The following is a 144,179-nucleotide window of genomic DNA, read 5'->3' as shown; positions in this document are numbered from 1 at the left end:
GACCTTCCTGCTCCTTTTAGATCAGCAGCTGCCACTTCAACAATGTATGAGGGCAGCCCCAATTTTAGCCTATGAAGGGAGCAGGCCTCACAGTAGTGTAAAAACGAATTTAGGAGTTTTACACTACCGGGACATATAACTACACAGGTACATGTCCTGCCTTTTATCCACACAGCACCCTGCTCTAGGGGTTACCTAGGACACACATTAGGGGTGACTTATATGTAGAAAAAGGGGAGTTCTAGGCTTGGCAAGTACTTTTAAATGCCAAGTCGAAGTGGCAGTGAAACTGCACACACAGGCCTTGCAATGGCAGGGTTGAGACAAGGTTAAAGAGCTACTGAAGTGGCTGGCACAACCAGTGCTGCAGGCCCACTAGTAGCATTTAATCTACAGGCCCTAGGCACATATAGTGCACTCTACTAGGGACTTACAAGTAAATTAAATAGCCAATCATGGATAAACCAATCAATAGTACAATTTACACAGAGTGCATATGCACTTTGGCACTGGTTAGCAGTGGTAAAGTGCCCAGAGGTCAAAAGCCAACAACAACAGGTCAGAAAAAATAGGAGGAAGGAGGCAAAAAGTTTGGGGATGACCCTGTCAAAAAGCCAGGTCCAACACATGCATCGTGTGAAGCTATGACAATGAGTACAAAAGAAAAGGGATATGTGTGTCTTTCTGTCAGACACAAAGCCATACACATTGTCCCTCATTAAGACATTAGCCATCTTTTTGTAAGACCGCTGAAGCCACGGGTGCCGAACGACCTACAGTGCTGGCAGTCGTTAGACCGCCCTATTATGGAATTCCGACACCAGTTGAGCTGGTGGTCTGCTGTGAAGTGGCGGTTCTACCGCTGGCATCACCACACCAAAAGGAGTCTGCAAGCTGTATTACGACCCATAACACAGCCTGGCGGTGTACTGATGATGAGGGACCTGTCCCCTACAGGACGACCTCCTCGATGGACAAGGTAAGTGGATCATCCGACAGGAGAGGGTGTGTGTGTGTGTGTGTGTGTGTGTGAGTGCATGTGTGAATGTTGTGAATGTGGGGGAGGGGTGGGTGTTTGTGGGTGCATGTCTGCATGTGTGAGTGAGTGTGGATGGTGAGGGGGTGAGTGTGTGCGAGTGGGTGTGTGCATGTGCATGTGTGAGCAATTGAGTGCGTGAGTGCGATTGAGCTGATGGAATGGGTGAGTGCATGTATGCATGTGCATGTGTATGTAAGTGGACGGGGTGTGTTTGTGCGAGTGAACGGGGAGAGCGGGTGCATGAGTGTCAGTGGATGGGACAGCGAGTGAGTGCGTGTATGTGGTGCTGGAGGGAGGGGTGTGTGAATGTATGTATGCGCTGGAGGGAGGTGTGAATGTATGTATGAACCGGAGGGGGGAAGGGGGAGTGAATGTATGTATGTATGCGCTGGAGGGGGGACTAAATGCGTGTGTGAGTGTGGTGTTTGTGTATGGATGTTAGTGTGAATAGGGGCGAGTGCGTAGGTGAGTGGGTGGTGTTTGTGTGTGGGAGTATGTGGGTGCATATGTGCGGGTATTTGGACATGTGTGCGAGTGTATCCTAGCAACAGGAATGCTTATTCCTTTCGCCAGGATGCAAGACCGCAAGCTTTTTCTGGTGGTGGGACCACCAGAAAAATGCTGGCGGTCTCCCACATTGTAATACCGCTAGTGGTAGTAGCCAAGCTGTAGGTCCTCACCTTCAGTCCGGTGGACTGCAGAAAAGAGGCAGGACGGGCAGAGTATCAGTGGTTTGGCTTCAGCCAAACCACAAACTCGTAATTTGGCGGAATTCACCACCGACCCCTCGGCGGTGGGACCGCCACTGCGGCCCTGGTGGTCTTTGGACAGCCTGGGTCGTAATGAGGGCCATAGACTCAAACATGATTAAGGTGACTGATAGCATTGTGGACACCCACAAAATTTCTAAGTCTTCCAAGCATGTATTAAATAGGTACCATGGAAGTTCACATATGGCTTATTTGGTTCAGAATACAAGTCTTTGGAAACATCTCTGATGATTGTACCAGTACAATAGTGAAGTGACAAACAAATTAGCCACATGTAAGTCTGTGAGGGGCAGCCGTTAGTGTGTCAGTATCTATTTCACAAAAGAGGTGGGGTGCAATTTTCTAAACTTTTGAACAATGAATGTTACATTACTTACCAAAACCAATAGATGAAGTCTGATGACCTGTCTTAGAATTTGATCCATGCACAATCAGAATGTCAGGAGCAGAGATGAATAGTGTATTGAGTACCTGGTGTCATACCGCTGCCAATCAGACAGATACTTGGCCAAAAGGGATACACATGGTCACACATGTAGATCAATACTGAATGCGCACAAAGGCGTATGTGTAACGTGAACAGTGCCGACATGATAACACCCAGAAACTTTATCATCATGGACACCATATTGTAAGAAACCAACATGATTTATTTATACAAAAAACCTAAACTCCACTAACTAACCTATACTAATTAATCTTAACTTATCCCTACAGCTAACTAATCTAATATGAACTTACCTTACACATGTAATACCGCAAAATAAACATTAACTAAAGCTAAACATAAACTACCTAAACTTCTTGCCGAAATAAATATATATATCTTTTTTATATATTTTTTAACCTATACCCCATTACATAACCCCCCAAAACCTCCCACAAACAATAAAAATCCTAAATCCCACCCACCTAACTATACCAACTATGTCCTAAAACTAATGTACACTATGATACTTTAACTATTCCTACCCATCTAAAACCCACTAAAACTATTTACAATTTAAACTAGGGGAAGGAAAGGTAATGTGAAGAGGAAAGGGTCCAAAGTCAGTGTCTCTTAATCTTCTTTTTAATGTATTTCGAAAGTTTACAATTTTGTTAATTTGCCAACCTCAACTCAATTTCAGCCATGTCCTGCCACATTTCTTCCTCAACTTTGGTGGCAGTGGAAGCTAGTCTTGGCTGTAGATGGGATGGTATTGTAGTAAGAGCCATTGATGTTGAGTGGGCAGAACCTGCAGACCCTCCCAAGACCTTCTATGTTGAGGTTCCACACAATATCACCTGGCCAGTCTGTGGCACCATTTATGAACTACGCAGATGTGCTGGTATCTCTCTGCCCTTTTCTCAAACGCATGCTTCTGTGCTGGAGTCATTGATGCCGCTAAAACATAGGAGGAACATGTCATCATAAACTGTTTGGGGCAGAGAAAGAACAAGCATGCAATGGAAACAGCATCTACAGATGACACTTGTTGTCCACCAGAACTTGTAAAGCAATGTCAAGCCCAAAGTCAATACCAATCTGCCTCCCAAGCATCTACGATATATTGTTCAAGTCACAGGGATAAAGGCTAACCAATCATGCACACTATCAGTGCACAAACTTGTAACATCTCCTACGTACCAGGTAAACACTCACCATGTATAACTCATACACACGTAATGTGACCATGCTTGCTCGCACTCATCATGATGGGTAGATCATCTAGGTACCTCTGCACACATCTTTTTGCCTGAGTCCAATGACATGTGCCAAACTCATCAGAACAAGAGCTGAAATCTAAATGTGGACTTAACTGTTGGCCTTCTCAAAAAGCTCCCTGCGTGGCTGGTTCATCACTTCATTTTTTAAGATAAGTGAAGCACCGGCAGTGCAAGCAGCTCATTGATAAGCTCCTTGGAGACCTCTTCACATGGTCATTAATTGTGCCATGCCAAGAGTTACTTTGTGCTACGTGTGGCACACAGTGCAGTAACATGTGCTGTGACAAATATATTGCCAACATCCATACATTTCTGAAACCCAGCACCTGACCCATATCTTGATTGGCATCACTATGTTGGTGTGCATATTTACCTTTTCCAAAGACTCACAAATCCATTGCAGCACACATTGGCAAATGTGCATCATTTTGTTGTATTCCACATCCTCATATAACATCAGACATACTGTCAATACCCAAGGAGAGATTATGGGGGTCATTCTGACTTTGGCGGGCGGGTCAAAAGACTGCCGGGGTCATTTCGACTTTCCCGCTGGGCCGGCGGGCGACCGCCAAAAGGGCGCCCGCCGGCCCAGCGGGAAAGACCCTGCAACAAGGAAGCCGGCTCCGAATGGAGCCGGCAGAGTTGCAGGGGTGCGACGGGTGCAGTTGCACCCGCTGCGATTTTCACTGTCTGCAAAGCAGACAGTAAAAATCTTTATGGGGCCCTGTTAGGGGGCCCCACGACACCCGTTCCCGCCATCCTGTTTCTGGCGGTGTAAACCGCCAGAAGCAGGCTGGCGGGAAGGGGGTCGGAATCCCCATGGCGGCACTGCAAGCAGCGCCGCCATGGAGGATTCTCCGGGCCAGGGGAAATCCGGCGGGAAACCGCCGGATCCCCTTTTCTGACCGCGGCTTTCCGTGTCCCTCCACCGCCAGGGTTGGAATGAGGGCCTATATTTTCTTAATTGACACACATGCCATTTTAACGTGGCATTACACATATCATACTACCTCACACACAACCCTAGCTCGACTTATTTGACATACAAGGCAACACTTATTGGCAGTATTGGGGTCTTCAAATTGTGAAACCTCTCCATTGATGTGGGGTGCAGGTCCACCCACAAGACAGGACAGGAAAACATAGCATTATGAATGCTGAACAAAGAAAGCATGGACAACTGTTACTCGTTCTACTTGTTTAGCTGATTGACCTAGTTATCTTAGGTTTAGGAATGACCAACTGGCATCTTTAAAATGTCAATTAGACAGACATTGTTAACCCACAAAAACACGTACAGATATGGGAATCACCCATACGCACATGTCTCAAGTACATATGTAACAATTTTTTGAGGACGTTACACTGTCAATTGTCTGAAGCTTAGGACTTTGTTGAAAATCTATGTAAAATGGAGCATCAACTCAGATGATCAACCTTTTCCGAGGACACCTACCACCTCCTAACTCTACCATGTGTCTGCCATATTGGACATACGGCACACCAAGGCACATGTTAGGACACTAGCGTTGTAAACTATGACATTATTGTGGCACTTTGCATGATTTGCACCATACATGAAGGTGCCAAGCCTGCTAAGTAATTTTAGGCACATTGAAACATTGGGAGTGTCATTTTACCACCTGCCTTCGGCACACATTTGATTTAACTCCAGAAATGGTGCAGTAGATTTGATTGCTCAATTTTTGTGTGCCTCCTACCACTCAAACACATTCCCTGCCTTCATCAAGGCTGAGAATAGGCATTATGTGGCACCAGGGTTTAAAAGTTCTACAACTCTTGCTTTGTGCAACTTTTGACATCTGGTGTGGCAATACTTCCATCAGCCACATTACCTTTAAAAATATGACGCTAATGTTGCAGTGGGAGCCTCTAAGCCCTTCTTACGTTTGGGCCTTTGTTCTGTCACACAGCACATACATGACTTAAGAAACACACACATCCCTGACTCCCTACACTCCTGCGCCATGTCTGTCATCACATAAACATGACAATGCAAATTTCCACAGTTGTCAAACATGAACCTTGCACCATTACACATGTGTTTAGGTTTCTGCACTTTAATATGTGTATGTCATACTCCAGGAACAAAGAGAGAGATGTGCTAATTGTCAGCACCCGGTGCATTGCTGACCCCTCATGAATGCAGTTTGGCTGAGACACAGAACATGCTCTCCTCACCTTTGTGACCTTTGTCTCCTCATGACATTCTGAAGCAATCCTTATGTCCTACTGTCATGTAAATGCAAATAAGGATGTAGCTACATTCAGTCTACAAGACTGTAAGGTAAAAGTGAAACTAAGTTAACTTTTCCATGTGTACAGCAAGGAAGTTCTATTAGATCACTTCCTAGGTGTATGTGTCACATTTTCTGATAAGCGTTGTTTTGCCAGCCATGATTGAAATTTTGTATGAAGGCTGTTAAGGCATAAAGTTTTAGTTTAGACGTACAGGTGCGAGGTGTCAATTTTAGTATTTGTGATGTTTGAAAAACACCTTATGCATCATTCTTTTTACTCATGACAGGGATGAGTGGATTTTAGAGGAAAGGCTGACAGTGCATTCAGAATCACATTTGAAGTTACAGGTGCTATACATCTTTATTTTTCGTATGCTAGGGCAATATATGTATGCATGTGTATTTCACTGTTCTGGTAATGCAGGAATGTGTTTCCATATATTTGTAGATGTGTGTGATGCGTAGGAGGACTGACACTATTTGCAAATGTGCATGTGTACGGCAACATTTTCCACATCCATGTTTCCACATGTGAATAATGTGCGTACTGTCAGTGTACATTTGTGATGGAACTCATCAGCAAGCATAAGATAGGTGGGCCATGGGTGAAACATGTTTCTGCATATGATACCGTTGACAAATGTTTAGCTAGGGATGGTGGTGACAAAGGCATGGTTATGATCTGGTTACCCATTACAATGTAAGTTCAAGTGTGTGACACACTCTGGTGTGTTCTAAGCGCAAAGCGCAACATGTAACATATAGTTCCCCATGCATGCTAATTCTTGGAGATGGTGTGCGGACGTGTCGTGGTTGTTATGTTGTTTGTTGTCATGAGTTGTATTCTCTGTGAATATGTGTCTGGTGTTAGATGGAAACATTGTTGTGTTGTACAGTGAGTATTAATTTATGTGTGTTCCTTCACACACATTGAGAACATATGTTTTGAGGTACGCTTCTAGTTCAACAATGCTGGCATACTTTCTGCAGATTACCCTTAGCACCCAGCTTTGTCATCCCCATTGTCTCTTCTTTCTTGCACAGCATATTAAGTGAGACTTGTGAACTTTGTAAATGGACATAGCTTCTTCTACAGGCTAAGCAATATTTGCCCTAGCATTTTCAGGCTTTTCAAGATCACATGACTGCCCCCCACAGCACTTGTGTAGGGTCTGAGTGACCTCCACATATTAGATCTCAAACAAAACAAAAGTGAGTCTCTCAGTTGTCCATCCACATGATTTATTTGACATGGGCACTCACACACACCTGCATTCTACAACCTTTGTCACATTCACTATTAGTGTATTTAGATTGTGTGATTACTCATGACAGCTATGAGCAGAGAAAATGCAACATTCAACATATATGTGTCCTTCATCACACGTAGAATTTGGCAAGGGTTTGTGACGTGTTTAGACATTGCTTGAGTTACATGCACATTCCAAACTGAAATTAGTGTGACAGACCAATACATTTAGGTGTTTTGGTCTCTGTATTTCACTCTCTCTTAGTCAAACATGTGAGTGCCACTTAGGAGTATGTTTTCAGTTATCACCAGTGACAGTGACATTCAGACATTGCTTGGCTACGTAGCAGATACAAACCTACCATTGTAGGTAATTACTACTCTTTTCTTACGTAGGCCAGATATTGGTACAACAGTCTTCATGTGTATTTCCTGGATTGCTGCAGGGATATGTCAACCCAACCCACTTGTGTGATATGTCTGTGACAATGTAATTTGTTAGTGCTACAGACTATTCCTACATTTCCCCCACACATTCATGTGGTAGTGCATTGTTTCAATTTGTTTTTTGCTCCTGACTATGTTCCTAACTTATTTACATCTTTTGTGGTCTAGTTATGCTCTCTGAGATGTGGGCGAGTTGAACAGGTATGGTGATGGTAAAAAGAAGTACTCCATGAGAAATCCGAGTTAAAGTGACTTATTTACACATTTTTATTTATTGATGCTTGAAGTACAGTCTCTAAGTGAAAAGGTTGTGCACAATGTGGTATCTTCTGTGTGCTCCAGCAGCAGAGTTTGTTTGTTCCCCATCCTCTTGTTGTGCATCATTGTCCTCATCCTCTTCATTGAGAACACCTACCTGTTTGTCCCAGGGGACATTGGTGCGAACACAGATGTTGTGCAAAATTGCACAGAAAAGTATTATTTTGTACACAAGAGGTGGTGCATATAACAGGCTTCCTCGCGTCAGACCTAGGCACCTGAACCTTTATTTCAGCAACCCAACTGTACTTTCCACCATATTCCTTGTCCTTTTGTGTGATTCATTGTAAGCTCGCTTAGCATCAGTTAGTGGGTTTCCATATGGGATCATGACCCATGGCTGGATGGCTTAACCTTGGTCCACTACAATGGAACATGAGAAAACGTGTCAGATATGTATATTTGTTTATTGCTATGCACCATGGCACATTTGTGTTTTCAGTAGAGTGGTGATTCAGACTTACATCTGGTATTGTGCATCATCCTGTTTGAATGCATGGTTGTATTGGTGTGTGGTGGTATACATTCCAGTCATGGGTTGTGCCTCAGGGACCTGGTGATTGTTGATTATTTTCTGGTCTGACAGTTTAAACCATGCAGAATATGTGTATGATGGTGTCCAGAACCATAGGAAGGAAGGCAGAAAAAGATAGTTGTGAGATACCACACACTTATAGCAGTTGTCTGAAATGATCCAAAGACCAACATGTGGAGGATGGCCAGGAGTTTGGTCATGGGTGGTATAGTTGTGGGACTTTCCACTTCTGCTATGATGTCTGGAGCAATGTGGTGGAGCAGCCGCAGCCGTACAATGGACTCCCACTTGAGACGGTACAATATGATGACCTCTTCATCCCTGAGGCCAAGGATGGATGCACGTGTGTGGAATTTTCTCTCCTTCCTTCTGTGCTGCCTTTGTAGCTGCAGTGGTGGTGGATGAGGTTGCTGCAGTGGTTCTGGTGGCACTTGGTGTCGTCACAGTCATCTTCTCAGGGTGCCAATCTGTAGCAGTAGCAGGTCCATGTTGTCCAGTTGTTTGCCACGGTTCCTTTTGTGTGTCTAAATATGTTGTTGAGATAGCGCCGCTTTCACGTAAAAAAATGGCACAAAGGCAGCAGTAAAACATTTCTTAAATTTGGGCCTAAATGTCACTTTTCGCCACTGCACTAACCAGGAATCAGTTCTGTGGCTTTCTGGTTACACAAACTGATATATAGAGTGATCACATTTAGCAACAGCTGTCCCATTGCATAAGATTCACACTTATAGGTTTACCTTACATTCTTTTTCCATTTAAGATGCGTGTAATTTTACATGCCATTACCTGACGGTCAAAGACCAACAAAATAGTTACAAAATACAGAATATGCCTTTCACCTCAACGCCAATTCACTCAGTATCACAGCTCCCATATTTTTTAATGTACTTTGACTGCTGCTCTCTACGAGGACAAGTTATATTTACTAGGATTCATGCTGTTGCAGAAGATCTAGACACTATGATTTATGCAACAGTTTTTAATTTTTTATGAATGCAAACATAAAGATTTGTATTGGTCTGGTGCATGGTTTGACTGTTCAGTTAAAGATACTCATGGTCAGTGAAAGATACTCAGGACCACATTTACAAGGTCCCAGTGGCACACTGTGCCTCCGGAGCATCATTTCTTTTGATGACCTAGTGACATAGTGCGCCGGCCAATATTTACAAGGCCATGTAAAGCCACCTTGCATGGCTTTCCATGGCCTTGTAAAAATTGCCCCTTTTCACGCATAACACTTTGTGAAAGGGGCGTTCCATGGGTGTTGCTGCAGGTGTTAACAATCAACATCCAAGGAATACAATGAAATCTGATAGGTCCCCAGATATAGAAGACTGAGAATGTGTCATATTCCTACACTAACTCAGGGGTGGCATTAAAGTGGAGCAACGGTGAGAAATAATATTATTTCTCCACGTTTTTCCCTCTTTCTATGTGTGCTGCAGTTTGCAGCACACATAGAAAGAGGAAAACACTATGCACATAATCATCCCTGCAACACAGGCACCCTTGCACCATGGTAGCTATTGTTCCATCAATGGAGTTACCAGTACTGGGGTAATTGGTAGGTGTGGAAATTCAATCCATTACAAGTTGAACTTTCAGATACAACTAGGGAATGCGGAATTACAGAGGAAATCAGTAATTCCAGGTCAGTCAACCTCTCGCCCCTCCCCAAACCCTATATTTCCCCATCCTGGCCTGGACTTTGACATGTTGGTTTAGGCTGCGGTCATCAGCTGAAATTCTTAGTAGAAATTAAGAGATAGGTGGAAGAAGCGGTACGAGCCCTAGTGAAAGGAAGAGGACACTCTTAAAGAGGGACTAAGCGGCTGTGACATGTACACTGAAGCATTCTAGATGCAAAAATGTGCAGCACACATAAGTTAAACAAGTAAATTCCTTTGCGGAATGTTTAACTACACATGCGAAAGTTAGGACAGCTCATATACCAGGAAAGGCCCTTTGTGAATTAAGCAGATGCACATGTGTCTAAGGCATATTGTCCATCAACAGATACATCATCTGTTTCTCCGTCCACCTGAGCCTGTGGCACAAATGTTTGGTGCAACAACATCTTTTCGGAGAATGTTGATTGTCCTGGGTGGTCCACTACATTCACTTTCAAGTCCCGAAACATGAGCAGAGAACTACTTAAAATTATTCCCTACAACAGAAATACAAATTTACACAGTGATGGGTAGAATATAATTTCAGTTTTTGTTTAATAATGTCCCTTTATCCTGCGTGCCAGAGACTTTAGCTTTCCCTAAATGTATTTTGAAGCGTATTTGTTTTTCTTTTTGTGGATTCGTTCTAAGAAAATAAACCACCAAGGCTATGTAAAGTTGGTCTCCATGTGGAAGGGTTCCCCACTATTCACATTACGTGCGTATTTTCACTGGAACCATAAGTAAATTCACAAGAAGGAACATGATACGGTCCAGGTCCCAGTGGCGCTTCTTAGCTACAGTTTAGTTAAACTTTGCAGACTTTCTGGCGCATAGTGTGAGGCAGCTGGCTTTTCTCATCTTAACAAAACATGCGCTAATTAAAATGCATTAAAATGTAATTATTGTTTGCTTTTAGATAGCTGATTGTTTTCTCTGTTTTTTTTTTCATTTTTGTTTAAAAGTTAATTCTTCTGAACTTCACTATGTGAGGTTTGCTTCAATGATACAATATTGAATTCATGAATTGTTGACCGTTCCCTGGTTGTTTATGAAAGACTTCCGGACAAGAAGATAATGTTTTTTCAGTCCTTTGGTAATCTAGGCTTTGTATGTAGCTGGCACAAAATGTGTTTTCTTTCTTCAAAAACAGTCTCACTACAATGACATGAAGAAAATACAGGAGGATGTATTCTGCATCCATTTAAGAATACTTCAAATGACATGTGGTAAGGTGGGATGAGGTTTTACTGCATGAATAATTTCCAAATTAAAAGCTTTTGTACTGGAACTTTCATTCAAAGTAACAACCCACTTTGCAACAGTGAAGTCTGCAAAAAAAAATATTTGTCTGACAAAATATGACTCTGACTGTGTTTATGTTTGCCAGTCACTATCTTAGTCATGTTGGTCGCTATGTGTATTTTCCAGTAGCTATATTGAAGCACTTCCGGTAAATGCTGTGAACAAGAATAGACAGCATGCAAATAACAGCGCCGTTTGAAAAAAATACAGACAGTGATTCATTGTTTTTAAAATAATAAGTCCCAGGGCCCTCATGAGGAAGCCACTAAAGCTTGCAGCACCCATTCCCCCGGCCAGCCTTTCCAAAGACAGTGTCAACGCAAATACAAACGTTCACACACCTACAAGTGTGACATTTCAGGCTAATCAAGGCCCACAAAACTATAAAAATTGCTTGGGTGGCAAGTATTAACCATTTTCTATGTATGTTGATTTAACATGCATCTACTGTTGTGCTGATCTCTAAATTAGACAAGCCACAGCACCATGTGGCAGGCTGTCATAAGTGTCAATGTTGACAATTAAGTACAGGTACGAGCACTAGATACCCCCAGCTCAAATTAAGCACTGAAAAGAGACCTGCAACTGAATTGACTAAGACGTACATATTTAGTGCTGTAGTAAATTACTACATCTATGCACACTCCTATTTGTGTTGGAGTCACAGTTACAAGCGTGGTGGAGATTTCCACATCCCTCAGAATCTTCCTCTGGTAAATATTGCACATCAGACCTGGCAATATTTACCAGGTGGAAGTGCCCAACAAATACTGGGAAATCTGGATGTTGATGCTGAAAGCACCAACATCGATGACATTCCCTTTAACAATGGAGAAAACGTGTAATAGGCTCAATTTATAACTCCCTTCAGATTCTCACCTCATGGTGTTGGTATATAGTAGTTTCAATCAACAGAAGTTGCGCCTTCGAAGACACTTTTAATCAAAGCTTAAAGCTATGTAACATTTATGACCATTTCAACATGGTAGGTGGCACTGAAAGTAACCTCACAAACAACCCAAATTACTTTAGTGTGTTGAAACTGAGATTTCAATTGCAGTGTCATCTTCTTTCAATATTTGTAATTAAAGAGAGGGTAGAATGCCTCCCCGTATCAAACATGACTCCTAAAGTTCTAGTGTATCACCCTGTGAAAAAGACATTTTCTATCAGTAGTTGAGGTGGGAGAAAGTATTTCACAAAATATGAAGTAAGCGAAAATCGCAATTGTTTATTTGCCTCCAGAGCAAACTCGGGCTATAAAACTCGCCCAAAGTCGTGGACAGGCGAACATGAGAAACTGTCAGATTGAGTATGTTTCAGTTTCTCATGCTTAGTGCAGGTTCTGTGGCTCTTCCTTAAAAAACAAAAGGGCTAGAGAAAACAGCAAGAACTACCAGAATGGCCGACGAACTGGGTGGTCTGTATCTTTATTGCGGTTCTCCCTGGAACTCGTTTCACAAGGTCGAACCACACAAGCTGCATGAAGCAGGCTGCTAGTGGTTTTTAGGCAGCATGTCTGTATTGTATGAACACTGCTGGGGCATCAGATGATAAAACTACAGGCACCTCAGGGGGAAGGGAAGGGGGGGCACCTCAGCCACATGAGTCCTTGATGCCAGATTCACGAGGGGCCTCCATGCCCACTGTCCCATCCTGGGGAGTGCAAAGCCACAGTCTCACAAGTCTCTACAGTGGGTGGGTTGCCCACTGTCCCATCCTGGGGAGTGCAAAGCCACAGTCTCTCAAGTCCCTACAGTGGGTGGCTTGCCCACTGTCCCATCCTGGGGAGTGCAAAGCCACAGTCTCACAAGTCTCTACAGTGGGTGGCTTGCCCACTGTTCCATCCTGGGGAGTGCAAAGCCACAGTCTCTCAAGTCTCTACAGTGGGTGGCTTGCCCACTGTTCCATCCTGGGGAGTGCAAAGCCACAGTCTCTCAAGTCTCTACAGTGGGTGGCTTGCCCACTGTTCCATCCTGGGAAGTGCCAAGCCACAGTCCATCAGATGGATTACCGACTCCACTGTTAATGGAGGAGGCATGGTGCCCAGAATGCTTCCTGAAGCCCTGCTCGACACAGAACTGGCACTGTCAATGGGCCAGCGGTGCTTGAGATGAAGGCCCCAGAGACGGCGGGGCCCAGCGGAGCGGTGCAAAGACGGCGGGGCCCAGTGGAGCGGTGCTTGACAGGAAGGGCCCAGCGGAGCGGTGCTTGAGATGAAGGGCCCAGCGGAGCGGGGCTTGAGATGAAGGGCCCAGCGGAGCGGTGCTTGAGATGAAGGGCCAGCGGAGCGGTGCTTGAGATGAAGGGCTGAGCGGAGCGGTGCTTGAGATGAAGGGCTCAGCGGAGCGGTGCTTGAGATGAAGGGCCCAGTGGAGCGGGGCTTGAGATGAAGGGCCCAGCGGAGCGGTGCAGAGACGGCGGGGCCCAGCGGAGCGGTGCTTGACAGGAAGGGCCCAGCGGAGCGGTGCTTGACAGGAAGGACCCAGCGGAGCGGTGCTTGAGATGAAGGGCCCAGCGGAGCGGGGCTTGCGATGAAAGGCCAAGCGGAGCGGTGCAGAGACGGCGGGGCCCAGCGGAGCGGTGCTTGACAGGAAGGGCCCAGCGGAGCGGTGCTTGAGATGAAGGGCCCAGCGGAGCGGTGCAGAGATGGCGGGGCCCAGCGGAGCGGTGCAGAGACGGCGGGGCCCAGCGGAGCGGTGCTTGACAGGAAGGGCCCAGCGGAGCGGTGCTTGACAGGAAGGGCCCAGCGGAGCGGTGCTTGAGATGAAGGGCCCAGCGGAGTGGTGCAGAGACGGCGGGGCCCAGCGGAGCGGTTCTTGTCCCGGCGGGCCCATGTTCAGCGGTGCTCCTCCCGGCGGGGCCCTGTCAGCGGTTCTTGTCCCGGCAGGCCCCTGTTCAGCGGTTCTTGTCCCAGCGGGCCCCTGTTCAGCGGTTCTTGTCCCGGAGGGCCCCTGTTCAGCGGTTCTTGTCCCGGCGGGCCCCTGTTCAGCAGTTCTTGTCCCGGCGGGCCCCTGTTCAGCGGTTCTTGACCAGGCGGGCCCTTGTATAGCGGTTCTTGTCCCAGCGGGCCCCTGTTCAGCGGTGCTCCTCCCGGCGGGGCCCTGTTCGGCGGTGCTTGTCCTGTGTGTCTATGGAGCCAGACCTGGGCAAGACTTCCCACTCATTCGTCATCCGACCTTGCGGTCGCGGGGCCCTCCTGTGATGGAGTCCTGGGCCCGTGGGTGTCGTCCGTCACAACCGGAATGGGGCTGGTGGGGCCCTCCTGGGCAGCTCGCCTGCTGCCTTACTTCTCCGCCCTGCTGCCCTTGCCCTCCTTCGCTGAAGCTCTGTGGCCCTTGCCTCCCTTGGATGATGTGGCAGGTGACGGGGCAAGGCTACTGTCCTTGGTGGCAGCCGTCTCAGTCTTGTCGCGCCGGGACTTTTTTTTTTTTGTCCTCTTCCCAGGGGGTGGGCTGGCTGTCCCCTTGCTGCTGGCCGATGATCCTGCCCTAGGAGCTGGTGGACTCCAATAGTCCTGCACTATGGTCACAGTAGATGCAGGGCTGGTGGTGGCTGAGGTGCTTTTTTTACTCTTACCAGATGGAGGGGGTGGGTCAGTGATTGGAACGAGCTCAAGGTTGGAAAGGAAAACGACTTGGGAAGGACAGGGACGGGTAGGTGTAGTGGGTATGGGAGTGGAGGAAGAGGATGTGGTTGTAGGAGAGTCAAGTGTGCTGTCTTTGGGTGCAGGTGCTTGTGACGGAGGCTGTCGTGAGGTGGATGGCTGTTGGGTGGGTGGCTGCCTGCGTTTGTGTGCTTTGGAAGAGGGGGTGACAGACACACTGGGAGATGACACAGGGGATGTGTAAATGGCAGTGGGGGTGGTGACTGCACGTGTGCGGACTGTAATGGAGGGTGTGCTGGTGATGGAAGTACTGGCTGATGGTGGTGTGCATGCAGGTATGAGTGGAGACGTCACAGGGAGGGAGGAGGGAGATGAGGAGGTGGGGGACAAAGAGGTGGTAGTGGCTGTTGGCATGTCTGCATCTGGATGTTGCTTGGGTGAATGCTTGTGGGATCTGTGGTGCTTATGTCTGGATGAGCTGCCCTTGGGTGTAGAGGTGTGTGCAGGCTGGTCTGATGGTGTGGATGGGATAGGCAGAGGAACAGGAGACTGGGACTGGGTGGAGGGAGTCAGAAGAGGGAGGCTGGAGACAGGGACAATGGCTGCCGTCAGTGCTGAGGCCAGAGCCTTGAACGATCGCTGATGGGCAGCCTGACCCGAATGAATGCCCTCCAGGTATGCATTGCTCCGATGCACCTCCCTTTCTACACCCTGGATGGCATTCAAAAGGGTAGACTGCCCAACAATGAGTGTCCTGAGGAGGTCAATTACCTCCTCACTGAGAGCAGCAGGGGTAACTGGGGCAGGGCCTGAGGTGCCTGGGGCGAAGGAGATGCCCGCCTTCCTGGGCGAGCGGGCACGGAGCGAAGGCTGAGGGGCTGCTGGGAGGGCGGGGCTGGTGCGCTGGGTGGCGGCTGTACCTGTTGTGGCGGTGGGCACGGATGTTGCTGCCACCGCTAGGGAGCTCCCTTCTGAGGACGTGTTGGTGTCGTTGACGTCTCCACGGGTCCCAGTTGTGGAGCTCCACTCGCCCTCTGTCTCACTGGTGTACTCAAAATCTGTTGTATGGCCCTCCGGGGCCATGTGAGATGCAGCTCCCTCGTGCGCCGATGCCACTTCTCCTCCGCCTGATGATGCTAATGCACACATGAACAGGAAGACAAAGAAAATGGGGGGGGGGAGAAATGAAGACAGGTTGAGTGCATGCATTGGCAACACCGTTGTCGGAGAGGACAGACACACAAGCCCCCTGAACTAGGCCGCGCAATCGGGGTACACTACTCAGTTATTGTGACTAGGCCTACAGGTCTATGGACGACAAATGCACACATGGGTGAGGCCGGACCATGGATAGCTGTACTTGGCACCCTACAGAGGTGGGGGGCGGGGGCACAGGGCCGTGTCTAACGGAGGGGCCTAGCCTACAGAATGCGCCCTGGCCTGGAGATAGCCACAGCCCTCCTCCCCCACCCAGACACCTTCACTGCGCGCAAAGATAGCAGAATGTGCTGATACTCACCCCCGTGTGTCTGCTGTGATGTCCTCACGCGCCCATCCAAATCGGGGTAGGCCACCGCCAGGATCCGGGACATCAGGGGGGTTAATTGGCGGCTGGCACCCCTCCTACGTTGGGAGGCCATCCCCAGCAGAAACTCGGCGGTCTTTCTGGTCCCGCGGCGGATGTCCTCCCACCTCTTTCGGCAGTGGGTGCCCCGTCTGTTGTGGACCCCCAGGGCCCGGACGTCCTTGGCGATGGCACACCAAATGTCGATCTTCTGATGGGCGCTGACCTATGTGACATGTACAGGGTGGTAAAGGAAATCACATCAGTTTTCTGCCTGGTCAATGTGAGTGGCCCCCCCCTCCCCAACCTTGCCATGTGGCACATGCTCTCATCTTTCGTGCGTTGCACTCCTCATTCGCTCCCCTCCCCACCATCTTACATACACCCCATTCAACACAGGCATAGCCCATTCAACGTGCACCCTGTGTACTAACCTATTGGTCTGGAGGACCGTAGAGTAGTGCATACTGGGGGAGGACCCCATCAACAAGTTTCTCCAATTCTTCGGAAGTGAAGGCAGAGGCCCTTTCCCCAGTCGCAGCAGCCATTGTATCTCCCAGACCGAGGTCACAGCAGCACTTGCAGTATAGGTCCTCTCCTGTGGATGATCAGGTCTCGAGTGATTAATCAGATAGAAAATGGCGGTCACGCCCGCGGCGGTGCGTACCGCGGCGGTGCGTACCGCAACCGCCGTCGCACATCGTCATTGGCTCCTGAGACCCATAGGGTTCAATGTTAACCAATGCTGCTTTGCGCCGCGGTCTTCGACCGCCTACCGCCACGGTGTGCCACACCAGCGCAGTGACCTCACATCCCACTGTCACACTTCACAGGTCAGGCAGCCGCCATTTCAAGGGCCCACATGGCATGATTTCTACTGCGTCACACAGGCCTAGGCCTTGCATTGCCACTCATACAAGCCTTTCAATGCATAGCGAATCGTGTACTGTGCAAGCTGTGTGAACAAACCTGCGGGTTGCTTGACTCTGTGCTCCATGTTGTCCTTCCTAGGCACCGTCCGCTGGGACTTGCTAGGAGAAGGATGAATCCTCCTGTGTACCGACCGCTGGTGGACCTGTCGACAATGGAAGAACGACATATCATACTTACATACAGGCTTGACCGAGCAACTATACATGAACTATGTGCCCAGCTGGAGCAAGACCTGATGTCCCCATCCGCCAACCCACAGGGATTCCCCCTCTGGTGCAGGTTCTGTCAGTACTGCATTTTTTGGCAAGTGGGTCTTGTCAGACAACAGTGGCCATATCATCTGGGATGTCTCAGCCTATGTTTTCTAAGGTTTTGTCCAGAGTGTTGAAATACATGCGGAGCTACATTATTTTCCCTGAGGTGGGAGAATTGGCTACAGTGAAGGGTGATTTCTATGCCCTTGGACATATCCCCAACATCATTGGTGCCATTGATGGGACCCATGTGGCTTTGGTTCCCCCCAAAGAAAGTGAGCAGGTGTACAGAAACAGAAAAAGTTATCATTCGATGAATGTCCAGGTGGTCTGTTTGGCTGCCCACGTCAATCAGCAGTGTATCCACCACTACAGGGAACCCAGGATAACCCACCACCCCAACAACAGGGACCTGGGGGCAGTGGTAGTGGGCACACGGTCCAGGGGACGGAGGCCCAGGAACACAGGGGAACTGGGAGGGCTGCTGTGCGACAGGGGGCAGACAGGCCAAGGGAACCCACTCTCCATAAGGCCCTCTCCTCCATCATGGGAGCCTACCACCACTCCCAGGAGACGATGGCAACTGTACTGGCCAAGTTTCAGGAGACCCAGCACATGCAGGAGGAACAGTATATTGCCTTCAGGGAGGAACTCAGAACCATCAGCTCCACCCTGGGCACCATCGTAGGGGTGCTGAAGGAACTACTCAACACCAGGAGGGACACTGTGGCACTACAAGGGGACCCTGACACTAGCCTGGACGATGAACTGCCCACCACCTCCGCCGGCGCTAGTGGACAGGATGCCCCGCCACAGGACCACCACACCAGCACCCCACCCCCTGTAGAGGGAGAACCACCCCGCAACTGCTCCCTGAGATCCAGGACAAAGACAGAGCACGATGCCAAGACCCCCGCCAAGAAATGAGACCACCCTGATTGTCATCCTACTGTCCCACTTTGTCACCCTGTCCATAATTAAACTGCCCCAGCTCCACTTCCTTTGCCCATATGGGCAATGCACCTGTGAGACTAATAGACTGGACTCTGCCATGGACACTCCTCCGCCATCACAACTCACCATTTCACTACCCCCTCCAATATTGAGCATTTAAATAAACACACCTAAAGCACAAAACGATCTGGAGTCTGTCTGTGATTTCGAAATAGTGTATTAGCAATTACAGTGACAAATTGCTCTTTCAAGTTTAATGTCAACATACCTATGTCACACAGCTCTAGTCCATGAGGAATCTAAGCAGATGTCACACAGTGGGACCCACATCTGTGAAATCATAAGGGAAACTCAGTGACCATACACTGTGTGAAAAGAACAGACAGGAGAGAGGTAGTAGTGTTAAAGTACATGTAGTAGGCAGGTTTGTATTCCTACCTGTGTCTCACTGGAAATATTGCAGGATCACTGAGTCCCTGTTGTGCATGTCTTCTTCCTCTGCTTCCTCCTCATCACTGTCCACAGGATCCACAGCTGCCACAACACCGCCATCTGGACCATCCTCCTTCAGAAAAGGCACCTGTCGTCGCAAAGCCAAGTTATGAAGCATACAGCAGGCCACGATGATCTGGCACACCTTCTTTGGTGAGTACAATAGGGATCCACCTGTCATATGGAGGCACCTGAACCTGGCCTTTAGGAGGCCGAAGGTCCGCTCGATCACCCTCCTAGTTCGCCCATGGGCCTCATTGTAGCGTTCCTCTGCCCTTGTCCTGGGATTCCTCACTGGGTTCAGTAGCCATGACAGGTTGGGGTAACCAGAGTCACCTGCAAATGGCGAGGGACAACTGTTAGACACACACTAACCTGTAGGGATAACCCCAGACAACCATTCCCAATGACATGCTTCCAGGTGCTCACCTAATAGCCACACACAGTGCCTCTGGAGTTGACCCATCACATAAGGGATGCTGCTATTCCGCAGGATGTAGGCGTCATGTACTGAGCCAGGGAACATGGCATTCACATGGGAGATGTACTGGTCTGCCAAACATACCATCTGTACATTCATCGAATGATAACTCTTCCGGTTTCTGTACACCTGTTCACTCCTGTGGTGGGGGGACCAAAGCCACATGGGTCCCATCAATGTCCCAGGGCATAGAAATCACCTTTCACTGTAGGCAAATCCTCCACTTGAGGGAAAACGATGTTGCTCCGCATGTGTTTCAGAAGGGCAGACAACACTCTGGACAATATGTTCGAAAACATAGGCTGGGACATCCCTGATGCCATGGCCACAGTTGTTTGAAATGAGCCACTTGCAAGGAAATGGAGCACTGACAGCACCTGCACTTGAGGGGGGATTCCTGTGGGATGGCGGATTGCTGACATCAGGTCTGGCTCCAACTGGGTACACAGTTCATGGATTGTGGCACGGTCAAGCCTGAAGGTGATAATCAAATGTCGCTCCTCCATTGTCGACATGTCCACCAACGGTTGGAACACCGGAGGATGCCGCCATCTCCTCACATGTCCCAGCGGACGGTGCCTATGAAGGACAACAGCGAGCACAGAGTCAACCAACTCAGAGGTACGTACCCACAGTTTACACAGAACACCATCCATACACAAAAGGTGGCCTGTATGTGTGTTGAGTCTAGGCCTAGGTCTGTATGACGCAATTGAAAATGAAGCCATGTGGGCCACTGAAATGGCAGCTGCCTGACCTCTAAAGTGGGACAATGGGATGTGAAGTAACTGCGCTGGCGTTGTACACCGTCAAAGACCGCGGAGCAATGCTGCATTGGTTAACATTGGACCCTATGGGTCCCAGGAGCCAATGACGATGTACGCCGGCGGTGACGATACGCACCGCCACGGATGTGACCGCCATTTTCTATCTGTTCAATCACTCGATACCTGATCTTCGATAGGAGAGGACCTACACTGCAAGTGCTGCTGTGACCTCGGTCTGGAAGAGACTATGGCACGTGCGTCTGGGGAAAGGGCCCCTGCCTTCACATCGGAGGAGTTGGAGAAACTCGTGGATGGGGTCCTTCCCCAGTACAAGCTACTCTACGGTCCTCCGGACAAACAAGTAAGTACACAGGGAACATGTTGTATGGACTATGCCTGTGTGGAGAGAGCTGGATGTAAGAAGGAAGGGGGCAGAGTGCTGCATGCATGAAAGACAGTGAATGCATGTGCCACATGGCAAGGGTAGGGATGGGGGCCAATCACTTTGACGGTGCAGTTGGTAATGACTTCTCTTTTTCCCCTGTTCATTTCAAGTAGGTCAGCGCCCACCAGAAGAAAGATATTTGGTGTGCCATCGCCAAGGACGTCCAGACCCTGGGGGTCTACCACAGACGGAGCACCCACTGCCGGAAAAGATGGGAGGACATTCGCCGCTGGAGCAAGAAGATGGCAGAGGCTCAGCTGGGGATGGCCTCCCAACGTGGGAGGGGTGCCCGTCACACCATGACCCCCCTGATGTTCAGGATCCTGGTGGTGGCCTACCCGGAGTTGGATGGGCGCTTGAGGGCATCACAGCAGACACAAAGGGGGTGAGTACACTCTCATTCTGCTGACTTTGCGCGCAGTGGAGGTGTCTGGGTGGGGGAGGAGGGCTGTGGGTTTCCCTAGGCCAGGGCGAGTTCCGTAGGCAAGGCCCCTCCGTAAGGCAGGCCATGTGGCACCCCACCCCACCTCTGTAGAGTGCCAAGTACTGCTATTCATGCCCCTGTGTCATCTATGTGTGCAGATGTCGTCCATACCCTTGTAGGCCATTTCCCAGGAATTGAACAGTGGAGCGCAAGAGCGCGGCGTACTGCAGGGGGCTTCTGTGTCTGTTGTGTCCGCCAACGGTAGCGGTAATCCATGCACTAAACATGTCTTTCTTCTGTTCCCCTCCCCCCTTTTTGTGGTCTCCCTGTTCTTGTGTGCATCAGGCGGAGGAGCAGTGGCACCGGAGCACGAGGGAGCTGCATCCCACATGGCCATGGAGGGCGACACTATGGAGTCTGAAGTCACCAGAGGGACGGAGGGCGAGTGGAGCTCCACGGCGGGGACAGGAGCTGAGACCAATGACACGGATTCATCCTCTGATGGGAGCTCCCTTGTGGTGGCAGCAACATCTGTGCCCCCCGCATCTACAGGTACAGCCACCACCCCCCCTACCAGCACCGCCCTCCCAGTAGCTCCTCAGCCTTTGCCCCGTGCCCGCTCACCCAGGAGGGTTGGCATCACCTTCGCCCCAGGTACCTCAGGCCCTGCCCCAGTCACCCCTGCTGCCCTCAGTGAGGAGGCCATTGACCTCCTCAGGTCCCCCTCACTGTTGGGCAGTCTACCATTTTGAATGCCATCCAGGGTGTAGAAAGGCAGTTGCAACAAACAAATGCATTCCTGGAGGGCATTCATTCTGGTCAGGCGGCCCTTCACCGAGCTTTTCAGACTCTGGCCTCAGCACTGATGACAGCCATTGTCCCCGTCTCTAGCCTCCCCCCTCCAACTTCCTCCACCCTGACCCAATCCCCTGTACCTCTGACTATCCCAAGCACACCATCAGACCAGCCTGCACACACCTCAACACACAAGGGAAGCTCAGGCAAACATTAGCACCACACATCCCACAGGCACTCACGCAAGCAACACACACATGCAGACACACCAACATCCACTGCCTCCACTGTGTCCCCCTCCTGCTCGTCTCCCCCCTCCCTCCCAGTCTTGTCTACACTCACACCTGCATGCACTACCTCTACAGCCACTACGTCCCTCACCAGCACACCCACCAGCACACCCCGCTCACGTGCAGTCACCACCCCCACTACCATTCACACGTCCCCTGTGTCCTCTCCCAGTGTGTCTGTGACGCCCCCTCCCAAGATACACAAACGCAGGCACACACCCACCCAACAGCCATCCAGCGCATGCACCTTCACCCAAAGTCAGCAAACGTACACCTCCTACTACCACCACCTCTTCCTCCACTCCCAAACCCCCTCCAGCTACCCGTCCCATTGTGTCCAAAAAACGTTTCCTGTCCACCCTTGACCTTTTTCCCACACCTCCCTGACCCCGTCCATCTCATAGGTCCTGAAGTAGCACCTCAGCCACAACATCTCTGGGACCAGTGGTGCCTGTAGTCACCAGTATGTGGAGTGCACCGGCCACCAGGACAGCCAGTGTGGCACGGAGCCACAGCACAGACAGTCCCCCACCTGTGAAGCATCAGAAGTTGGCCAGTGCCTGGCGGGGCAGGGGGAAGACTCCAGCCACCAAAGCCGCTCCCAGGGGTCCCGTTGGGAGTGTGGAGTCAGCTGTGACACCTTCCAAGGTGGGGAAGGGCCACAAGAAACCCAGCAAGTCTGGGAAGAGCAGCACGGCGGAGAAAACCGCCATCATCCCCGCTGCCCAGGAGGCCACCGCCACCCCCAACCCAGCTGACCAGGAGGCCACCGCCAGCCCCAGCCCCAGCCCAGCTGCCCAGGAGGCCACCACCAGCCCCAGCCCAGCTGCCTAGGAGGCCACCGCCAGCCCCAGCCCAGCTGCCCAGGAGGCCACCGCCAGCCCCAGCCCAGCTGCCCAGGACGCCACCGCCAGTCGCAGCCCAGCTGCCCAGGAGGCCACCGCCAGCCCCAGCCCAGCTGCCCAGGATGCCACCGCCAGCCCCAGCCCAGCTGCCCAGGAGGCCACCGCCAGCACCAGCCCCGCTGGGCCATGAAGGACCTCCAGCAAAAGGCCAGCTGGGCCATGAATGACCGCCAGCACAAGCCCCGCTGGGCCATGAAGGACCGCCAGCACAAGCCCCGCTGGGCCATGAAGGACCGCCAACACAAGCCCCGCTGGGCCATGAAGGACTGCTAGCAGCTGAGACCCTGCAATGTAGACAACCATCTGAAGCACCGCTGAACAGGGCACCGCCATCTGAAGCACCGCTGAACAGGGCACCGCCATCTCAAGCACCGCTGAACAGGACACCGCCAACTCAAGCACTGCTGAACAGGGCACCGCCATCTCAAGCACCGCTGCACAGGGTACCGCCATCTGAAGCACCGCTGCACAGGGCACCGCCATCTCAAGCACCGCTGCACAGGGCACTGCCATCTCAAGCACCGCTGCACAGGGCACCGCCAACTCAAGAACCGCTAGCCCATGAGCGGCAGGGGCACGGACGCAACTGGGTCCATCACGGGGAGAGTGATGCACTCTGGGCACCAGTCCCCCTCCAGAACCAGTGGAGAGATCCATCTACTATCTCTGTCCTTAACAGGATGATGCACTCTGGGCACCAGTCCCCCTCCAGAACCAGTGGAGACTGTCATCCACTACCTCTGTCCTTAACAGGATGAAGCACTCTGGGCACCAGTCCCCCTCCAGAACCAGTGGAGACTGTCATCCACTACCTCTGTCCTTAACAGGATGTAGCACTCTGGGCACCAGTCCCCCTCCAGAACCAGTGGAGACTGTCATCCACTACCTCTGTCCTTAACAGGATGAAGCACTCTGGGCACCAGTCCCCCTTCAGAACCAGTGGAGATTGTCATCCACTTGAGAGACTGTGGCTTTGCACTCCCCAGGATTGAACAGTGGGCAAGCCACCCACTGTAGAGACTTGAGAGACTGTGGCTTTGCACTCCCCAGGATATGGCAGTGGGCAAGCCACCCACTGTAGAGACTTGAGTGACTGTGGCTTTGCACTCCCCAGGATTGAACAGTGGGCAACCCACCCACTGTTGAGACTTGAGAGACTGTGGCTTTGCACTCCTCAGGATTGAACAGTGGGCAAGCCACCCACTGTAGAGACTTGACAGACTTTGTCTTTGCACTCCCCAGGATTGAACAGTGGGCATGTGGCCCCCTCGTGGATGTGGCGTCGTGCACTCGAGTTGCTGAGGTGCCCCCCCTTTCCCTCCCCCTGAGGTGCCTGTTTTCTTGCTCTCTGATGCCCCTGCAGTGTTCTCTCCGTCATGGTCGGGGATCTTGTGTGGGCCAAGCCCATACCGTGTGGTCCCAGTGTTCCACGGACTTTCTTTGTGCAGTATCTGGACTACTATGCCTGGTATTTATTTTGTACATTGTGTATGTATATATTTCTGCCTACTTGTTTTTAATATATTCCGATGGTTACACTAATTTTCTTTGTTCTTTGCATTCTTCCGGGGGGATTTGGGGTGTAACTGTGATGTATTGATATGCATTAGTGTGTGTGTTGTGGTGGGTGAGGGTGGGGGTGTTGCGTGTGTCCCTGTTTTTTCCCTCCCCCCTTCCCTGTGTCGTAGGTGCTGTACTCACCGTGGTCTTCACTGCCGGCGTTCGTGCTCCTGGTAGAGGAGCAGGAAGACTATTGCAGGGAGAATTTGGAGTTCCGGTTCCATGGTGTCCTCATTCCTCGTGGAGTGTGTAGAGGTGAGCGTTTTCCCTTCGAAATTCCTGTTTCCGCCGTGTTTTTAACCGCGGTAAAACCGCCCCGGAAAAGGTGGCGGATTGGCCTGTCATAATAGTGTGGGTGGTACATTGTCTCCCGCCTGTCTGTTGGCGGTTACCGCTGCGCTGGTTGTTTGTACCGCCGTGGCGGTCTGAGTGTGAAAGTGGCTGTCTTTGTTGGCGGTTTCTGCCGCGGTCGTAATTGCAATTTTTTTACCGCCGGCCTGTTGGCGGTCTTACCGCCGCTTTAACACCATCCGCCAGGGTTGTAATGACCACCTATGTGTTGGCCTTTGCTCTTCAAAATATATAGTCACTTGAAAACCTTACTGCCTGGTCTGTTCTGACTGTTTGCTCACCTGAGCAGTCACAAGAATAAGATACCTTGTACTGATGTACACTCAGTTGTATTTTTTTGATAATTGTGATGCTGTTTGAATTACCCTTTTCTGTTGGATGAATCTCAAATCCATCTAAAATATATTGATGTCATTCAAGTTTATTGTGTGTCACTTCACACTGGTCTAGTCAAGTCATGCCCACAATAACTTCACCACCGAGGATGTTTATTCCCTCAAGTGCACAAATCGCACACTTCTTCTGGCATTGCGTGAAATGTTTTTACTGATTTGCGCATGTGTCAAGTTTCCTTGTAAAATTGACATTCGTCGATTATAAAACAGTCAACTCACATTCGCCCACCTACATTGCCTCCTATTGGCAGGACATTTATGATCTACTGGCCCAACTGATAGACTTAACCCTCACTTCTGATCCATTGGTAGTCTTTCTGGGATATGAGCAGTTCACTCTCACACTAAGTATATCTTCCAAGCAAATGACCCCTAGATGTGATAGCAAAGTGTCGAACCTATTCATTGGCTGGTTGTTTATTTTGAAAGTACACATTGCACTTCAAGTTCCTTATCCTTGCCTGGGAGAGGATAGGTGGCGTAATGACGTCAAGTACTGCAAAAAGCCAAGAGTTCACCCAATAGCTAGAAGCCTGTCTGAAAATCAAGCTGCTCGCCAGTGAGCCGACATCTCTTGTTGATCAATTCAGAGTGTGTCCCCGAGCTCAGTAAGACATTGACCTACTTGGTGAATAAAGTAAAAAATAGCACCAGAAGCAACATTCAGCTAAAAACGACGCGAAGGATTTATCACTAAAACTCTGCAATGGTGATGTGGTCTACTTTTTCTGTGAGCCTGAAGGAACAGTTTGTTACCTTTTTGACTCTGTGATGGGGAGTATATAAAGTTCTTCACTGTCCTTAAAAAGACACAAGGAGGGTAATTTAGTTTTATCTGTCTGTGGGCGCTCTCTTCATACAAGGCAAAGCAAAGTATTGCTTTGATTTCCTTACTATTAAAAAACCTATCAGGTGCAGTGTAAAGTAAGTCACTGCAACTCTTAGGTGCTCATTATGAGTGGCCCCTAACATTCTTAAATTTTGATCTATTCACAAACATTTTTTGCGAATTATATGAATAATTATCAGATGCAATACATTTTTAAAGTTCATCAGGCAAAACCTGCTGGAATTTTATAGGGTGAAAAATGGCCCTGTTCTCATTCAGACATGTATTTGGGTGCATTAAGCACCAAAATCAAGGTTATTACCAAAAGAATCGCAAAATGTGATAAGTATCGTGTCCAATAAAATGTGAAACACATTGGTGTAGGACTTTATTCAATAATTATCGTATCAGACACCAGTACCCTTACACTCAACTTTTACCCAAATATTCAATTTTGAGAAATATGAGCTTAACATTTAAAAAAGATTTTGAATGATCCAAAATGAATAGTATGTTGCAGGAGGGAATGCAGTGATGGAAAGCCCTTGTCTTTTCTTTCACCCATTGAAATTAAATCAGATGAATGGTATAATGTTCTCCATGTTCTTTGGATAGTTATTAAATTAAAGGATGTGCTGTGAAGCTAACTACAGCTCTGCGACTGTAGCCAAAAGGTCTTTCAGTTCTGAATTGTGTTTTCTTAAGGGGTTCATTTTCGTGTGTGGAGTGTGACTGAGTGTAAATCTGCTCAACCTGTAGTGCTATAGTGTACAGTATGCTGATCAAATGATCCACCTATCCATACCAATACAAGTGATGTTATAATGGAATATTGGGCAAAATGTACTTTCTCTGAGGAGAAAAGTGATATTATTGCAGTTGTGTGGGGAATCTTTTTAAAGTCTGGATGTAACTAAACATAGTGGCAAGAAAAGCTGTTTTTTTCTGAGATTTTCCTTCAGCAAAAATGTCAAGGACAGGTCATGCTTTAAAGTATTACCTAGGACACCACTCATGATTAACATGACAAGGGTGCGAGGCTCCTGAATCATACCGGAAGTGGTAGCAAGAGACCATTGCTGTTTGTGAGAGATAAACTACAGAAAACTAGGCTTTAGGGTGAATATCAGAATCCATTGTATCAAGGTGCGTCACTTGCTGACCGGTAACTAGCAGCATCCACGACATATATTTAAGGGTAAAAAAATCAGCATTTAACCTTTAAGATAGCAGGCTATGATTAGAGGTGAGCGGAATGTTTCATTCCACCCATGGAATAGGTAGAATTTTTGTCTTGACTCAGTGTTACACTTGGAAAAGGGAGCTCTAACCAAGTTCTGACAATAGCCGCACGGTTGAAATGTTTATCCTGCAGTGCTCCAGAAAATGCAAGCTAGCGAGTGAGATTTGGCATCACCTAGCATGAGGTGTCATTTGTGGCCGGTCCCGATCAGTGGGCCACTTCTCAAGTAGATATGCTGCCGCTCCAATATATTTTTTTAGTGCTGCTTGCGCAGCTTGCAGCGCATATTTTCTGCCCATTGGTGGAGCTCTGTGGAATCTCACAGAGTTTTTTTCATGTAACGCCGAAGTATTTCGCGGAGTGAAACTCTGCAAGTTGTGCCTACCCCTAGTTACGATATTATAAACTGCACTGCTGGATTACAAACTCCTAAAAAAACTCTCACTAATGCCCCACATCAGGGAGAAGAAACTTTGTAAGGTTCAATTCTGTACAAAGGTGCATATGTTTATGTGCAACTTCTGGATTTGTATGAGAGAAAGAAAAAGTAATGGGAGGAATGACAAGGGCCATCCAGTACCAAGAAAGATGTAGAATATATGCAGCCCCCTCGTGTTTAAAGAAATCAAGGTAGTTTTACCAAAATAAACATAAGTTGGCTTAAGGGGTTTGCTAAGAACTGCAAGATAAAATCTCCTTTAGAAAAAATGAGAGTAAAGCAATATTTCATTTGTGAATAACTAAAAAATCGCAATGGGTGTGGGACAAAGAGACTAAGGGGGTCATTCTGACCCTGGCGGTCATGGACCGCCAGGGCCAATGACCGCGGGAGCACCGCCAACAGGCTGGCGGTGCTCCCATGGCATTCGTACCGCCGCAGTCAGATACGGGAAACCGGCGGTGTACCGCCGGTTTCCCGCTGCCCAAGGGAATCCTCCATGGCGGCGCTGATGGGGATTCCGACCCCCTTACCGCCAGCCTTGTTCTGGTGGTTTTGACCGCCAGAACCTGGCTGGCGGTAACGGGTGTCGTGGGGCCCCTGGGGGCCCCTGCAGTGCCCATGCCAATGGCATGGGCACTGCAGGGGCCCCCTAACAGGGCCCCACCAAGGTTTTCAGTGTCTGCCACGCAGACACTGAAAATCGCGACGGGTGCAACTGCACCCGTCGCACCCCTTCCACTCCGCCAGCTCCATTCGGAGCCGGCATCCTCATGGAAGGGGGTTTCCCGCTGGGCTGGCGGGAGGCCTTCTGGCGGTCGCCTGCCAGCCCAGCGGGAAACTCAGAATTACCGCGGCGGTCTTTTGACCGCGCAGCGGTATTCTGCCATCAGAATGACCCCCTAAATCAGGCAAACTGAGGAACAAAAACTGAATTTCATGTATCATTAAAGCAATCACTGACAAATCTAATCAGTGTGGTATTGGATACATACATTTAGGTTTTGTGAATAACATTTTTTGTTTTTTCTTAACCCTTATTGTTGGAAAGCTGTCTGGCCCCCCATGTATTAAAAAATAATAATTCATTGGTAAAAAGCACACATATTTTGGACTCAAAAAAGACCACACACATTGCAACTGTAATCACTTGCACTGAATACAACTACCTACCTTGACTCACAGTAGGCACATTGCCCTAAGATCTAGTAGAAGGGAATACAATTTGAATGAAACAATAGACCGTGCAGGAAGAGGGCTGACTGAAATAAGTATATTATATATGTATTATTTTAGTCAAATCAAAAGGTCTTGACTAATCCAAGACCTAAAATTAAGATGGTCGAATGTAATTTCTGAGCTCGACACTGAAAGAAACCCAGAGAGTAAAGGATACTTCCATGGAGAAAAATCTGACGTATAATGCAGGAAAAGATAACTGCAGGCTTCTAAGGCAGTGTGGAGTGGCAGAAAGAAAAACTAAAACTAAGTCAAGGAAAAGAAAACATGGTTTCATGCTGTGCAAACTGGCACAAATACGTATTTATCTAAATTAAGTGAAGTGAAAGACAGTGTAAGGAAATGCCTCCTTGGCATGGTTACCCCCTGACGTTTTTGCCTTTGCTGATGCTATGTTTTGAATTGAAAGTGTGCTGAGGCCTGCTAACCAGGCCCCAGCACCAGTGTTCTTTCTCTAACCTGTACTTTTGTTTCCACAATTGGCACACCCTGGCATCCAGGTAAGTCCCTTGTAACTGGAACCCCTGGTACCAAGGGCCCTGTTGCCAGGGAAGGTCTCTAAGGGCTGCAGCATATCTTATGCCACCCTGGGGACCCCTCACTCAGCACAGACACACTGCTTGCCAGCTTGTGTGTGCTGGTGAGGACACAACGAGTAAGTCGACATGGCACTCCCCTCAGGGTGCCATGCCAACCTCACACTGCCTATGCAGTATAGATAAGTCACCCCTCTAGCAGGCCTTACAGCCCTAAGGCAGGGTGCACTATACCATAGGTGAGGGCACCAGTGCATGAGCACTGTGCCCCTACAGTGTCTAAGCCAAACCTTAGACATTGTAAGTGCAGGGTAGCCATAAGAGTATATGGTCTGGGTGTCTGTCAAACACGGACTCCACAGCACCATAATGGCTACACTGAAATGTGGGAAGTTTGGTATCAAACTTCTCAGCACAATAAATGCACACTGATGCCAGTGTACATTTTATTGTGAAATACACCCCAGAGGGCACCTTAGAGGTGCCCCCTGAAACCTAAACCAACTACCCGTGTAGGCTGACTGGTTTTAGCAGCCTGCCACACTCGAGACATGTTGCTGGCCACATGGGGAGAGTGCCTTTGTCACTCTGTGGCCAGTAACAAAGCCTGCACTGGGTGGAGATGCTATCACCTCCCCCAGGCAGGAGCTGTAACACCTGGCGGTGAGCCTCAAAGGCTCACCCCCTTTGTTCCAGCACCGCAGGGCACTCCAGCTAGTGGAGTTGCCTGCCCCCTCCGGCCACGGCCCCACTTTTGGCGGCAAGACTGGAGGAAATAATGAGAATAACAAGGAGGAGTCACTGGCCAGTCAGGACAGCCCCTAAGGTGTCCTGAGCTGAAGTGACTCTAACTTTTAGCAATCCTCCATCTTGCAGATGGAGGATTCCCCCAATAGGGATAGGAATGTGACCCCTTCCCTTGGGAGGAGGCACAAAGAGGGTGTACCCACCCTCAGGGCTAGTAGCCATTGGCTACTTACCCCCCAGACCAAAACACGCCCTTAAATTTAGTATTTAAGGGCTTCCCTGAACCTAATAATTTAGATTCCTGCAACTTACGAAGAAGAGGACTGCTGAGCTGAAAAACCCCTGCAGAGAAGAAGAAGACACCAACTGCTTTGGCCCCAGCCCTACCGGCATGTCTCCCTCCTTCAGAAGAAACCTGCTCCAGCTACGCTTTCCCAAGGACCAGCGACCTCTGAATCCTCAGAGGACTGCCCTACTTCCAAAAGACCAAGAAACTCCCGAGGACAGCGGCCCTGTTCAACAAAGACTGCAACTTTGTTTCCAGAGGAGCAGATTTAAAGACCCCTGCAATCCCCGCAAGAAGCGTGAGACTTGCAACACTGAACCCGGCGACCCCGACTCGACTGGTGAAGAAACAACGCTACAGGGAGGACCCCCAGGCGACTCCAAGACTGTGAGTAACCAAAGTTGTTCCCCCTGAGCCCCCACAGCGACACCTGCAGAGGGAATCCCGAGGCTCCCCCTGACCGCAACTGTCTGACTCCCTTATCCCGACACCTGGAAAAGACCCTGCACCCGCAGCCCCCAGGACCTGAAGGATTGGAACTCCAGTGCAGGAGTGACCCCCCAGGAGGCCCTCTCCCTTGCCCAGGTGGTGGCTACCTCGAGGAGCCCCCCCCTTGCCTGCCTGCACCGCTGAAGAGACCCCTTGGTCTCCCATTAATTCCTATTACAAACCCGACGCTTGTTTGCACACTGCACCCGGCCGCCCCCGCGCTGCTGAGGGTGTACTTTCTGTGTGGACTTGTGTCCCCCCCGGTGCCCTACAAAACCCCCCTGGTCTGCCCTCCGAAGACGCGGGTACTTACCTGCTGGCAGACTGGAACCGGGGCACCCCCTTCTCCATTGAAGCCTATGTGTTTTGGACACCACTTTGAACTCTGCACCTGACCGGCCCTGAGCTGCTGGTGTGGTGACTTTGGGGTTGCTCTGAACCCCCAACGGTGGGCTACCTTGGACCCCAATTTGAACCCCGTAGGTGGTTTACTTACCTGCAAGAACTAACATTCCTTTACCTCCCCCAGGAACTGTGAAAATTGCACTGTGTCCACTTTTGAAATAGCTATATGTGTGTAATGTAAAAAGTATATATGCTATTGTGATTATTCAAAGTTCCTAAAGTACTTACATGCAATACCTTTCAAATGAGATATTACATGTAGAATTTGAACCTGTGGTTCTTAAAATAAACTAAGAAAATATATTTTTCTATAACAAAACCTATTGGCTGGAATTGTCTCTGAGTGTGTGTTCCTCGTTTATTGCCTGTGTGTATGTACAACAAATGCTTAACACTACTCCTTGGATAAGCCTACTGCTCGACCACACTACCACAAAATAGAGCATTAGTATTATCTATTTTTGCCACTATCTTACCTCTAAGGGGAACCCTTGGACTCTGTGCATGCTATTCCTTACTTTGAAATAGCACATACAGAGCCAACTTCCTACAGACAGCTACTCGGAATTTCTGGGAGTAAAAAACAGGTGCTTAAACAGGAGGTAATGAAATAAAATGTGTGCTGCAATAAATAAAAGCAAATCTCTTCACAATAAAAATTCTGAGTTAATGTACCACTAAAGTCTTGGGTTCATATGCAAAAGCAAACGGGAAGGGTGTACATAAAATGTGTACTTAAGGCAGAGACTACTGTATACATTTCAAGGTGCAGATAACCACCCAAGGTTAAGTCACATAAATGTGTAATATAGTGGAGAATAATATTACAAATGGAAGCATACATATTAAATACAGCTTGCCCATTCTTTGCACCTGATTACATTTCATGCTTGTGAGAACGTGGAGCACTGTTTGAGAGGGGTCAGAACTCACCCCAAATAACAAACCTAATCCTTGTCAGGATGACCCTCAAAAGTCACTACCTAAACATACATGCACCTAACCCTCTGGTTTCTTAGCACAAAGCAGTGAGGCTTAATTTGGAGACATTGTGTAATGTATGTACGCAACACTCAAAAGTAACACAACATAAAAAAAATTGCAAACCAATTCAGAAAAACAGAGAATATTTTAATAAATAAAATGACACCAAAGTGACAAAAAGTCAGTAAGTACAATCAGAGATATCAATTTTTTGAAGTTTGAGTTAAAGTTAGAACCTAAAAGCACAAAGCGCCAAATGTGGTTAACTTGTTGCACTAGACTGGGTCCAGATCAAAAGTTATGACCAACCAGGATAGAGTGCAGGTCGGAGACAGGGACCAGCTTTGTTCCTGTGAAAAGATCACTGTCTGATTTAGACATTTTTCATTTGCAAAAGTGGTCGTTGGTTGGGCAATCTGCACATTGGATCCAAGTCAAGGCTCAGCGACAGCAGGTTGCTGAAGAGTGTGGTTCCAGCTTCATGGTCAATGAAGGTGAGTAAGCTCTGAGTAGGTGAAGCTCGAAGTCTGTGGGCAGGAACGCCGCAACCCTGAAGGTTTTCTGCTCAACATTGGTCATGATGAAGCTCTCAATATATGGACTTAGAAACTTTTTTGGAAGTCCGATCTCCTTTGGTGGGACAAGCCAGCAAGATGAATCAGACCGGCTAGACAGCTGTCCTTGTCTCCCACTGGTTCTTTGGGAGAAAAGTCAGCAAAAAGGTTCCTAAGTATGTAAGGCTGACATAAGTGTATGACTGAAACAGCAGTGCTTCGCTTAGCACAAAATCATTAATAGTCAATGCAAAGTGAGAGATAACATCACAAACAAACAAATAGGCCCTCATTATAAACACAGCGATAAACTCAGTGGAGTACCTGCTTGCTCAAGATCAGGGAGTCAAGTGAAGTTGGGGTGACGAGTTAGCATACGCACCGTGGTGGTGTGCACCGTCACCGCCGCCGGCGATCATGATACGCTAGGATTCACCATTGACATCCATGTTAACCAATGAATTTGCGCACGGCGGTAAACAACGCCTTACGCTGTTACGTCAACCACTAGCGGTATGAGGTGACTTCCACAACGACAGTTCTGGATTTCCTGGGGCAGATATTTTGGCTAAAACTAAGCATTTATAAAACTCCCATCTGCACAATGCAGGCCCTATTGTTCCCCAATCACCCATAGGCATGTGACAATTAACATTACCTCACCTGACCAGCCCTGATCTATCATTGTGGTCAAGTTGCTGTTATGTCACACACAAAATGCATTAGTGTCGTCTACAATCATGCCAGCCATGCTGAATGACCAACAATGTGTGCCGATGTATGTGTGTTCCACACACGTGTTTTCAACTCCTCCTAGGTACAGACCCTTGTGGCGAGGAAGGGCCCCATCGGTGTACAGACCACTTGTGGATTTGCAGACCATGGTGGAGCGTCACATCATTATCAATTACAGGCTCACTCGTGCAACTATTCTTGAAATTTGTGCATTACTGGATCCTACACTGACTCCGGCAAATCGTAATCAGCATGCCATCCCTTCTGAAGTGCAGGTGCTCTCTGCACTCCATTTCCTGGCCACAAGCTCATTTCAGGTGACAGTGGGCATGGGTGCAGGTTTTTCACAGCCAATGTTTAGCATTACACTGTCAGGATTCCTGAATACATTTGTACGACACCTGCAAGTCATATGTGAGGTTTCACCAAAGTGCTGACCTCCCTGCCATCAAGTCGGACTTCTATGCCTTTGCCAACATACCCCATGTGATAGGTGCCATCGATGGCACCCACATAGCTACAATCCCCCCAAAAGTCAGTGAACAGGTGCACAGAAACAGGAAGAACTTTCATTCCATGAACATTCAATTGCTGTGTACTGCAGACCAGTACATCACACATGTGAATGCCATATTCCCTGGTTCAGTCCATGATTCATTTGTGCTGAGGAACAGTAGTGTTCCACACAAGATGGAACAACTACAAGAGGACAGAGGGTGGATCATAGGTAGGTGTTTCTGTCACTTATTGCTACCTAGCAGACAGTCAGGCTGTCTGCCTCTGAGGCTTGTCATTTAAAGTTGTGTTGGGCACCTTTTTCTAGGCGATTCTGGCATCCCAACTTGCATTGGCTCCTGACACTAGTGAGGAATCCTGGAACAGATGCAGAGAGGAATTACATTGAGGCCCATGGACGTACTAGGAAGGTGATAGAGTGCACATAGGTCTCCTGAAGGCGTGATTTCCTTGTTCACATATCTCTCGCGGTTCCCTGGCCTATGGGCCTGAAAAGGTGTGTCGAATAGTGGTGGCCTGCTGCATGCTGCACAACGTGGCTGTGAGAAATTCCATCCCCTCTTGGAGGAGGAGGGTGCTGTATATCCAGACCAGCTTCCTCAGAGAGGGGATGAGGGTGATGGTGATGATTAGGAAGGGAAGATGTAAATTCGAGGACCCAACTGATACAGCTCTACGTCCAGTAACTATGCGAGACAATTGGATAAGATTGGTGTCTGTGCATCATACTGTCAGTGTGCCTTGTCATCTAGGGGGATGTTTGGTCAATACTACTTGCCACTGTGACCAGGTCTGCATAGGACAGATTACAATTTAGTCTATTATTTCAACAACTATTCAGGCACAACAACATCTAAGGTATGGGGTGCTTTTCATGCTACTCAGTTACAAATAAAGTAGTTATCAACCAGTTGCATCCATACTTCACTTTGTTCAAACTTAATGACAGGGGACATTGTAGCAGGTGAAAATGTGTTTTATTTCGTGCAGGGAGAAAATCGTGCAGATTACAGTGATGGGAGTGGGCTAATGGTAGTTATCCAAAATGGCAAAATGGTGGCAGCATTGTTGGCAGTATTGGTAGGTCCATCCATGCTTACATGAGTTTGTAATATTTGAAGCACTTTTTGGTGGTTGATTGATTGGGACACTTGGTGGACAGTCTTTTGCAGAGTCACTTCTTAGAGGGGGCCTTGTTCTTGGCAGGACTTCCTGTGCCATATCTTGGCCTGAGGGTCAGTTAGGGTGCCTGTTGTTGGCCTGTAGGGGTTGAAATGGATGTAACCTGTGTGTCCTCAGATGGTAGTACATGTGAAGTTGATGCTGATGCTCTTGTTGTCCGGTCTGTATCATGTGCTGTAGTGGGGGCTTCCTGTTCTGTGTGGGCCTCAGGCTGCGTTTGGACAAGCTGCAGCAGCGCACCTGCTATGCTGGCCATTGTGGCGTTGTGCAGTTTCCACTGCTCCATGGCCTCTTGGTGGTGTGCTTGCTGCATCTTCTGACTCTGCTCCATGGTGGATACTATCTGGGCCAGTCTGTCCTGGGTATGGTGATAGACTCCCAGGACCTCAGAAATCACGTCCTGGGCAGCAGCATCCATCCTGTGGCCTCCCCCCTGAGCCACTGATGCCCTCCTGCTGGGCCTAGCCCCCTGTGCCTGTGTCCCCTGCACAGGTCTGGTGGTACCACTTGTACTGGGGCCATCGTCTTCCTGCCTGTTGGCAGGGGGTGACTGTTGCCTCTGTAGTTGTGTTCCACCAGTCTGTGGCCTGGATACACAGGTGTGGGGATGGTTGCCCTGGGCTGATGTTATTGGCTGGGTAGTCAAGGTGTCAGTGGTATACTGGGTGGGGCTGCTGGATGGTGACAGTCCAGGACTGTGTGAGGGGCCAGCCTGATCGTCAGTGTCCTGGGTTCCATCACCAGTGTCCTGTGAGGTGCCTCTGTCTCTCTGTGGGGCACTACCACTCCTTGTCCTGTCGGTCAGGGTGGCATGGGCGGTGGTGCCTGTTTGGGGAAATGGACATGTCTGTTACATTAGCATGGTTGGATCAGGTGCAGAGGCCTGGGCAGGTTTGTGCAGCTTACAAACTTTGGGGCCATGCAAGATGCTTTGGTGAGGTTAGCATTGCTTTTAGCTGAGGATATGGAGGTGCATTGTGGGTGTTATAGGCCATTGTGTTTCCTTGCAGGGGTAAGTGGCTGTGCACAGGGGGGGAATGTGGGCCTATTGGTAGGTTTGTAGGCATGCAGGGGGAGTAGATTATGTGCTTGTGGGCTGGGTGGGGTAGTGTTCCTGGTGGGTGTTGAATGGGTGGGCTGGTGCATGCATTACAGGTGTGATGGATATGAGGTAATTGTAGACGACTTACCCGAGTCCATTCCTCCAGTGATTCCAGTTAGTCCCTCAGGGTGCAGGATGGCCAGTAGCTTTTTTTCCCAGTCAGTGTAGTCAGGTGGTGTTGGTGGAGGTCCTCCCCCAGTCTTCTGGACTGCATTGTGGTGCCTGGATGCCATGGCCCTGACCTTCCCCGGCAGGTCGTTCCATCTCTTGCAGATGTCTTCCCTGGTGAATGGATGGTGTCCCACTGCATTGACCCTGTTGACTATGGTCTGGCATAGCTCGATCTTCCTGGCGATGGGTGTGTGCTGCACCTGTGCCCTGAATAGTTGTGGCTCAACCTTCAGGATCTCATCGACCATGGTCCTTAGCTCCCTTTCTGTGAAGCGTGGGTGTGTGGGCTTCTAACTTATCCAATGTGTGCACTTCTTACTGTTGCGTCCACTTGCCGCCCGTGGTGGTCTGTACCGCCAATGGTCGTTCGCCTTCCACTGACAGCTGCGGTGATTTGTGGATCATTATTTGGAGGGTGGGGTGTTGGTGTGCTCGACTGTGGTGGGGTTGGAGGTCCAGCATTTCCACCAACAAGGTCCCGGCGGTGACTGGTGGAAGGGTGATTTTTGTCGGAATCAGATTTTTGATTCATTATATGGCAGGTTTCTGTTCACCGCCAATGGCGGTCTTCTGTTCATCGTCGCCACGGCGGTCGACCGTGTTTACCGCCAGGTTTATAATGAGGGCCATAATTCTAAATTAAGCCAGAACAACTAAAGTAGGATAGCCAGCCATTGCATGGAATTAGAGCACCGTTGGAAATTACCAACGTTTGTGTGATATGTGTAATTCCTTCTCTAGCTGAACCCATGTTGTTGGCCATGGAATTCTGCACACTTTACCCCTGCTAACCAGTGGAAAAACGGCTTGTGCCCCCCTTTTCAAATATGAAAAATGTGCCATTAAACTTGTTTTCAATTTACTTTTGCGTCCCTAGTACATGATACTTTATGTACCCAGGGCCTGTAAATTAAATGCTAATAGCGGGCTGCAAAATTAATTGCACCACCCAGTTAAGTTGCTTGTAAAAAATGTCTCAGGCTTGCCATTGCAGCCGGTATTACTGCTTAAGGGTGCCATTTTGAACTAGCAAAGTGAGCCTTTACAAGAGCTAAACCTTACTTTGTAATACGTATAAGTCACTCTTATGGTAGATCCTATCCATTCCTAGGGCAGGTGCATGGTATTTAAAAGTAGGACATGTGTATATAAGTTTTACATGTCCAAACAGTGAAAAACACCTAAGGTTGTTTTCCGCTGTTATAAGGCTATCTCTCTCACAGACTAACACAGGGTTACATTATTACGATTAATGAGTGATAACATCAGCTTAGGAACTGATAAAGAAATGTTTCTTTCACACAAGTAAATTGTAATTTAAACATTCTTTAATAGTAAAGTCAGAATTCAATGTACTATTCTGAAAATGCCACTTTTAGAAAGTTGGCATTTTTCTTCCTAAACCAATTATGCCTTTCTGCCACTGTCCAGGATCTCATGACTGAATTGGTCTTCTGAGATGTTTTGTATATTACTTCAAGACAGTGGCATAAAAGATCCTCGGGTGTGGGGCAGGGTGATCACATCTCGCATCAGGATCTCCTGGGTGAGGGTTGCATTAAGCCTTCATGGCCCTCAAAGGCTAGCCTCAGGGATTGCCCACTCTCTTTTAGACTTCTAAGGTCTGCCTATCCTGATACTGACAAATGACGCTCACACCTAGTCCTGCCTGCCTCTTATTACTCTGGAAAGGTTGGAGCCAAACCCAGGACAGGGGAAATCTTAGTCAAAGTGAGCACCCCCTATCCACAGACTGGCATTGGGGATAAAAGTGGTGCAGTCAGAACCTCTCATAACAACACTCCTGGACCTGTGGATGATTTAGAAGGACTATGCTGTAGTATGAAGAAGGGAGATTGGACCCGCTGGCCTTGAACCCAGGCTCCTCAGAAGTAACTTCAAGGGACAGTTGGCAGCCTTACTGTTTGAGCTTCAGGGACACAATACGCTTCCAGAGGCCTCCCTACAACTGCTCTGCAGATCAGCACCATTTGGATCTGCCTGAACTCTGCTGCTTTCCTTTGCTGTAGTGATTCTTGATCCCCAAGAGATGCCCTTCAATGTTCTGGACCCATGGCTGGCATTAGAGTGTGCTCCTTTTCCCTCCAAACCGCTAGTCCTGAGCTCCAGGTGAATATCCAGAACTTTCTAGGCTCTTCACAAAGGGGAAAAAGACTCCTACCATGACCCAATGACTGTCCGCAATACCCACCACTGTGAATCTCCAGTGACAACCTGTACTTCATGTCTGCTCCAAGATCCAGCACCAACTGTGACAGTCTGCATCAACTGCCAACGCGAAGCTCAGGGGATGACTGAATCTTCATGCCAAACATTGATCATCAGAGACACCTGGTCTGCTCCTTGTGTCATTAGTCTCCTCACATAGACCACCAATGTGAAGGTCTGCTGCAGCACCCCCATGGACTTTGACTCAGAGAAGGTAAAATCTTCAGCAGGATGAACCTGGTCCCTGTATCCTGCTAGCGCTCTATTGCGGTCAGCCTGAATTTTGGACTTCGACCCAGTCCAGTGCGACCAGATACTAGAATTAGTGCTTTGTGTTTTTTGGGTCCATTTCTATAACAAACTTTAATAATTCATAACTCTGGTTGTATGACAGAACCACGCATGGCAGAACCATGCATGGCTTAACAACATGGTCGGAACCACGACTGCTTCTTTACCACACATGCCTTAAGACGTATGCCTTTACAATGAATTGTGTGATGAAACCCCCGTGACCCTCTTGCTCCCGCTCTAAACCCTAAAACCTATGTTGTCCTAAAGACCTACCCCACCCTGTCCTAAAAACTACTTCGACCCCCCCTCCCTAAACCCTAAAACCTACCCTGCCCTGTCCTAAAAACTACTCTGACCCCCAACCCCAACCTAAAAGCTACCTTGCTCTGTCCTTAAAACCTACCCCGCCCTGTCTTTAAAACTACCACACACCCCCTCACCCTAAACTTTCAAACCTACCCTGTCCTAAAAACTACCCCACCCTGTCCTAAAAACTACCCCAATACCCCACCCCTGCTCTAAACTCTAAAATCTACCCTGTCCTAAAAACTACCCCTCCCTGTCCTAAAGCCTACCCCGACTCCCCACCCTACCCGAAAACCTACCCTATTCTAAAAACTACCCCACCTTGTCCTAAAAATTACCCAATTCCCTGTCCTCAACCCTAAAATCTATCTTGGCCTGTCCTAAAAACTACCTGACGCCTGCCCTAAACCCCAAAAGCTACCCTGCCCTGTCCTAAAACCTACCCCATCCTGTCCTAAAAACTACCCTGACCCCCACCACTAACCTTAAAACCTACCCTGTCCTAAAAACGACCCCACCCTGTCCTAAAAATGAACCTGACCCCCACCCTGAACTCTAAAACCTACCCCTCCTGTCTTTAGAAATTCCTCCACCTGCCCCAGCCCCAATTTCCCAGTTGCCGCATTCCTCTCCCCGCTATTCCTGCTGTGTGCCTGAACCACGCATATGCATGGTGCCTTAAACATGCATTTGTGTGGTTCAGGCACATGCGTGGTTCAGTCATGTCTGGTAATGCTTGTGTGGCAACACTACACATTGCTCCAGCCCCGTAGAAAAGGCTGTTTCCCCATAACTCTGGTTCTACTGTTTTCTCTCTTTGGTATCATTTTGTATATTAAAATTAACACTATTTTTCTAAATTGGTTTGACATTGTTATTGTGTTGTTTTTTCATGTTTACATATTGCATTCAAGTTAAGACTGACTGCATTTGTGCCAAAGCTACCAGAGAGTTAAGCACAGGTTTGTGGAGTGGCATTTGTGGCTTACCCTGAATAGGATTGTTTTTATTATTTCAGTGAGTCTTCCACAACTCTGAACTAATAACCCAGTTTCTTACAGATGGTATGATATAAAGAACCAAACTATATTGACAACATATGCCAGCACAACAGGGTGGGTTGAGACGTTAGTTCAGGCCTCAAAAGGGAGGAGTGTGTGATTTTATTTGTAGCAAGAATTCTGAGGTGTGTGAACTTATGAAAAAGAATCACAAGCCCATTATTGAGTGATACAGCCCTTCAGCTTTTTCCTGTGGTGTACTGTTTCTTGTTAGATGGAACACAGACTGTTAGACTTCCTTGTTTTTCTGCGGAAGCACTTACAAGTGTTAAATAAAGGGATGCTGGAAAGGAGATATTTTCAATTTAATTTTCTGTTAGCACTCTGGATTACAAATATTGTGACAGAGCGGCTTTTAAGGGGATCTGCATGCATAGGGGATGAAAACAGTGATAGTGAGGAGCCTGTGCTAAAGTTAATCAGAAAAGCTATATAAAACATAGAAAAGGAGGTGAGTAGGAAGAAGAAGGTTTTGGGGAGGAGAAAAGAGAACTTGGACAGCTGACAAGGATGGCATTAAACATTTGTTTAAGTAGAGTTTGGGGGACAGAGAAATGAATATCACTTCAGGAAATGTAGAAAAAGATAGCTGATTTGCCCCATGATGGAAAACTGAGAGTAGGTATGGCTAAAGCTAAAGAGAAGATGTGTAAGCTTTAATTATAACCCCAGAAGCTGTGCCAGCATCCCTGGGTAAGAGAATGAGGAAGTCTGCAGTGGAGAAAGAGGTGGCATGATTACAAGTGAAGGACCGAAAAAAAAAAACCTCCTAAGAACCTTAACAGAGACATGAGGACAGAAGGAGAACCTGATCTTCAGGAGGAGTGAAGGACCAGAAGCAACTACAGGGTGAGTCAAAACAAGGGACGATATATTAGCAAACTGACATGCAGGCCAATGCAGAAACACAGTTTGCTGTGCTGTGCTGAGCTGCACTGTGTGGAAGGGAAACGGCAGGAATGCCACACATGTCAAATCATCCACCACATCACTGTCCTTTTCATGGGCAGTACCTATTTTACAGTCCAGTCCAGCCCTGGCAAGTTTCACATGTCCGTGATTGATGTGCTGTCCCAGTCAAGGCATTACATTTCAATACAGGGACTTCTACTGTCATTTATCCCTTCCCAAAACAAGACTACAAGTTACATAATACAAAGCATAAAATATGGACTGGAGTGGAACATCATGCTTGGACCTGGGAAACTTGGCATATATGCCAGTACCAATAAAGGTCCTCTTGTATCATCACATCATTGTACTTGTGTCGGGCCAGGTCGCCCAAAGTGTACTGTGATGTAACAGTAGTCATTGTGTCTTTTCTAGAGGGCAATGCGTCACCTAAGAGGGTCTCCAGGTACAGATGAGGTGTGTGCATTGCAAGACGTAAAAACTCAAAAGCCATGTGTACAGTCATTAGTATACATCCATATTTGACGCAGCTGACCTGGTGTGCTGGGGGATGTTGTCTCAAATGTAGGCTGATATGTATGAAATCACCCTACCGCCTGGCAATATATCTTTTGGGGGAGTGGAAGTGATGCAGAGTGAAGGGTTATCATTGCTTGGTGGAAGTGTAGATGGGGTCTGAGCTAGGTGGGTCTCTAGTAGTCTAGTGCCTTGTAGGTGTGTAGCTGAGCACCTTGAACTGTCATTGCATCTGCATGGGAAGTCAATGTGAACTTCTAAGGTCTTATGTGATTAGGCCTGGGTGGAAAACACAGCTCCGCTTGTGGAGGTTTTGGAATTCGTGCATTTCGCGCTCTGCAGAGTTCCCAAATTCCTCCATTTGGTGAGAAGTGGAATTTTCTTTTCAGTTTACGTGTGTGATTTGTTTTTGGCACTTGCTTGTGAGTGCTACAATACTCTCAGGTCACTAGGGAGCATGCATGAGATATTGTGCCCGCTTGCACAGCTTCAGGCCATATCGATGCCTCTATAGTGCAGTTCATGAGTGTAAATGCACCTCAAGTAGGTTTTCAAATCAAGGAGCAGCTAAATCTACTAAAAAATATGTTTTTGAGTGGATTTTCTTCTCAAATGGACCATTCAAATTGTTTTTAGTGCAAGCAGCTTTTTAAAACCTTTTTTTCCAACAGGAAGGAAGTGCCCCAGAAACTCTAACTTTCTGTTGCTGTCCAGCAGACTCCTCTCAGTGCTTTGTCCATCTCCTGGTAGCTTTTTACTTCAATTTTGAGGAGGAAGGATCACTCTCTTCATCTCCTGGTTATATACCTTTGGATTGGTTGGTTGGTAGGTTGTCATTTGTTTGATAAGTTGTGCACCAGTATTTCTTTGTACTTGTATCTCATTTTTAAATTTCATTGTGGTGGGTGGCCTGGAGTTTAATCAGGGCCTTTTTTTTTTTTTGCATTTCATTTATATGTTATTTGTAAAGAAAAAATGTTGTGCAGCTCAGTCAGTACATTTTCCCCGTGTTTGTCACATTTGCAATATTTATTTATTTTACTATGTGGCCTAGACTTCCAATGGGCCATCTAGCCAGTAAGCCCAGTATTAGTCATCAGTGCATGAAAGAAATGTTTCTGTGGTATATAGTTTTAAAGTTTCTTTTAGAGTGGGGATGGCATTGGATTAGATTAGTTGGGTATTATTTGCATTTAATTTTTTTCAGCAAAAAAGTGTATATGTAGAGTAATATTTGATGAGATAGGAAGAGTTGTGTTGTAAAATGTTTATCAGTCAGTCTGTTAATTTTTGTATTTTGCATTGCTGAATTAATGGTAGTGTTTTCTTCAATGTTATCACCACACCTCCTTTTTCTGGCCTGTGTGTGTGTGTGTATGTGCCTGTTTGCGTGTGTGTATGTGTCTGTGTTTGTCATCAGCCACCATTGTCTTTGCTCCCCATTCCATGTGGCCAGGGGCCATTTTGTGATAGTTTATGTCCATGGGCGTGCAAGTGTTCCTTGTTCTCAGTGCCTCCTTGCTCACTGTTGTTGTTTGACCATGTGGCTGGCGGCTGTTGTGTGCATCCATCCAGTGTGTTTTTTGTAATAGGCGTGCATGTGTCCTTTGTTCTCTGTGCCTCCTTTGCTCTCAGTTGTTGTTTGACCATGTGATTGCCGGCAATTGTGTGCATCCAGCTGGTGTGATTTTGCCGTAGGCTTGCATGTGTTTTTTGTTCTCCATGCCTCCTTGCTCGCTGTTGTTTTTAGGCCATGTGGCTGGCGAACATTTTATGCTTTCAGCCAGTGTGATAGGGTTGCATGTGTTTTTTTAACTTCATGCCTCCTTGCTTGTTGTTGTTTGAATATGAGGCTGGTGGCCATTTTGTGCACCCATCCAGTGTGGTTTTAACATAGGCTTGCATGTGTTCTTTGTTCTCCCTGCCTCCTTGCTCGCTGCTGTTGTTGAACCATGTGACTGGCAGCCATTCTGTGAATCCAGCCAGTGTGCTTTTTCTAAGGGATTACATGTGTTCTTTGTTCTCCATGCCTCCTTGCTCACTATTGTTTTTGACCATGTGGCTGGAGGTCATTTTGTGCATCTAGCCATATTTTTTTGCCGTAGGCATCCATGTGTTCTTTGTTCTATATACCTCTTTCCTCGCTGTTGCTGTTTGACCTTGTGGTTGGCAGTTATGTTGTGCATCCAGCCAGTGTGTTTTTATCATAGGCTAGCATGTGTTCTTTGTTCTCCATGCCTCCTTGCTCGTTGTTTTAGGCCATGTTGCTGGCGAACATTTTAGGCTTTCAGCCAGTGTCACTTTGCCATAGGCTTGCATGGCTTTTTTATCCTCCATGCCTCCTTGCTTGTTGTTCTAGTTTGAATATGTGGCCGGTGGCCATTTTGTGCACCCATCCAGTGTGTTTTTGCCATAGGGTCATGAGTTCTTTGTTCTCCCTGCCTCCTTGCTCGCTACCGTTGTTTGACCATGTGGCTGGCAGTCATTCTGTGCATCCAGCCAGAGTGATTTTGCTATAGGCTTACATGAATTCTTTGTTCTCCATGACTCCTTACTCGCTGTTGTTGTTTGACCATCTGGCTGGTGGCCATTTTCTGCATCTAGCGAGTTTGTTTTTGCCATAGACTTGCATGTGTTCTTTGTTCTCTCTGCCTCCTTGCTCGTTGTTGCTGTTTGACCATGTGCTGGCAGCCATTTTGTGCATACAGCAAGAGTGCCTTTGCCATCGGCTTCTAGGTGTTCTTTGTTCTCCATGATTCCTTGCTCTTTGTTGTTGCTTGTCCATGCAGCTGGAGGCCATATTGTGCATCCAGCCAGTGTGCCTTTGGCTTGGGTTTCCATGGATGGAAGTGATACCAATGTCATATCTTTGGGGATCATTGTGGACTGTGTACAATTTTGATGAACAATGCTTAATTTATTATATTCTTTTTTTTGCATTTTTTATTTTGCACCTCCTTGCCTCACAATAGGTATATTTCTCTTTGTCATACAAAGATTTGAAATTATTGATCTTTTTTATTTAAATATTTTATTTTATTTTTTAATATTATTTTTTAATTATATTTTTAATTGTTAATTTATTTATTTTTCATTTTCTTAATCATTTTAATATCTGTAATATTATGCTTTTTATTTTTTATTTATTTTATTTTATTTATTTCATTTTATTGTTTTTATTGTTTTAATGTATTTATTTAATTTAATTTTGCATTTTACCTTGATCCATCCATCCATCCATCCATAGGCGCACAGCCGTGCTACAGCATTCAGTTTCTTTAGGTATAATTCCATTTCCTCCTGAACACCGCGGCTGCAGTGCACTGCGGACACATCAGCAGCATCATTCATTTTTTAAAAGATTATTACATTTTCCCTGTATCACCTTACTGCCATAGGTTTTTTAAGGATTATTCCATTTACACATGCATCTCTCTGACTACCACAGGTGTCTCCTTTACAATGGATGGCGATAAAGCAAAGAGCTATATCTGTATGTTGTGTTGCCTGATTTGTAATGACATTTTTGGTATGTTGGTGGCATAGTTTGACCTTATAATGTTTGGATAAATTGCCATTTATTACCTAAGCAGCCAACCACATTAATATTGCATTTGCCTGTACTATTTCAACCTTCAACAATGCCACGTTTCACTGACTACATATTTTTCTTGCATGGTTGCTTTTATGTGCATAAGAGAAAAAGAAACATAACTCATACTACTGTCAAAGAACAGACCTGTACAATGATTTCAGACCTCCAATCCCTTCCGCTTGTGCAACATAGTGGCAATGCCTACTGAGAACTTTAGGATGGCCCCAAAGAAAGTTACACCCAATGAAAGTCCGTGAAAAGAAGCAGCTTTCCACCAGTGGCGTGCTGACCTCAACCTTTTTTAGGAGATATGTGCCTGTCACACCGGCCTCCTTTGGGGAACCTGGGAGCAACACTCCTGAACCAAAAGCACCACACCAACCACCTAAGCACAAGACCATGTCTGTTAGTGTTGAATTGGACAACTGCCACAGCCAGGAATAGTAGATCTTCCTGAAGTTGGAGCAGAACAGGAGGTCGAGCTTCCTGCGAAGCAACAACCTCCTCTTTTAGAATCATTGACTCCCAGGTCTCCAGCAAGGAAAAGGAAGAGTACTACTCCACCATCTTCAAGTACCACTTCTGATGATGATGATAGGAACATGGAGTGAACCCTTGGAGAGTCCAGGAGATGACAGGAGAGGCAAGGGAAAAGAAAAGTTCCTGAAAGGCTTAGAATCATGGAAGGGGATATTGAGGAGGATGACGACAACAAGCCAGTCATTGTGGAAGCTGGCACAGAGGAGTCCGACATTACTATCCAACCTCCTCTGAGAGATGTGGCACAGGTACCACTCCCAGCCCCCATATTTGTATGGCCCCAGCTGAGACCTGAACCAACCCCTACCTCAGTAGAACTATGCTCTGCATTGAGTCAATAGACACACCCACCTACCTCCAGTACTTCTTTAGGTATTGAAAGTGGCCCGGTAAGAGGTACTACTCCCCAGTTTGGGACTTTTTTATGATTAGCAAACTGGAGGAGAACATTGGAATAAGCTCCATTTGCCATGAGAGTGTTCATCAGGGTATGCTTGGATCACATTATGATACAGGAGGCCAGGCGACCCATATGAAAAAACATCACACAATCTGGTGGGAGGAGCACCTTAAAAAAATAGATCAACGTGGTGATGAAGGTGAGAAGATCCAGGAAACATCATCTACAACTAATAAAATCATGGTGGAAGGTGAGGAAGAAGAAGGTGACATTTTCACGCAAAGCAGCTCTGTCCCACACAATGAACCAGAATCACCCACCTCAGCAACCTCACAATGGCACAAGAAGACACAGAGTCAGATGGAGACACCACAGTTTACAGTGACTGCCCCAAGAAGCATGTTGAGTGTACCACCACCTACTCCTCAAAAGCTGCTTGCATCAGTGGCCTCAAAAAAGAAGAAGATCCCGGCTACAATCATGGGCATGTTTAGGCAGGAGGGGTCCTACAACCCCAACCACCCAATTGCACATTAGTACAATGGGAAGCTGGCAAAAATATTAGTGTGGGACCTCCTTTCTTTTTCTTTTATGGAAGGAGTTGTATTCTCAGACTTTGTGGGAGTCACCTTCCCAAAAGGGAAGGTTCCAAGTCAGACCTATTCTGACAGAGCTGCTATTCCAGCACTGCATCATGATGTGCTGCAATTGGTTAGGTAAGCTTTGCAGCAATGTTTTGTCTACACGAACCACCTAATGACAGACATGTGCACCAGTTGCCAGGCAACTGATTACATGTACATTACTGCACACAGGATCTCTTTTGTGGAGGCAAAGCAAAAGCTAACTACAGGCCCTGAAGAAAGGTTTTGGCGGCATGCAACTGTTACCATGTTCACCACAGGGAAAATACATACAGCTGCAAAAATCTTGGTCAAATTTAACAGCAAGGTGTCTCAATGGCTGTGAACCAGAGGTCTTTGACTTGGATTTGTTGCTATGGACAAAGGCAGTAACATAGTCAAGGCCATCTCAGATGGTGGCTGTTTCAAGGACTAATGGTGGTGAGCTGCATCAACCTGGTTGTTCAAGAGTTTCTCAAAAAAGAAGACTTTGTCAGCAATATATTGACCACCTGCAGACAAATATGCACTCATTTTAGCCATTCTTTTAAAGCTTGGATTATTCAGTGTGCTAATAAAGTACCAGATAAATCCCTGATACTGTAGATGCCGGCATATTACATTGGAACTCAACCTATTATATGTTGCAATGTCTGTTTGAGCAGTTCGGACACATCAGTGACTATGTCATTCAAAGAGGAGGGGATGTAATTGTGAAAGCTAAGGCCATGAATGTAGACAAATGGGGCCTAGTCAAATGCCTCACACAGATGCTGCTCCCTTTTGAGGTTTTCATGTGGGAAGTTAGGAAGGAGGGCAGTACAATAGGCAAAGCTATTGCGCTGTTATATTTGCTAAAGGACTAGCTAAAGAAGGTGTAAAAAAGGTTCACATTCAGAGATGTGAACGAAAACACAGAAGAGCATGCCTTGGTTAAGAGTTTAAGCTATCCCTTAACTTGTAATGCAAGGCTACAAAATGACATTATCTCATCCAAAGAGTACAGCTGTGCACCCCCCCCCCCCCCACACCCGATGTGATCCACACTACAAAAAATATCTTCCCAATTTCATTCCTTTTTCTGAAGGGGATGTTTCAAAATACAAGAAGTGGATTGTTGAGCAAGCCGGAGACCTGGAAGAAGAACAGCTGTAACTTAGAGTCCAACTCTGCAGTTCTTGGGTGCCACCTTCAGCTTCCAGAGAGGACAGTCTTGTCCCACAAAATCCTACATGAGCAACAACAGCAAAAGAGGAATCAGGCCCAACCACTGCGTTGGCTTAGTTTCAAGTGACATGTCTTAAGTTCAGTGCAGAGGCAAAGGCAAAGGAGGTTGAGCAAGTGCCAGCCCGAATGACCATTCAGAGGATGTCCCAGGAGTATCTGGATGACCCAAAAGGGGTGTATGTGGATCGAAATCCATTAGTGTATTGGTATGGGAAGATGCACCAATGGCCACAGCTCAGCAGGCTGGCAATAATGTATCTGGCTTGTCCTGTAGCCAGTGTGCCTGATGAGTGTGTGCTCAGTTTGGCTGGCACAGTTGTTACAGTGAGAAGGACCAGTCTCTCATCTCAAAACGAGGAGAGAAAGGCCATGATAAACATGAACCATCATTTCATTCCACCTGATTACACCATTCCCGAAAGAGCACAGGAGGATGATTGGTCAGAATCAAGAGTGTTGCCTGACCAACGTCTGGGTGAACCACTTAAGTCTGAGGATAAAACTCTTCTCGTACTGAGTATGCCAGTATCAGCATAGAACTTTTAAAATTATTTCTCAATGAACGTCCTCCTTTGCAATAAAAAAACAAAGCTAGTTGAACATTCTTTGTTTTCAGATTTCATTTTATGCTGCCCAACATTTTTTAGCCACATATACGACCAGATTCAAGTTGGACCAGAGTGCAGTGAAGAAGCCTCCACAATACCTTCATGACGTTGGAGATAATTCCTGTCTCCCTCACATGCCTATCCTTTTTCCACATCACTTAACAGGGTTGCCTCAAAGATCTTTTATTCACAAGAGTGCCAAACCAAATTTGAGGGTGTTGATTGTGTTGATTGTGTCATAAATTCAACTGTGTACCTAACCTAACCATGCTTGGATTGAAAGAGGTAACTATAACTAAGTACAATTATTGAAACAATGAGTGAGTGGTTGTGAGTGATGATTGATGCTTTATGTGGTGGCAGACAGTGAGGGCGGGTGTTCAATTAATAGTAAACTGGATTTTGTTGAATTGCAATGTTTGGTGCCTGATGGGTGATCATTTTTCCTGAAGGTGATTGGCCTTTTCGGGTTGTTCAGAGAACAGACCAGACACTTTAGTTAACAAACACAAATTTACGTTAACAACAACATACAGCTATTCAGTGTCTCTATTTGTTATTCAACAGCAGTGCACTACATGTCTATCTTGCTCATGTCAGGACTGGGACAAAGTTACTCGGAGTCAGAAGGAAGATGGGATGACTCAGGGCAGGACTACCTCATCAACAACAGATAGAACTTCAAATAGAATGGAGAGAGGTAAGTTGATTTGGGAAATGCTGATGAATGTGTTTTCACTGGTGGTAAAAAGTGTAACTCCGAGACCTCTTGTTTCTTGCTATTCTTGGTACACCCCTGATGAAACTTGTCCTTCTCCTTGTCTCTTCAATACAGTTTCTGTTTTACAATTTGCAGGCCTTCTCCTCTCCCAGCACAAACAACAGGTGAAAGATGAGCGCAACACTCCTGCTCACCTACCGCTCCTGTCTTGAGGCAGGCACCCAAGAGTGATGGACATTTCTAGGAGAATGCAGATGCATCGCCCAATTGGCAATAGAGTATCATTTTTCTTTTAACAATAATTTTTTAGAAGTGACTGTGTTTAATCAATTCCTCCATTTCAAATCTAGATGACAGAAAATATGAATATCTATTCTGTACCATGAGTTTCTGGTGCAGAAATACTGTTTGCAATGCATTTCATTAAACTTTGTCATACTCATTCCTTCATTCATTTCCATCCAGAACTGATTGATGATGATGATGTGTTGCTTATCGCCCTGATGAATACCACTGTTGTGTTGTCATACTTTTCCCAAATCCCCTTTGCTATCCAATTATCAAACCCCTAACCCTCCTTCCCCGGGCTGTGAAATTTATTGAGTTGAAACTCAAGTTAATGTACACCAAATTGATCCCACACTTTGTTAGGCAGATGTAGTTAAATGTGACACCAACTTACTCTGGGATCTTCTTTTTCCTGAGTAATAGCCAACACCAGCCCCACTTACCCAACCTTGCATAACTAAGAACAAGCATAATTTCTCAAAGTCAAATCAAATCAAATCATTAACATTTATAAAGCTCGCTACTCACCTGTGCGGGTCTCAAGGCGCTAGGGGGAAGGGGGTTACTGCTGCTCGAAGAGCCAGGTCTTGAGGAGTCTCAGGAATACGGAGTGGTCCTGGGTGGTCCTGAGGCTGGTGGGGTGGGGTGGGTGTTCCAAGTCTTGGCCGCCAGGTAGGAGAAGGACCTCCCAACCGCCGTGGAGCGGCGGATGCGAGGGACGGCGGCGAGAGCGAGGCCGGTGGAACGGAGGAGACGGGTGGGGGCGTAGAAGCAGAGGCGTCAGTTGAGGTATTCTGGTCCCTTGTCGTGGAGGGCTTTGTGTGCGTGGATGAGAAGTCGGAAGGTGATCCTTTTGCTGACTGGGAGCCAATGCAGGTGTCTCAGGTGGGCGGAGATGTGGCTGTTGCGGGGTACGTCGAGGATGAGGCGTTTTGAATACGTTACAGACGTTTTTGGAGTTTTGCGGTGGTCCCAGCATACAGGGTGTTGCCGTAATCCAGGCGGCTAGTGATGAGGGCGTGGGTCACGGTTCTTCTGGTGTCGGCGGGGATCCAGCGGAAGATCTTGCGCAGCATGCGGAGGGTGAGGAAGCAGGCGGAGGACACGGCGTTGACTTGTTTGGTCATGGTGAGAAGAGGGTCCAAGATAAAGCTGAGGTTGCGGGCGTGGTCAGAGGGGGTCGGTGCGGTGCCAAGGGCCGTGGGCCAACAGGAGTCGTCCCATGCGGTCGGGGTGTTGCCGAGGATGAGGACTTCCGTTTTGTCTGAGTTCAGTTTCAGACGGCTGAGCCTCATCCAATCTGCGACGTCCTTCATACCATCTTGTAGGTTGGTCTTTGCGCTGACGGGGTCCTTGGTGAGGGAGAGTATAAGTTGGGTGTCGTCGGCGTAGAAGGTGATGATGATGTTCTGCTTGCGTACGATGTCGGCGAGGGGGCTCATGTAGACATTGAAGAGTGTCGGGCTGAGCGAGGAGCCTTGAGGGACGCCGCAGATGATCTCGGTGGGGTCTGAGCGAAAAGGTGGGAGGTAGACTCTTTGAGAGCGGTTGGAGAGGAAGGAGGCGATCCAGTCCAGGGCCTGGCCTTGGATCCCGGTGGAGCGGAGGCGGGTTATTAGGGTGCGGTGACAGATGGTGTCGAAGGCAGCCGAGAGGTCGAGGAGGATGAGGGCGACTGTTTCACCGTTGTCCATCAGGGTTCTGATGTCGTCTGTGACTGAGATGAGGGCGGCTTCAGTGCTGTGGTTGGCTCGGAATCCGGATTGTGAGTGGTCGAGAAGGTAGTTGACTTCCAGGAAGTTGGTAAGCTGTTTGTTGACGGTCTTCTCTATTACTTTGGCAGGGAACGGGAGGAGCAAGATGGGGCGGAAGTTCTTCAGGTCGCTTGGGTCAGCCGTAGGTTTCTTTAGTAGGGCGTTGACTTCGGCGTGATTCCAGCTTTCGGGGAAGATAGCCGAAGCAAAAGAGGAGTTGATGATGGTCTGGAGGTGCGGGGTGATGCTGTCGTCGGCTTTATTGAAGATGAGGTGTGGGCAGGGGTCCGAAGGGGCGCCTGAGTGGATTGAGTTCATGGTGGTTTTCGTCTCTTCAGTGTTGATGTGGGTCCAGGCGTTGAGGGTGATGGCTGGGGGTGTGGGTTCCGTGTTGCTCGGCTGGGTCTGGTGTCCGAAGCTGTCGTGGAGGTCGGTGATCTTGCGATGGAAGAAGGTGGCGAGGGAGTTGCACAAGTCTTGTGAGGGCGTGATGGCGTTGGCGTTGGGGTTGGAGAACTCTTTAACGATGCTGAAGAGTTCTCTGCTGTTGTGGCTGTTTTTGTACAGTCTATCAGTGAAGAAATTCCGTTTGGCTGCGCGGGTCAGGTGGTGGTGTTCGTGGGTCGCGTTCTTGAGGGCGGTCATGTTGTCATCGGTGTGGTCCTTACGCCAGGCTTTCTCGAGGGCGCAACAGGTTTTCTTCGATTCCTTAAGGGTGTCAGAGAACCAGAGAGGTTTTTTGGTGTTGGCCTGTCGTGGAGGGCGTCTGAGGGGAGCAAGGTTGTCTGCATAGTTGGTGATCCAGTTTGTGAGGTTGAGGGCTGGGTCGTTGGGGTCGGTGGTGAAGGTAGGTTGGTTCTCGATGAGCGTGGAGAAGAGCTGTTCTTCGGGGATTTTGTTCCACTGTCGACGAGGGATGGGTTGAGTGCGGAGGTGGCGGGTCTCGCGTCGAAAGGTGAAGTGGACACAGCTGTGGTCGGTCCACATATCATCATTCTGCCCTTTCTTATACATCAATAAACCTCTTAACCTTGTTGATTACAGAGTATAGATTTTGAGTGCATCTTTAATGATGTGATGATTTAACTTTGTTTTTCAAATTCCATGCTCACCATAGTTCAGAATAATTTACTATTGATAGTTTTGTATATGTGGTATTCTTTGATGTGTCATGGTGGTGGTAGTCTGTCCTAAGTCTTTATAAAGCTATAATATAAATGTATATGTGTTACCTACTATCTGTCACTTTTTCTTTCAATTTAGTTGCCTACGATCCTATTGATTAACCCTACAGTTGGAGATCACCTAAGTGGGAGTGGAACCTTGCTGTGATGTCTTCCCTTTTAGAGTATTACCACTACCATAAAGACGGAAATCTTGGAAAAGCCTTCAGTAAGGCGAGGGAATTTAGGAGCTTGACAGAGGAACAAACCGCCTGCTATCACTTAGATTTTTCTTTGCTCTCTACTACTTATGCTCTCTACTGATGAAGGGCTAAACCCAGAAACACATGTCCATAGATATACAGCAATGTCTGCACCAATTTTGGGGAAAAACTACAGTTAATTTTGAATTAAGCACTAATTATGTATTGCACTTGCCAGGATGCAAAGGGGCGAACTCTGCTGGGATGTAAAGCAGTGTGCTCCCAACCCCCCTTCTGTTTAAAAGGCTCCCTTGAGCCAGAAAGCTGACAAGCATTGGAGAAGCCCCGGTGTGCCTGTGAGTGGTACTATGGCCTGAGAGGAATTTGGCAGCATTTCCAGCAACCCCAGATGAAAGTTTCTTTCCTCTCCATTTCTGCTCTCTCCTGATGAAGAGCTAAACCCAGAAACATGTGTCTAGAGACATATAGCAATGTCTGCACCGACTTTGGTAAAAAAAACTACAGCTGATTTTGAAGTAAGTAGTAATTGTGTACTGCATTTACCAGGATGCAAGTGGCGAACTATGCAGGGATGTGAGGCAGTTTGCTCCCAACCCTTTACTTTCCATGAGGGTCTTGAGAGGTTCAGTGCAGACTTCCAGGCGTGCCAGGCGCTAAATCACTTGCATCAGCTTGTGCAGCATGCAGCAATGGAAGAGCTGATCTGAAAGGGAGGAGGCATTGAGATGGGGGCAAGCAGCTCCAGGATGGCTACAGAGCTGTGTGGCTTGGAGGCTAGGGGCTGGAGGTCTATCCCATTGGTTGGGGGAACTGGGCCCAGGGCTAGGAGCAAGAGCATGTGCCGGGCCATTCTCATCCACCAGCTGCTGGTAATGTGCCCTGATGGCCTTCAGACTCTGCCACTGGAGCTGAGCTGCGATCTCCTGCTAAGTCAGTGGATCAGCATGAGTGACCATATCAAGAAAGAAAAGGAAATAAAGAGAAATTGTAAAGAACTTCCTGTGCAAACACTTTATTTTTATTACACAGTGGCACAGTACAAGTATGTTGCTTCTGGTCCTCTAGGGCTAATTGGTATTTTTGATGTGATTATTATGAAGGTCAGTTAGAGGGAGGGACATGATTACGACACATGCCTCAGAAAAACATGGACTACCTGAAAGGGGGCAGCACAGTAATAAAAAAACAAGCTGCTTTTTTTTCTAATAAAGGATTTCCTAAAAAAGTAAACCACACAGACACTTTGTATTAAAAAAATAAAACAGACTCTGATTCATGATTGAGGCATCATCCACTAGGGAGTACAAGTATTCTATTCTCGTTGTGTTAAATTAATGGAAGCTTGCTAGCTAGCTAACACATTGGATATACTACAAATTTGCTACTCTCTGTAGTCTGCAGCTGGGGCAGCTCCAGTGCACCAAAAATGATCTTTGATTCCAATTGCCCTGCTGTTCTCTAAATGCCTTTCAACTCTACCCTGACTACAAGAGGCAGATGATGATCATGTGTCACACATGTCATGTATAACATGCAGATAATAGATATCCAGTCTGGCTCACGTAGACAGTGGGAAAAACGATGAACTGCAGTGCAGAGAATGGAACAAGATATATTGATTTTTTGGGCATGTTCGCCACAGAGTATCCCATCTGCAAAAGACAAAATCACAGATACTTAAACCCACTCTACTTTTCAGCCTCACCCTCAAACACAAATTATTTAAATCAAATGCATTTACTTGGCAGTAAGGGAAGGAAAAGAAAAGGAAACTTGAGTTTGGGGCTGACTTAGTTTGGCGGAGCGGTTACTCCATCACAAACATGACAGATATTCCAGCTGCCGTATTACAATTCATAATACAGCAGACAGGATATTTGTCACATTTGTGAAGGAGTAAACCCCTTTGCCTAACTCTATCAATCAGGCCTTTAGCCTGCTGCAGCAGAGAAAGGTACAGGGAAAAATCCAGGTAGGTGGGATAGAGGTTTGGCTATAGAATACTGGGGGTGGAGGGTGTCAAATTTGAACCTGTGTAAATCCATTATGAAAGCCATATGAAGTACGATGAACCACTTGTCCGGGCTGTAACAGTTGGCACATGCAATTTATTTTTTTCTCAATGCTGACAAAAGTTAGGAATGTATAGTGCGGTACTAGGGGAGGTGACTGAACGGGCACTGGGAGGGAAGAAAAAACATCTTGTTTTTGTTTTGCTTTGTAATCCATTGAAAGCTTTGTAAATACTACATTAAAAGAAGCAGACATACATTCCACAGTCATAATTGCAGTGCCAGACTGAACCATGCTGGAGTTAGGTGGGGTCATCATCATCACATCATGGCTCATGGGTTGGACTCACAAGTCGTGACTTGAGAAGCGCCATGGACAGTGAGGCCAGATATGATAATGGATGGGTGGGATCTCCCTGACCTAACAAATACTGTGGGTATACTAGTAAGTGTCAATAACCAAGTAATGTGAATTACCATCATCACCTATTCCTGCTGGTGCAGAGACTCCCCCTTCAGGTGCTTCACCTAGTGCATCAGTGCTGGCCCCGGTACTGGTGGTCTGTGTGGCTAAAACAGACAGCATTACACATTTTAGATGCCACATACACCTCCCCCTATTTATTTTAACAAAATACAACTATAACTCCAGTTGAGTTTGAAATATCTGCTCTCCCATCAAAAATATCACTTTGGGCATTTTGCTGAGTGACAATGTTAGAAGGGTGGCGGCACACCGAGGGGGCAATACAAAGAACAGCAAATTTTTCACACTCAAAGGAGATCATACAGACACTAAACAACACTAACAATCTTATTCCTATCTACAATTTGTCTTCACATCCCCTTTCAATGGCAGAAATTAAAATCATAAGCAAAGGGTTATCGTTTGTACACTTAACAAATCAAGACCCTCTAGATCAGTGGTCTTCAAACTTTTTAATGCCGCGCCTCCCCAGTTGAAAAATAAAAATCATTGGGCCCCCCCTCAAAAAGTTTCACAATCATTTTAGAAAGATGGTAATGTTTAAATAGGTCTAAACCTATTTAAACATTGCAGTTAAGTACTGTTACTGTTTTAAAACTGCAATAACATGCTTCTGCTTAAAACAAAGGCATGTCACCTGTATAATATTTCTTTTGGCCAGAGTTTGGCACCCCCCCTGGGATCTCTTGAGGCTCCCCAAGGGGCCAAGGAGCCCGCCCCCCAGTTTGAAGACCTCTGCTCTAGATAGTAAGATAGAAGTCTTACGCTTCTTACGCAAATTGAGGCTCATAGCTTTTTTCCGTAATTCTCTTAGTGAGAGGAAGGCAAACAATAGTGGCCTCAGACCAAAATCCTCCTTCTGTCCTGACAGAAATGAGTTCCCTAAGGAAATTAATGTGTTTGAGGATGTGGTACTGAAAGAACTAAATAATCATAACTCTAAACGGATTTTCTTTAGAAATAATTACACTAAAGCAGAAAAAGAAGCTATGATTAGCTTGGCTAACAAACACAATATTATTATCAAACCAGCTGATGAAGGTGGAGGAATTGTGGAGGAATTGTGGTTTGGGATACAGAAAAGTATGATCAGGAAGTAATGAGGCAGTTAAACAACTTAGATCATTATCGCAACATAAAGGCTGTAGAGATAACAGAATTAAATGCCCATGTCGAGTTCATCACAAGAGAAGCCCTGCATAATAAATACATATGTAAAAGGGAATTTGAGTTCCTAAATCAAAATTAAGGGAGGTGTTGGAAAATGGGTCATTGGTAAGGGCAGGTAAGTACCTACACTTAGCAATGGGCCACTAACCTCCACTTGGGTCCAGTTAGGTCTCAGTAAATTAAACCCAGCTCAACCCTTGGTAGCTTGGCAACGAGCGACAAGGCTTAACTTAGGAGACAGAGTGTAAAGCATTCAAATATCACAAAACAGTAATTAAATAAAATACAGGAAACAGTTTAAAAATCCAAAACCAATTTAGAAAAAGAGATTATATTTATATCTTACAAATGACACAAAAATGAATAGAATTGGATAAGGGGAACCGGAGATATACATTTTTAAAGAATTATTGTTTTCTAGCACCTAGAAACAAAAAGCGCCAATCTAGTCATCTGGTCGCACCTCGTGGGGGGCAAAGTCAAAGTTTAAGGCCGACCGCGATGAGCCCGGCTCGGCTACAGCCCGCAGGAGGCCTCAGTTAAAAGTTTACCTTTGGACTTAGTTGTTTTTCTGAAGATTTTCTTCAGTGGGACGAACCTGCCAGTCCAATCCGACCTCCTGAAACTCTTCCTCGGATACGCGTCGCGGGAGCCCTCGGTGGAGATTTTTTACCATCGGACTTAGTCGTTTTTTCGAGGTGAAAATCCTTTGACCTGGGCAAACCTGGATCTTGATCCGACTTCCTTGGAGCCCTCCTCGGATACGCTGGCTGGTAGGTCCCAGTCAACTACCTACGTTCAGACTTAGGGGGTGATTCTAACCCCGGCGGTCTTAGACCGCCGGGGCCAGGGTCGGCGGGAGCACCGCCGACAGACCGGCGGTGCCCCGCAGGGCATTCTGACCGCGGCGCTTTGGCCGCGGTCAGTGCAGGAAAACCGGTGGTCTCCTGCCGGTTTTCCGCTGCCCGTTGGAATCCTCCAAGGCTGCGCCGCCGAGGGGATTCCGACCCCCCCTACCGCCATCCAGTTCCCGGCGGTCCGCCCGCCGGGAACCGGATGGCGGTAGGGGGGGTCGCGGGGCCCCTGGGGGCCCCTGCAGTACCCATGCCACTGGCATGGGCACTGCAGGGGCCCCCGTAAGAGGGCCCCTAAATGTATTTCACTGTCTGCGCAGCAGACAGTGAAATACGCGACGGGTGCAACTGCACCCGTCGCACAGCTTCCACTCCGCCGGCTCGATTCCGAGCCGGCTTCATCGTGGAAGCCTCTTTCCCGCTGGGCTGGCGGGCGGCCTGAAGGCGGCCGCCCGCCAGCCCAGCGGGAATGTCAGAATTACCGCCGCGGTCTTTCGACCGCGGAACGGTAACCTGACGGCGGGACTTTGGCGGGCGGCCTCCGCCGCCCGCCAAGGTCAGGATGAGGGCCTTAGTCTCTTTTTTGGAGATTTTCTTCACTGGGACAAATCTGCAAGTCAGGCCAGGTCGTGGTTGAGGCAAGCCGGCTAGAGTTGCCGCGGTGGGTCGGTCCCTCTATGGAGCTTTTTCCCAAAAGTTCTCTAAAGTTCTCCAAACTTCTGGATCTTCTTCCAGATGTTCTTTTAAGGTTCCTTTGGGGTCCACAGCTCACCCCAAGGTTCCAGAAGCTCTGAGATGCTCATTGTGTGTGTGGAATACAACTCCCAGAATGCATCTGGCACAAACTCCTTTTTGGCCGTGGGGCAGTGGTCTGCCGGTTGGGTTCTTCAGGAGTTGGTGCAGGGGACTCTGGTTAACAATTTTTCACCTGTAGGAAACAGGGAGTCCCTCCTTGAACCAGTTGAAGGCAGGAAAATTCCTTCTTGTGGTGAAGCCCAAGTGTGCAGGTGGCGCAGTCCTTTAGAGTGCCGTGCCCAGGTGCAGGTCAGGTGTCCAGCAGGGCAGTCCTTCTTCTTCTGTAGTTCTTCCTGGTAGGGATCTGGAAGGGAACTGAGGTGTGGGTGCAGGTCTGTCAGTTTTATCCCTGCTCCTGGGTGAAAAACAGGGGGGTCCTGGTTCTCCAATCAGGTGGACAGTCCTTCCCCCTGTGATGACCACTTCCTGGGAAGTGTGGCAAGAATAAATCCGAGGGAACAACATTCCATCATGGCTGAAAGTGATTTTTGGAGGTTACATCTGGCTGAACCCACCCACTGGTGTGGCTAAAAATCCTAAACACACCCCTCTCCTAATCTTATCAAGGAGACACCTAATTGTCTGGGTTTGCAGGATGTGAGGATGTTGCTGGGTTGCTCCACATGTCCTTCCCTGCCTTTGAAGAACAGTTTGGCAGCCCTCCCCCTTTCTGGTCCACCATCTGCTGAGGGGAGATCTCCTCCCCAAGGCACATCTCTTTGTGTGGAGCCAGGCCACTTCACACATCATCAAGGCAGCCTGGCCAGCCAGCCAGAGGCTGGCCAATCAGAGCACAGAAGCAAAAACACTGCAGGGCTGAAGTTGGCAACTTTTCAGGTAAAGTTTAAAACTCTTTACCTGAACAAGTTATATTCAATCCAACAACTGGCTGTTGTGGGATTTATTATAACAATTAATTTGATACCAAACCTCTGGTATCTGTTACTTAAGGGGACGTTTAAAATTAAAATAAAGTCTCCCCATGCTAGCCTATGGAGGCCATTCACTACAATGAGGGAAACACGAATTTGGCTGTTTTACCTCACCAGGGCTTCTAAAACTATTTTTATAAGGTCCCTGCTTATAGTTACATAGCACCCAGCCCTAGGGGCACATAGCGCACACCTTAGGGGTGAATTATATGTAAAAATAAGGTTGTTTAAGACTTTGGACCTACTTTTAATTCCAAAGTCGAATTTGCATGTAACTTTAATTTAAAAGCAGCCAGCAAGGCAGGCCTGCCTATAAAATGACACTGGGCACCTCAGCAGTGCTCCTATGGGGGCACTACCTATGCTGAGGTCCCTAAACCTCCATGTCCTACCATATACTAGAGACTTATAGGTAGGTTTACTTAGCCAATTATAATTAGCCTAATTTGCATACTGATTTTACACAGAGCACAGGCCCTGGGACTGGTTAGCAGTACCCAGGGCACCATCAGAGTCAGGAAAACAAGCGCAAAAAGTGGAAAGTGGGGCCAAAAAGTTAGGGGGTCTCTGCAATCAGCCCTGTTCTCTCACAGGAGGATACCCTGTTTCTATATTCTGCCCAAAATTCATAAAAATGTCGAGAAGCCACCTGGTAGACCAATCATTTCAGCATATGGTTCACTTTTAGAACCTTTGTCTCAATTTGTAGATATCTTCTTAAAACCTTTTGTAGCTAAAACTAAGGCATACATCCGTGAGTCTATGGACATAATCAACAAAATAGAAAATCTTCCTTTTGATGAAACCAAACAACTATTGGTTACTTTCGACATAGAAGCTCTTTATACTAACATTCCACAAGATGAGGAAATCGAAGTTATCAGACAGGTTCTTGATACACGACAGTTGCCGATTGACACCCCGACCAATTTCCTGGTAACTCTAGAATCATTATGTCTTAAAAAGATTTTTTTTCAAATACAAAGAGAATATGTACCACCAAATTAAAGGAGTTGCTATGAGTTGCAGCTTTGCACCCGAAATAGCAAATTTGGTAATGGATTGCTTTGAAAAAAAGTGGATATACACACAGCTTAACTATTTTAGTACAAGCATTGTCAATTGGTTCAGATACATTGATGATATACTGATGATTTGGGAAGGAGACCAGGAAAGGATGACAATGTTTCATGAATGGCTCAATCAACGCACATTTGATTTTAAGTTTACAAAGAATAGTGATGCCAAGAAAATTAACTTTTTAGATGTATGGATTCTTTCAAGGGAAGGACATCTAGAAGTTAATTTATACAAAAAACCAACAGATCGTAACACTCTGTTACACTTTTCAAGTGGTCATCCTAGAACACTAAGAGAAAATTTACCTTATGGCCACTTTCTTTGGATTAGAAGAAACTGTAGCAACAAAGATGATTACCTTGATAATGCCATTGAACTTACCAATAGACTTATTAACAAAAGATATCCAAGGAAATTGGTCAAAGCCTCTTTGAAAAAAGCATGGTATACCCCCAGAGATAAATTATTAACTCCCAAACAAGGGGCAAAAGAGACTCCATTAACTTGTGTTATTACCTATACCCCTAAAGCAAATAAAATAAGGTCAAACCTTAGTTCTCTTTTAAGAAAGCACAAAATTTGTGAGACTATTGGGTGAAAGCAGCATCTGTAATTGAACGCAAAAAAGATTTAAGAACGATGCTACAGTTACCCTCGGTACACGGGCATTATAGATGTAAAAATTGTGTAGCATGTAAATTCACACAGGACTCTAAAGAAATTGTGATAAATGGAATGGTACAGCAACAAAAAGAGTTTTCGAATTGCAACACTAAGAATGTTGTTTACTGCATTAAATGTCCTTGAGCCAGGTATATATTGGACAAACACTGCAACCTGTGAAGATTAAAATTCTGCAACATAGATCAAGGATCAAGTGTGCAACTCGAAGTGCGCCATTGGTGGAATATTTTTGTGACTTGAACCACAAACCAGATGATATTCGGTGGTCTGTATTGGCAGTGATACACCCCAAAGGAGATGACCGCCTTACTACAAGCAAATTATTAAGAATGAAGGCAAGATTTATTGAAAAACACAAAACAGCCAGACAAGGGCTAAATGATCTGGATGAACTTTGGTCCCTGATCTAGAGACTCCTTTATTCCTTCTAGTGTGTTGTAAACATTAGTAGGAAGTAGATTGCATAAACTAGGCTGCAACAAGACTCTAATGGACACATTTATACGTTTTCCCATAGTACACTTGAATAACAATCACTAACTGAGTGCCTATTATGTCGTATAACCCAGGTCTGCATTACAGTTTCAATAAATGTATCTATGTTTTAATTATGTATGCCAGATGACCGTAGCGGATCACGTTTTGGTGAAACTTCAATCTAGATATTGGTTAATGGTCCATAGTTATTTAATCACTAATCTGGCAATTTGACTTGGTACAACTGTATTGTAACATTTAAATGCAAACATTTATACGTATAGATTTGAGAAGCAAGCGCATCCTATTATGACTAGCAGGTCTCCCCTGCTTTTGAAACATTCTTAAGAGTAACCCAGATTGACAAAAAAAAGTTGTTACACTAATAGATGCATATGATTGGGACCATATACATATATATATATATATATATATATATATATATATATATATATATATATATATATATATATATATATATCTCAGAAGACATTAATGTTAGAAGGCATACTATTACATTCCGCTGGGGAACTTATTCAGTATCTCAGACAACAATTATTTAGACTTTTCACCAGGCAAGGCGGAATAAGTAACTATTTACCTGATATTATTGCTGAGAATAGCCTCAGGTAACGACCTATTAAATTTTTTAGTATTATTGGTGCAGTTTAAGACATTTTCTTGATAAGTGGGGGCATGACTGTCTCCTCTAGGTATTTTTTCGAAAAATGAGCCTTTAATTCAAATTAAATACACCCTCGATAAACATATTCACAGAAGAGTGCTGACTATGTTTTCCGATCCAAGATGGTGCCCAAATGTTGCCAGGGCTTTATCTCTACATGCACAAGTTTTCCAGCACGTCTAAAACCAAAAGAGGACTCAGTCTCTCGCCTGCGTCGAAGCCTTTCTTTGTTTGTTCACCGGGCTGTGACGAGCAAACATGCTCGCGTTTCCTGCCCGACAAGCGTGCAGAAAGAAAGCCTGCACTACTTTCTCCGGCCGTTATCTTCAATCAATTAGTAAGTAACATATGGATTCGTGCGAGCTACCGGCTCGTTTCAGTGAATTTTTCCCGGAATATTCACGGTTGTCGTTCCTTTTTACAGAAGCGCCCTTTTAATAACTTGAAGCCTTTATAGCTGGAGTTTTGACGGTACTTAACCGGAATTATTTTCAGGTACAAAGCAAGTTTAGATAATGCTTTACTAATGAGACACACATAGATAACAGAATAATGCCACCTTATTCAGTAATCTCTAAAGCATGAGTTCTTTCTTGACACAAAGAAGGTTGGGGTTTATTATATAACTCACTAGGTGGTGTTATATTGGTGATTCTTCTCCCTTTCTTCCAAAACAGCACCAAATTTTCGATTTTCACTTGGATGGTGGAAGAAACACATGGTGTGTATAATAGATATTTTTATCGTTTGTTTTTATTTATGTCAATAGGCAATGTTGTCTCCAACTGTCCTGATGAGGCCCAAAGGGAAGGGGCCGAAACGCGTCGACTTTCAGTTCTCTAATGTAAGGTTGAAAGAAAGATGTATTGAACCATTAAGGGACGTACTACACATCTTCCTAAAACATAGAATGCAAAGTCTCTGGACTGAGAGATGTGATTTGTTGAGTACAACTATCACTGAAATGTGGATTTGTGTGTTATAAGAATACATAACCACATTGTGTGTAAACTCAGGAGAGCAATATTGTTGATATTTATGTTTTCTGTAATTTATTTGTATGTTTGAAGCTGTTGGGATTGAGATGTTTTTGCTTTCAATGTGTTCTCATTTTCCCTTTAAAACCATTAATAAATGTAGAAATTGATTTCAATTACCAAGGGGTAATTAATAACCCACTGTGTATGAATTAATTAGGTAATTCTTCCCTACTAGTAGACTAAGCTTTTTTTTTTTTTTTGACAATGTTAGAAAAGCCAATAATCATGCCAACCAGAACGGAGGGACAGAGATAGGATGATGAAATTGAGTCATTTTAAGTGCAATGAAGGGGTAGAATAAATTGGTGAAAGAAGGACCCATGGTTTGCCTTTGATTGTCAATTTTGGCAAATGCAATTTGGTTGTCCTCCTCCTACTTTACTGCCATGCTGCACTGTTATTGAAACTGCTAAGATAATACAAGACAGTATTGGGGGGGGGGAGGCACTATAACCTTGGCCTCTCTTTCATCATTTGAGTTTGCTTAAATGTGGATTTACCTTAAAAAAAAAGAAAGACAAGAGACGTTTAGCAAAACAGGGACAGTTGGTTTAATTAAACGCAGCGACCAGGAGAACAGTACAGAATTGGGGTCTGATGACTGTCTCAAAGTACATTGGTTGTGAGTGCCAGTATATACATTTCTTGAAGTGTCATAAAACAATTATATGCATTCTTTTGAGAAAGGAATATGTGCCTAGTCACTGAATCATAAATCAGACCATCTGATAAAGTGAATAGGTGGGGCTCGACCTTGCATGGACACAATGATTTCAATGAGGTAACCTGTCTAGCTATCTGAGCATAGGGAGCGCATGATCACTTCGTTTTGTGTGTATGTTGTGTTTTAATTGGCTGAGTGTTCCTAACTTCATGTGGCATATAACTTTTTATGGTGGTTTGGGATAGCTCATCCCTTCAGTCAAATCTGTTTTATTGGGTGCCAATCTCCAGGAGCATTGTGATATTGCTGCCTATCTGAGGGATTGATCTGGAATTTTCCTGTTTGTGTGTTTGTCTACGGGCTATGTGTCACCTTATCTGTGATCTGTCAATTTATTTCTCCAGGCCTAGGTCGCAGGGCTTGACTGACCATGTATTTCTGACTCAAGGTTGATGGGGAGGTCACATCAGTTGAATTTGACAACAGTGATGCAAGTTTGTTGTAATGCATAAAGATATCATCGCACACGTTGGCATTGTTTTTATTAATATTAACATTCCACACTCTAGTTGAACTTTCAACTACATACTTCATGACAGTCACATTATTTGACGTTTGGTGTGTTTCTTTTGTGTCTATTACTATTTCCCTTGTTACTTGCATTTTACCTAATTTAAGGACTGTGTTTTTACAACACTTGTAAGAAACAACACAAAAACAGCACAGGAATGAGGATCAACAGCAATGACATGCATAGTCTGGGCACCCACCAGGGGGAGCCAGGAAAACCAATCAATTAACTAGTTCTGCCAGGGGCACCTCCCTCTTTTCTTCATGTTGGCTTGTGAAAAATGCAATGTTTGGATGGCAAATGTTAATGCCCCACTGTTGAGGTAATTACCAGGGATAAATGTCAAACAGGATGCACTGATCTTGGTATACACCCCACCTTTCATCGCGGTAATTAAGTCCAACACATACCAATGTTGCATCATCATGAGGCAAATAGCTCTTAATTGATAACACTTAGGCTGAACTCAGTATCGTTGATCATTTTTAGCATTCCACACCTTGTTATTTGCAACCAGCGTGTGCTCGCTTTTGTCTGTAGGGTTGTGAGGGGTATGAACCCTCCTGCGTTTACGTCAGTGTCAGTGAACACTGCCAGTAGAAATCCCTTAGCAAGGAAATGCCCCATTGCATGTGCTTCCCATTTCTCAGTCGTGCCGAGCAGGATCATCCCTTTCCCTCTGAGACACAAGGAATACATTGTAAGTCTCTGTATAATTAAGGGTTGCCCCTACCCCCCTAACCACGTGTACATATCTATCTCAGCTTCCCAGATTTCCTGTAACAGGGTATCTATGCTGGTATTCAATCCTGCCATGTGAGACTCATTTCCGTTTGTATCATTGAGGTGGATGGCCCTACATAGAAACTTAATGTCCAGTGTCTATTTGGTATTAAAGAAGACTGGCCCATACATGGTAAGAGCCACCCTGGGACCACAGACAGAGGCGGGAGCAGATTCGTTTTTGCACTGGTGTGTGGTTTTGCTAGCTCCAAGAACCTCTTTTCTGGAAAGTCTTGGGGCCAAACAGTCTCCTTCCCTACAGTGCCCCGCCTGTGCATCTTGTCTAGCTCAGTTTAAATATTGCTAGGCTCAGTGTAAAGGTACAGTGTGATGGGATTGGTCTCACATCGAGGGACGTTTACTACCAGCCTATGGGGTTCCACTCTACTAAGTTGTAAATTGGCCCTAATTCTATATAGGTAGAGATGGATGAGACATTTTTCATTCTTGGGGGATATCTCCTGGGACAAATAAAGCCTATCTGCACCTATGGCATGTGGCATCAGTGAACAGATGTAGCACAATCTGGCTGATGTCTGGGTGCCCACAGCGGTCATGTGCTGATACATAGTGTTGTGTAAGAGTGCACTGTGTAGTGCATGTGGAATACTAACATTAGGTTCAGTGTAATCATAAGTGATGTGGGAAAGGCCCCTATGCAAGTGCCTGTAGACATGTAGAAATGTCCAGGTAGGCTCCATGCACATAGGCAGATTTCTGGCAATGGATGGACGAATGCTGCCACACCCACAGCAAACGGAGGGTATACAATGGTGCAATAATACCTAACATCTGGAATTTTGCAGATCTCAGGATGGCTTCCTGAGGAAACATCTGCTGTCTTCTGGCGATCGGGGGTGTCTCTGCTCTGGCAAAAGTGCTGTGGTACTTAGGGTGTTTTTGCTTTTGGAAAAAGAGTTCTTAGAAGAATGTCCAAAACGGTCTGTGGTCTTTGTCTTGAACACTTGGGTCTTGATGAGGCTCTGGAAGATGCTGCTGAAGAGGGGGTGGGCCGCTGTTAAGGTGGTACACTTGTGGCTCATTCACAGACCAGTTGGATAAGAGCTGTGTGTTGTAGGTTAGCTTTAGAAAAACATACATCATTATTTATTCTTAGGCAATTTCCATGGCATTCTTTTTTATGTATGTTCTGTAAATTATTTTTAAGGTGGCTTCAGTTAGGACAACTATTTTTAGGGAGTGGTGAGTGTTTTAGTTATGGATCACATGAGTTTTATTTTGCAGGCCATTCAGTCCTCTCTTCTCACCATGACAGAGGAAAGTGTTTCTATGGGGTGATCTTCATGGGATTATTAGTTTTTCCCTAACGTGTGTGTCTGCTTTACTGATGTGGATGGAACCTTTTGACCTACACGTACATGGAGCGATGTGAAAGGAAGAGGGTTGCTGGTAATCACAACATGCTCCGAGGATATGTGTTTGCCCGTGTGGTCCCTGCACTTGGCATGCAATGAGGTTCTCTCTAGTGGAGTCAGGTGTCTTGCTATGCTCTTTTTAGGGTAAATTTGTTTTGGGCTACTTTTTGCAGGTCATTGGGCACCTCCCTAGATATTCATATAATGCTGTTCTTATTGTGGTATACCGGAGGGATTTAGAGAGGTGCTCTGTGGTCGCCGTGTGATTTTGATGCAGCAATGACTGAGATCGGGCCTATTGCTTCCTCGGACGGTGTGTGGGAGGCCTAATGTAATCTGATTTACAGGCCATACATGTCGGTGAGCATATCCGTGCACCTTGCATGGGGCTGTGATGGTCATTTAAAGAATCCTTTTCCCTCCCAGCACCCGCCTCTCCCTCAGATCCAGAATATTTTGGGTCTTCCACTCTGACTGGGACCAGAGCCTTCATCCCAGTGACACAATACTCCAGCTGCTTTGGAGATACATGGTCCAGCGAGCAGTCTTTGGATGTTTGGAAGTCTTTTGTTGAAATGAGGAGACATGTTTGCTTACAATAAGATGCAGGTGCACAGCCAGGAGTCATGGAGATTTGACCTATACGAATAATGAACCGGGATGGCTGGTTGCTCCGGTGCATTTCCATACTGACTTGGTAGCATGTTGCTGCTTCATGATGGCCCTCATTATGACATTGGCGGTAAATCCTGCTTAGCGCCACGCTGACGGCCGCCAACTTACCGCTGTGGCGGCAGATATCTGTTCACCATCTTATGACACACACACACACACACCAATCCAACAGAATTCAGCCACAGACACTAATCTGCCATACCAACGGTCAGTGATAAACTGGCGTTATCAAAACCCACACGTGTTACGACAACAGAACAATGCCCACCGCATTATGACTCACAAATCACCACAGCAGACATTCAACGGCGGCAAAACATTGGCGGTACATACCACCTTTCTCACAATGGACACCCACAGACAAAACAACACCACATTGAACAATTAAAACAACACGCACCTGACACCCATACACACACCACACACACAAAACCACCACTATTAAACACACACCCACATTAACCAAAACCCTTTACAATTACAATTCATTAGCACGAGACTGACACCAAGACCACTGACATAACTACATACACACACCACATACACCCATACATCCCTCATCACCCCACTTCACACACCCCAACACATTACCCAACACACCTTCACCAACACACATCACAAAACACCCATGGCACCACAAAGGCACCCCTGTTTCACTGAGGAGGAGTTAAGGGTCATGGTGGAGGACATTGTCAGGGTAGAGCCACATCTATTTGGAGCACAGGTGCATCAGATATCCATTACAAGGAAGATGGAGCTATGGCGGAGAATAGTGAACAGGGTCAATGCTGTGGGACAGCACCCCAGAACAAGGGACGACATCAGGAAGAGGTGGTTCGACCTACGGGGGAAGGTACGTTTCATAACAGCAAGATACCAGCTCGCTATCCAGATTACTGGAGGTGGACCCGTACCTCCTCCCCCACAACTCACAGCATGGGAGGAGCAAGCCTTGGCAATACTGTATCCTGAGGGCCTGCCCGGAGTCGGAGGAGGACTGGACTCTGGTAAGTCAACTTTCCACAATTATCACCGCCATACCTGCATGCCATTACACACCCAACCCTCACTCCCTTCATTTCACTCCATCCCACACACTCTACCATCACATCTCACTAATCCCAATGCCAAGCCCTGCATGCTGTACCAATGCATGGACACCCCTCACAGCCCTGCATGGACACTCATCACTAAAGCATGCATAGCAGAGAGAACTAACAATCCCACCATACACCAACATACCACAGTAAAAGCTGGCAGGGCAACACCAACCATAGAGGGGAAGCCAGGGATGTACAATATTTCATACACATTAACCATAACACATCATTAACATCCCCACAGGTACCCCAGCCAAAGTCACCAGAGAGGAGATGCCAGCACTATACAGTCCCCCTAAAGAAGCGGCCCACAGTGATGACACTAACTCTAGACTTCAGGATTTGGATGATCTACCTGGAACATCTGGGACCACTGGGCAGCCGGTTACCCAAGCGCAGTCACAGACCACCACAGAGCCTCCCCCATCAGTATCCAACATCACAGCACCCACCCAGCATCCCCAAACCTCTGTCCCCAGGACATGTCAATTAGTAGTGTGCCCACCTGTACAGGGACCCCAGGCTACACCTCGCACCCAAGACAATCAGGGACCTGGGGTCAGTGGGCACATGGTTCAGGGGACAGAGGCACAGGCCACCAAGGAAACTGGGAGGACTGCTGTGCGCCAGGGGGAGGACAGGCTTAGGGAACCGACTCTCCAGGAGGCACTCTCCGAGATCCTGGGAGCCTACCAACATTCCCAGGACACAATAGGCCGGATCCTGGACAACGTGCAGGAGAACAGGCAGCTGCAGGAGGGACAGTACCAGGGGATCAGGGAGGACTTGCAGGCCATCAATGACACCCTGACCTTCATAGCAGGGGTGCTGGCAGACATGGCCATCATTATGAGGGAGGCACTCGCACACCAGCGGGCCCCTGCCACTAGCCAGTCATCTGAACAGCATTCCACTTCTGCTGCCGCTAGTGGCCAGGAGGCCCCGCCACAGGACTCACAGGCCACCAGCACCCCTCCCCCTGCAGAAAGTGAACCACCCCACAAATGTTCCCTGCGATCCAGACAGAAGCCAGAGACACTTGCCAATACCACTGCCAGGAAATGAGACTCTCCTGATTGCCTCCCTTGTGTACCACACAGTCACCCTGTCCACCTTGAACTATCATTGCTCCCCTTCCTATGTCCCTTGGACAATACACATGTGGAACAAACAGGCTGGAAAAATACCCTGGACTTTGCTCCATCACCATCCCATCCCATTGCACTTTCCCCCTATACGTTAGCACTTCAATAACCATCCTTTGATAAAAATCGATTTCGAGTATGTCATGTATTTCAAATATGTATTGATTGAAACAGGTACAACCAGTGCAAAAGAACTGTACATAGAATGAGCATAGAATTAATGACCTGTATCTGGCTGTTGTGATCACACTAGGAGTATTTGTCAAATCACCTACATCTGGAAAATGAATAGCAGAGGAAACAGTAAGTGGGCATAGAAGTGGGTAATACCAGCATGACAATGCCACACAGATAACAACCAACGTCATTGAAATGTAAAGTTACACTGTCTCCCCTGTGTGTCATTGCAAATACTGACGGATTACAGTTGTTATGTTGTCCTCATCCTCTGCCTCCTCATCCTCACTGACCACAGGGTCAACTGCTGCCACAGGGGCATCTCCAGTCTCCTCCTCCTGCAGAAAAGGGTCATGGCATCTGAGGGCCAGGTTGTGCAACATGCAGCATGCCACTACTATCTGGCTGACCTTCTTTGGTGAGTAGCACAGGGATCCACCTGTTAGATGGAGGCACCGGAACCTGGCCTTCAGGAGGCCAAAGGTTCTCTCAATTATCCTTCTGGTTCGCCCATGTGCCTCATTATAACATTCTTTTGCCCTTATCCTGGCATTCCTCACAGGGTTCAGCAGCCATGATTGGTTTGGGTAACCATAGTCACCTTCAAATAGTGAGGGACAATACTTAGCCACACACTATTCTATATAGTCCACACCATACACCAACATATACTGGGAGGGAAACAGGGCTCACCTATTAGCCACACCCTGTGCCTCTGTAGTTGGCCCATCACATTTGGGATGTGTGTATTCCTCAGGACAAAGGCATCATGCACCGACCCAGGGCACTTAGCATTGACGTGGGAGATGTACTGGTCCTCCAAGCACACCATCTGCACATTCATAGAGTGGAAACTCCTATAATTCCTGAACACCTGTTCATTCTGGTGGGGGGGGACAAATGCAGTATGTGTTCTGTCAATCACCCCTATTATATTGGGGACATGTCCCATTGCATAAAACTCGGCCTTCACAGTGGTCAAATCCTCAACTTGGGGTAATGCAATGTAGCTGCACATGTATTTTATCAGGGCAGACAATATTCTTGTCAGCACTATTGAGAACATTGGCTGTGACTGTCACTTGGAAAGAACCAGTTGCCAGAAAATGGAGCACTGTTAGAACTTGCACAAGAGGAGGGATCCCAGTGGGATGATGTATAGCAGATATTAGGTCAGGCTCTAATTGGGCACACAGCTCTGTGATTGTGGCCCTGTCCAGTCTATAGGTGAGTATCATGTGCCTGTCCTCCAGTGTTGCCAAGTCCACCAGGGGTCTGTACACGGGGTATGTCTCCATCTCCTATTCATCCGCAGTAGTAGGAATCTAAGGGACAAAAGAGTGAGGAGGCTGTCACAAACTGAACAATGGAGCCACAAAAGTAGTTTGCAATCTGTATGCATGAAATGGGTCAGTGTGATCTGTCCAGTATCTGCCTATTTCTCCTGTGACGCAGCATTATTCCATAGGCGTGCCCCCCCTGAAATGGCGTCTTCCTGTCCTGTGTGGAGCTACAGGTGGAAGTGAGGTAATGCTGCTGATGTTGTGCGCCCTGGCAGGAGGTGGTATGTGAGTGTGTAAGGGTGCTGTGTACACCAACGGTGGTGTTGGTGCAGTCATTGACTCATTGTATCCTTTGTCTCTCTTCCCCCCTTTCTTGTTTTGTCATCCTGTCCTTATGTGGGCACCAGTGGGATGGCGGACAGAGCAGCACCATGGTGGAAACTGGAGGGGACAATACTGATTCAGATACCTCCTCTGATGGGAGCTCCCTGGTGGTGGTGGACACCTCTGTGACCACCCCAACTACAGGTATAGCCGCCATCCCTCATACCAGCACCACCAGCTCAGCAGCCCCTCAGCAAGTTGCCCGTGCCCGCTCACCCAGGATGGTGGGCATCTCCTTCGCCCCAGGCACCTCAGGCCCTGCCCCAGTGAGCCCTGCTGCCCTGAGTGAGGAGGCTTATTGACCTCCTGAGATCAATCTCTGTAGGGCAATCAACCATTGTGAATGTCATCCAGGTGCTGGCAGCCCAGATGCAACAATCTAATGTATTCCTGGTGGGCATTTACAGTGAATTGGCGGACCAACAGAGATCGATCCAGGCTCTGACCTCCTCTCGGATGGCAGCCATTATCCCTGTTTCAACCATCCCCCCTACCAGTTCCCAGTCCCATTCTTCACAACCCGAACCCATCCCAAGCACACAGCCAGACGAGCATGCACACAGGACAGCACACAAAAGTGGCACAGGCAAACACAAGTACCATACTTCATCCCACAGGCACTCACACAAACACCATTCAGTTGCAGACACAACAACATCCACTATTTCCACTGTCTCCCCTTCCTCCTATTCCTCCACCTCCCACCCAGTTACGTCCACACTCACACCTGCATGCACTACATCATCATCCACTACGCGCATCATCACCACACCAAGCAGAACAGACACCTCACTGGCAGACACCTCCACAACATCCATGCAAACGTCCCCTGTGTCCTCTCTCACCGTATCTGTCCCCCCTCCTAAAGTACACAAATGCAAGCACTCAGACAACAGCCATCCACCTCACAACATCAGACAACTCATACACCTGCACCCACATCCAGCAGACAAACACCTCCAACAACCACTCCTTCATCCTCCACTCCCATTTCCTCTCCCTCTTCCCACCCAATGTCCCTAAAAAGCTTTTCCTTTCCACCATTGACCTCTTCCATACCGCTCCCCGTCCTGCACATATGGCCAGGGTATCAAGAACCCAGCCAAGCACCTCAACCAAACAGTCCACGGGCCCAGTTCCATCAGCACCTACGCGTGGCAGAAAGGATTCCAAACCACAAATTCGGAAGGAGAAGGAGTCTGCACCAACCATCAAAAAGGGGAAGGAGCCTGCACCAGCCATCAAAAAGAGGAAGGAGCCTGCACCACCCTGCAGAAAGGGGAAGGAGTCTGCACCAGCCATCAGAAAAGGGAAGAAGCCTGCACCAGCCAGCAGAAAGGGGAAGGAGCCTGCACCATCCATCAGAAAGGGAAATGAGCCTGCACCAGCAGCAGTCACAGAGCCCCCACTGCCAGCCATGGTTGTGCAGCCATCAGTGAGTGCAGGGGCTGAGCAGGACCCTCCCACTACCACCACAGTGCAGCCATCACAGGGTGCAGGGGCTGAGCAGGAGCCTCTCAGTACCACCACCACCACAGTGCAGCCATCGCAGGGCATAGGGGCTGAGCAGGTGCCTCTCACTACCACCACCACCACAGTGCAGCCATCACCACCGTCGGACGCCATATGATCCAGCCTCCATTGGCTGCTGTGCGACATGTCCCCTCCAGAACCAGTGGGGTATTGACCCACTCGAGAGACTGTGGCCTTGCACTCCCCAGGACCAAGCACAGGGCATGCTGCCCCCTCCAGAACCAGTGAGCAAGTCACCCACTTGAGAAACTGTGGCCTTGCACTCCCCAGGACCAAGCACAGGGCATGTTGCTCCCTCCTGAATCAGTGGGCAAGTCACCCACTTGAGAGACTGTGGCCTTGCACTCCCCAGGACCAAGCAATGGGCATGTTGCCCCCTCCAGAACCAGTGGGCAAGTCACCCACTTGAGAGACTGTGGCCTTGTACTCCCCGTGACCAAGCACAGGGCATGTTGCCCCCTCCAGAACCTGTGGTCTTGTTTCCTCATCCGGCTGAGGTGCCTCCCTCCCCCTGAGGTGCCTGCCTATTTGCCAACTGATGCCCCTGCAGTGTTCTCCCTGTATTGGTGCAGGGAATGAGTGGGGCCTTGGACTTTGCCCTGTGGCCATGTGGCACCTGTGAACTGAGGACTGGGCAGTGTCCCTTTTTTGTGCATTTGTACATATCTGTTGCATTGCCAAATTGAATTAGTAATTTTGTGTTGATCTTATTACAATCACTTTAGTCAACTCCTGTTGTCCTTGCATTATTGAACCAATTTACAGGGATAAATTGTTTTCTTGTGCAGCTGGTTGTGTGTATGATGTGTGTGTATGGGGTGTGGGTGGTGCATGTGTGTGTCACTCTTGTTTTCCTCCCCCCTCCCTTGAGTCCTAGGCGGCGGTACTCACCATCGTCGTCTTCGCCTGCGTTGGTGTTTCTGGTGGAGCATAATGTAGAAGATCATCTGGAATACCTGCAGTTATGGTTCCATGGCGGCATGGTTCTTCCCTGTGTCTCCAATGGTGAGTCCTTGCAGTTCTGTGATGTGTTTCTGCCAGGCTTTTGATGGCGTTGGTACTGCCATGAAAAGGTAGAGGATTGTGTTGTCATGAGATGGTGGGCTGAACTTTGTCTTCAGCCTGGCTGTAGGCGGCTACTGCTGTGGTAACTGTTGTTTCCACCCTGGTGGTCGGTATGGTTCATTGGCTGTCTTTCAGAGATCTGTTTGCAGTATTACTCTCACTTTATCACTGACCGCCAGGGTCGTAATGAGGGCCAATATGTCTAATATGTGCATGGACTTCTGAGTTTTACTGGGGCATCATTATCCCAAGTGCACAGGAAACCTAACTCCCAACTCTGGAATACTGTCTCATTATGGAACTGTAAGGGGGGGCCTCCGTTTAGCTACAGGCCATATCGCTGTTGGGACTATATGCCAGGAAGCACGTTCAGGGTCCCTTATCTGGCAATAGGAACCCATCCGAACTGGACTTGGTTGAAGGGGCCTGGGTGCTTGATTTTATGCCCTTGTTGGGGGCGCCCGCCCCTAGTCAGACTACCTTCCCTTTCCGGCATGGCCAGCCAACCCTCCCCCCCACAGGGGACAAGCAGCAGAGTGGGAACAAGGCCCCTGCAGGCACCGTAAGGTGGACTCTAGTGTAGATTCCCAACTGACAGAGTATATAGTGGCTCAAAACTTTTCTGAAAGCGATAAAGGCTTGAGTTTTTCTCCTAATGTGGTTTCACTGGTATTTATTGTTGAAATGAGTTTTGAAGTGGGAATGTTGTGAATGTAAACTTATTGGGAGTTCCGGACTGCCTGCGTATTTTTATTTTGCGATTCTGTAAAGGCATTGCCTCCTCAGACAGTTTCCTCTCCTAGCTGTGGTTGTGGCCCCGGTCTTTGCTGGGCTGGGTTCCCTGCCTGCTGCTGCTGTTGCGACCAACCACATGGTCCCTGCCGTAGTGATGTGGTGGCATGCTGTTTCCCTGCGGCTGAATGTAGACTGGATTTGGGTTGACCTAGGCTTGGTTTTGTGGACAGGGATTTGGCAGGGGCTGTTTAAGGAGCATCGATCAGCCGTTTGGCCCTTTCTATGGTACTAGTAGCACTCTCTGAGGTCTGGCTGCTGCAAGCCGCCCTGACCTCTGCCATTAGGACTGGGCGGAAAGAATCTGGGGTTGTGAGATGTAGCTGCCCTTAAGACTGCTGCCATTTGTGCGCTTGTGGCCAACGTGGCGCCCTCAAGGACGGTCTTTTTTAATCTTTGTTGGATCTGCTTAGGTGTGACTTTTAGGGCTTGCTCCTTTTTTCCATGTCATTTCCTGTTTCTTTCTGTAGTAATATGTGGGCCTATTTTTCCCGTCAAGGTTTGGTGTCTAATCCTGCTATGCTGTCCAGTCCACTATGTATTTAAGTGGGCAGCATCTTTTTTGATGATGTTGTAAAAGAATGCAACCTGGGGGGGGGGCTTCCGTGTTAGTCCATGGCTGTCCTGTCTCTTGTTCCCTTCATTCCCTCATTCTGTCTAGCAAGTCAGTCGTGCTTTCCCCAAACTTTATGCTCCCCGCCTTCAATCCTCCCACATCCGGGCATTCTGGGAACATTTTCACCAGGGACGTCCATATCTGGTGTCTGAATGAATTGAATGCGGCCCATCCTGCTTGGTGTTAGTCAGCATGACTGCTGGGGTACAGGCTCGGGAAAACACAGAGCTAGTCTGTTTTCCGATGAGGCTGTTAAGCAGACTCTTGACCTTGCATATTGCTAGGTTTATTCTCCAGGTGTTTTTCTCAAAACATGAGATTCATTAGCCTGCCCCATCCGTTAATGGGGACAGTTTGGCCCAGAGCCCTTCTTTGTCCATCTGCTCCCATGGCACGTAGATTGTCCCTGATGCTCTCTTCTGTAGCAACAAGCATATTTTGGCTTGGAGCAGCTCCGCTGGTTTTTCCTCAATGTAGCGTTCCCATATTCTCAGGCATTCCTGCATTTGGGAAAGATCCATTTTGGATCTCCCCCTCCATTCCAGATGCAGTCTAATGTGGTGGCCATCTCCTCTGGTTTGAAGGACCCCTCTCTGGCCAAGGTCTACCATGATTACCCTCCCATTCTGTCCAGCGGGCCGGAAGTTGGCAAACTGGTCAAGCAAAGGCCTTGCCTTCTTTTCTAGACACTATGGGCCAGATGTGGGTAAATTCCAATTTGCGACTTGCAAATTGCGATAAAGAGCGACTCGCAATTTGCGAGTCACAAATTGGAATGTAGGATGGTGTCCCTGACACCATCTGCGACTCGCAAGGGGGTTGCAAAGGCCCACCTCATTAATATTAATGAGGTGGGTCGGCATTCACAGGGCTTTTTAATAAAGCAGTTTTTTTTTTTTTTTTTTTAAATGCAGCCTGTTTTCCTTAAAGGAAAACAAGATGCATTACAAAAACGAAAAATGAAACACTTTTGTTTCATTTTTTCAGAGCAGAGCAGGCAGTTTGCAGGTCCAGTCACAAAGGGGAAGGGGTCCCATGGGGACTGCTTCCCTTTTGAGAAAGGGTTACCACCGGTAAACATCCTTTATGCCGAATGTTTTATAACGAAGTCCTGGTTAACGAAAGCGGAACAACGCTTTCTTTAACCACGACTTCGTTATTTTGTGCCTTAACCACGCATGTCCTGAACAACGAACATGCATGGTTAAGGTACAAACAAGGGAGTCGGCTGAGGAGGACGACGCTGTTGACAAGGTGACGACTCAGGTAAGTGGGGGGTTTTCGGTTTTGGGGAGGGGTTGGGGGGGTGGGGCGTTTTTGGTTTTGGGGAGGGGGTGGGGCGTTTTAGGTTTTGGGGTGGGGTTGGGGGGGTGGGGGGTTTTTGGTTTTGGGGAGGGGGGTCTGGGGTTTTAGGTTTTAGGGTGGGGTTGGGGGGTGGGGCGTTTTTGGTTTTGGGGAGTGGGCGGGGGGGTCAGGGGGTTTTAGGTTTTGGGGTGGGGTTGGGGGGGTGGGGCGTTTTTGGTTTTGGGGAGTGGGTGGGTCAGGGGGTTTTAGGTTTTGGGGTGGGGTTGGGGGGGTGGGGCATTTTTGGTTTTGGGGAGTGGGTGGGGGGTCAGGGGGTTTTAGGTTTTAGGGTGGGGTTGGGGGGGTGGGGCGTTTTTGGTTTTGGGGAGTGGGTGGGGGTCAGGGGGTTTTAGGTTTTGCGGTGGGGTTGGGGTGGTGGGGTGAGGGATGTAGGGTGAATAGTGCCTATTGCTAATGATTTTATCAGGAATGCCTTTACAACGAAATATCGTTGTTAAGGCATTCGTGGTAAAATCATTAGTAGTAAAGACGAGGTCTGTGTTCCGACCTCGTTGTTAAGGTTAGTAGTAGTTTAAGATTCGGTGTTCCGTCATATAACCGTTACCACCCATTTCAAATGGGTGCAAACTGCAATTGGTTTGCGACTGCGTTCGCGGTCACAAAGCAATCTGGCATTGCACTGCGACTCGCAATTAGGAAGGCGACTCCCCTTCCTAATTGTGACTCGCAAACCCATTTTGCGATTCGGTAACCAGGTTACCAAATCGCAAAATGGGTTTTGTGCATTGCAAAGTGCAGTTTGCATGTCGCAAACAGCAAAATTTGCTGTTTGCAACATATAAACTGTTTCTTACATCTGGCCTTATCTCTCTAGGGGTCAGTTTATCTGACCGACATGTTCGGGTGAGCAGTGGACGTCTTCATCACTGCTCTCCTCATGCTTGAGTAACAGTGTCATTCTGCTTCTCCTATGCCTTAATTGGGTTTGGACTAGCTACTCTTACTTATTGGTTGGCCCGTCTCCTATGCTGATGGTCTGGTGTGGATGGGGGCCTCCCTTCTGGTTCTATTTCCGACTCCTCTTCAGAAGGAGACTGGGCCTAGCTCACTCTCCTCCCGGGTAGAGCGTGCTGTTCTGGTTTCCCTTTGCACTTCCCAGGTGAGAGCTCTCTCTCTCCTAAACCTGTGCCTTTCTTCTAACTCCTACCTGGGCTGCCTTGTTCACTTGGTGCTGTGTGTGGTTCTCCTTGGTGGGAAGTACCTTCAAGCTCACTTTCTGTTGTCTCTGCCATTGCCTGGGCATACCTTGGGGGAGTGTACCCTGTGGTTACCTCCTCAATGTCGGACCATGGAAGGCTGGGAATTTTTCCTCCCACCATGGGAGTTTCACTGTCCAGGACTGCTATGAACATCCCAGTCACCTGAGAGCACTCTACCAGACAGGATGAAGTATGTGCTCCCTATGCTGCTGGGGTTTGAACAACTGAATATGATGGACAGGGGACCGAACTTGGAGTAATCCTAGCTCCAAACTGGGATGGGGCTCAAATCATCAGGGCCTGTCGGTCTGGTGACCCCACAGCCCTGGATCTGGTGGCTCCCTGCCCAGCAGGGGGGCCACACGGGCCCCATAACTGGCAGATTGGTGTAATCTAGTGCAGGAACGGCTGGGATAGAAGGCTTCAGAGAGAGCACCTCTGTACCTACGTATGGTGGGGAAGGTGTGGAATCCTTGCGTGCGGGTTCTGGGTGGTTGCAGGTCGGGTCCACCTCAAAGATGGCCCATGGTTCTAACAGTGCCTCTATTTTAGCTTTCTTTTGCGCTACAAATTTAGTTTGAACGTGTGTCCTCATGCTGGTGTCGAAGGTTCCTCCCTCTGGCCAGGGGAACATGTATGCCTTACAATGTTCATGCCATTCATCGCAAAAATTATCTAGCTTTGTCGCCTCCCTGGAAAATCTAAATTGCAATTCCATGATGGGTTGGGAACCTGTTTTAAGGGATTGGTATAGTTCTAACTTTTAGTTTTAAATAATCGTAAATTCTACTCTGATCGTGGGGAAATATACAGACAGGATTATGCCAGCTATAACTATTAGCTATGAGTTCCACTTTAGACAGAGATGTATCAAACAGACTTTTCACAATACATAAAACAACGCATATGAATGGTAACAACCTGAAAAAAAGAGGAATGGTTAATTAAAAACATTATGAACTGTTTATAGCAATGGAATAGCAGTTATGGAATAACGATTTGTGAAAGAAAGATGGCATCTTCTTCATGCTCACATTAAATCATTTAACAAGATATAACATTTCAACATGAAATGCATATGCAATAGTTTATCAACAATGCATCAATTGAAAACCACACTGAAAATAAAAGAGAAGAGAAAAAAAGGGACAGAGAAAAAAAAACCTTAGCTTGCTCCTAGTGCATGCTGCCCAATGCCGAGGGGAGGGCCTGCGCTGTACATGGGACCAAGTGAGCCTCATACTCTGCCAATATCACCTTGGGGTCAATGTTAGCAACAATTTACACAGAGAAGAAGGGACAACCTGACAACTAAAGTCTCTTCTCGGCCAAGCACAAGCTACACCTAATCTCCAAAATCTAAATCTTTCCCAAAAGTCTGGATTACACCCTGTATTGCACCAAGGGGTCATTTGTACCATGTGTCACGCCCAATGTTCCAAGTGAATAACACCTTCTTTCAGTTTCCACCAGTGTTAAGAAACCAATGGCAGCAGCTAGCACAAGTCCATGCCAAATGGGCACTTATATCCAAGGTCCTGTGCTTTGTAACATGACAGTCTTGCAACAGCTGCTCACATGCTCACATGCACTGTTCTCCATCTCACTGTTTACCTTGATACTATGCTCTGTGATTGTCTCTCCCTACCTCATTGGCAATTCATGTTCCTCTGCACTGTATGACACTTCGCCCAAGCATGTCCAATGACATGTCCCTTTGCACTTGTGTAGTATCACAATAGAATGTGTCACACTAATGGACTTACAATCCTGGACTATGTAAATATAGCACTACAGCACTTTAAAATAAATAGCACTTACACAACCACTTTGTCTCTGTGTAGTGACACATCGACCGTGTAGGAGATTAGTGATGTATGTCTCATGTCGATGGCCATAGAATGTCAATACAACTGCCTTGAAATATTGTGGGCTGATAACTATGCCCTGGGGGTCTGGATTGTACCATCATCTGCCCTTCCTGAGGGTTATTTCTGAAGTAAATAGAAAAATTACAGTATAATGCTGTGTTGGACAGAATAAGTCTGCTTCAAGGAATGTCTAAGCAGAAAATCAATGTGTTCAAATTTTCCTTCTAGACAATCTTTAGGTATGTGACATCTGACTCTAGAATTTCATCACACACACACCATACAGTAGGAATGGATGTGTACGAGAGTATGAACAAATATGTAACCTGGCAGTACAATGTAAGAAATGAGAGGTGTGAGTTATGTATGCTATACTAGATAAAATTTTACCATCACTCACCTTATCAAGGTTCACATGAACATCAGGCTGCAGGCAGACGTACCACAGTGCCCAAGATTCAAAATCTGGTCTCAAAATATGACAGATTGAAAACATATATCCAAACTTAACAACACATTAGGAACCATAGTAACCTTGAGTGGTGGGTGAAATGGATGGCAGATCCATAGAGAAGTAGCTTTGGTGTAGCTGCCAATGTGACAGCTCAATTGGGATTTGGATGCAGGATGGAACACAAACACAAATACTAAATTGACACTGTTCACCCATGCCAAGGCCCGGATCCCCAAGCATATGACACATACTGTAAAGGAGTACCTAAATATTTTTTTTTAACAGTAAAAAAGGATAGTAAAACTAGGGGAAACACCTTAACTAACATAACCTATCCTAACTACACATTACCTACAACTGGCCCTAACTACCCTAAGCTAAACTTACTTATCACATTTAACTAAACACTCTAAACATCAACCCCCCACCCCCCTTATATGACAGGACACATGGAGGACAACATATACTAACCTCAACACGTACTATTTTAGCAAATGTATATATATATATATATATTTTATATTTCTTTTTGTATTTTCTTATTTGTTTATACACAAAACCCCCAACATCATCAACAAAAAAAGCACATGTATAAATATCATATCCTCCACCTCCCAGCCCACTTATACTAACTAAACTAACGGCCTATACTAACCTAACACTAAGCCCCCTAATCCCACTAAATTTAAGAACCAGGAAAGAGGAGGGAGGGGAGGGGATAATGGCTGAGGGTCCAACAGTTACAAGTTTTCCCTCCGCAGGATCTTTTTTATCTCACGCACTCTCCTGCTAATGTGGGACACCTCCTGCTGCAGCCTGTCCATTCTGTGCAACACCGTTGCATGTCACATCCCATGTTCCTAAATTCACCATTGTCAATGACTGCAGCAGGGGTGGTCTGTGTGCCACTTGTCGAGGGTTGTGCTGGTGCTGGTGCCATTCTTGGAGGGGGAGGTGCAGAGGCTGCTGTCAGTGTTCCAGGAGCGGATGATGTTGAGGGACCTGCAGTGGTGGCTTTCATTCTTGGTGCCACTTGGGTCGGAATGGTGGTGCTGGTGGTGACGGCTGTTGTGGACACGGGTGGGCCCCCTTGGGCAAATTCCCTCGAGACCCCTGTGGCTCTCTCATGGCAATATCGCCGTGCCATGTGGCGGATCCCAGACTCAACATCCAGAATGTGGCGGTAGCGCATCGCCCTCCTCTGGAATTCTCGGATCTGATTGGCATCCGTATTGGCTGCTGTAAAAAGAGATAAAGCCAAACAGTAGTTACATCATTGTGTGATACAGCTACTGATGATATTTAAAAAAATCCTCAAAATTAGCTTAAACAGTCTAAATCACAGTACAGATCACAAATTGTCCCTAAGGAAGTACATGCCAATGCAGCCTACAGATGTCCTATCTAACAGCACAGCAATGCTCAAAAAGATGTGTACCTACTTAAATGATCTATGCATCATTGCTCTGCCATTAGTCACATAACACATGCTGCAAGTTCTCCACATGTGACCGGCCAACTAATGACTTCTGGATGTCCCTAAGCCTGTGCCTCGGGGTGGGCGGACATGCAACACATACTTTCAAACATCAAGGACAGCCAGGAAGCTTTGGACAGCTGTCCATGGTTTTAGTCAGTCCACCACAGGTAAGGAGGGTGTCCAACTAGGATAAACACACACATTGTACAATCACATCCACATGCATGTCCCTAATTGCTGACAATTATCCACATAATTTAATATCACTAATACCTTTCCTAAAACAAGCACATAGATGCAAGCACCCATCTGGGCCTGCGCTGCATGCACACCTATGACATTGTACTCAAATGCCACATAAACGTAGCAGAACATGTGGCACCAGATGCTGCTAGGAAGTCAAACATACAGTCCCACATGTTCATTAGTTAACAGGGAGGCTCAAGTCTGTGAGTAATACTTCGGCATCCTTGCTCTGTGTGATTCAGGGTATGACTTGCTGACTAAATCATGAAACTCGCTACCTCCAAAATTTTAATTACAATAAATGTTACCATGTTCACCTGCTCATGCCTACAGCGCTGCATTACAATCCCAAATTATGACTCTACGCCACTGATTGTCCAACTCAAATATGGAAAAACAAGTCAAACTCCAGTTAAGTTACATATCAGATCATGTGCCAGCACATCATACCTTGCTATGTGCCTGACACACAGGAGTCAATCACACAACAGCTGCAAACACAACACAGAACTAACATATCAACACTTACTGGATATGTCTGGGTCTGCATATCGAGCCACTTCTCCAATTGTGTAGGGGGCAGGTCCACCTGTAAAACATGGATGGGTGAAATGTGCTCAATGTCTTTGCACTGTACAACACTTGGAAGAAAAAAATAATGTGTGTGACATTATATCTGATAGTCCAGCCCCTCAGGCATGATGACACTCCAACAGACATACCACTGCAAACATGCAAATCAGTTACTGTGTGACGGTCATGTGGGTTGAGTTTAGCTCATGAATTATTATGCTTTATATGGTCCATTAAATGTGTGCCTGTGTTGTCTGTAGGTTACATATCCCACATTGCCAGTGTACCCAGAGCCATATATGCCCCCTATGACTCCATAATGGCAGGGATCCTGTGTGTTACTTGATGACAATCTCACGCTAAACATGGATTGGCCATTTATCTAAATTAATACAACAAAGAAATATATGCTGACAATGTCTATTTTGGTCATCGGTGACAGAATGCATGGGCACAGGTGCAGTCATTGCACCTGAAATGTGTCACTCATTGCCCTGTGTACCTATATCGGGTATTGGAATTCACTGTTAGTTACATTCATCATCTTACATTAGCCAAGTTAGGTGATCTGCGGGTATACAACAAACTGACACTGTCCCATAATTGAAACATGGTTTAGCAAATGTCCTACTGTGGCAATCTTGATGATGTAGGTTTCAATTTGTATGCACCTTGGGAATGGCAGCAGTCACAGGAATGCTGGTTTGCTGATCTCAGCATACACCCATGTCTGTGATAGCCTTCATACTGGGAAGTTAGCTATTGTACATATGCTGCACTAGATCAGCAGGGGTGTACCAAAGGTAAACTAGCAAACTATTTTGGCACTTTATATGTATGATGGAATCGGTCAGGGGTCCCTGGCACAACATTATGCAAGTAATAAATTGTGACCATGCATTCACCAACTTCAGGTATCCCATGATGACCCAATAACTTATGAGAATTGCATGGCTATAAAGTGACACAGATGGCAAATGCATCAGCTCTGTTCCAGCAATTGTGCCCAATGCAAATTAAAACACACAGGAACAATGAACAGAGAGCCATATATATTTGTTTATCCTCAATTTGTAGCATTTGCTTCATGTTTACGCTACAGCTATGGAAAGTGGCACAAAACATTTAGATATGAACCTGTGTGCATTACTTTGGCATCCATTTCTAATTTAAATGCTGCACAAACCAAGCAAAATATCAGCCTAAGATATTACCAAAGGTTAGGAAGAACTTTGTACGTATGGCCAGGAATACAGTTCAGACATGTATTCCAGATAATTGGGGACTAAATTAATTCCTTCCTTTAGCTTGTGAAATACATCTCTTGCCTCGTACAATCACAGACCATGAATGAAGCATAAGTTGGAGCAGCATTACCGTCATCTATTGAGGTCATAGCAGCCATAATTGACAAGATCAAGTTGTGTTTTGTAAGTTTGTGCAGCTTTTGCATCAACAAATGACGGTAATGTGTGGCAAATATTGTATAAATCAAGGCCACTGTATATTTAACTTGCATTCCACATGTCCACAAACATTGCATGCAGCATGTCAACAAATCTGCTACTGTCACTACAGAGCATTTACATGTACACATTAGTCTGAATTGTACTCACCAACAGGGCCACCAATCACCACACCCAGGTGGTCCAGCAGCTCTTGCTCTTTGGCAGCAAGGTCAGCCCAGCGATGCTTGAGTTGGTGGTCATTGCGCTGTGTGTTGAAAATTCTCCTCAGATGGTACAGCACCTTGGAACACCTGAGCCTCCTCGCCTCCGTGTGATACCCCTGTATCACCCTGCCACCAGCCTCTAACATCGGGGTGAGGAAGTGGCACACCAGCCAAATGAATGCCCCCAGCAACTCCTCACCCATTCTACCCAGACGTGGTCTACCCAACATGACAGAAATAATAGGTATAGGAAAGGGTACAGAGGAAAATACAGGGAAAGGAGGGAGGAAAATGAAAGTTAAATAACCCACAAACAGCCCAAAAATCCCCAAACTAACAATACCCACTACACACTCCCAACAGTACAAAGACAAAATTTGACACCAAATATGACAAAAACACACTTACACGGAATACCTGAGACAATTACAAAAACAACAGATGACAAATAGGATGACACACAGGAGATAAAAGCACAATTTGGACAGGAAAAACTCTCAGCACAGCCACACAGTCCAGAAGAATCAGAGACTGCAAAGTGAAAGTGAAAGTACACCCACTGTACCATTTCTGTAAACAGGATATCCTATTACATCACTTCCTGTCTCAAATGCGGTGTGCTTTTATTATGATGCGTGAAAAAGTTATGACGCTTACGGGCTATGCAGCAAAGCATTTTGACACAAACGCCTCAAAATTTCCCCGCATTCATAGTTCCATATATTTTTCATTGACAAACAATTTCATGGGGTACAGTGTAGGAAGTATCACTAGGGCCCAATGGATGTATAATGGCTGTGAGCGTCATTTTTCAACGCATATGCGACAAAATTTGACGCATATGCGTCTTTTTTTACGCGTTTGCATCAAAATATCTGTCTTTAACCGTGTTTGTGTCATTTCTCTCACTTTTAACGGACATGGAAGCTGTAACTGTACAGAGATAGGTTGTTTGCACCTGCATTGTGTGTTCCAATGTTTGGGCACATGTGGCAGACCACACTACTGCGGACCATAATACTCATGTTGTTGTACCAAATGAGCACTCTTAACTGACGCAACAGCAACCCAAACATTTGTTTGGAATATAAATTAGTACTCCCAAACTTGAGCAGGTGGTGCATCAATAGAGGATAGCAAGGCTATGCAATTTAGTACATTCACTCATGGCCTGTGTGTTTATGTCTGTGAATTGGCTATTTCAATTGTTGTTGTGCCTCTGTGTGAACGGCACAAGACGTGCTTTCATTTATGTGCTTGTATGCATGTGTTGTAAATGTGGATAACCATCAGATGCCATTCAGTGTGGTACATCACAGGATATGTGTTTGTCATACCCGTAGCATCTAATGCTGTGTGAACTTCCCTGATTTTTGGGACCAAACATCTCCAATGACAAACTATGCACAGGATAGATAGAAGACGGTTGATAATGGCAATGTTGCAAGGGTAACTGGAAGGGTACTGGAATGTTGGATACCACTTCCTGGTCACTTGTTTGTATACTACCCATGAGTCAGGCATTTGAACATGCTAGGTAGGTACAGTGTTTGTGACACAGAGTCCCAAAACCAATCTAAAAATGTAAATGACCTATGTTTCTCCTGTGGCAGTGGAGGACCAGCAGACCATGCTGCATATGTTTACATATTTCCAGTGGTTCATTGCACAAAGGTGTCCAGGTCAAGTGTGTAGCCATGTGTACCCTGTGTCACTATTGGCCTCCATGTTGTCACAGTTATATGCAGGTCTAGTCATGAGTCTGTGGAGCCATTCCCTGAATAAACAGAGTAGCCTTCAAAGCAGAATTGACCGAAAGCCAAAGAGAATTTGACGACACACATTGGGATAGTCCAGCTATGGCACTGCAGAACATTTATGAGGCTGATAACAGGGCAACCTTGGTGTGCTCACAAACTTTATGGATCAGCAATATGAAACAGGCAGGTTTCATCCCAACATTTGTACACAGGGTGGCCTCTAAAATTCCCACTGCACAGGGAACATCAGTGCCTCTGTGCTGATTAACCTCACAGCTAGTCACCACGCAAGCACCATCACTAGGTTGCGGAGAATGTGAATATGTGTGTGTATCATCAGGGCAAAAACATGTTTTGTCCTTTCATACACATTAGCAATCCTTGTTTGTTGTGCTGGAGGCACCCTACAAAATCATGCATACAGCCATAGTAAACTGTCACTGTTTGTCACTCATGAATTCATGACACCCAGACAAGGGATGGGGGCTGGATTAGGATACTGGAATACATGTCCCAGACCATGATTCAATAAGTAAACTGGTTACACTATACAATCTATTTGCAGATTCATCGTAGACCTACCAGACACAATACCCCATGAGGAAAGAGAGGGCATGGAAAGCAACTATGGGACAAATGTAGCCACAGGAAACCTCTGTGGTAAAGCAAAGACAGGAACCAGTCAGGCTATCAGGATGCAGGCATTGTCAGGAACAAACATGAACAAGGCAAATAGACAGTGAGCAGTTTCTGACTGGGAAAGGCTGGGACAACACTGTGTGAACTAAAAACTGTATTTGTGCTGTGGGCTGCAACATTACACAATACCCCGAGGCCTCTGTTACACAAGTGATTTATACGGCAATGCACAACAAGGATATTCATAAAATGGCAGCTTCTAAGCAGTTCCAGGCAGTAGCAATGGCAGTGCAGGGTCAAATGGCTGGTCTGCATGGTAGTGCTCACAGGTGTGTGCTGCTTCAGTCTCTCACAAGTCCTGTAGGTGTGAATCAAGTTTAAAGGGCAAACAGTACCTTTCACATGGGAAGCAATGGACGGGTGTTTACAGATCCTATCGACTACCAGGCAATGCATTATCGGACCTGAAGTCCATGCAGACAGATTAACTATGACTATAGCATGCCATTCTACAGAGGGAAGCACACAGGAGTCAGAATGGGAGTCTGGGTGGGTGTAGAATACTGCCTCGGAACCAGACATAGCCATAGCCATACCTGAAGACTACAAGATCACTAGAAGTGACCATACCAACAAACCAGGAGGAGGAATCGCAATAGTCCACAAAAGCACCATCAGAGTCTCCTCCAGCTCCCACAACACCCTCAACTCTGCCGAGTACCTACATTTCAAAATCCACGTCAACGCCAACACCACCCTCAGAGGAACACTGGTCTACAGACCCCCGGGCCCCCGACCTCACTTATGCGATGCCATCGCCGACATCATCCGCGCCCAAGCCCTCGCCTCAACTGACTACATCCTCCTCGGCGACCTGAACTTCCACCTAGAAAACAACAACGATATCAACACCACCAACCTATCCAACAACCTCGCCAATCTCGGCCTTAAGCAACTCGCCAGGTCACCAACCCACACCACAGGACACACACTCGACCCCATCTTCTTAAACAGCAACCAAGTCTCCTTCAGCCACACCACCAAACTCCACTGGACCGACCATTGCTGCATCCATTTCTCCTTCCAGAAGCCGGTCACTCACCACTTCACCACTCAACCACCCCGCCGCTACTGGACCAGAATCTAGACAGAACAGCTGATCTCTACTCTCGCCCAGGCACCTCCTCCTAGGACCAGGACCCCAACTCAGCCACCACCAACCTGCATCAATGGATAGACGACTGCGCCAACACCCTCGTGCCACTAAAACAACCCTCGGATATCCACCACAGATCCAAGGCCAGCTGGTTCATCCCCGACCTACACACCTCCAAACGGGAATGCCAAAGAATGGAGAAGACCTGACGTCTTGTACCTACCAAACCCAACCACATCGCACTCAAGACTGCCATCCGCAAACATCACCAGCTGATCCGTACCACCAAAAGAATCTAGTACAAAAGCTGCATATACACCAGCGCCCACAACAACAGAGAGCTCTTCAGCATCATCAAAGAACTCTCAAACCCCTAGGACTTGCTCCTACGAACCCCTGCCATCACAGGAGATCTGCAACTCCCTTGTCACTTATTTCTGTTGAAAGGTCGAAGACATCCACAACAGCTTCAAACCCCAGACCCACAAGCCAACCACAGACAGCCACAAACCCAACGCACCAAGCAACACCATCCTTCTATGCGCCTGGACCCATGTCAACAATGAAGACACCATCAACACCATGGCCTCCATCCACTCCGGCTCCCCCTCAGACCCCTGCCCACACCAGATCTTCAACAAAGCCAGCAACATGATCGCCCCCCACCTCCGCGCCATCATCAACAGCTCCTTCGAGACAGCCACCTTCCCAAAGAGCTGGAAACACGCCGATGTCAACGCCCTGTTGAAGAAACCCAAGGCGGACCCAGATGACCCCAAGATCTACCGGGCCACCAACCCTCCTCCCCTTCCCAGCGAAGGTCATTGAGAAAATTGTGAACAGCCAACCCTCATGCTTCCTGGAAGACAGCAAAGTGCTTGATACCTCCCAATCCGGATTTTGCAAGAACCACAGCACTGAGACCGCACTCATTGCTGCTACAGATTACATCAGGACCATGCTCGACGAAGGTGAAACCGCAGCGCTCATCCTCCTGGACCTCCCTGCAGCCTTCAACACCGTTTGTCACCACACCCTTCGAACATGCCTCCAGAACGCCGGGATCCGCGGCAAGGCCCTCGACTGGATCTCTTCATTCCTCTCCGGCAGAACCCAGAGAGTCCGCCTTCCACGTTACCTGTCCGAATCCTCCAAGACCATCTGTCACATCCTTCCCTCAGCCCAACACTATTCAACTTTTACATGGCTCCTCTCGCCAACATCGCACAATCCCACCACATCAACATAGTATCCTACACAGATGATACCCAGCTGATCATCTCCCTCACGAAAGACCCTACAACCGCAAGAAACAACCTCCACAATGGACTTCACGCCATCGCCAACTAGATGGAATCAAGCTGCCTCAAGTTAAACACAGACAAAACAGAGATCCTCATCTTCAGCAGCAACCCCTCCGCTTGGAACAACTCCTGGTGGCCTACCTCCCTAGGAGCCGCACCCACACCCACCACCCAAGTACGAAACCTGGGAATCATCTTGGACTCAGCACTCAGCATGACTAAGCAGGTCAACGCAGTCTCCTCCTCCTGCTAGAACACCCTCTGCGTGCTCCTCAAGATTTTCAAGTGGATTCCTGTCGAAACCAGAAAGACAGTCACCCACGCCCTGGTCAGCAGCCGACTGGACTCCGGCAACGCACTCTATGCAGGAACCACGGCACACTACAAACGAAAATGCAACTTAGCCAAAATGCCTCCGCCCGACTCATCCACGACGTCCTGCACCGCGACCACATTTCTGCCCATCTCAGAGACCTACACTGGCTACCCATATTGAAGAGGATTACCTTAAAACTACAGACACAAAGCCCTCCACAACATAGGTCCAGCCTACCTCAACGACAGACTCACCTTCCACACTTTCATCCGCCAGCTCCGCTCCGCCAGCCTCGCCCTCGCCTCAGTCCCCAGCATTCGCCACACCACCGCCGAATAAAGGTCCTTCTCTCACCTCGCCGCCAAGACCTGGAACTCCCTACGGCTCCACCTACTCCAGACCCAGGACCTCCTGACTTTCCGGAAATGCCTCAAGACATGGGTATTTGAAAAGTAGCTCCCCTCCACAGCGCCTTGAGACCCTGACGGGTGTACAGCGCTTTTTTTAAATTATGTGATTGATTGATTGATTGATAGATGAAGCTTATCAGGGTACAAATACTCCATTTACCGAGCCCCCTAGAGAAGGGTGGGGAGAGATTGAAAACTTGGCAGTGGCAGGACTTATTACCTGGGATGGCATGCGCAGGGCATGTCTTGTAAGCAATGCTTGTCATACCTGGGGCACTCGTGCTATCCATTTTCAGCTTAGATGGGCGTCTTGTCACACATGCTCCTTGCAGAGATAGCTGATGTCACACTTACTGCTGCTGTTGATTTGGCTAGGTGACAATGTACAACACATCTCCATACGTTTGCAGCACTGAAGTGTTGACCATTGACAATGTACAAATATCCCCTGTGTGACAAGTTCTATGTAAGCCTATTTGTGTGCCTTCACCGAGTTGGCTCATGTCCGAACATGTACCTACATTCCTGAACCTGGTCCAGGTGGGCTGGCTAACTTGGTTGTGGGGGTGAAGGTTTAAGTGTCAGAAGGTCCGTATGCCTGTACATCTTTTGTGTATATGAGTAATTGTCTCAATCCGTATGTGTCACAAAGTGCACTTTGAAATAATTTCACATCAATATGTGTTCTTAGCACAGTCCACTTCCTTATTGGTAGCGGGCAATGTTACCCCCAAGAGTGATGTGAGATGTTGGTACTGCCTTAATGATTCCATGTCACCTTCATTAGAGTCATCATCATCATGCTATGTGTCTTATGGTATTTGCCATGCAGCAAACCACATTACACGCCCTGTACACAGTACGTATTGGTTGGAAGTGTTTGTGATTGAGTGTTATTGATGTGATATTGTAAAATTCATCTTCCAAGTTGTACTGCCAGTTAAGGCCATGTCATTGTCACTGTGTGGTTTTAAATTGGTCCCTTGTGGCTCTGGAGTGGCATCTGTTGTTATTTGCATCTGTCATTTGTCCATAGGTGTGTATCCCATTGGGTCAGAATATCAAACATGACCAGCAGTGTCACAACCGCAGTGTCTTCCTGACAACGAGTCCATGTAGTGGTGTTTGTGTTGTATGTCCTACAGGGTTGCTGTGCTGTGTGGAAAATACTGGGTTTCTGTACTTACCAACAAGTAGGCCATTTCCGTATCGTCCATCCTGAAAGTGTTGATTGATGGTGTAGTGGCGGAAGATTAATGAATCATGTACACTCCTAGGATACTTTGCCACGATGTTGGTGATCAATCCCTGGTGATCCACAATGGCCTGCACATTGATGGAGTTTGTGTGCTTCCTGTTGTGGTATAGAAGCTCAGTTGCAGCAGGTGGCACAATCTGTATACATGTGCAGTCAATGGCACCAAGCAAGCGTGGGAAGCCATTGATTTGGTAAAAGCCCTGTTTGGTCTCCTGCTGCTTCAGCTGTGTGTCGGGGAAGCGGATGTGGCGGTGTGTGAGGGAGATGATGGCGCCCAGTACCTTGGGTAGGAAGGCTGAGAATGAGGACTGTGAGATCCTGGCAACGAGGGCACCTGTGGTTTGAAAAGAGCCACTTGCCTACATGTGAAGGACAGCCAGCAGCTTGGTCTCTGGTGGAATGATGTGGGGTGTCTGTGGCTCAATATTGCGCAGCAGCTGCTGTATGGCTTGCCAGTTTAGTCTGTACCTCTGGATGATGTCATGTTCCCTGAGGCCCAGAAGGGTTGTCCTGGTCCTGAATATCCTCTCCTGCCTTCAGTGTTGCCTTTGGGGTCCCTGTTGGTGTTGTGGAAGCTGCTACTGTTGGTCCTGTGCCCTGTGTCTTCGTGCATGCTGGATGAATAGCACCTCCATGTCTTCCTTTTGGAGCTCTGATGTTGCTTCTGTGTGTTTTCCTTACGGACTGGTGTGTTTGCCCCATTTTAACGCCTGCCCTGACACAAATCGGGCTGTGCACCATTTCCCGACTCCGCCTCCCAGCCGCGCATCATTTTTGTGCGGTTGGATAAATATGGCGCACAGGTGTTTAAGTCATTTTTTGGATGGGAATGCATACCTTTCATGTCAATAAAGCAAGGCAGTTTCACGCATCTAGAAAATTACGCACACAGCGAAATTTTGACGTTCGCAGAGTCGGGCGGCAAAGTATAGATATGGTGTTAGGTTTGCGCTGAATTTGCGTAAAAAAATAATTACGCAAATCCGGCGCAAGCAGAGTATAAATATGCCCCTCAGTAACTTTGCACCTAACCTTCAGCAAGTGAAGGTTAGACATATAGGTGACTTATAAGTTACTTAAGTGCAGTGAAAATGGCTGTGAAATAGTTTGTGCACTATTTCACGCAGGCTGCAATGGCAGTCTTGGGCAAGGGTTTGTCTGAGCTCCCTATGGGTGGCAAAAGAAATGCTGCAGCCCATTTGGATCGCCGGGAAACCCAATGCCCTGGGTACCTAGGTACCATATACTAGGGACTTATCAGGGAGGTCCAGTGTGCCAATTGAAATTGGTAAATGAAGTCACTGGCCTACAGTGACAAATTTAAAAGCAGAGAGAGCATAAGCACCGAGGTTCTGATTTGAAGAGCCTCAGTCACACAGTTAAGCACTACAATGGCATACACATTAGGCCACAAATTATGAGCACTGGGGTCCTGGCTAGCAGGATCCCAGTGAGACAGGCAAAACACACTGACATACTCTCACAAAAAGACCAAAAGTGGGGGTAACCATGCTAGAAAGAGGCTACTTTCCTACAATCACAGATGAACACAAAATACACCAGTTCTGCTTCTCTAATTGTTCTTGAGCAGCAGTGCACTACACAAGTCTACCTCACTCGGTCTGCAACTGGGATGGAGTTACTCAGAATCAGGAGGAGGAGGGTGGAAGGACTCAGAGTGGGACCACCATAACAGCTAGAATGAGAAAGTTATCGACTTCAAAGAAAAACCATAATGATGGCGAAGACTCTGAGGTCTAGTACTCAGTTCTGTGGACTGGAGAGAGGTGCGTTGATTTGAGAAATGCTCCTGAGTGTGTGTTTGCTGCATTGCTGGCTCAATATTAAACTCCTCTTGATGTTCTTGCTCTGCCTCTGAGTCTTTGTGGTACACTCCTGACTCCTCATGAAGCTTACCTCGCGTCCTTGTGTCCTTCTCCTTTACTCTGTAACACAGTTACTGTTTTTCAATATGAAGGCGATCTCCTACTACTCTCCTGCACAAACAAAACATGGTGAAAGCTCAACACTCCAGCTTACCTATCAGATGAATTCAGTCAGGCTCCAAAGAGTGAATGACATACCAAGAAGAATGGAGATGCACTGCCCAATTTGGCAATGCAGTATCATTTTCCTTTTAACAATCATAATTTTTAGAACTGGGTGGGTAACTTCAATCCTCCAAAAGTTGTATTATTCAAACCTAGAAGACATAACATTTAGAGATTTACTAACTTCGGTCTCTCTGGGGCAGAAGGACTGTTTGCATTGCATTTAATTGAACTGTGTCTTACTTATCCCTTCATTATTCAATTTCGCAACTGATTGATGATGGTGTACTGCTCAACAATCCAATACATTTTGTTGTGGATTCTTTTGTGTAGTGTTTGTCTTTGTCACACCTTTTCCCATATCCCCTTTCCCATTTATTAATTGAAACCCTAACCCTCTTCCTCCCCGGTTGTGTGATTTATTGAGGTGTGACTTAATTTTACACCGTAAATGAATCACACACTTGCTGAGGTGGATGTGGTGAAAGCAACTTCAACTCATTGCATGACCTTCAATTACAGGAGCAATATTCCTCACTAGCCTAATAGCCTTGTGTTGTGTATTTCATTAATGCTTAACCTTGTCCATCTACTTATGACTATGATTCTACTTTTCCTGACTCAAGGATTTCATTTTCTAAGTTTAGTTTTTAAATACTAGCTCCCCATTGCTCAGAAGAAGTTAATATTGTTATTTTTTATTATAATATCAGGTCATCTTTGCTGTGGGTCAAATATTATCATCGTGGTAGCCTGCCCTCAGTCTTCTTAAAGTTATGATATATCACCCAATAACTCTCTGTTTTCTTTCAGTCTAGTTGGCGGTGATGAATAACCATTTGATTAATCCTGCAGTTGGCGTTTGCATAGGCGGAAGTAGTACTTTGAGTCCTTCCTGTTAGCGTGCTCACCTGCTACGACTACTACTACCTCTACCCCTTTAAGATGCCACCATGGGAAAAAACCCGCAATAAGAAAACTGCGGTATTAGCCCTCACTTTCTCTATTCAGGAAAGAGAAAAACAATGAATTGAAGTGAACTTGTTTAGCAAGTGATTGACTGCTACTGGCAAAGGTGTTGTTTGTGTGTATATAAGTTTTTGTAGGCATAATAAGCAATGCAATCATCCCCTAGTGATCAATATAATTACAGAGGGCAGTAGAGAAAAGGTATATCTAAAGGCCTACACTTTTTTAGCAGATTTAAGAAACAGGCTACACTAAAAGACAGCAGTGCAAACTAAAACAGCAAAATAAATGCAGTAAAATATCCCCTTTTATTTTTACCACATAGAAAACCCACCCATTCCACCCACCTTTTACAGGCCTTTGCCCTCTACCCAAACAAATAGCCCCATCCCCAAAAATCCAGCAAAAGTCCAAAGTGAAACCTGGTCCCAACTAGATCCCCCCTCTCTCTCCCACAAGTCCCTCCCACCAACACAAAAGGGTTAAAAAAGGTCTCAAAAGAGGGTATTGTCCATATGGGTCTGGAGCTGGTCCAGGCTCTGCTTTATGCTCTCTAGCCAGCTTTCAATGTAATTGAGCCACTCTAGGACAAAACACTGGAATTGCCTGTTTGAGTGGGAGGGTGTGGTAGCAGTGGCAGTCAGGACCCCTGACAGCTGGGGCAGGGCCAGCATTGTAACGGCTTGGAGGCTAGAAGCTGGGGCTGGCGTGCTGATAAACTGGCTCCTTTGTCAGAGGCAGATATTTCTGCCTTTTCATCCTTCAGGACCATCAGCCGTCTGTATCCAGCCTGTATAGACTTCAGCCTCTGTGGCCGCAGATGGGCCGCTATGTCCTGCCTGGTGGGTTGTGCCGGTCAACCAGCAGGAGTACATTACGAAAAACAAAAATAAAAAAGACACATTGTAAACAACGGTTTGAGCAAACGCTTATTTCAAAGTATGTAGTTGCTGGCACAGTAGCAGTAGATTGCAGGTCCCTTAGGTGGAATTTGATGTGATTATGATTAGGCAAATAACAGTTCTAATTTCATTTGTTTACCCACACATGCCTCACATAAAAAGCACTAACTATCTGGTAGAAACGAACTAAGGCAGAATAACACCAGATTTTTAAAAAACAGTGATTTGTTTCTAGCAAGTAAATAGACACTTTTAGTGGAAACTAAAAAGCAATTACCTCTCAGGTATGAGTAAGGCATTATGCACTATGGAGAACAAGATGTTGTGCCAAATTAATGGAGGTATGCTAGCCAGCCTTTCACTTTGCTTCTACCCTGACTCCAAAGAGGTAGAGGAATAATAAATAAGATATTACGTCACACATGTCATGTATAAAATGCTGATATATTATCTTATGTGCCGTAAGTAGATGGTGGAGAAAACAACATACTGCACTAAAGAGAAAGGACCAGGCTATATAGATTTTATTTGCCACGTTCGTCACAGAGTATCCCTTATGTCACACTTAAAATTAAATCAGGCACTTATTAGTTCCACTTTATTCACTAGCCTCTCCCACCACCACAAATTATTTCCAACAAATTAATTCACTGGGCAGTTAGGAAAGGAATATAGACATACTCTACTGCAAGGTAAGGCAAAGGGATTAGGCGGGTTGGTAGAGCCTTTGCTATAAAATAGGGGGGTGCCAATGATCATCGATTCATCATGTGCCTAAGCTTTCGCTCATTCAGTCACTTTAAAAAACAAAAGTCTAAAGGGAAAAATCTGAACAGGTGTAAAATAAATGTGTTATTGGAAACTATAAAATATATTTTGAAAGCACTTGGCAGGGTCATAAAAATATGGCACATGCCAAAAATGAATTTATCAATTTTATGGTAGGCTGGGTTGGAAGAACTTAGGAAACAATAAAGGCGTGAATTGCCTTGTGTGTTTGGTTTGCAATGCTTTGAAAACTGTGTATATTCCACATTGACTGGAGCAAACGCACATTGCACAGCCAATAGTGCAGTCACAAATGGAATCATACTGCACTTCTTCTGTCATGGTGGCAAAATGCCTTGGGCAGGGAGAGGGGGTAGATGAATGATGATGGGTGGGATACAATCTGCCTCACTTAGCAAATGCAGTGAGTCAAGGGATTAGAAGAACACAAATTAAAATGCCCCCCACTTTGAAGCATAACTTTGATAACCATAAAACAAAGTAAGTGAAGTAGGTGAGCAAAATGCTTCTTTCCAGAAGAACTCCCTTGTTTAATCGTCCAAGCAAATATTCAATCATCCTTTCATTCTTCCTAAGTATATCCAGCCATAGACACCATGATTTAAGCTTCACTTTCTCTCATCCAGTCTTTCACCAATCCCCTGTCCATCCATTCAGTATCTACTCCTTCTTTCAGTCATCCATTCTTCCATCCATCCATCCATTTACCAGGTACCCACAAACGCATCCTTTCACTCACCCATACATCCTTTCCATTCACTCATTTCACTCATCCTTTCTTTTAACCTTCTGTTCTATCCCATTTCCATGAAGCCATCCTTTTTAGTGTATATTATGAGGGCTTTTGCTGAGATGCAGAAATAAGAGGCCTAAGTCAACACTACTGTAGCCAGTAAAATGGGTGGGGGTTCACCATCACAAGTCACTGTGGTGCCCTTGTAGCTAGTGAGTATAGTAGTATGTCAATAAGCAAGCAATGTGACTTTCCTCTGCAAGTACATGCCGCCGCTTTCCCTATGCTATTTCTCCTCCTGCAGAGACACTTGAGCCGGTGCCACTTGTGGTAGGTGTGGCTACGAATTTCTTTTTTGCAGTTTTAAATGCTAGGTGCACCTCCTATTAATTCTTTCATCAAAAACATGCAACCAAAATAGTTTGCCACAGTTCAGTTAGCACTGCAAGTACCTTCTATCAAAAACATCACTCTGGGCATTTTGTTGGTTCTCAATGTTAGAAAAGCCAGGTAGTCAAGCCAACCAAAAACTTTTCATAATGGAGGGGCAGAGCAATAGCCTATGATGACTCAAAATCACTTAAGCTCGATGAAGGGGTAGAATAAATTGGTCAATTGAAATAAAAGAAAAATATATAATGCAGGGATAACAGGAATTAAACAAAAATTGGATATAGGGGAGATGGAAAAGAAAGGAGACAGTATAAAAAATTAACAAGGGAAGATTGAAAGTAGTATAATAATGGGCAAAGGTAAAAGTTAGGCAAATAACAATAATGCAGAAAAGAACTTACTGGGATGAGCAGAGCCCTCAGCATTGACCGAGGTGGCCAACGTTTCCTCCCCAGCTCTTGCCGGACCCGCCTCTATGCCCCTCTTCTTGCCCTTGGGTGCTAATGTAAGAAATAAAAAAAGATAAAAAATAGATTAATGCTACAATTAATCTCTGCAAAATTATTATAACAGGCAAACGCAGTATCAGTGTACTTATCTTAATCCGATCGCCTATGGTTTTAGTATTGATTATCATTGAGTTGGCTTTACTAATTCTAAAATCCCTATTCCAAATTTTCTTAAGAAAAACTACATTTGGAACTAATTTTATTGCAATGAATAATCTTTGATTCTATTTTGATTTGTCAACCCCCTTGATGGACCAACTCAGTCTTAGTTTTTTGAATGCATAGATGCATACTAGTACTGCACATCACTGTGAAATTGCTTGGGACTGAACAAGCTACATGAGGAAAGTCACAGAGAATGTTAACTTACTGATATCACTAATTCACATAGTGACTAAAGGTGACTAAAGGACAGAGGAGTCTGCATTCCAATGGCTACTTAAATAATCAGCCAAAGAGAGTACCGACAAACATGATGAGGTAGGGCTGAGCACCTACCTAGCTCTAATTGGATCACGTAATAATATTCTTAACGTAAACTAAATGTAACTTGTTTCTGAGTGTGAGCAGCATGTTATTCGGAAAAACAGTTAGCATTGTAGAACACAAACACAATAGTATAAGTAATATACTCACTGAGCCCAAGAATATCGAACACCTAGCAGGTCAAACAGGTCATGCTCATGGTCGATGATCTATGCCCAGTGGTGCGTCAGCCACATCGGTGGTGCGTTGGACCTGGGTGGTGTGCAGAACACACCTGCACATCCTCCCCCAAAGCAGCCGATGCTCCTGCAGGGGGTAAACGCTGCCAGACCTACCACCTGCTCCCAGCATGGAGGGGAGCTGGTGCTACAGTTGTAAAAGCAGTGCTGCCACCTTCGTCTCACAGAAGATGAGTTGGCGCTGCACCCCTTGGTGGCACCGCCACCCACAAGGTCGACAGCTGTTGCTCCGGGCTAGGGGCCTGAAGATGCCGCTCCCCTGTTCGCCAGCACTGCCCTGTTCTGCCATGGGGCTGGGTAGTTGGTTGAAGAAAGAAGAAAAAGGAGAAAGAAGAAAGGAAGAAAGGAAGAAATAACTAAGGATGTAAAGGGAAAAATAAATAAAAACAAAAAAGTCACAAAAAGACCGAAAAAAATGAAAAAAACGTAAAAATACACAGACACAAAAAGACACACTAAAACAATAAATAAAAGTGAGGGGTAAATTAAGTAGAATGGTGAAGGACTGAAAAGATTTTTAGGGGAAGTAAAAAACAAGATGACCGCGCCCATGACCATTGCTTGATGCCATTTACACACATTTTTTTAATGTGAGAAGGTACTACACGTTGCTTTTGATATAAAACGCAATGCGAACGTGCAAGACAGGGAAATTCGCCTGCTCACAGAACTCTGATTAGTGCAACAGAGTTTTTTTTACCACTTTGCATTGTGTGACTCCGGAAATTATGCCCACCCTTAGGTTTTTCTTGATCGTGCATTTCTCTTTGCGCTACATCACCCCACTTTTGGTCTGTCAATCAGTTGCTTCAGGCCTAGGTCACTCAGCTTGCCTGACCATGTATTTCTGACTTGGGGTTTATGAGGGGGTCACATCAGGTTGATTCAACAACAGTAATGCAAGTTTGTTCTTATGCATATATATATCACAACATAAATTTGCATTGTTTTTATCAATATTAACATGAACATGAGCAAGATTTAGGAAAAGGCTGGTCAACACACAAGCATAGAAAAGCTTGCTTGGGTTTGAAAACTCTGTAATCTTCAGAGTAGACTACCTGATCTGGGGACAGAATTAGGAGCCCCTAGCACCACTGTAGCGCTGCCTTAGCATAATTTTTTTTACACCAAGGCGACGCTAAGGTGGCCTTTCCCCCACGTCATATTTACAAAATGGTTCAATGCATGCATTGCGCCAGGTTGTAACCCTTTGGGCCATATTACGCATGCGCCATGCATAATGTATGCAAATGGGAGATGTTCTGGCACAAGGAGGCCCGCCAAAATGGCGCAATGAAATTTACAAGATTTCATTGAGCTATTTTTGGCATCAAATTTAATGCCTGCTGAAAGCAGGTGCTAAAAGGATGCACCCGTTCTAATCAATGGGCCTACTTGCACTTTGCTCCACTAGCATGAATATTTTCATGCTATTGTTCCCAATAGTGCCATGGTGCGCCCTGTCATAAATACAGCGCACACATGGTGGTGTTTGGCAGGGTGCAAGAAAAGTGGCACTGCATTGGATGCAGCACCACTTTTCTTAAATTCGGTCCCTAGTGTCCTAGTCTTACAGTACCAGATAACAGTGTGAGATTAGGGGAGGAGGACAGCTACAGAAACAAGAAATATAGAAAAAAAGATATTGCAGAATGGGATAGCATTAATAAACTTTGAATAAAATGAAGAGCATTCGAAAAAAGAGTCACAGCAAAAGATTTAATATTTTTCTAATTGGGGAGGGTTAAAAATTAGAGAAATAAATATTAACAAGAACTTACTGGGGCCAGCAGAGCCTGCGCTGGTGGTGGAACTTCCACCTGCCACGGCAATGGTGGCAGCAGCCTTGTCATGTGGGCTCTCATTATCCTAATGAGGCTGCTGGATTTGGGCGGCAGTATCACCCAAATTGTGGGGCACTGAGTTTAATACCACACCGTGTAACAACTGTCAGCCTAATACATTTCCAGCCAACTAGCAGCACCTCATCTCCGCACAAGAGCAGGGATGATTTGTGACCACCAGGCGCATGACAAAAATTACTTATCAGGGAAATCTTGATGTATTAGATCTCATCCTTATCTCTCAGTTACATTTTTCTCACACATGCACAGACAAACCGAGGCAGAAAATGGTTCAATAAGATTCATTGACGCAGCTGCATCTTAGATAAAATGGCATGTATTGCAATATTTAGAATGATGAAACACGCTAGAAGCAAAATGGTGACAAGAAAAGTGAAACACAGGAAAAGTCCCACTGCACTGTCACTATGTGTAACATATATGGGGTTCCTACCTAAGCTGTATTAGTGCACATAGTGATGAATCCTAATCCGCCCTTCAGAATTCCCCTCTGAAAAGAAACCATCCCCCATATCTGAGCAAGGAGGACTGTTGTCTAGAGAGACACCATCCCCGTGTAGCTCAGGGAAGCAGGTAGTCTTAGCAAGAAGCTGTTGCAAAGTCAATCAGCATGCAGTCGTGGTTATCCAGCTGGAATCTCCCTCCAACATGCATGGGACGGAGAAAATGTGCCCACATAAGCATGTGTATGTTTCTGTGAATGTTGGGAACGCAGTGTACCACTTTGCCAACAACCCTATCTCGCTATGTCTTGCTGCAAAACGCAATGCTTTCCTAGGCAAAAGAACAACTAGATAAAGAATGTAAAACAGCACCACTCTTCTTTGCCCGAACATTCAATTCCTTCTTCTTCCACTTGGGTGCTGACGTAAGAAATAAAAAAGATAACACAAATAGATTAGTGGTACTGATAATCTCCTAGAAAATATTTTGACAGGCAAACAGTAACATATTGACATTGTACTTTTCTGAATCAGATTGTCTAATACCTATACAACAAATGACCTTTGCTTTGCAAATCACATTCACAAACCCCCTTTCATGGACCAATTTAGTCAATTTTCCCTGTTAAATGAGCTACATAAAAAGAAAGGCACAGAGAACGCTAACTCACACACACACAACAAGAAGAACAAGTTTGCACTGAGCACCTGGTTAGCTAAAATTGCATCAAATAATATTCATAACATTACGCTATGTGAACTTAATTTACCTCTGAGTTGGAGCAACATATTATTTGAAAAAAGAAATTAGCATTATAGGACAGGACACAAAAAAATTAGTAAAAATTCTTAGTACTTACCAAGCCCCACAACCTGGACACCCAGCAAGCAGATCAGGTCCCTCTCCCAGTCAAAGATATCGTCCCAGTGGTGCATAAGCTGCTGCTGGGTGATCGAACCACAGCGCCATGCCACACCCTCACCCACAGCAACTGACACTCTCCCAGGCCATACCCACTGCCTGGCCGGCCGCCTGCTGTCAGCATGGAGGGGAGGTGTCACTGCACAACAAAACAGTGAGTGCTGCAACCTCCTCCTCACTAAAAATTGTGCTAGGCTGCAACCTTTGGCTGCACCGGCACCCGCAGGGTGTACAGTTCACCGCACCCCTTGCATTGGAGTCGCCGTGTCCCCCTCGTTCTGCCATGGCGCTGAGGGTGATATAAAAAAAAGGCAGGTGAAAAAGAAAGAATAGAGAGGTAAAAATTAAATTAGGACAACAATGTAGAGGAAAACTAATAAAGGGGCAAAAAAGTCACAAAAAGTTTTTAAAAAAGGAGACAAAAACATAAAATACACAAACACAAATAAACACTAAGGAACTAAGGGGCAGATTTATAGAAAGTGGTGCTGCACCAAGTGCAGCGCCACTTTCTCCGCGCCCCTTAGCACTCCCCTATTGCCACCATATGTGCACCATAATTGAAGTATGGTGAAACATGGCGCAGGATAGGGGGCAATTGATTAATTCTGCAGGAGTAGCACCAAAATATTGGCGCTACGTCTGCAGAGTACATAGAGGCCCATTCTAAGTAATGGAAGCACCCTTTTAATGTCTGCTCTGAGCAGGCATTAAAAGTGCCGTAACAATGGGGCAAGGAAATCTCAGAGATTTCCTTGGGCCATTTTTTCAGCCCCCCTAACAGGGTTATGCCCGCTTTGCATACATTATGCCTGGCGCAGGCATAATGTAGTGCAAAGGGGTACAGAGTGGCGCAATGCATGCATTGCCCCACTCTGTAAATACGATGTGGGGATTTTGCTAATGTGGTGCAAGGTGGCACTAGGGGATTATAAATATGTCCCTAAATGTTAAAAGGGGGAGGATTAGTTGTATAAAGACTGGATGGTTAAGATAACGTAGGGCTTGAAGTAGGCTGAGCACCATGCATAGAATTGGAAAAACAATATGACCACGCATGTGGGTGACCACGTGGTGCTGTTTCTGCTCGCATTTACAATGCAGAGTGCGCAACTTGCGCCAATCATTGTGAACGGACAGAGTTTGTGGAGTGTTTTCTGTACTTCATAGAGTTACTTTGTGAACTCAGCTCAGGCCTACATGTGATGTGCGTGCCATAAGGTAGGCCAAATAACAATTTGGCAGTGGTGTGTTGTATATTCAACCTCATTTGCAGCAGGTGTGCAGAGATGCTGTGGTTGAGGTCATTGGTGTATTACAGTCAACATGTGATGATGGGCTGGGTGATGGTTGAACAGGTGTCAGGATGGAGCCATATGTAGAAATGTCTGACAATGCCAATAAAGTGAAAGCGAGTGGAGGTGATTGTGGCAATTTTAAGTTTCATGGTGAGGTAGGTGTCCAGGAGGATGGACAGGTGCCTGTTGTGGTTGGAGGGTGAGGAGTTTGGGCTCAGTCATGTGGGCAACCATGGTGAGTAAATGTTAGAGACTATCAACACTTCTATCTTGTCATGTCGAGTATGATCAACTAATCCCACATACAGGTAGACATGTTGATCAATGGCATATATTAACTACTGTTGATGGTATTGGTGTCTCATGAGTATTAGTGTCTGCTCTGGGTGACATCAGTGCAAGAGATGAGGTACAGTCCCTACGTCTGACTAATGATTACCAGAAGAGTCATCCACATGTCAAAAAGAGTGGGGCAAAGTGAATTGGTTTGATGGACTCTGGAGATTAATCCCTTGGGTTCTGAGAGAATGGACGGAGTATGAGCTCTTGCATACTACCAAATTTGAAGGAGGCTTTCCATTTCAGAGGTGTTTCTTAGTTCTTAGTGTTGTGGAGTCTGGAGTTGACTGTGTGTGTTAGAAAACACAGGATTCTCCAGTCAAATTTGGATTAAGACCTTGTACAGGACTTTACCCTTACGTGCAGTGCAGCAAGGTAGCTTGATGCATAGATTTGTGTAGATGTTTTTGAAAGGTGAACTCTAAGGTCCAATACTGGACAAATTACATTCAAGACAATATAGTAAGGCAGCTTGGTGTGTAGTGCTGTGTGAATGGAAGAGTTCTGGATAGTGTGAGTTGAAATAACAAATGACAAGCCTTGGTTAGTGCTGTCCTGCAAACAGATGGCTAGAGCAAATACAGGCACCCTTGCTACACAGCAGAAAGGTATCTGTAGTGGTGCTGTTCGGTAGCAATTTTAGTTATAGCTCCATGCATGTTATTTTAGCACACTAGGCCTGCAGCTGTGTACTTTACCCCAGATATATTGCATTCAGCTTTGTTTATTATTTTAACAATAGCCACATTTGTATTCCTGTTTTATTTCTCTCTATCTAGCTGTTCTTTGGCTAGGCCAGCACTGCGTTCTTAAACAAGACATTTTGATTACTGTGTGCTTCTCTCAAGGCTGCAGTAAGATAGGTTGCTGGTAAACTTGGTAACTCTGTGTCTCTGGTATTCATAGAAACATACACATCCTTACGTAGGGACATTTTCTCAGAACATCAACCGTTGTATTATAAAAACACTTTCATGTCCCTTACACGTTAGAGGGAGATTCCAGCCAGAAGACCACGACTGTATGCTGATTGCTGAACACTTTGCTAAAGCTACTTATGCAGACTTCAGACCTTTGATCAAGTATGGGGGATGATGTATTCCAGGGAAACCTGAAGGGCAGAACTAGAGCTTAACATGCTGTGCTCTAATATATCCTAGGTAGGAATTAGTCTATTGACTCTAGTGACAATATGGTAGCGTTATTTCCATGCTTTACTCTCCTTGTCACAATTTTAATCCTGTCATGCTTTATCGTCTTTACTGAGGGGCTAAGAACACCTCCTGGAGATCGGTCTGACGTGAAGCTCAACCTGATGAGGATACCACCATGTCCCCCATGGATGATGACACCTTCCAAAAGCAACTTGACCTTTTTGACAATTCTCCGCTAAAAAGGCAAGGGTAGACGATGTTGTTGGATCTCACAATGAACCAACACGTATAGAACATGGGGCATTAACCAATGACAATGCTGATGAGGAGCCTGATGACCCCAAAGGTGCTTTTAAATGGTGAGCTGGAGCAGTCCAGTACTGGATGGCTGATGGGCTCTGGGTTGGGATGGAGAACATAGCAGGCACTCCTGAGGGAGTCTGTAGGTGTCGTAGCCCTAATAAGGGTTTGTCAAAAACCATCACAGACACCTACACTTGGTTTCATGGGATTAAGCTGGTGTCATGATGCAAAAGGAGCAACAACAGCAGCCGTTTACATCTTACACTAAACCTACACCTACACTAAACCCTAACTATCACAATGTCTACCAAGAAAATAAAAAAATCAACAATAAAAGTAACTGGAAAGGGAATGTTCTGAGGGAAAAAGAGCCATGTGTCAGCTGCTGTCATTTCCAGTGCTTCCAGGCAGGTCAAAATAAGTTACCTAATTGTCCAAGTGGCCCATCCACGTTGTTGCTTGAATGTGGATTTACCTTAAATAAATGAAAGACAAGAGACGTTTGGCAAAGCAGGGACAGTCTGTTTAATTAATCGTAGCGGCTGGGAGTGTGCCGTACCGTGACAGGGTCCCATGACTGTCTCTCTAAGTTACAAAGATTTGAGCGTCTTTTTATGCATTGCCTTGGGGTGCAGTACAACGATTAAATACATTCTTTGAAAAAAGGAATCCGGGCCTAGACACAATGTCATAAATCTGACGATCTGATAAAGGTTGCAGGTGAATATCAACCTTTCTTGGACCTAGTCTGGATCAGTAGGTAACATATCCAGATGTACGGCATGGGAATGTGTGATCACTTCATGTTGGTCGTGTGCTGCGTTCAGATTGGCTGTGTGTTCCTAACCTCATGGGGCATCTAACTTCATGGTGTTTTGGGAACATGTACAACTCTGGCCAAATGTGTTTTATTGGGGCCAATTTCCTAGGACCTTTGTGGCATTCATGCCTATCTGGGGAATCGATCTGGGTCTTTCCTGTTATGCACGTTTGTATTTGGGCCATGTGTCACCCCACCAGTGATCTATCAATCCGTTGCTTCAGGCTTGGGTCGCAGGGCCTGCTTGACCACGTACTTCTGGCTCAGAGTTCACAGGGAGATCATGTCAGGTGGAACAGACAATAGCAAAGTGATTTTGTGTTATGCTGGCACATATCATGCCATTCATTGACATTGTTTTTGTTCATATCAATATTCCCCCTTCTAGTTGAATTTTCAACTCCTTTATCCAACCCATATTTCATAACTGTCACGTTATTCTAGATTTAACATGTTTCTGTTGCGTCTACTATCATTTTCATACCTACTTGAACTCTACCTAATTTGAGGACTGTGTTTTAAAGAAGGAAACCCTCATTTGTAGTAAACAACACAAAAGCAGCACAGAAATGAGAATTGGCAACAATGACATGCACAATCTGACCATCCACGGGGGAGCCAGGAGAACCAGTCAAACCTATTCTGGGGCACCTCCTTCTTTCTTCAAGTCAGCTTGTAGATGATGCAGTGCTTGAATGGCGAAAATCAGTGTCCCATTGTCCAGGTCGCTACCAGGTACTAATGTGCAACATGATGCACCAGTCTTGGTATACTCCACACCCCATCCTGCTCATCAAGTCCAACACATACCGATGTTGCATCACTATGAGGTGGATTGCTCTTTGCTCTTCGTTGATAGCACTTAGGCTGAGGTCAGTACTGTTGTTCATTTTCAGCATTTCCCACTTAATTATCTGCAAAGAGTGGGTGATTGCTTTTGTCTGTAGTGTGAAGAAGGGTGTGGACTCTCCTGTGTTTACTTGAGTGTCATTGAATATTCTGAATCCTTCTGGAATGTCCCTGTACTGAGCCCAACCAAAATAATCAGCAGTTCTTTTCCCCAAAGCCTGATGCAACAGAGTTTTCTTCTTCTGTGGATATTGGAACAACTCGGACAGGTCTTCTCCAGGGATGACCAGGTATATGGTCATGCAGGTGCAGAGGATCAGCCATTCAGGGACAAGCTGAGTGTAGGTAAATTTGCCACACTGCAGTAGAAATCCATAAGTGCAGAGGTGCATCTCTGATACATGCAATACCACTCCACAATTCTCATTTGTGCCAAGCGGGATCCCCTTTTGCCTCTGAAACATAATGAATGCAGTGTAAATGCCCTTACAAATAGGGGTTGCCCCTTCCCTTTGAACTGTGTGCACCGAACTACCTTTCTATTTCAGTGTCCCAGATTTTTTGGAATGGAGTATCTATGCTGGCATTTAACCCTCCCTATGAGACAAATTTTCCCTTGTAACAGGAGCTTCATGTCTGTCGTCCAATCGTTGTTAAAGAAAGACGTCCCAATCACAATAAGAGCTACCCTGGGATCACAGATGATGTGGTGGTTTACTACCTCCAAGAACCGCTGTTGTGGAAAGTCTTGGGCCAAAAACTGTCCCATCCTACAGTGCCCCACCTGCGCATCCATTCTAGCTCAGTTTTAATATCACTAGGCTCGAAGTAAAGATACAGTGTGGTGGGATTGGTCTTATAACAAATGATGTTTATCACTACCCTGTGGGGTTCTATCCTACTGGGTTATATCTTGGCCCTGATTCAACAAAAATACAGGTGGATGAGCCATTTTGCTTTCTCAGGGGCTACCTCCTGGGGCAGATAAAGTCTATCTGCACCTACAGGGTGTTGTATCAGCGAACAGAAGTAGAATGGCCCGGCCAATGTTTGGCCACCCACTAAAGTCATGTGCTGATACAATGTGTTGTGTAAGAGTGTGCTGCGTAGTGCATGTGACATATAACATTAGGTTCAAGGTATATGTAAGTGATATGGGAAAGGCTATACACAAGCGTTGTAACAATGTTGAGGTAGGCACAGTGTGACTAGTTAGCTTCCTGGCTATGGAAGGATGCAGCCACGACCACAACAAACAAAGGCGCGTATTTATACTTTTTGACGCTAAACTGCGCTAACGCAGTTTAGCGTCAAAAATATTTGCGCCGGCTAACGCCATTCTGAAGCGCCATGCGGGCGCCGTATTTATTGAATGGTGTTAGCCGGCGCTAGCAGACCGGCGTTGCCTGGTGTGTGTGGAAAAAAAACACATACACCAGGCAGCGCCGGCGTTGGGAAAAATGGCGTTAGGGCGTCTTAAAAATGGTGCAAGTCAGGTTGACGCAAAAAAATCACCTCCACCCGATTTGCGCCATTTTTAACGACGCCCAGACGCCATTTACATGACTCCTGTCTTAGTAAAGACAGGAGTCATGCCCCCTTGCCCAATGGCCATGCCCAGGGGACTTCTGTCCCCTGGGCATGGTCATTGGGCATTGTGGCATGTAGGGGGGCACAAATCAGGCCCCCCTATGCCAAAAAAAAAATATATAAAAAAAAGAAATTATACTTACCTGAACTTACCTGAATGTCCCTGGGGTGGGTCCCTCCATCCTTGGGTGTCCTCCTGGGGTGGGCAAGGGTGGCAGGGGGGGTCCCTGGGGGCATGGGAGGGCAGCTGTGGGCTCATTTTGAGCCCACAGGTCACTTAACGCCTGCCCTGACCCAGGCGTTAAAAAGAGGCGCAAATGCAGGGTTTTTTGCCCCGCCCACTCCCGGATGTGATTTTTGCCTGGGAGTATAAATACGACGCATTTGCGTCGCAGTCATTTTTTTGGACTGGAACGCCTACCTTGCATCTCATTAACGCAAGGAAGGCGTTCACGGAAAAAAATGACGCTCTTTACTCATACTTTGGCGCTAGACGCGTCTAACGCCAAAGTATAAATATGGCGTTAGTTTTGCGCCGAATTTGCGTCGAAAAAAACGACGCAAATTTGGCGCAAACGGAGTATAAATATGCCCCAAAGTGTGTACAAGGGTATAGCAATACAATACTTTTGGTTTTTTGCAAGTCTTAGGATGGTTTTCAGGGGAAACATCTGCTGTCTTCTGACAATTGTGAATGTCTTTGCTCTGGTCAAAGGCTGAAGTACTGGGGGTGTCTTGCTTGGGTAAGAGAGTTCGTACTAGAATGTCTGTAAAAACAGTCCAAGGAAAGAAAAAACACTTTACTTGTGTCCTGTGCATTTCTTTCAGAGGTGGCTCTAGTTGGAGCAACTATTTTAGGGAATGATGAGTGTTTCTAGTCATGTATCACCTAAGTTTTATTTTACCGGCCATCTGGACCTCTCCTTTCACCATAGACAGGGAAAGTTCATCAATGGGGAGATCTTCCTGGGGGGTTATTCCTTAGCGATCTTCCTTAACGTGTGTGCGCATGTGTGTTTTGGCATTGCAGTAGAACTTGTTGACCTACATGCATCTGGAACGATGTGAAAGGAAGGGGGATTGGCGTGTAATGAGGTTCTCCCTAATGGAGTAAAGTATTTTTGTCTATTCCCCTTTTCTGGAAACTTTGTTTTGCGCTACCTTTTGGGCTTCTTTTTGCAGGTCGCTAGGCTCTTCCCTAGATCTTCAGGAGATGGTGTTTTATTGGAATGCCAGAGGGGGTCAGAGAGGTGCTCCATGACACTAGTATGATTTTGCTGCTGCAATACCTGGGATCAGGTCAGTTGCTTCCCTGGACTGTGTGTGAGAGGCCTTGTGTGATCTGATGACAGGCTGCACACAGCAGTGAGTGTATCCGTGTGCCTCGCATGGGACTGCAATGGTCACTTACAGAGTTTGTTCCCTCTCCTTGGATACAAAATGTTTAAGGCCTACCTCTCCCGGGGCGATGACCAGGGACATGCTACTCTAGCTGTTTTGGAGGGTCATGGTCTGACGCGCATACTTTTTAAACATTTGGAAGACTTTTGGGGAGAGGATGAGGCTGAACATTTGCTATGATGAGAGTCAGGTCCCTTGACTGGAACTCGTCAAGATTTGCCCGATATAGGTAATGAGCTGGGACACTGATTGAATTTCCCTGTTGAATTCCTCTATGTACTATGGAATATGTCAGACTTGTGTGTAGACTACAGAATTTTTGTGTTGACTTCACTCCAGTGTGCTGGAAACCTAGTTTCTGACACTAGAACACTGCATGGTCTTGGAACTGAAAGGGGTCCCCCATTAGCTGAAGGCCTGGTGTTGGAGGCCCTGCAGTTGGAAGTATGCACCAACAAGGAACTTTGGTCCCGGGCTAAGTACCATTGAATGGGGATCATTTGATCTTGTGATTGTAACCTGTCCCAATTGGATTTGGTTGCTGGGACCTGGCCTGGGTGTTGGCTTTTATGCTCTGTTTGGGGCCTTCCTGCCCCTCTTGTCAGATTGCCCTCCCCCGATTCCGAGCCGGCGGAGTGGAAGCTGTGCGACGGGTGCAGTTGCACCCGTCGCGTATTTCACTGTCTGCGCAGCAGACAGTGAAATACATGTAGGGGCCCTCTTACGGGGGCCCCTGCAATGCCCATGCCAGTGGCATGGGCACTGCAGGGGCCCACAGGGGCCCCGCGACCCCCCCTACCGCCATCCGGATCCCGGCGGTCGGACCGCCGGGATCTGGATGGCGGTAGGGGGGGTCGGAATCCCCGCGGCGGTGCAGCAAGCTGCGCCGCCGTGGAGGATTCAATGGGGCGGCGGTACACTGGCGGGAGCCCGCCAGTGGTGCCGGTCCGACCGCGGCTTTACCGCCGCGGTCGGAATCCCCATTGGAGCACCACCGGCCTGTCGGCGGTGCTCCCGCGGTCCTCCGCCCTGGCGGTCAAAGACCGCCAGGGTCAGAATGACCGCCTAACTGTGTCACTGAGGCTCTGCTAACCAGAACTTCAGTGCTTATGCTCTCCCTGCCTTTAAAATTGTCACTATAGGCTAGTGGCCATTTTTACCAATTCTAATTGGCACACTGGAACACCCTTCTAATTCCCTAGCATATGATACCTAGGTACCCAGGGTATTGGGGTTCCAGGAGATCCCTATGGGCTGCAGCATTTCTTTTGCCACCCATAGGGAGCCCAGACAAATCTTACACAGGACTGCCACTGCAGCCTGAGGGAAATAACACACATGTTATTTCACAGCCATTTTACACTGCACTTAAGTAACGTATGAGTCACCTATATGTCTAACCCTCACGTAGTGAAGGTTAGTTGCAAGGTTATTAAGTGTGAGGACACCCTTGCACTAGCAAAGGTGCCCCGCATAGTTCAGAGAAATCTCCCCGGACTTTGTGAGTGCGGGGACACCATTACGTGCGTGCACTACATATAGGTCAATACCTACATGTAGTATCACAATGGTAACTCCAAATATGGCCATGTAACATGTCTAAGATCATGGAATTGTCCTCTATGCTAAATCTGGTATTGAGGTGCCAATCCCATGCATCCCGGGGTTCCACTATGGACCCCGGGTACTGCCACCAGCTCTCTGGGGTTTTCTCTGCAGCTACCGCAGACAGGTTTATACCCTCCTGGGGTCTGGGCAGTCCAGTCCCAGGAAGGCAGAACAAAGGATTTCCTCTGAGATAGGGTGTTACACCCTCTCCCTTTGGAAATAGGCGTTAAGGGCTGGGGAGGAGTAGCCTCTACCAGCCTCTGGAAATGCTTTGAAGGGCACAGATGGTGCCCTCCTTGCATAAGCCAGTCTACACTAGTTCAGGGAACCCCCAGTCCCTGCTCTGGCGCGAATCTGGACAAAGGAAAGGGGAGTGACCACTCCCCTGTCCATCACCACCCCAGGGGTGGTGCCAAGAGCTCCTCCAGTGTGTCTCAGACCTCTGCCATATAGAATCCAGAGGTGTGAGGGCACAATGGAGGCCTCTGAGTGGCCAGTGCCAGCAGGTGACATCAGAGACTCCTCCTGATAGGTGATTACCTGACTAGGTGGCCAATCCTTGTCTGAGGGCTATTTAGGGTCTCTCCTGTGGGCTTTTCCTCAGATAACAACTTGCAAGAATTTACCAGAGTTCCTCTGCATCTCCCTCTTTTACTTCTGCCAAGGATCGACCGCTGACTGCTCCAGGACACCTGCAAAACTGCAACAAAGAAGCAAGAAGACTGCCAGTGACATTGTAGCACCTAATCCTGCTGGCTTTCTCGACTGTTTCCTGGTGGTGCATGCTTTTGGGGCTGCCTGCCTTCATCCTGCACTGGAAGCCACAAAGAAATCTCCCATACGTTAACGGAATCGTCCCCCTGTTCCAGCAGGCACCAAACCTCAGCGTCACTGGTACTCTGGGACCCCTCTCATCCGGACGATCATGACCCCTGGAACACAGGTGGTGGACCCCAGTGTCCCAGACTGTCCAGTGGTCCAACTTTCCAAATTTCGAGGAGGTAAGTCCTTGCCTCCCCTTTCCAGACAGTAGTCCTGTGCACCACGTAAACTGCAGCTGCTAGGGCTTCTGTGCACTTTTGCAAGGAATCCTTTGTGCACAGTCTAGCCCATGTCCCCAGCACTCCATCCTACATTGCGCAACTCCCTGAGTTGACCTACGGCTTTGTGGGACCCTCTTTTGCAGTGTTGAGACAGCAGCCGTGCTCAGTCTTCTTGAACCCATGTTCAAGGACTTCGGTGGGTGCTGCCTTCTTGTGTATGGCCTCTCTGTGTTGCTGAGGGCCCCCTCTGTCTCCTCTCCTAAGTGGCGACATCGTGGTCCTTCTTGGGCCCAGACAGCACACTTTCTCTTCAACCACAACCTTTGCAGCTAGGAAGGCTTGTTTGCAATCTTTCTCCAAAAGAAACAAATCTGCATCCTCCAGCACTCCGTGGTACATCATTTGCACAAAGGAGAAGTTCCTAGCACCTTTCGTTGTTGCAGAATCTTCAGCTTCTTCCATCTGGAAGCAGCCATTTTGCACCTTCATCCGGGGTTTAGTGGGCTCCTGCACCCCGTGGACACTGTCACAACTCTTGGACTTGGTCCCCTTCCTTTGCAGGTCCTCAGGTCCAGGAATCCATCTTCAGTGCTTTGCAGTCTGTTGTGGTCTTTGCAGGATCCTCTATCACGAGTTTAGTGTGTTTCTGGGGAAGTAGTATCACTTTGCTCCTACTTTTCAGGGTCTTGGGGGGGGGGTATCTTGGACATCCTTAGTGTTTTCTTATACTCCCAGCAACCCTCTACACACTACACTAGCCTAGGGGTCCATTTGTGGTTCGCATTCCAATTTCAGAGTATATGGTTTGTGTTGCCCCCTAGGCCTATTGCATCCTATTGTATTCTACCATGTTTGTAATACTTTCTTACTGTTTTACTTACCTGATTTTGGTTTGTGTGTATATTTTGTGTATTTTACTTACCTCCTAAGGGAGTATATCCTCTGAGATATTTTTGGCACATTGTGACTAAAATAAAATACCTTTACTTTTAGTAACACTGAGTATTGTGTTTCTTATGATATAGTACCTATATGATATAAGTCGTATAGTAGAAGCTTTGCACGTCTCCTAGTTCAGCCTAAGCTGCTCTGCTATAGCTACCTCTATCAGCCTAAGCTGCTAGAACACTACTAATCTACTAATAAGGGATAACTGGACCTGGCACAAGGTGTAAGTACCATCAGGTACCCACTATAAGCCAGGCCAGCCTCCTACAATGAGGAACATGGGTGGTGGCCTTCCAACCTCAGGCTCCGGGGCACTCCCTTCATTGTCAGCAGGGATATTTCCTTGTGGTGTTGTTTCACTTGCCAGACTAACCTAATCCAATACAAAGTTTACTCATTTGGGTACCATATTCCGCAGCTGGTAGGGGGTTCAGGCACAGAGATTGGGCCACATGGTTTCAGGAGACCACATCTGTGCTTCTTCCTCACATCTGTGCTTCTTCCTCAGAGTGGCAACAGAGGCTTGGCTTGGTAGCCCCCGAGGTGTATGCGGTCTGTTGCTACCACCATTTTCCCTATGCGCCTTGGGCCTGCTCCCGTCTGAGCCTCAGAAGACTCAGTAGGCATGTGCATGTCATGGCCTTGGATCTCAAGCTCCTTATGTACCTTGCTGTTTTTTTTTGGGTGGACCCTACTAGGAGGTGGCATACTTGACATGCCCATTGCCAACCCAATTTGTATAGCTCGAAGAAGCTCTCTGTAAATTACAGGGCGATTGCCACTAAGGGGGTTTGGCTGGCTAGGACCATTCTGGCTTTCATCCATGTGGTGAGAGGGTGTCTCACTAGTTGGTGATGTAGAAAGGGAACTCCAGTTGAGGAGCAGGTTATACTCTTGTTCTCTGAAAATTAGATTGACATTTTTAGCTGGGACATTAGGTCCCATCCTGATATGTTAATCAGGGATGAGGAAGAATACAAAAATTGTTCTGCTCCTCCCTTTCTCCAGCTCGAGGGGTTCCATGAAGGGGACCCCTGTCACCATACCCAAGACCCCTTGCTTGGTGGCAGTGTTCCTTGATAAGCAGACTGTCCTTTCTCATAGGCATCACCTTGTCGTTCCTGTGTGTCTACCAGAAAGCTATAAGGTGTGTCTTTTACTTATAGTGTGGCCATGGGGTACTCCTCAGGACACTCTATGGTGGGCAGTGGTATATGGCTGTCATAAGCCATTTTGGTTGCGGTGGGTGTGGGCTCCCTACTTCTCCCCCTGGTTGGTGGGACCAGTCTTGCATGTTCCCTCTTGCTGTAGGAATCCGAGGGACTGGAGCCCTATTCCTCACTATCACTGGTGATGTCATCATTCTGGTCTGCTACAAAGCTCTCTGTCACCTATGCGCATCCTCCCAGTCGGGTTGGGGTGTATGCTCCCTGCACTGCTTGGGTTTGAAAGATGGAGCGAAGCAGACAGGGGTCAAGCTTGGGTGAACCCCAGCCCAGGCCCTGGGCCTCATAATCAGTGGATTAGTACATCTTAGGGCAGGAAAGGCTGGAATCGCAGGCATCAAATAGAGTGCTTCTCTTTTTGCCTTTTTTCAGCCTACAAATTTCGTCTGAATGTGTGTCCTTGTGTGTTCTATGGTGTTGGTGTTGAAGATTCCTCCCTTTAGCGAGGAGAATGCATGTGCCTTAGTATGTGTGTGTGTCATTCACAGCAGTATTTATTTAGCTTTTTAGCCTGCATGGGTATTTAGTTTGCATGTGGCTTTACGGCGACTCCATGATGAGTTGGGAACCTTTTTAGAGGATTGGTACAGTTCTAACTTCTCTTTATTTTTAAATGGTGCTAAATCCTGATCCAATCATGGGAAGATCTGTATATGGGATTATGCCAGCAATACCTATTAGCTATGAGCTAAACTTTAGACAAAGATGCATCAAATGGCCTGTCACAATACATAAAACAACACATGTGAAAAATCATAACCTGTAAGAAAGTGTAAAGGTTAAGTTAAGCTTTGTAAACTGGTTTAGCAGCAGATTAGCAGGCATGGAATAAATCTTTGTGAGAGAAAGATGGTGACAACATATATGCACATAAAAACACTTAGGAGGTATAGCATTTTAACATGAAATACACTTGAAACAGTTTATCAGCACCAAAAAATGCATCAATTGAAAACCACAATGGAAATGAGAGAAAAGAAGAAAAAAATGACAGATAAAAAATGATGACTTCGTCTGAAAAAACCTGTTGCCTCCTCCTAGCGCATGCTGGCTGATGCCGTGGGGAGGCTCTGCAGAGTACACGGGACCAAGTGAGCCCGATAATCTGTCTTACACATAGAAGACAAAACAACTTTACAACAACAAGCCCTCCTTGGCCAAGCACAAGCCACACCCAATCTCCCAGGCCTAAAGTCTGAATTGCATCCTGCTTCACACCCAAGGGCTTATGCCCAGCAATCCAAGCGAATTACACCTCTCAATTCTTTCGGACACAACCAGTGTTTAAGTAACCGCTAGTGCTGAACAAACACTCTAGATTAAAAAATAAGATTGAGAAATTTGCTGTATATCACACCCAGAGCCTATGTGTACCATCTGCGTCACGCCCTGTGGTCCAAGCATCGAGGTCTTGTTTCTATGTCACACTCAGGGATCAACCGTACAATCTGTGTCTCACCCAGCAGTCAAGAGGAATGCTATATCACACCCAGGGTGGTCATGCGTACCGTCTGTGTTTCAACCAGCAGTCCAAACACAACCCTATATCACACCCACGGTCATACATACTTTAGTCACGGTCAGTTGTGTCTCTCCCAACGGTCCAAGAGGAGTACTATATCACACTCAGAGTCAGGCATATCATATGTTTGGCTGTGTGTTTCTATTCTCATTTGGCATCTAAAATTATGGTGTTTTGGGAACACGTACCCCTCTGGCCAAATGTGTTTTATTGGGGTCCAATTTCCTAGGGCCTTTGTGGTATTGTCCTGTATCACAAATGTGACCAATACTCTATCCACAGTTTTACAAATTCCATAGGATAAAATGGAGTTGTAATACAACAGACGAGATATCTGTGAGGTTTGTGATGGAGTAACCATGACCGCCAAACTCTTAATTAGGCCCAAAGTCTTGCCAACGCCTAAGTGAGAGATATTAAGGTAAGCTAGTCCAGCTTCTGTAACTCTGCATTTCATTGTTAAGCTAGAGTTGTGCACGGCAGCATACACTGCTAACTTACCTTGCTCTGCATCAGGAAGCCAGTCCATAGATGGAGGGTGGGTGTCTCACTGGTGCAAGATATTCATTTTGAACACTTCACCAATTGAGCATAATTTATTAACCTGGAAATGTGACAATCCTGTATACTGCTATACTAACATCATGCAAAACTTTAGATTTTGACTTTTCTTTACACTCATTCTCAAAGTTGTGCACCCATCACACTCAGGAGTGCGTTTATGCAGGCAGGTGTATTCACCTGGCTAAGGGCTGTGAGCCTCATTTACAAGAATCTGGCGCATCAGCCCTGATACATAAGATTTCTTGCTCTGCCCTAAGATCCTCTAACGATGCCATGGTTGTGCTGCATTTACAATACAGAAGTCCATGGCACAAATTTTCACAAATGCATCAGAGATTCTGACACAACTGTTGGTGCTAAACGCACGCTTTGCTGGACTAGCATCCCAAAAATGAAGCTACTCCAGCAATGCGAGGAGGCCCCCATAGAGAAAAGACCTGCATCAATTTTACGCTGTCTCTGTGCAGGTGGTAAAATTCTGAGGCTAGGAAGTTGCAGACTGACACAGTGCAATATTGTAAATTTGTTAATCTGTGCCAAAAAAAAGACGCAATGGTGGTGTAAAGGCCTTGTAAATGAGGTCCTACGTTGCCTACAATCAGGGCCTCTTGCACCATGATTCAAGGGGGCCTGCAATGGTAAAAGCTCACCACCAGTAGGAAAGCACAGTAATGAGCTGTCATGGTATGGCTGTGTGTTCCTGCATTTTAACTTTTTCACAGTGCAGCAACTTGGATTCACATCTTGCACTGTACGAATGTATCACCTAAAAGCCACATAGGGGATATACTGGCCTCAAGAGTAGCATTGATATGCCAATCCATGTGAGTACATTTTTGTTTAAAGCTGCAGAATATATGCCAGATGCGAGTTAGTGTTGGAAAAGTGTCAAATCCAATAAAATGCTAAATCCCCACAGCTGCACAATTTCATAACTCCACTGGCCCTGCCATTATTTTCATTACATTCACATGCCTCTTTGTCAATTCCAAAAGATTGTGTGGACACAGGCGGTTGTGTTGGCACAGTGATTGGCATTAATTCCTAGATGATGTATACCTCCCCATACACATCACACTGTTATAACCATCATGGATCCCACACAGACTTCACAGAGCTAATACCATGTACTCATTACACTTACTTGCGCATTAGGGTCATGGAAGCTGCCCACTTCTCTGTTCAGTGCGCACCACTGTTGGAAAATGGGTTATTGGTAGGGCAGGTAGGTACCTACACCTAGCAACAAGCCACTAACCTCCACATAGGTACAGTTAGGTCTCAGTAAATTAATCCCAGCTCTACCCTTGGTAGCTTGGCATCGAGCGTCAAGGCTTAACTTAGGAGACAAAGTGTAAAGCATTCAAATATCACAAAACAGTAATTAAATAAAACACAGGAAACAGTTTAAAAATCCAAAACCAATTTATAAAAATAGCTTATATTTTTATCTTTAAAATGACACAAAAACGATTAAAATCGGTTCAGGGGAACCGGAGATATGAATTTTTAAAGTATTATTATTTTCTAGCGCTTAGAAACAAAAAGCGCCAATCGGGTCATCTGGTTGCACCAGGACCGGGGCAAAGTCAAACTTTCAGGCCGACCGCGATGGAGCCCTGCTCGGCTACAAGTCGCGGGAGGCCTCGGTTAAAAAGTTACCTTCTGACTTAGGGCCTCATTATGACCCTGGCGGGCGGCGGAGGCCGCCCGCCAGGATGCCGCCCTCCATAATACCGCTCCGCGGTCAGAAGACCGCGGAGGGTATTATGAGTTTTTCCCTGGGCTGGCGGGCGGTCTTCAAAAGACCGCCTGCCAGCCCAGGGAAAAACTCCCTTCCCACGAGGATGCCGGCTCGTAATCGAGCCGGCGGAGTGGGAAGGTGCGACGGGTGCTACTGCACCCGTTGCGTATTTCACTGTCTGCTATGCAGACAGTGAAATACTAGCGGGGCCCTCTTACGGGGGCCCCTGCAGTGCCCATGCCATTGGCATGGGCACTGCAGGGGCCCCCAGGGGCCCCACGACAATCCTTACCGCCATCCTGTTCCTGGCGGGCTAGCCGCCAGGAACAGGATGGCGGTAAGGATTGTCAGAATCCCCTCGGCGGCGCAGCTCGGATTCTTAGGGGCAGTGGAAAACCGGCGGGAGACCGCCGGTTTTCCCGTTCTGACCGCGGCCAAAGCGCCGCGGTCAGAATGCCCAAGGGAGCACCGCCGGCCTGTCGGCGGTGCTCCCGCCCCCGTTGGCCCTGGCGGTTCTCTACCGCCAGGGTCATAATGAGGCCCTTAGTCTCTTTTTTTATGTTTTTCTTCCCCGGGACGAATCTGCCAGTTGAATCCGACCTCCTGGAGCCCTTGTCCGGATATGCGAAGTCGGTTTCCTCGGTGGTGATTTTTTCCTTCGGACTTAGTCGTTTTTTCGAGATGAAAATCCTTCGACCGGAGTAAACCTGGATCTTGATCCGACGTCCATGGAGCCCTTCTGGGGCTTCACCCAGATGTTCTTTTAAGGTTCTTTTGGGGTCCACAGCTCACCCCAAGGGTCCAGAAGTTCTGTGATGGTCCTTGGGGGTGCGGACTTCAACTCCCAGAATGCACCTGGCGCAAACTCCTTTTTGGCCACTGGACAGTGGTCAGCTGGTCGCTTTCTTCAGGAGTTGGTGCAGGGGACTCTGGTTAGCAATTTTTCACCTGTAGCAAACAGGGAGTCCCTCCTTGAACCAGTGGAAGCCAGGCAAAGTCCTTCTTGTGGAGAAGCCCAAGTGTGCAGCTGGTGCAGTCCTTCTGAGTGCAGGTTCCAGGTGCAGGCCAGGGGTCCAGCAGGGCAGTCCTTCTTCTCCTTTAGTTCCTTTCTTGTTGAAATCTGGTAGGGATCTAAGGCGTGGGTGCAGGTCTGCCAGTTTTATCCTTGCTCCTGGGTGAAAAGCAGGGGGGCCCTGGTTCTCCAATCAGGGACAGGGTCGTCCCCCTGTGATGACCACTTCCTGGGAAGTGTGGCAAAAATCCATCCCAGAAGGCAACAGTCTCTAAAAATCCAAAATGGATGAATCTGATTTTTGGAGGAGAGATCTGGCTGAGCCCACCCACTGGTGTGGCTAAAAATCATAAACACACCCCTCTCCTGCCCTCTCCTAATCTAATCAAGGGGGCACCTAGCTGTCTGGGTTTGCAGGATGTGGGGGTGTTGCTGGGTGCTCCAGATGTCCTTCTCTGCCTTTGAAGACCAGTTTGGCAGCCCTCCCCCTTCCTGCCTCACCATCTGCTGAGGGGAGATTCTCTCCCCCAAGCACATTCCTTTGTGTGAAGCCAGGCCACTTCACACCTCATTAAAGTAGCCTGGCAGAAGCTGCTGCAGGCTGGCCAATCAGAGCACAGCAGCAAAAACAATGCAGAGCTGAAATTGGCAACTTTTTAGGTAAAGTCTAAACTTTTTACCTGAACTGGTTATATTAAATCCAACAACTGGAAGTTGTGGGATTTATTATAACAATCAATTTGATACCAAATTCTTGGTATGTAACATTTAAGGAGACTTTAAAATTTAAAATAAAGTCTGCCCATTCTAGCCTATGAAGGCCATTTACTTCAATGAGGGAAAAACGAATTTGGCTGTTTTTACCTCACCAGGGCTTATAAATCTATTTTTATAAAGTCCCTGCGTATAGTTACATGGCACCCAGCCCTAGGGGCACATAGGGCACACCTTAGGGGTGACTTATATGTAAAAATAAGGTAGTTTAAGACTTTGGAAGTACCTTTAATTCCAAAGTCGAATTTGCATATAACTTTAATTTAAAAGCAGCCAGCAAGGCAGGCTTGCTTTTAAAATGGCACTGGGCACCTCAGCAATGCACCTAGGTGTGCACCACCTATGCTGTGGTCCCTAAACCTAAATGCCCTACCATATACTAGGGACTTATAGGTAGGTTAACTTAGCCAATTATAATTAGCCTAATTTGCATATCCATTTTACACAGAGCATAGGCCCTGGGACTGGTTAGCAGTACCCAGGGCACCATCAGAGTCAGGAAAACACCAGCATAAAGTGGAAAATGGGGGCAAAAAGTTATGGGGCCTCTGCAATCAGCCCCAGTTTCTCACACAACCCCCCCCCCCCAGCCCACACGCCCAGGAGACTCAGCCCAACCCTGGGAGAGTCTTCCTGGCTTGTTAGGCGAGGAAGACAGTGAAGAAAACTGGCTGTCCCTTTGCAGGGCCTACTCTGCCTTATATCCTCCTGTCAGGGTCACTCCCTCTGGGTAGTGAAGCCATCCCAACAGTAAAAGGACCCAACTCAAACTGAAACTTCCCTCTAGGGGGTCTTCCTCCTCTCTCTCTGCCAACTTGGGTAGTGAGGTGCCCACCTCCCCTACTCCTAACTTTGCTAGGGCAACACCTAGCTTACCCAAAGAGGTCACCCAATACTTGAGCAACCCCACCATGACCAATAGGGTCAGGGGGCCTACTTTGCTATTGGCCCTGGGGTCTGCCTCCCAGGCCAAGTACAGTGCTGCCAGGAAGGCTAGCACCCAGCAGAGGCTACTGACAGCTGTCAGTACCCAGAACCACACCCTAAGCTCTCCACTGACAGGTGGCTGAGCTGCTTTAGGGGCATCTTTGGGGTCCTGGCACCCCTCTTGCTGTCTAGAGTGGGGGGCTACCACCTCCTGTGGCAGACACCCTCCTTCCACTCTCCCTTCTGTCAGTGCAGGGGCAACACCTTGCATCTGGACAGCTGCCTGACTACTCAGGACTTCCTTGGGGTCAGGTGAGGCCTCACCAGTGCCAACTCTGGGCTCTCCCCCTACTGGGGCAGAAGGCCCTTGGCTCCCTGGAACTCTCTTTAAGAGTGGCCTACCCTTCCTTTTCTTCTTTCCTTTTCTTGGGGACTTCTGTCTCCTAACTGTAGGGACTGACTCCCCAGGACTTTGGGTTGGGGGGGCGCCCTGGGCGACCACCCCATCTGTGACCAGACTCACCTCTGGGAGGTCATTGCCCAGGATACAATCTAGGGGAAGGTCAGCACTGACTACCACCCTAATCCAGTCAAGGATACCCTCCCTCTCTAGGGGCACTATGGCTACAGGTTTGGAGGTGACCTCCCCTGTGGCTATCCTGACTTTCTTTGTCTTTCCTGGGACATACATGTCTGGGGTCACTAACCGGTCACTCACTATAGTGTGACTGGCACAGGTGTCTCTCAGGCCAGTGGTAGGGATCCCATTCACTTGAATGTGGTGGAAGTGCCTACTCCCACCCTCAGGGACCACCAGCTTACCATCTGGTCCTGTCTCCCAGCACAATGCTAGGAGGACTTCATCATCTGAGGAATCCTCCTCTATGGCTACACTGGACAGCCCAGTGCTAACCACCTTCCTTGGACAGGCTGCATCTCCTCTGAAGTGACCTGTCTGCTGACAGTCAAAGCAAGCCCTACTGTCCAAGAGTTTTTTTAACCCTGGGTCTCCCTGTCTCTGCTTGTCAGAGTGGGAGTGGGATTTACTCTCCTCCTTCTTAGGGTTCTGGGGTACAGAGGGAGTCTCTGTGGTGGGCTTACCACCTCCCTCCTTAGGTTTTTGGGGACATGTCCCCCCCTTCTTGGAGTCTCCCCCCTGGGACTTGACAACCACCCTGGTTCTCAACCACTCATCAGCTGCCTCCCCTAGCTCTCTAGGGTTGGTCTGCTTAGAGTCCACTAGATGCTGGCGTAACCTTTCTTGGATACAATTGGTCAAGATGTGCTCTCTCATGATCAAATTGTATAACCCCTCATAAGTATTTACTTTGTTGCCAATAATCCAGCCCTCTAGTGCCTTTAGTGAAATGTCCACAAAGTCAACCCAAGACTGGGTACTGACCTTCTGGGTGTCCCTGAACTTGAGCCTATACTGCTCTGGGGTCAGACCAAACTTTTTAGTCAAGCAACTCTTCATACTGGGGTATGAGTCTGCATCCTCCCCACTCATGGTTAGGAGCCTATCCCTCCCAGAGTTGGGAACTAACTCCCAAAGAAGTGAACCCCAGTACTGAGGCTTGACTCTCCTCATCTGGAGGGCCCTCTCAAAGGCCCCCAGCCACTTATCTATGTCATCCCCCTCTACATAAGCAGGAACCACCCCTTTGGGTAATCTGGGGCAAACTCCCCCACCCATGGACACCTCAGCTTCTTTATCGCTGCTTCCATCTCTTTTCTCTTTGTATGCCCACTTTTTCTTTTCTAGGGCCAGCTTCTCTGCTTCCAAAGCTATGTATGCTAGCTGGGCCTCCAGCTCTCTTTCTCTGATGGATGGGTTCTCTCCTCCTGAAAGGACCCCTTTCCCACCACTAGCTTTGGGTCTGCCCCTAGTGACTGTATTTACTGAGGACCGTTCCTCCTCTTCCTCACTTAGGCTCGGATGCCTTCCCTCCCCTGAGTGGTTAGAGTTAGCATCTTCCTCTTTTTCTTCCCCCTCTGGAGCTTCCTCTGTCTCTACCTCTTGGGCCTCAGCCCATGCTGTCAGGGATTTAATCAGGATTTGCTTCCTGAGATCAGTGGTTGCAGGCAACCCTCTCTCAATACACAACCCCCTAAGCTGGACTATTGTCAGTGTGGGTAGGCTAGCCAGATCAAGCTCCATGGTTCCCTAGTTTTGTGTCAACAAAAACTTTTTGCAAAAATTGGTAACAAGAATTTAGAAAAATTACAAAAATTCAATAATTGAAATTAATCCAAATTAATTTAAAAAAAAAAAAATTAAAATTTACAAATTAAAAACAATTTTTGCACTAGGACAATTTAAAGGATTTTTAATTTGTTTTATCTAAAACTGTAACGTGATATTGAACACAAGTACAGGATCCCGTCGCTGCTTCCAATTATGTTGGAAAATGGGTTATTGGTAGGGCAGGTAGGTACCTACACCTAGCAACAAGCCACTAACCTCCACATAGGTACAGTTAGGTCTCAGTAAATTAATCCCAGCTCTACCCTTGGTAGCTTGGCATCGAGCGTCAAGGCTTAACTTAGGAGACAAAGTGTAAAGCATTCAAATATCACAAAACAGTAATTAAATAAAACACAGGAAACAGTTTAAAAATCCAAAACCAATTTATAAAAATAGCTTATATTTTTATCTTTAAAATGACACAAAAACGATTAAAATCGGTTCAGGGGAACCGGAGATATGAATTTTTAAAGTATTATTATTTTCTAGCGCTTAGAAACAAAAAGCGCCAATCGGGTCATCTGGTTGCACCAGGACCGGGGCAAAGTCAAACTTTCAGGCCGACCGCGATGGAGCCCTGCTCGGCTACAAGTCGCGGGAGGCCTCGGTTAAAAAGTTACCTTCTGACTTAGTCTCTTTTTTGATGTTTTTCTTCCCCGGGACGAACCTGCCAGTTGAATCCGACCTCCTGGAGCCCTTGTCAGGATACGCGAAGTCGGTTTCCTCGGTGGTGATTTTTACCTTCGGACTTAGTCGTTTTTTCGAGATGAAAATCCTTCGACCGGAGTAAACCTGGATCTTGATCCGACGTCCATGGAGCCCTTCTCGGATACGATGGCTGGGAGGTCCCGGTCAACTTTTTACGTTCGGACTTAGTCTCTTTTTTGGATGTTTTTCTTTACCGGGACGAACCACGAAGTCAGGCCGGGTCGCGGTTGAGGCAAGCCGGCTAGAATTTCCGCGTCGGGTCGGTCCCTCTCTGGAGCTTTTTTCCAAAAATTCTCAAATCTTTTCCAAACTTCTGGGGCTTCACCCAGATGTTCTTTTAAGGTTCTTTTGGGGTCCACAGCTCACCCCAAGGGTCCAGAAGTTCTGTGATGGTCCTTGGGGGTGCGGACTTCAACTCCCAGAATGCACCTGGCGCAAACTCCTTTTTGGCCACTGGACAGTGGTCAGCTGGTCGCTTTCTTCAGGAGTTGGTGCAGGGGACTCTGGTTAGCAATTTTTCACCTGTAGCAAACAGGGAGTCCCTCCTTGAACCAGTTGAAGCCAGGCAAAGTCCTTCTTGTGGTGAAGCCCAAGTGTGCAGCTGGTGCAGTCCTTCTGAGTGCAGGTTCCAGGTGCAGGCCAGGGGTCCAGCAGGGCAGTCCTTCTTCTCCTTTAGTTCCTTTCTTGTTGAAATCTGGTAGGGATCTAAGGCGTGGGTGCAGGTCTGCCAGTTTTATCCTTGCTCCTGGGTGAAAAGCAGGGGGGCCCTGGTTCTCCAATCAGGGACAGGGTCGTCCCCCTGTGATGACCACTTCCTGGGAAGTGTGGCAAAAATCCATCCCAGAAGGCAACAGTCTCTAAAAATCCAAAATGGATGAATCTGATTTTTGGAGGAGAGATCTGGCTGAGCCCACCCACTGGTGTGGCTAAAAATCATAAACACACCCCTCTCCTGCCCTCTCCTAATCTAATCAAGGGGGCACCTAGCTGTCTGGGTTTGCAGGATGTGGGGGTGTTGCTGGGTGCTCCAGATGTCCTTCTCTGCCTTTGAAGACCAGTTTGGCAGCCCTCCCCCTTCCTGCCTCACCATCTGCTGAGGGGAGATTCTCTCCCCCAAGCACATTCCTTTGTGTGAAGCCAGGCCACTTCACACCTCATTAAAGTAGCCTGGCAGAAGCTGCTGCAGGCTGGCCAATCAGAGCACAGCAGCAAAAACAATGCAGAGCTGAAATTGGCAACTTTTTAGGTAAAGTCTAAACTTTTTACCTGAACTGGTTATATTAAATCCAACAACTGGAAGTTGTGGGATTTATTATAACAATCAATTTGATACCAAATTCTTGGTATGTAACATTTAAGGAGACTTTAAAATTTAAAATAAAGTCTGCCCATTCTAGCCTATGAAGGCCATTTACTTCAATGAGGGAAAAACAAATTTGGCTGTTTTTACCTCACCAGGGCTTATAAATCTATTTTTATAAAGTCCCTGCTTATAGTTACATGGCACCCAGCCCTAGGGGCACATAGGGCACACCTTAGGGGTGACTTATATGTAAAAATAAGGTAGTTTAAGACTTTGGAAGTACCTTTAATTCCAAAGTCGAATTTGCATATAACTTTAATTTAAAAGCAGCCAGCAAGGCAGGCTTGCTTTTAAAATGACACCGGGCACCTCAGCAATGCACCTAGGTGTGCACCACCTATGCTGTGGTCCCTAAACCTAAATGCCCTACCATATACTAGGGACTTAAAGGTAGGTTAACTTAGCCAATTATAATTAGCCTAATTTGCATATCCATTTTACACAGAGCACAGGCCCTGGGACTGGTTAGCAGTACCCAGGGCACCATCAGAGTCAGGAAAACACCAGCATAAAGTGGAAAATGGGGGCAAAAAGTTATGGGGCCTCTGCAATCAGCCCCAGTTTCTCACAACCACTCACATGAATTCCAGGCGTTATGATGGGGCAATGACAATTCCCCAATCCCAGTGAGGACTAACGTGACTGCAATGAAGAGTACATTGCCCTCTCGAAAGTCCACAAAAGAGAGGGGGCTTGGGAAGAGCAAAAGGGAAAATAACGGCTTCTGCTTCGTGGAATGCAGAATCAGACTGCTGGACCCTGGATTGCGTGTCGTGTTTGGTGTCAGGACTTCTGATTTCTCAAAATACTGGGTTCTTGGTTTTTATGAATCTGGGCTGCAAAAGAAACACTACATTAATACATTGGTGGAATAATACATTTCATAATGTCTGTTATTGTTGATACATTGTGCGTTCTATACATACATTTCTAAGGCTGAACAAGTCTCTTCCTATTTTTTACAATACTTTCACAGAGTCTCTGAAACAATGCCCAAACTAAAAAAGCAATAAACTCCTCTAAAGGGCTTCACTGTTTTCTGGCTCAATCTATTGTCACTGATAGTTTTGATAAACTAGCTCTATTTTGGATCTCCTAGTTCTCAGGGAAGCACTTTCTACAGGAAATACGCCTTTCATTAATGTCTATTTAGCGCTATCTTTGATTCCCATCCAAATGATAAATCACACTAGTTCTTATTTTCTTAAATTATTTAAAAAACAGAGCTCTGTTTTGTTTCATGGATTTTAGTACAGCGCGCATTAAGCGATTAATCTTTCTTCACTTGAAATGAAGTTACTTGCTTGAAAGCTTCAGAAGAACCCGAACTGTGGGCCATATTTATACTTTTTGATGCAAAACTGCACCAACGCAGTTTTGCGTAAAAAGTTTAACGCCGGCTAACGCCATTTCTTTGCGCCACCCAGGAGTTAAATTTATACTATGCCGCTCCGTGGCGCAAACCACGGGTTGGAGTCATTTTTTTTTTACTCTAACCATTGCGCCACGTCATAAAGAAAAACAACGTTAACGTGACGAAAATGACTTGGCAAACCAAATACGTGCCATTTTTCCCCTCAAGTGCGTCAAAAAGCGGCGCAAACACAGCAAAATGTGTAAAGGAGCCCCAAAATGGATACCAGAAGCCATGAGAGACCCCAGGAAGACTCCAACTGACCAGGAACACAGCAAGGACCCAGACAAGACCCAGGAGAGGGAGAAGAAGAAAAGGAAGTGTTGGTTCAGTGCAGTGGAGCAGGAAATACTGGTGAAAGAGATGACAGAACACCAGCATCAACTTTTTGTCATCTCAAAACTGCCAATTGGGAGGAGAGAGGCAATTTGGCAACAAATTGTGGACAAGATAAACAGTGTGGCAGAAGTATGGAGAACAGTCACTGAGTGCAAGAAACGCTGGAATGACTTCAAGCACAGGACCAAGGAAAAGATGGCAAGGAACAGGAAGGAAGCACTGCAGACTGGAGGTGGGAGTCCAGCACCACAGGAGGCCCAGGACCAGATGGAGGAGATGGTGGCAGCGGTCATCCCAGAGGAGATCGTCACAGAGATTCAAGGACAAGACAGCGCAGACTACCAGGAAACCACACAGATGCAGGATAAGTTGCATGGGTGACAAAAATGCCTAAATGTTAACTGTAAACAGTGGGGGGACATACCTATTACACAATACATGTCAGCCATGAAAATCAGGTAGTGGAAAGGGCAAAAGGGCACGACACGGGTGCATGGGCTGTGCACGAGAACCAGGGGCACAGCACAACACTACACCAACAAACTTTCCATGGGGGTACTCTGCCATACCAAGGATGTTGGAAAGGCAAAGCCAGTCCAGGAGGGTAGAGTACAATGTAAGACTGGCGTGCTGTCACACGACAGCTGGTATTGTCGCTACATGAACTAGGGCTCAATTTCCAGTCTCAGGCCACATCCGCAAGTGGTATTTACCATTGACAACAGTTGGCACTACCACCTGTACTGTGTGTGCAGGTCAAGTAGCTCATGGCAGTTACGTGCCCATGGATCAAACACACCCAAAATAGAGGGTTCCAGATGACGACGTTGTCAGTCCCCTGTAATTCCTAACAAAGTACAAATCCTGCCAAATGCTCATGTCTATAGGTGCTATAAACATCAGGTATTGTTACTTACATTATGAAGTACACAGCAGTAATGTCATACCCATGCTGCACATTTCAGGGTCTACCTCGTGCCTGTCTTACAATAGCTGAAATGCCACCTTGCAACATCCCAATTGTCATACTGCTAAGACAACAGCATTGAGGGGGACACATATGTGTCTAGCTAGTTAAACACACCTGCACCGTCATAAGAGGAAATGGAACACTGCCAGGACCATCAGTGCAATCAAATTTAGCTCACATTCCCCAACATCAACATTACACACTACCAATGCTGACACCTGTATTGTGCAATGGCAATGTTATGCATAGTATATGCTTGGCCTCCTCAACATATAGGTGTATGTGAAATATCCGAGACTGGGTCAGTTCCATATTGTTAAGTGTGGTGCAAGTGGCATCAGAACACCCACAGCCATTGCAAAGCCTCACCATGCTAACGGAAGTAGGCGGAGGGTTGAGTAGGACAATAAGGTGGCAACATACAATTTGGACAGAACCTACACCTAGAGGATGTGATGCAGACAATTCCCCAAACTGCCCACACTACATGTGACATGCAGTTGGGGCATAGGCCTAGGAGAATGCTAATATTCATGACAGTAACAATGAACAGGAAATAAGATCACAATGTGCAACTAATAGGAAGTCAGGCACGTCACATTACAAATGCCACAACACAGACACACTAATTGTACAATATCTCATCGCAGAGGACGATGGCTCTTCTGGGGATATGCCTGTCCTGGGCTTCCCTGATGAGATGGATGATGAGCTGATAAACATCAGCCAGCAGACCCTCCAAGATGTCCTTGAAACCCTCCAGACCCCACCTTCAGTCGCAAGGATGAGTACAGATTAAGCAGCCGTCACAGAGGACCCACACACCACCCCAATAGTACGACCTGCCAGCTCCAACCCAGCTGAGGACTCTGAGGACACTGGTACCACCTCTGAGAGGACATTAGTGGGAATACAGCAGGAGCTGGCCAAGGAGGTCCAGGTGGGGATGCAAAATATGGCAGCCAGCATTGAGGGGATGCACATGTGCATGATGTCATCTGCAGAACAGGCAGCAGCCATGCAAGCACTACCATCCCACCTGCATCAGGGCCGACCTGGCTGCCTACCACAGTGATGTAGCTGCTATACTAAAGCAGCTCCTTCTTGCTGCAGTAATGCCAAACCCACCACCACCAAGGGCAGAGGTGAAGACACACACATCAGAAGATGAAGCATTGGAACAGATAGCATACATGAAGGCTATAACTATACAAAGATTGGATGTCATGACCTGCTGTGTGTGTTCTAGTGTTTGGCACACGTGGCAGACCACACTACTGCGGACCATAATACTCATGTTGTTGTGCCAGACTAGCTCTCTTAACTGACACAACAGCAACACAAACTTTTGGAATAAAATTGGTATTTCCGAGTTTGAGCAGGTGTTGCATCAATAGAGGATAGCAAGGGTATGCAACTAAACAAATAGACTCATGGCCTGCGTGTTTATGTCTGTGAATTGGCTATTTCAACTGTTGTTGTGCCTCTGTGTGAACGTCACAAGAAGTGTTTTGCATAATGTGCATGTATGAATGTGTTGTATGTATGATATGTGTTTGTTATATCTGTTGCGTCTTATGCTGTGTGAACTTCCCTGGCTTTGGGGACAAAATCATCTCCCACGACAAACTATACACAGGAGAGATAGAGGATGGTTGATAATGGCACTATCAGAAATGTAACCCATCACAATGTAATGTTGGATACCACTTCATGGTCACTTGTGTGTATACTACATATGAGTCAGGCATTTGAACATTCATATCAATGCGTTATTTTCCACGCAAAGAAGATGTTGCTTTAATTTCTGGCTTTGAGGACTTGGATCATCTTTGGGTTGAGGGGTTTTCAGACACCCTGGGGTCGATGCCTGGGCTTGTGGAGTGAAGTCACAGCGTCTGCGTCGATTCCGGTAGGCGATACGTGGAATTTTCTTCTATCAGGCAGGCGTTGCGTCGATTCCTCTCAGAAAGTCAGGCGGCGGCGCTCTGAATCAGCTTGCGTCGATCCAGTAGGGCTGTGCAGTGAAGTTCCGGTCGCGTCGCTGGTGCTGCGTCGATCTTCTGTTGTGAAGTTGGGCTGCATCGTTCTGGACTCGGCGTGCGGTGCAATTTTTACCCCGAGCAGGTTGTGCGTCATTCTTAGCAGGTGGTGCATCGAATTTTCGTCGCACGGGGATTTCAGCTGCAGGAGAGAAGTCTTTTTTGTCCTGAGACTTCACGGAACAGGAGGCAAGCTCTATCCAAGCCCTTGGCGAGCACTTCCGCAGCAAGGCAAGAGATCAGCAAGACAGCAGGGCAACAGCAAGACAGCAGTCCTCTTCTGAAAGCAGTCAGGTGAGTCCTTTAGGCAACCAGGCAGTTCTTCTTGTCAGGGTGCAGGTTCTGGTTCAAGTTTCGTCTCCAGGAAATGTCTGAGATGGTAGGGCAGAGGCCCTGTTTGTATACTCAAATGTGCCTATGAAGTGGGGGGGACTTCAAAGAGTGGTTTAGAAGTGCACCAGATCCCCTTTCAGTTCAATCCTGTCTGCCAAGGTCCTAGTAGGGGATGTGGAAGTAATTTGTGTGAGAGCAGGCCCTCCACCCTCCAAGCCCAGGAAGACCCATTCAAAATGCAGATGTATGCAAGTGAGGCTGAGTATCCTCGGTTTGCGGTGTGTCTGAGTGAATGCACAAGGAGCTGTCAACTAAACCCAGCCAGACGTGGATTGTAAGCCACAGAAAGATGTAAGTGCAGCAAAATGCTCACTTTTTAAAAGTGGCATTTCTAAAATAGTAATATTAAATCCAACTTCACCAGTCAGCAGGATGTTGTATTACCATTCTGGCCATACTAAATATGACCTTCCTACTCCTTTGAGATCAGCAGCTACCACTCAAACAATATATGAGGGCAGCCCCAATGTTAGCCTATGAAGGGAGCAGGCCTCACTGTAGTGTAAAAATGAATGTAGGAGTTTTACACTACCAGGACATGTAAACTACACAGGTACATATCCTGCCTTTTACCTACACAGCACCCTGCCCTAGGTGTTACCTAGGGCACACCTTAGGGGTGACATATGTAGAAAAAGAAGAGTTTTAGGCTTGGCAAGTACTTTTAAATGCCAAGTCGAATTGGCAGGGAAACTGCACACACAGGCCTTGCAATGGCAGGCCTGAGACAAGGTTTACGGGCTACTGAAGTGGGTGGCACAATCAGTGCTGTAGGCTCACTAGTAGCTTTTAATCTACAGGCCCTGGGCGCACATAGTGCACTCTACTAGGGAGTAAATGAAATAGCCCAACTGGGTGTGATCCAATGTTACCATGTTTAAAGGAAGAGAGCATGTGCACTTTAGCACTGGTTAGCAGTGGTAAAGTGTGCAGAGTCTACAAACCAGCAAAAACAGTATCTCAAAAGTGGAGGGAGGTAGGCAAAAGGTTAGGGGTGCCCACCCTAAGGCTGTCAGGTCTAACAGTGGTCTTATACAATAAATACTCTAGGCACCTATGCCATTCACAAACTTAATAGCAGCTGTGTCAAAATTATTATGATAAAAATTGATCAATAACATACCAAATGGTTTCCTCAATTTAACCAACAGCATCTGATAGTAAGGCGAAATGGCAAATTCCCGGATTGCAACACCTGCCAGGGCCCCCTTTTGCCCGTCCTGATTTTGACAGGATAGCTGAGGCATGATAGGTAATATATCCATTTATATTGGGCTGTCCAATAGCCATGTCAAATAACAGGATACCACTGCACTTTCCTTGCCCAGTCCGGATTTCGTAGCTTGGGGTGCAGACTTGCCATGTTCCATGAAATTATATCCCAAAATTCTCCTGGGCTACCTTATCCTCAGTCAATAGTGATACTCTGACATAGAGATCAAGGTTGGTTCCTCCAAGGCCTCTATACTGTTTCCTAATTGGGGTAGTTAGTCTTGTAGATCTAATGAAGATAGGGCCTCAAATCCATTGAAGAGCGGGAGGCAATTATGTTGTTGGTCAATTAAAATGCTGCCCTCAGAAGAGGGATTCTGTCAGTCCCTATTTGCAGTATGGCACTAATGGGGAATTCCACTGCCATAAAAGAAACCAAGAGGATAAGATGTAATTGTACTGTTGAGTGTAAAAGACTCTGTAGCAAAACTTGCACCATTTGTGGTCTCCTGAAATTTTTTATTACACAGTTACCTTGTGATGGTTTAGGGGCAGTCCAATCCATCCTACCTTCCTGACTGACAAATCTCTTCTGACAAGTCTGTGAGCCACCTGAAGTGTTTTTTTAACCAAAATGAGACTTTGTTAAGTAGTGAAGTATGAGTTATCCTGCTGAGTGTACAGTTGCCTATGCATCGGTTCTATAAGGTCTATGAACAGTTCCACTGCGTTACCACGCAGCAAAACTGAACTCTTTAAAGTGGAGTCTATACTTGCTTCCACATGGCCAATCTATGCCTCAATGGTCCCCATGAAAGAAGACAAATAACTTCTAACGAATTTGGGGTCAGCTTCCCATTTTCTTATGGTAGGTGCAAAGTGGCTCACATTGAGTTACCCATTCTAAAATGCAGAAATAGATATAATAAAACTAAAGGCCTACCTGGTCTTTGGGAGAGAGGTATCAGGGTTCAAATAAACCATGACCAAGAGAAGTGGCCCAGCCTGTTCTAGGCTCTGACATGTGTGGACGGGCCTGACCTTGGCCCAGGTGTGGCCCACGTATGTCCCACTCTGCGAGACAGCAGTGAACATATTATAGCACAATAACGGAGGCCATGACTCCCTCAAACAGGACTCTGTAGCTGTGCCACCTTGCGAAGAGAGAGTTGGGAAACAAAGTCTCCTGAGGTCTTCTAGGGATCTGGAATGTTGTAGGACACCTTGCAGCAAAAGACAGTTCCCAGGCCCCAGGTCAGCAGTGTGTGCTTTGTAGCGCAAAGACGAAGGCCATGCCCATCTCCAAAGCAGGACACTGCAGCTGTACCTCCTAGTAAGGAGAGAGTTAGCACATGAAGTCCCCTGAATTCTTCTGGGGTGCTAGAATGCTGTGGACCCCCTTGCAGCAACAGACACCCCCGGGCCACAGGACAACAGTGTGTGTTTCGTAGTGTGATGATGAGTCCACACCCCCCTCTAAACAGGACTCTGCAGCTGTGCCTTCTACCTCAGATAGAGTTGGGACACAAATTCCCATGAAGTCTTTCCGGATGCTGGAATGCTTTGGGCCACCTTGCAGCAACAGAAAACTCCCAGGCTATGGATCAGCAGTGCACACTGTGTAGCACAATGACGAAGGGCACACATCCCTCTAAATAGGACTGTGTAGCTGTGCCTCCTATCTCAGAGAGAGCCGGGACATGAGTTCCCCTCAAGTCTTCTGGGGTGCTGGAATGCTTTGGGCCCCCTTGCAGCAACAGACGTCCCCCACAGTAACCATTAGTCACATAGGCACATAAGGAGGATTTAACAGAATGCAGTTGGACTTCAGCAAGATGCCTGTTGGTAACGGGCTAAGATATTTCCTAATCACAGTATGAATTTTCTCTTGATGGGTGGAAGCCCACCCAACACAGAGGAATGACAATCTCACAGTAGCCAAACTGCAGTTGCAAGAACTTATACCACTGTTCATATTTCTGGTTTGTCCGGAGTCAGATTAAAGGAATCATATTAATAATTACATCCTTAGAATGCTGTGCATGGCACTATAAGTGGAACAACAATTTCATTGTAGCTACAGACCAGAAGTGTCATGCACTTTGGAACATATTCATGGTACACTAAAATCATGTTTAGTTAAAGTATGTGCATCCACTTCTCTGAAATGGCCAGAAGCCTTGCCTTTGGTGTTGATGAGTCTTTGAAGTGCTCCTCACAGAAGAACATAAATGTGGCTGCATGAAATACTCATGGGATGTGCCATGAGACTACCTGCTGTATCTGCAAATACACTTGTAAATATCAAGACAATATGATTCTTGACTACTTCAAATGACTGGCTGATGTGGTGTGTTTCATCTCTTACCAAGTTGAAGCTTTCACTGCCATTTCTCATCAAGTGCAATGAAAGTCGTGCTTGGAGCCGAGGTGGAAAGGACCCTATCATATGATCCAGAACACCAACACTGCCTTGAAATGTGGAGAACTGCCTAACTGGTTACATGCTTCCCACACCCAGTGAATGCAGTACCCGCTCGAAGAGGTCGTGATGTCTGAACCAAGTTCACAACTTCCTGTGCTAGACCATTCTGTAGGACCAGGGGGCAGTGTGGTGCCCAAGAGTTTCCCAGCCATCCAAGTCACAGACATCTCACAGAGTAGTGTGAAAACACCCCAAGAAGAGGAGGAGTCAAGGAAAGAGTGGAGAAACAACACCGAGCAACTGCAAGTGGAAAAAAGTGACCCTGGTGGAGGAACAAGTGAAAGGAGTGGGGAAAAGGCGCAGTTGATAGAGGTGGCCAAGGAGCAGAGAGAGACTGAGATCCAGTGTATCATTTGAGCACACTATCATGAAGAGACTGAATCAAGCAGTGTAAATGACAGTGAAGAAGAGCTGGCAACTCCTCAGGGGTCAAAGAGAGTGAGAGAAACGTGTTGTAAGGATTGAGCACCTGAGTTGACTCATTACACTAACAGTGTGCCTGATTCAACAGTTTATTAACTGACTGAACAGAGATCAGTACCACTCAAAACCCCCATGAAATGCCACAACATCACAGCATACAATTTAAACCTGTAAAACAAACTCGTTCTGAGCTTGATTCATTTGATATCTCATTGATTCAACTCAAAATCCAACATTGTTACTTCAAACAATGAACTGTGTCTGAACTGAGTTATTGAAAAGAATGTGACAATTAATTTAAACACACTTTACCATTATCGCAAATGAAACAAATAATAAATAAGCCTACTAAAGAATTAAGAAGATTCCATAGGGCCAAGGCTGCAGTAAAATAGTAGGGTTATCATTCTAAAAGAAGACGGAGCAAGGCAAGAGATTCCTCATGAAGAATGCTGCCTTTAAGCTCATTGAAATAACTGCAATTAACAACAACAGGGATTCCTCCTTTTGCACAAGTAGAACGAATTGCAGAATATTACAAGGCTGCTTGCTGCCATATTCTACTTAAGGCCTGACTGTAGACAACCATGTGTTTCTTTACCAAGACTAGATGTAGGGTAGTGATTACTGTGACATTAACAGCTGTTGTCCTAGTATTAATACCTCACTTAGTTGGGATGAATAATTCCCCTGAGACAGCTACCTTTAGGTCTAGCCCTACACCTATGTAATTTACAGATTCATATTTAGATGCTAGACGTTTATTCTAGATTAGCGCAAGAATATACACATGCCTTAGATGCTAAGGATTGCTATGTTTGTGCACATTTACCTGCTTCAGCTGCTGAAGATATAACCTACCATCATATTCCACTGTCACATAGACTCACATGTAGTGTATTGCTTAGGTTGTTTATAGGCAAAAACATTTTGAATATTACTTTTCTAATTATGAATTAATCCTTTCAGAAGACCCCCATAATAAGGGAATTAACGATCACCCACAAGTGAAACAAATGGAGACAGCATGCTATTTCTTTGGGTCCCCTAATGGAATAGATATGGTTAAGACATGTGAACGTAATCTGACATGTTCTATAAACCCACTGTCATAGGATCTGAGTAATGGAGACTCGGAGGCGCTTTCGTTTGTATGCTTTGTTTAAGTTTAGGTAATCAAATACTAGGATTTTAATTCTTTTCCTTTTCCTAACTTTGGTTGTTTAAGTATTTTGCCTTCAATCTTCTTGGATCACTCATGGGATTTTCATCTGCTGTTCTTCTTCTTCTTCCCAGATGGTGACTCAGGAGGTGTGTGGGAAAAAAAAAGAAGACAAGATCGTTGGTAGACTGGTAGGTGGGATTATTTACTCTTTCCCTATTGTGTCTCACTTTATCTTCTTTTTGTTCTCCTACTCTTACTGGTTCTTTTCCTCTTCTTCCTTTCCGTTCTTTTCCTTCTTTTCCTTGTTTATCTCTTCTCCTGTCTTGGCTGTCCTTTCCTCTTCTTTTTGTGCTCCTATTCTTACTGGTTCTTTTCCTCTTCTTCCTTTCCGTTCTTTTACTTCTTTTCCTTGTTTATCTCTTCTCCTGTCTTGGCTGTCCTTTCCCTCTCTTTGTAGGGGTTCTGATGCTGTAACTCTCTGTCTTGCTTGTTACTACATCTATTTTCCCCTTTTCCAATCTCCTGTTTTGTTTGTTTTGTTTTCATAACAACCTACTGTGCCTCATTATATGTAGGTCATAGCACTGATCTGGGGTTTTCTATTTTCTCTCCCCCTCCCTCTCTCTTATTGACCTTACTGATAATATGTGAAAAAAAACAAATCTGACTAAATATCCTCACACTCTGGGAGGAAAAAATAAAGAAATAATATATATAAACAAACACTAATGTAAATACCCCAAAGTTCTTTCTCTTGCTCATTTGCCCCTCCTCCCACCGTCCCTGTTTCCAATCTCTAGGCTTCCCTGGGTTTTGTTAGTGGGACATACCTGGTGAGGCCATGCTCTTCTCAAAGCGTGGCGGGTCTGTGCTCTTTACCGCCTACTGGCCTTTCAGCTGGACGTCTTCACAATGGTGGAGTCATCCTTCCCACTCTTCCCCTCTTGGCATCTTCTCTCCTTTTCCTCCTGTTGCTGGAATCCACCAGCCGATGATCCCATTCAGACAGTCTTCCCCTCCTTTCCCTCACTCTGCCATCCGTCTGTGTCCCCTATCGCTGCAGAGGCTCTCCTTTTCTGGTAGTCCACCCGGATGTCCAACAGCTGCATCCCTTAATTCAGCCGGCTCAGGATTGGTCTTTGGCTGAATCACGTCTGTGTCATTCCCCTGAGATGCAACGGTGCCCCCGGGGCACTGATGAGGCGGATTCGGGAGGATGGACCCGGCAAATTCACCTCCCCTTGACAGTGGCTGCTGAAGCCACGTTAAAGACGGATAGTGGGATAGGTAATCTGCATTAGATAAAAGAGAGCCCGACGAATGCTGAACCTGGAAGGAGAAAGATCAGAGTGACAAAAACCACTGTAGCACATGTGCTTTGGTATTCTTATTGCATGCCAACTGTGTTAAAGGAGCGTGATCAGTAAGAAAAGTCAATGGGAGGCCCGATAAGTAATATTGCAAGGATTCTATAGCCCATTCGATCGCGAGACACTCCTTCTCAAGAGTGGGATACTGTTTCTCACGAGGCAAAAGTTTTCTACTTAGATAGACAATGGGGTGGAAGTGCCTCACTGAGTTGTGACAGCACTGCTCCTAACCCCTGTCTGAGGCATCTGTCTGGGCCTGAAAAGATTTCTGGAAATCTGGACAGCACAGCACGGGTTCGGTTGTTAGCAGTTGTTTTAGTTGTTGGAATCTTTGCTGTTCTTTTTCAGTGAGATGAGTAATAGGATTAGGTTTATTCTTTCGCATTAAGTCAGTAAGGTGGGCTGCTATTTCTGAAAAATGTGGAATAAACCGTCTGTAATAACCTACCATCCCAAAAAAAGCCCTGAAATCCTTTGTCCGGCATGATGGGGGTATTTGAGTGATGGCCTGAACTTTCTCGATCTGGGTTCACACCATTCCATGTCCTATTACATAGCCCAGGTAATTGATCTGATCATGTCTAATCTTACACTTTTCAGGGTTGGCAGTGAGGCCGGCTTTCCTAAGGGCATGTACTACATTGTTTATATGTCAGGTATGGTCTTCCCAGGTAGTACTATAGATGACAATGTCATCTAAGTAGGCAGCTGCATAATTCTAAAAAGGACACAGTACCATATCAATTAGACGTTGAAAGGTAGCTGGGGCACCATGTAGACCAAAGGGAAGAGCAGTTAACTGATAAAGTCCCAAAGGGGTAGCAAACACTGTTTTTTCTTTGTCTTTCTATCTCGGGGGAATATGCCAATAACCTTTCATTAAATTTAGGGTGGTCATATATTTGGCTTTTCCCAACCGCTCCAATAAATCATCAATTCTAGGCTTTGGGTAGGTATCAAAGTGAGAAAGAGCATTTACTTGCCTAAAATCAATACAGAATCTGATATTCCCATCTGGTTTTGGTACTAACACTATGGGGGAGCACAGATGGCTAGAAGAGGGTTCAATTATACCGGCCTGGAGCATGTCTGTCACTTCTTGTTCCACCAACTTCCGCTTAGCCTCTGGTATTCTATATGGCCATTGCAGAACACACTATCACCTATTGTATGGATATGATGTTGTATCATGTGGGTTCTTCCTGGAATTTTTGGAAAGACATCTAGGTTAGTTCTCACCATATTGCTTAAGTTTTATTGTTGTTCTGGAGAGCGATGTTCACTTATTTGCGGCTTAATTATCCCTTTCCCTTCCTTTGAAACTGTGGGGTACACAGGGATGTCGCTCTCACCCCCGGTGGACATATATCTATTGTTGTGAGGGACATCAGGGCCATGCCATCGTTTTAAGAAGCTGATATGGTATATTTGCTCTCTACCAGACCCAGTGGGTATTTCCAGTTTGTAAGTCGCCGGCGTAACTTGTTCAAGGACAGTAACTGGCCCTTGTCAATGAGCCAGCAATTTATTTTCTGTTGTGGGTAACAGTATTAGTACTTTTTATGCTCTACTGCTACTGTGTGATGTCTACTGTGACCATCATAATATGTTTTTTTGTTTTTCCTGGGCTTCTTTTAGGCTTTAATGGGCTTCTTCCCATTCTCTGTGTATGTTCTCTTTTAATTCTTTAGTGTAGGTTAAAACTTCTCTGATCTCCTCTCCAATGTCCTCCCATTGTTCTGCCAACTTGTCTAATAGTGTACGGGGCTGCCTACCAAAAAGAAGCTCAAAGGGGCTATGGCCGCTGGATGACTGTACACGAGTTCGAAGTGCGTATAGAATGAGGGGCAATTTTTTTCCCAGTTCTTTCCTGAGTCATTAATGATTTTCTGCAGGAGGTTTTTGATTGTTTTATTTTAGAGCTCTACAAGACCAGTTGTTTGGGGGTGATAGACTGAGGTTCTAATTTGTTTTCACCCCTAGAGCTTCCACTTTGGCCATCAATCTAGACATAAATGGAGTTCCTTGATCTGTAAGAATCTCTTTGGGGAACCCTAGTCTGGAGAAAAACTCTATCATGGCTTGTGCGATAGTCGTGATAGTCATGCTGGCCAGTGGAATTGCCTCAGGAAATTGGGTTCCATAATCGACTAGGACTATTAAATATTGGTGGCCTTTTACAGAAGGAAGTAGAGGACCCACCAAATGCACTCCTACTCTTGTGAAGGGAACTTTTATTATAGGTAATGGATGAAGGGGAACGTTGGGATTAGAGGAAGGGTTTATCAACTGGCATTTGGGACAGACCTGACAATGCTTTCTAATATCACCATACACTCCTGGTCAATAAAACCTTTTGGTTATAGCCTCTTCTGTTTTTTACCTACCCAGATGACCCTCACCAGTATCCTCATGAGCTAGGTGGAGCACTTGTTCTCGATAGGCCTGAGGAATCACCAGCTGTGGACCTCGATTAGTAGAGGTAGGACAGACCCTATATAATAAATCATTAGTGAGCTGGAAAGTAGGACCTACTGCAGAGTTATCGGATGACAGTGCTATCTGCCAGGCATTCTTCAGGGTTGGATCTTATCTTTGAGCCTGTCGAAATTGTCCTGCAATGGACACTATGGGGGTCATTCTGACCCCGGCGGTCTAAGACCGCCGGGGCCAGGGTCGGCGGGAGCACCGCCGACAGGCCGGCGGTGCCCCGGAGGGCATTCTGACTGCGGCGGTTCGGCCGCGGTCAGAAGAGGCAAACCGGCGGTCTCCCGCCGGTTTACCGCTGCCCTTAGAATCCCCCATGGCGGCGCAGCTTGCTGCGCCGCCATGGGGGATTCTGACACCCCCTACCGCCATCCTGTTCCTGGCGGTTCGCCCGCCAGGAACAGGATGGCGGTAGGGGGTGCCGCGGGGCCCCTGGGGGCCCCTGCCGTGCCCATGCCAATGGCATGGGCATGGCAGGGGCCCCCGTAAGAGGGCCCCGCAAAGTATTTCAGTGTCTGCTAAGCAGACACTGAAATACGCGACGGGTGCAACTGCACCCGTCGCACCCCTGCAACTCCGCCGGCTCAATTCTGAGCCGGCGTCCTCGTTGCAGGGGCATTTCCTCTGGGCCGGCGGGCGCTCTTTTGGAGAGCGCCCGCCGGCCCAGAGGAAATGTCTAAATGGCCGCCGCGGTCTTTTGACCGCGGTGCGGTCATTCAGCGGTGGTACCTTGGCGGACGGCCTCGGCCGTCCGTCAGGGTCATAATCAGGCCCTATAGCTTTAGGGGAATCATGCGCAAGCGGAGTAGATCTAGTAGTTTCTGTTTGATACAGCTGTTTTTGGTCTTGCTTTTGTTTTTTAGAGAGGTGTCTTCTTGGGGTACCTTCCTCTATGTTCGAGGATAAAAAGGGAGCTTCCTTCCACCACGAGGCAGTAGGTTGATTTTGATTTACTGAGTTTAACAGTTCAGGGAATACCTCATAGTCGGTCCCTATGATAAGATCCTCTCCTAATTCAGGGATCACACCAACAGAGAGGTACTCCTCTGGTCCTCTCCAATTTATCACTATGGTGGCGACAGGATAGGTCCTCCTGTCCCCGTGTACACAAGTGATCACCACTTTGGTATTTGGCTCCCACTGATCGGATCTTACATATGCCTGATTCACTACACTTTGGCAACATCTAGAATCAATAAGTATATTCCTTTCCTCCTTATTTACTAACATAGGCATGGTATACCTTGTCATGCTTTGTCCTGACCATGAGACTCGACCGTTTGTCATTCCTATTTCCATTGGTTCGTCCTGCTCTCTCTTGAGGGGACAATGTCTTGCTATATGGCCCCATGGGCCACAATGGAAGCATTGTGGTCCTGTCATGCCCTCTTTGGAGGAGAGGTGTGGAAGATTACCGGTCTTCTCTGTGCTTATACCCGGTACTGCTTTGGGAAGAAGAGGTTTAGGATTAGTGCCTTGTGAGGGTACAGAAAAAGGTTTTGAGTGAACACTTCTGAACTCAGGAGCTCGGCAGAAGGCACATGCAAGGTCAATAGCGGTGTGGTTATTAAGACCTGGATGTTGTGGTACACAGTTTCTTGTGCTGGGTGGTAGGGCATCTAGATACTGCTCTAACACTATAGTTTCAAACATGTCCTCTTTAGAGGTTTCGACGGGATTTGACCACCTTCCTGCGGCATGATGCACTCTGTAATAAAGAGTACGGGGCTTCTCCTGGGAGGTCCACTTTGTCTGTCGAAATTAAACTCGATAGCTTTCTTGGTCCAGACTTTCTCGTTTGAGAATGGCTTTCTTGAATTCGTTGCACAGAGTTACCCCTCCATGGTTTACTGCCTGATAAGCTGCATGTAGATTACCTGTTAGAAATGGAACAATATACTGGCCCCATTTGTCTGTGGCCAATTAGCAGAGCTCGCAACTCTCTCAAAATTTGTAAAGAAAGAATCAGGGTCTTTGTTTTCCTAGTATTTTTGTAGGACACTACTAGGGAAATTGGAGTGTACCCTAGTGCTTGCTATCGTTTCTGTCAACTTTCCAATGGCTGTTTCATGTACAAGTTGGTTATTCGCAATGATCGTTGCCTGACTCTTTAGGGCAGTCTGTAACGCCTTTCATTCTTCCTTATCTTCTTTTAGTTGCTCTTCCCAAACCAGCTGAAGATGCCTCTGCCCTTCTGCCAGTTGGGCAATCATATCAGCAAGTGATAATTTTTCTTCCATTACTGACCCAGGTACGTTACAGGATTGAATATAGTGTAAAATCCCACTTCTGACAACACTGTCATAGGGTCTGAGTAATGGAGACTCGTAGGCGCTTTCGTTTGTATTTTTTTTAATTAAGTTTAGGTAATCAAAAAATATGATTTTAGATCTTTTCCTTTTCCTAACTTTGGTTGCTAAAGTGTTTTGCCTTCCGTCGTCTTGGATCACTCATGGGGTTTTCATCCGCTGTTCTTCTTCTTCTTCTTTTTCCCAGATGGTGACTCAGGAGGCGTGTGGGAGAAAAGATGAAGACAAGATCGTTGGTAGACTGGTAAGTGGGAATATTTATTCTTTCCCTGTTCTGTCTCACTCTTCTTTCTTTTTTTTATCTTCTTTTTGTTCTTCTACTCTTACTGGTTCTTTTCCTCTTCTTCCTTTCCGTTCTTCTCTTTCTTTTCCTTGTTTATCTCTTCTCCTGTCTTGGTTGTCCTTTCCCTCTCTTTGTAGGGGTTCTGGTGCTGTAGCTCTCTGTCTTGCTGGTTACTACGTCTATTTTCCCCTTTTCCAATCTCCTGTTTTGTTTGTTTTGTTTTCCTAACAACCTACTGTGCCTCATTATATGTAGGTCATAGCACTGATCTGGGGTTTTCTATTCTGTCTCCCCCTCGCTCTCTCTCATATTGGCCGTACTGATAATATGTGAAAAAAAAAAACAAATCTGACTAAATAGCCCCACACTCTGGGAGGAAAAAAATAAAGAAAAAAATATATAAATGAACACAATGTAAATACCCCAACGTTCTTTCTCTGGCTCAGTTGTCCCTCCTCCCACCATCCCCGTTTCCAATTTCTGGGCTTCCCTGGGTTTTGTTAGCGGGACATACCTGGTGAGGCCACGCTCTCCCCAGAGCATGGCTGGTCTGTGCACTTTACCACCTCCTGGCCTTTCAGCTGGACATCTTCACAACGGTGGAGTCGTCCTTCCCGCTCTTCCCCTCTTGGCATCTTCTTTCCGTTTCCTCCTGTCGCTGGAATCCCCAGCCGATGGTCCGGTCAAGACAGTGTTCCACTCCTTTCTCTCGCTCTGCCATCCATCTGTGTCCCCTGTCGCTGCCAACACTCTCCTTTTCTGGTACTATGCCCAGATGTCCAACAGCTGCGTCCCTGTAGAATGGGAGTGAATAACCTCAAAATGAATCTTCTGACAGCTGATTTATATTAGGAAGTTGTCATCTTTAATATGGATCCACGACAGGCTCCAGAGACGACCGTCCACTCTCAAGATCATCCACCGAACGCTCACCACAAGAATCTAGAACCCAACAGTAGGTTCGAGTATAACGGTATGAAACTTACAACACTTAAAAGTAAACCCCAAATAATGAAATAAATAAACGAGTATAAAAGAATAATAAATAAAAATGAAATACTACTACTGTACATCATCTTCCTCCTTTACAATAAATAAAAATAGATAAATATAAATATATATATATCTATATATATATATTTAATGATAATATAATACGAACAGGAATTCAACCTAAAATGTAATCATTAAACTTTGACGGAATTATAACCAGTCTGTGACTGCGCGTATGCACAGGATCAACTACAGGATACAAAGAATTATTGAGTTCATGTTCATTACACGGATTATCCATCTGGAGATGATTGTTTCCATTTTCGTGACTTGAGCTCCTGTCCTTGTTTCCATTTTCGTGACTTGAGCTCCTGTCCTCTGTCCTCATCTGTGCAAGATCCCCGATAAAAGTGCTACTTGAACTAGCATCATCTTCTCGCCCAGCGTATACACTTTTGAATATTTCTGCTTGTGACGAGGATATAGGAACAACACAGTTTCCGTTCCACCAACCTTTACCTTCCAGCAAAACAGAATATTTTGTAACTTTAATCACTTTAACTGGTAGAGAAAATTTCGATGTACCCTTGGACACCTTGTACGGTTTCTTAATTAAAACCCAGTCATTCACATTGATTTGAACATCATTCACACATTTCCGTGAGTCATAGTTATGTTTCTGCACCATCTGTTTATCGCAAACTCTCTGTCTCAACTCATCCAAATCCACCTTAGTAGTTTTATTACAAAAAGAAGTAATCCATTTTGGACATAGTTGAGATTTAGATTCCCTACCTCTGAGTAGCACGAATGGAGAAATACCAGTAGTAGAATGCGGTGTGTTCAAATATGCCCATATTTTCTCATTCAAAAACTCGACTACATTACCATTAGTCGCTATAGCTGACTGAATACCTTCCTTCAAAATACGATTAGCCCTTTCCACTAGTCCATTGGAAGCTGGACTATATAAAGCTACACGTGAATGTTTAATGTCAAACTTAGTCATGAAATTTTC

Source organism: Pleurodeles waltl, chromosome 11 (assembly GCF_031143425.1).
Source record: "Pleurodeles waltl isolate 20211129_DDA chromosome 11, aPleWal1.hap1.20221129, whole genome shotgun sequence".
Taxonomy (NCBI): domain Eukaryota; kingdom Metazoa; phylum Chordata; class Amphibia; order Caudata; family Salamandridae; genus Pleurodeles; species Pleurodeles waltl.
Note: the sequence above shows the minus strand (reverse complement) of the source record.